Consider the following 122,205-nt stretch of genomic DNA (forward strand, 5'->3'; position numbering starts at 1 on the left):
GGGGGTCGGCCACAAAATGGTAAGCAATTTGAAGGGTGTCGACTATTTTGGACCAGAGGTCTTTAAGCTTTGGACATGACCAGAACATGTGTATGAGATCGGCAGGGGACTGGTTGCATCTATTACAAGTATCAGCTACATTGGGGTAGAATTTAGACAGTCTATGATTGGTGTAGTAAGTCCTATGTATTAGTTTACATTGAATCAGCCCTTGTCGGGCACAGACAGAAGAGTTGTGGACTAACTTAAGGATATTGTCCCACTGATCTTCTTCAAAATGGAGCCCCAGATCCTGCTCCCACAGATGTTTTGTTTGTTGTGGGAAGACTGAAGTAATGGCGTCCATCGCGTTAAAAATACGGGAAATATTCCCTTTCTGATTGGGGTTAAGCATGAGAAGGGTATCTAACAGAGTTTTAGGGGGAGTGTTTGGGAACTCAGGGTAGTTTTTTTGGGCAAAATGTCTAATTTGAAAAAAACGGAAAAGGTGAGATGAGGGGAGATCGAATTTAGACGATAGTTCACCGAAGGACATGAAAATACCACTATCGTAGAGGTCATTGATAGATGCCACACCTCTCTCTGACCACAAATGAAAGGCAGAGTCCATAATGGATGGTTTAAACTGTGATTATGGGATACTGGGACATGAATAGAGGGACCCTGCAGGCCAAAATGTTTCCTGAATTGTAACCATATCTTAAATGACTGCTTGACTACTGGATTATCGCTGGCTTCAGTGGCCGACACAGGAAGTGGGGAACACAGCCACGACCGCAGCGAGACCCGAGATGACAACTTTTCAATGTGGACCCAGGCAGGCTGGTCGGTGTTAGGTTTATCAATCCAGTACAAGAGCTTGTGAATATTGGCGGCCAAGTAGTAATATAAGAAATTGGGAAGAGCAAGGCCCCCTGTGCTCTTAGGAAGTTGCAATAACCTTTTCTGCATACGCACAGGTCTATCTGCCCAGAGAAATGTAGATATTGCCTTATCCAATTTAGCAAAAAACATTTTTGAGATAAGAACAGGGATATGCTGGAAAAGGTAGAGGAATTTTGGCAGAACTGTCATCTTGATGAGGTTCACCCTACCGGCCAACGATAGAGGCAAGGTAGACCATCTATGATAGTCCTCCTCAACTCTGCCAAGCAGTGGGACAAATTTTTTTTGGAAAGTGTCTGATAGAGACCTTGCTATAAGTACACCCAAATATTTAAAACAGTTATTCACTCTTTTAAAGGGAGCTGTGCTGTCTGGCAAGTCGCCAACTAAGTTATTAATCGCAAATAATTCCGAAATTGAGTTTGTAGCCAGAGAGCTGGCCAAATTGCTTTAGGATGTCCATAACTATCGGGAGAGATGTGGAATGGATTTGATACATAAAGAAGCAAATCATCTGCGTACAGTGAAAGCTTGTGCACTGAACCTTGAAGGGGCGACGCCCTCAAATCTATTCTCAGATCTCAGCCAGATGGCAAGGGGCTCAATAGCTATGGCAAATAATAAAGGGGATAGTGGACACCCCTGCCTTGTGCCGCGGGGGAGCTGGAAGGGGTTTGATACTATATTGTTAGTTTGCACAGAGGCTACTGGTGTGGAGTACAACAGTTTCACCCATGAAATAAAGCCTGAACCCAGACCAAACCTCTCCATCACCTCAAATAGAAAGAACCACTCCACCCTATCAAAAGCCTTTTCAGCATCCAGCGACACCACTACCTCGGGGGTGATGGAGCTGGGCATGTTCAAAATGTTAAACAGTCTTCTGGTGTTGTGGAATGAGTGCCTCCCCAGCATGAAGCCAGTCTGGTCTGGTGAGATGATTTGTGGGAGAACCCCCTGAAGACGCAGGGCTAAAATCTTAGCGAGAATTTTATAATCCACATTTAACAGAGATATAGGTCTAAAACTGCTGCACAGTAATGGATCTTTATCTTTTTTTAAGAGAAGAGTAATTGTGGCATTAGTCAGGGTTGGAGGAAGCTGGCCGAGAGACAAGGCCTTGTTATATACATCGCACAAGACTGCAGAGACAAGTGGGGCGAATCTCTTATAAAATTCTACAGTAAATCCATCCGGACCCGGCGACTTGCCACTCTGTAAAGTACCAATAGCACTAATGATCTCAGCTGCTGAAACTGGATTAGCCAGACCCCGCACCAGCTCTCCGTCCATTCTTGGAAACTCAATGTTGTTTAGAGCACTGGCTGTACTGGTCTGGGGATGGTCAGAGGTACATAAGTCAGAATAAAATTTGGTAAATGTTTCATTGATGGATTTTGGGTCAGTAAGAATAACGCCTGGTGTGGACCTAATACTGTGAATAAGCCTGGAGGCGGATGAGGCTCTGGCTTGCTGGGCAAGGAGTTTTCCAGCCTTGTCCCCTGATTCAAAAAATCGCTGTCTAGACTTAAGCAGTTGCAATTCTGCTTCATTTGTCGATAAAAGGTCAAACTCAGTTTGGAGTTGTAAACGCTTTTTATAAAGTAGCGGGTCTGGGTTATTAGAGTAACTATCATCAATCTCCAAGAGGCTCTGTGACAGTTCCTCTTGTCTGGACTAAGCCTTTTTTCTGTGATGCGCTGTGTAGGAGATTATGTGTCCTCTCAAGTACGCCTTAAAAGCTTCCCACAAGGTTCCTTTGGATACTTCTGGTGTATCATTAATTTCAAAAAATAGTTGTATATTAGATCTTAGGAAGTCTACAAAGGGGTTATCGGAAAATAAATGTGAATTAAATCGCCATGGTTTTAAGATGTGGCTGTAATTGGGAAATTGTATGTCTAGCGATGTGGGAGCATGGTCTGAGATTAAAATGCTGTGTTGTCTAAGAGAAAAAAGTCTATTCGAGAATAAGAATGGTGGACATGCGAAAAAAAAGAGAAGGATTTTTTATTTGGGAACTTAGATCTCCATGGGTCTGACAAGCCCAACTCACTTGCAGTGGAGGTTAGTAGTTTGGCAGAATTATTAATAGAGTATGGTCTAGAGGAAGATCTGTCTAAAACAGCATCTTGTACAAAATGAAAATCCCCCCAACAATGATGTGATATGTTTCAATGTTGGGAATGGAATTGAAAAACTTAGATATGAATTGTTTATCGTCCCAGTTTGGTGCATAGACACTAGCTAAGATAACCTGAGAGCTGCACAGCTTTCCCGTCACAACAACAAATCTACCAGCCTGATCAGCTACAACTCTCTCTGGTTCAAATGGGATGTTGCTTTGAATCAAAATGGCAGTGCCCCTGGCCCTCGCATTAAACTTTGAATGATATAAATGGCTAAACCTACCCCTTTTAATACGCAGGACCTCGTTATTGCGTAAGTGTGTCTCCTGCAAGAAAACTACATCACCTTTCAAATCCTGAAGATGAGACATGATCTTATTTATTTTGGTGACCTGGTTTGCCCCCTTGACATTCCACGACATAAAACGAATGTTATTCATAGTTTTTTACTTTCCATGTAGGCCTGAGTGATGGATTATCTTGTATAGCATAGTGAAATATCTGATTATATCTGAGACGAAGGAAAAAGGAGAGATGAAAAAGAAAAAGAAGAAAAGGAGAAAGAGAGAAAAATAACAAAACAAAAAAAAAGAGAAAAAAAAAATACATAAGAGACAGTGTGAGACCCCAACCCCCTCCCAAGCCCAGAAACACATTCACAGTGCCCCCCAGTTCCCCACCCCACACCCACCCACAACCCTTGCACAAAAGTGCCATGTTCCCTTAGCAAAATTCTCCCGGGGTTCCTCTCCTCCAATCTCCCACCCTGCCACACAGTAGTCTGAATGGTAGAAAATTTAAGTCAATTTGTAAAAAGGCACAGTGTGACTGTCTCGACAATATTGTAACACGCAATTAAAGGCTTGACATGAGTAACAACAACATAGGATAAAACAATGCAATGTAACAGTTCCATTCAGAAGGGCTGAAATAAAAACAGTGAGCCCAACTTATTGCAACTACAAATAACTTTGGCATCATTTAAAACCAGCACAAGAACTTTGCTCTGCTAAACAAAACGCAAGCACATACCTGTTCCATCCAATGACATGTGATTATTGATAGTTCAACCGACTTTAACTTGCATCTGTCTTTTAGTGCTTCTGGTGTGTGGCCAAAAGTTGCTGCGCCTCCTTCACTGACGCGAGACGCCATCTGCTCCCGTCATCAGCACTGATGAACAGCCGCGCTGGGTACAACAGTGAAGGCTTGAGATTGAGGGAGTAGAGCTGTCGCATCACCTCCTTATACTCCGATCGCTAGTCCAGGACCTCTGGGCAGTAATCCTCATAGATGTAGATCGGTTTTCCGTCATATTTAAGTTCGCCTCTTTTTTTGCGGGTAGCGCGAATAACAGAGTCCTTGGTCTGGAAGTTGTGAAAACAGACGATCACGGCTCTCGGTTTCTCCCCCGCCGCTGGTTTGGGTCTGAGAGCACGATGAGCTCTGTTGAGCTCTGGTGGGGAAGACAGCACATCTTTCCCCAGCACATCCACCAGAAAGCCAGAGAAAAACGCGGTCGGCCATGAACCCTCGACTGCTTCAGGCACACCTATGAGACGCACGTTGCACCGTCTGCTCCTCCCCTCTAGGTCAGTTAGCTTGGCCCTCAGCTTTGCATTATTTTCACTCATGGAGGTTACCTTTTCCTCCAGGAACTGCAGCTGGTTCAGCCCAGATTCCAAATCAGAGATTCGCTGTTCATGGTCCGTTACCATGGATTGTATCCCATCTAACTTTGTATCGATGCCCGCCAGTTTGTTCCCAAATCGTACAGAGAGTTAGTCCAGTCTGGTCAGCAGGTCTGCTCTCAGCTCCGCCAGCAGGCTGGCTAACGTAGCATTGTCGATAGCAGTGTCCGGTGGGGCAGCTTGTTCTGATTTTTTCGACGGCTTGCTTGGTCTGGACGACATGTTGTTGGGCGAAAGCTCGTTTGGGCGCCGTTTAGTGTTAACTTGCAACTAAGTTGGGATCATTTAAATTGACTTATGGTCAAAAAGGAGACTGTGCGGCAGGAGCCCGAAGAAACACGACTACTCTATTCATCTCACCAACCGGAAGTCCACCATAACATTTTTAATTAATTATTTTACTATTCTTAATTAATAGCTTTATAATTTTTAACTATTTTTAATAAATAATTCTTTTTTTCATAATCAGATTTCATGATTATTAATAATTAGCCAACGTCAAATCTGCTACTACTATTGCACAACATATAGGTATCACATCCTAAACTTGTCTTATAAAGGCTACGAAATTGCTCTTCTGTTAGCATTGTATATCACTATGAACATTCTGGGGATGTCATACAGGCAGTTCCCATAGCTGCACTGATTTGTTGCATGCCTTCAGTTGAATCCTCTCCGATTACTCTGATCTGATTACTCACTCAGATGTAGAACTGCGTACTTATGTTATTTTAATCATATTTGTCCACGGTGTGCGTGTGTGTGTGTGTGAAATCAATTTGGGGAGTGATTAGGGAATACTATGTGAACTGATGGTTGGACAGGTACAGTCAATGTGTGTCTACTTTTAATTTATAAATAGTTGTTTAATACATTGGGTCAATGCATAACAATTTTTTGCATTCATGCATTTAATTACAAAAATTTTCATTTACATTTTCTAGTACTAGGTTTAGTGGAATACATCCACAACTCACACTGCAAGAAGACGTAACAGGTACTCCTCTCCCACAATGAAGCTACTGAAACGAGGAATGTTTCTACTGCTCCTGAAGCTCACCTTTGCACTGGGATCAATATGGATCCTCTCCCTACTAACTCGCAGTAAACCCGGCTGGAATCCCAAATAAATATATTTGTGTCTTACAAGATATCTGTTATACAACATGTAAATTAAATTCAATTATTTGTTTCATTAAAGGTGCGTTCATCGTCATCAGTCTTTGAAAAAAAGGTTTCACATGAAAGTTTCACCAGCACGAGCAAACTGGGAAAATAATTGTAGCCAGGAATTCGACTCCATCCCAAGCCAGTCTTTAATTGTGTAGACTTAACCTAATTCTAGATGTAACTGTTACCAGACTAGTTATAAACTTGGCAATTATTTTCTTCAAGTAGGAACGTTCGACAAATTACAATGTTTTTCAAAGTATGTTATTGTGTTATTATAGCGTGGTAACCCCCAGATAGGGGTGGGGGGTGCTGTCTGGCACATAAAACTTGAACAAAAAAAAGCAATACTGAAGAAGCAGGAGTTGATAAAAATGTTTTGCATTTTTTTAACAAAAAGGATCTACAACAGAAAGACAGAAATATATCCTGGGAAATGCAAAATAATAACTAAATCATAGAGGAATTATAGAGAAAGAAAAATTGAATCAAACTAGAGACCTGATCCTACAAAACCTCTCCCTGATCGACCTGCTGATCTGACCCCATTCACAGATCTGGAAAAAGTACAATCAAACAGAGCAACATCACGGACATAACAAAATCAACTGTCACACATACATGCTGTAAAATAATTCAACACACAAATCAAAACCAGATTATCTACATAATCTAATTATTAATCAAAATGCGAATAATTATCAAATGACCAAATGTCTCAGTATAGGGACACAGCGCCTTGTGAAAATTGGGAAAAAAGCTCCCTTTTCACAATTATTATTATTATATTATTATCTTTGGCTGCTCTGTGCATCTCAGAGAGTCGTGATTACATTGGTGGTCCTGCTTGCTGTATTATCGCTTGTCAAGGAAAGCCGGAGCGACCATCAGGCCACTGGGAAATGTCCAGTTGCTACAGATGCCACTAAAGGATTTTTCTTTTGGGCTTTTGAGTTGATTATTTTAATCGCTACAATGATAAACTGCTCGAATAGCAGTAATACGACTGAATAATATAGTGCCACTAATGAAACATTTTAATTTGTGTTCATCACTGCAGAATTATAAACAAATTTAAAATAAATCTTGAAATTAAATCATGTGATGCTAGATGGCCTTTCCCTGTATTGATAAAGCTTTGAATTGAATGCCATTCTCGTTTGCTTTGAAAAACCTTCAATATATCAATTATAGACCAGACAGTGCCCTTTTTCTTAGATATTTCTCCAAACAGTAGACAGCAACGGGCTCTGTGTCTATGTCAAACTTGTTTGCAAAGAGATGATGCTGCTTGAGCATCCACTGTAAATCCCCGGCACCATATATGCATACTCCCCTGACGTGGCTGCCGTGACACTCTGGGTACCTCGCGTTCGGTGAATCCTGCGACCCCTCGTACATCTGCCACTTCACCAGGCGAGCGATGGCATTGACGTCTGACATGTCATATTTCTTGTTGTGCCATGTTGAGCCATGAACTCCGGGCATTCGCTGAATGGTTGCCCAGAACAGTTCATCAGGAATGAAGGTGTGTTTGAGCCACTCCTTCAGTGCTGGCACTCGGCGGTCCTCCAACACACTGCGGATGAAGCCCCGGCTAACCACAAAGTAGGCACTTCCAGACATTATGGTGATGTCGATGGGTGGCGGCTCATTTGCCTTCCCTGTATCCTGAGGGAGTTAAAATTGTGAATTAATGTTAAAGTGATGACCAGTAAATTCTAATGCTAACTTTATAAATATATGTTATTCAAAATGGGTACCTGGTTTGTTCCATCTATTACTTCGTAAGCATTTCTCACTCTCCACAGATTTCCTGCAGGTATTTCTTCTGACTCTAAGCTGTTCCCGCCCTTCAGTGAACGCAGTGTCCTTACAATCTCCAGGTTGGTTTTCAGAGGGAAATCTTGGCCACAAAGGTTGATGACGTATTTCCATTGTGTGCTGCTGTCATAGAGATCTGCTATACAGTTAAGGTCAGCCTGGACACGTGACCAGGCCGCATAGACCACATCAACAGGCTGACTGACCAAGAAGACGTTCGGGAAGCAGTCAGTAATTGCCCAGATGTGGCCTTTTTGTCCACATGGACACAATATATATTTTGAGGTGCGTAGATGGCTCGCAGCAGGCGCTCAAAGTTCTGCACCTAAGAGCATATACAATAATGTATTAATAATGTATCCATTTTGTGTACTTGAACATAACTGAAATTCACAAGGTGTGGTAAAGAGCTCCTTTGATTGATGACTTTTAAATAAATTGTTTACTCCACTTTTAAAGTTTATTTTAATTAAAATTCAGGCTTTATAATCTGAATACCTTATGATGCACAACCATAGAGTATGCCAGGGGGAAGTCCTCTTCTTCCTGGCTCAACGGAGATGTCAAGTATTTTCGTCTTAATTTGAATGCACTGTAAATAAACAATATTAAACAAAGAACTTTCAGTGATTTAAGTGGAATTCAATAGTCAAATATTGGCAAAGTAAAGCGTCTAAAATCTGTAGTTTAAAGGGGACATATTATGCCCATTTTACCACAGTTGATATGGTTCCTTGGGGAATTAATGAAATGTCTGTAACAGATTTTGGTCAAAAGGATCATTTAAAACAGCACCTTTTTACCCTGTCTAAAACAGCCCTCCTCAGATTGACCTGTTTTGAGTGCCCCGCCCCCCTCACCCGGTGAGCCTGGCTGCAAAAGCCCCAGCTCCCCAGCGCAACCCTGCAGTGGGAGCAGTGGGAGCCTGAGCTGGCGCAGCAGCAGCATCCTTCCTCTCTGTTTAGTCAACGTTTAGAGGTGTCCAGGGGATCCCTTGTTTATGCGGCCACTTAAATTTCTGATGGGTAGCAGCAGCGAGCTAACGCTAATGTTAGCTCACGAGCTAACCCTAGCCGGGCTCACAAGCTAACGCTAGCCGGGGGAAGCCCCTAGGAAGCCGGCTAGCATTAGCTGTAAACGTCAGACCAGTTGCGACGTAATGTTTTCAGCGGCGCTAATGTTGTGGTTCATTTATCACCAAACGTCGGGGTTTGCACAATAACCGTCATTACCTGTTTGTCTGATGCTGCGGGTCAGAGAAGAAGTAGCCTGCAGCCGTTTGGCGCTCAGCAGCATAGATATGCTCAGCACTGCATGAGCACAAACTGGGGGAGGGGCACGGCGGGGGCTTGTGAGCGCCTGTCTGTCTGTCTGTACCTATCTCCCTCTCTCTCTTCATTAAACATGAAAAACGTCAGTAAACAGCTGGACAAGGCTTTGAAATCACGGAGTTTTTGTTTGTTTATTTTTTAGGAAACCTCGGACCAGTTGCGACGTAATATTTTCATCGGCGATAATGTTGTGCTTCATTTATCACAATAACTCAAATAAATGCCCCGTCAGATATCAAAACACATTTGGGGGGAATTGATGACAGAGAGAGTCATTTTTATTCTTAAATATTGACAAATGAAGAAAAAACTAAATGAACTACTGGATACTGGATGTAGGCTAGAAAAAAACATTACAAATATCTAATAAAAAATATAAAAAGAGTTGGAAATCTGCTGTACTGACAGCTGATAGCTATTCATGTCGACAAAATTAATATTAATGATGTGCAACTCTTTAGCGAGCAGCCGCCTGGTGCGTGTGTGTGTTTGTGTGTGTGTGTGTGTGATCTTCACAAGATGTTGGACAGAAACTTCACTCTGCTCTCTGAAAATGGTATCCAGCATCTGTCTGTGATCAAGTTGGCGTTGAAGGTTCCTGGAGGACTGACAGCCTGGTATACAGCTACTTCCTGTTTACAAATGTCGAACGTTTATTCCAATAAAACTTTTAGCGATGTTCACAAGTTGCCTTGAAATATGTTTGAAAAGTTGCTGTTGCACAAAATAAAACCTGGTGCTCTCTAATGTCTCATCTTTGATCAGTGTGTGGGTATTAGGAGGTTTAAGTGAAGCCTCAAGACTCTTTAAAAGGGCATCAAATACTGGTAAAAAAGTAATATATTTTAACTATAACTCTACTTTACTACATCTAAAAGGGACAGGTATTTTGACTGATCGCTCTAACATGGATCCCTGCAATGCCTCTATCGACCTCCTTCAACAAAACAGGGAATAGTAATTATTCTATTGCACCAAATCAGTTCCTATGGGATTTTATTTATTTTTAGATGAATAACGTAACATAAAAAATAGTCTACACATGAGAGAAAACAAACATATGTATGAGTTAACTGTATGTGCATATGTATGATCCACAGATGAGACATAACTGTGAACAAGTGTCACGGTTATTTTTATAATTCTTTCTCATTGCCCATTAAAAAATATGAATGTCATTGTGTAACTTTACTTTACTGTCATTCCCTCACCCTTAGCTGCAATCAGGTTCTGCATGGAACGAGTCCAAGGTGTGTCAGACAAAATAGATTTCAGTTCAGATTTAATTATCTGTTTCATTGTAATAAACTTGTGAGACTTGTTTCTCGTAAAAGGTTTCTGCCATTAAAAGCGATTACTCCCAGCCTGTGTCTCACCAACAGGTGACAGTGAAAGACTTCCTGCAGTGTACTCCATTGACTACAGTTACTGCACAGTGAATGAACCTGCTGCCTGTGGCTCCTCCTTCAGGCCGAACTCGAGGGTACACTGAGGCTAAAGGTAATTCTGTCTGGCTACTGCGGGGGTGTCCAAACTTTTTTTCCCCGAGGGCCACATACAGAAAAATATACGAAGGACTGGGCCACTCACTAGATGTGAGGTATACTGCTTGCTATACTTTGATAATTGAACATGTTTGAAGAAAAAAAGCCTCCATCATAGCTCTCCATTAGTAGATTTTATGATCCCCCTTTATTGTCATGTATGAAGGGAGAGACAAGAAGAGAAATAGGGGATGTGGATATTTCAAGCTTATTACACAAATAAATTATTGGACTTGTTAACAAATTGTTATCAACTTTAATTTACTGAATTTATTAAGTAACTGGGCTAATTAACAAATGAAAACTGTGTGTATATTTTTAACTCACCTTTAATGTGAAGAATGTTGCGCTCAGTGGGAGCAGTGATGCTCTGCTTTGGTCTGAATGACAGCTGGCAGGTCAGGAGTAAGTTTGGCGCCACCTAGTGTTTAAACTAAGAGGTGCAATCCAGTGGGCCATAGTCCATTCTATTTTTAGATTTTGATACGGGCCAATTGAAAATGGATGGCCGGCCGCAGTGGACCCACGGGCAGTAGTTTGGACACCCCTGGGCTAATGGTTTGTATGGCAGAAAGCCATGTGGCATACACATCATTACCTCTATACCTAACTATACACTTTCCCCCTTTTTAACATAGGACAAGATGGAGACTATCCCTTGTACGTTCTATTGCAAAAATGTTGCCTACCGCCAGTTGATGTTATTGGAAGTTATTGACCAGGAGTGAATGCTAGGGACCTATTTTCAGTTGTGTACCTTAGTGTCATCAGGTTTCAGCCTTTCAATCACAAGACACTCGCTTCTGAGGTAGGTCAACCACAGGACGATCACACCTGGGTGCATGTCTGGCACATGGAGGGCTTGTGCATGGATATTTGAGCAATCTGATATTGGATGTTTCAAGGGAAAGTACCTTGATATAATAAAAGTAATGATTTGCGATACAAAATCCAATTGAAAAATACACACACAGGGCGAATGGATGATAAATATACATGTATCATTCAAAATAGAATAGGACATGGATAACCTGATACATTTCATTCTGAAATCAGTCTTTATCTGTCCACAATTTGAAACCGTGAGAACCATGATGATGAATGTTGTCCTGACGAGACAAGCCAGGACCTGTGAACAGTGCGCAGCAGCGACTTAACGCTTGCAATATGGATCCCCTACAACTGGCTGATGCATTTCCACATGTCATTCCCCATTACCCCCCACCAGAAAAACATCCAGCTGAAAATGTCCCTACAACACGTGAAAGCAGCATGCCTCTCCCCGCCCCATCTGGTCACGCGGTCGATGACGTCAGCAGAAGCGGACGCAGAAGTGTAAAACATACGTAACATCGGTGGTTTTCCTCGATCACCGGGTTTAACTTCCAGCGTCACACGGCCGGAGAGCCCGAGACACACCGGGACCGTCTTCCTCAACCACCGCACAGCCGACCCCCGTGAGTAAGACCCGTCGTACCGGCTGATGAGGCTAGCAGCGGTTAGCTTAGCTGGTGTAGCTGGTGAAGTGTTACAGCTGCTCCGGTTCAACTTTACCAACCTCGAGCTAACTACCCAAAGGCTGAAGCGTCACCTCGACTCAAGGACGGACTCTGACATCCGCTCGGACTCAGCCTCTGCTCACCGAGCTAGCCCACGGCGAAGTGCGGGCTGGTTGGCCGCTCCGACTTCCTTGTGTCGTTCGAGGTCATTCTACTGCGTTCGCCGGACACGCAGCCGACTATCACCGGGACACCAGCCATGAAGAGTCTCCCGTTCTTCTGCCGGGGAGAGGTCATCCGAGGCTTCGGCCGAGGAAGCAAAGAACTGGGGATTCCCACAGGTGAGTGGATCACCGGTCAGTGCGAGCCCTTTAGCCTGGATCGTGGCTGGCGCAGGTGACGTAAGGTCACTGTGAATCGGTCTCGGTAGCGTGGACCCAGGAACCCGGAGAGGGGCGAGGAAGTCCGCGCACCACTGACAGCTCGCGGCTGCTCGCATGTTACTAAACGTCGGTCAGCGGATCGGTCAGTGGATCGATTGGCAGATATCGATCCCTGTTCACCCATTCAAGACAGTTGTATTGAGGTATTGGAGTCGCACAGGTATATTGATGACGACCCGTTTTTTACGCAACCAGCGGACATTTGTTTGTTTGCGTCAATTGACCAACAGTGGAACTTGTGAGATGGTGACAACCATATCTATGGTGACAACAATGATATTTAATATTGGTCATAATGTAACGATGGCTGCTCCAGATGAATTCTGGGATTAAACGAATGATCTGAAGCTGCCACCACCCAGTCTTCTTGAAAACTAATGGTATCTATAGCTAAAGACCATAATACTGATAAGAAACTAGGGGCTGACTGTAATTAGTTGTCCTTTACCCATTCGGACTGGGCTTGTGCGTATTTTAGGCATTTTGTTGTGATAGTGAGACTCACTGTGTTGTATTCATAAAAAATAAATAAAAAAAACGCTAGTAAGACACACCATCCAAAATCCACAACGATGCTAGGTATACAACAACAACAAAAAAGCAATCATGGATCTACTCCCAGATCCAGATCAGCACCAACATTGCATGGGATCCTTCCTGACTCACTGAAAACACCCTTCCTCTAAGTTCCATAGGAATCCATTGCATAGTTTTTGTGTAATTTTGATCACAAACACACACAAAAAGTGGTAAAACATAACCTTCTTGGCAGATAAAATATAAGATAACTCTTTTTTTGTAGCACCACAACGAGGAGATTTGCCATGCAACAGCAGCAATATGATCAACAAATATCATATCGTCAACAAATATTTTTGTTATACACAAGTTATAAACAATATATAGAATGTGAAACTGGACATAAATTACTTGACTTAATACTATAAAGGGAACAATGACATCTACTGAGTAAAAAGAAAAAGAATATCTACAAATATAATCAAACATATTGTGGATGAATTCCACGCTCTTCATGGCTACTTCAAGGTTTCTCCAAATAGTTTGTCTTGTAAGTCTGTATCTTCTCTGCCATCCAGCAAGAAACCAATTTAATCTCTCTTCTCAGGCAGAGGTTACATATTGAGTCTTTTTTTCTATCCTTCTCATCCCCAGCTAACTTCCCTGACTCGGTGGTTGACAATCTTCCGGCCGATATCAGCACAGGCATCTACTACGGCTGGGCCTGCGTAGGTAATGGGGATCTCCACAAAATGGTGATGAGCATTGGCTGGAATCCGTACTACAAAAATACCAAAAAGTCCATGGTAAGCACAAGATAAGCGGTGTATTGGTCTGAAAGAGAGTATTCACATTGGAAATCTATTAGATGTCACAGTGTTTGACCGCTTGTGGTTTCAAGGCAGCGATGGTCTGATCACAAGCCCACTTCTTAACCCACAGCCCTGTTAGCAAGTAAGATTTCAGACATGTGAATTGAAGAATAACTGAGCAACTAACATTACACGTTTTGAGATTATATTATACAGAGCTACAGGGTGAATGTGGGCAAATGATCATCTGTGTACATGGTTCAACTTCTGGTTGCACATGAAGGCTGGTTGCAGAATGGTAAAAGGACTGATGGTTGCCGGTGTCATGGTTTGTTTAATTTCAAGCTACATTTAAACAGTAAAATTAAATTTTTTCAATTGAATATAGTTTAGATTTCATAACAGGTTTAATATGCTTCCTATTATTGTGGTTAGAACCATCAAGGTTCAAGAAAAACTATCCAAACAAATATCACCTATAGCATGTGAGAAAAAAAAAGGCTCAGATTTCAGTATTTGTAGACGACCATTCACTCCAAATGTTTCCAGGAGTCTGAATCACACTGAAGTTTGTAGTAAATCAGCGAAAGAGATGTCATGACAAATCAAATTAAATGGTTTATTTAGCTTTGACTATTAAAAGGCATGTAAGCATGACTAAATGGGGTGAAAGACTGCTGCCTCAAAAGTCCACAAAATAACAAGGATTAGCAATTTCGTGTTGGGTGAAAACTTTAGGATGACGGATAAAGTAAAGAAAGTGTACTTTAAGTTTTTAAGTATGGAGATTGCACATGTGCAAAACTGTCAAGTATTAAATTAAAACCCATAGTGTTGAAAAGCAAGTCGTGCTAAATACAGTGTTTGGTGCAAACACTTGGAGAAGCACTAAATATTGATCTTTGTTTGCGTCTTGTGGGAATTAATGTGAAATGTTTCTTTTGGTTCTAGGAGACTCATGTGATTCACACATTCAAAGAGGACTTTTATGGGGAGATTCTCAGTGTGGTCATGGTGGGCTACATCCGTCCGGAGAGAAGCTACGACTCTCTCGGTAAGACACTTTACTCTTTCACACACACGCACACACACATGCCGGCACGCTCCCTGACTTCGCTCACTTGTTTTCTGCCTCTCTTTGTCTCTTTCTGAACAGAAGCCCTCATTGCAGCCATCAACAACGACATTGAGGAGGCCAAAGTCAACCTGGAGCTCCCAGAGCATCTCAAGCTGAGAGAGGACAACTTCTTCACCAGCGCCTCCACCTCATCTCCAGCCACAGCGTCTACGTCACAGACTATTATAAATGGTCACTGACAGCTGGCTGTGACTGCAGCACTTTGCTTGTCCTCGGGCACACAAACACACACACACACACATTTCTGTATACACACAGGTTTGTGCATTTGTATTCATTGAAATGCACAGAACACATTCTGAGCCTCTATTGCCATTTCTGCACGTAGACATGATCACAAACAATCCATTTTTTTTAATTGTACTTTTCTTTTCCTTGTTCAGCGTTTGTTTTAAAGAGTTCATTATCTTCCTCTATTGGTTTGTTGTTGACATAATAGATGTTCATTTGTATATATTCACACCATAATTGCTGTATGCAACTCTTGGGATATCACTGCTTCTGATGTATATTTGGAATCTTTTATGTGAGAAGGTACCTTTTTATATAAAAAACAAAAATGCCGTTCTTGGATTGATGGTAACCAGAAAATACAAGGACAATCTGTCTATAAATGTTTATACAGATATGTTGACGATAAACTCAAATGTGAAAACTATCTATCCATGGTTATAAAAACATTACTTATTGAGTCCTTTCCTCTTGAGGTTTATAATTCTGTGTCAGATGGTTAGAAAGAAGGTCTGGGCATTGTTTTCAGTAACAAAAACACAGGTGATGCAGTTCCATGACTTTATGCACCAACATGTCTCAATGCATCTGTGTGAAGACAGGGATCTTTTCTTTCTTATTTTTATTTAATTCTAAAAAAATGTCTTTCCTCCCAAGTGTGAAACAAACTCTATACTGTTCGCTGCCCCACAAAATTAAAGAAGCACATGCATTATGCGTGCTTGTGAACTGGAATTATTGACTAACTCCAAGCATATTTATTTATTTAATGAAATGTACTAAAAAACATTTTTAAGCATAGCCCTTATGCATGTCAATGAATGTTTTTGTTATTTTGTTTTTTCACTGCAGATTGCCTGAGACTCAGACCTAGAGTCCACTAGTCTCTGTGGGTTTATTACAGATAGTGAAACATTAATAGAGAGATAGGATGAAGAAGAAGAATGTCCACAACCCCTTTTTCTCACTTGGGGGCAAAAGTCTTTGGTTTGTTGAACATTAATGTATACCACCCACATGTAAAGTCTGGACAGAATAAAAACAAATACAGTTCTTCAACTATATACACATATTACAGTTTAATTCGATTTCATAGGGTCGTGCAGAATTTTAACAAAACTATTGACAAAGTCCAATAGACCAGCTCTTAACTGTGTTTTTAGATCTGTGTGTGCGCCTGATATTTTTAAACTCTTTCAAAGTCAGTGACATGAAATGATCAACATTTAACTTCTAAGTGTAAAAAAGACTATTTGAAACTTGGCAAATAGTCTTTTGAATGAATGACGTGTGAGTCTACCGATGTGCTTTTGGATTTTAAGTCTGCATTGTATTTTAGATTATTAAACTGTTAGTTAGGGAGTAAAAAAGTCTGAGTGCATTTAATGAAGGATGACATTCATCACGCAACAGTAGCTCTGATGCTTGCCAGAACCTTTCTATTACCAGGCTGGTAATTCAGTTTCTTAGACTAGTGGGAAAATCATGATAGAAGCAACTTGGACCCTGTACTTCACTGCAACTCCCTGTAATGTTTTGTTTGATGTATGATATATGATCCATTATATTGATCCGCTTAAGTATCTACAAACTAGACCTTCCTAACTTTCAGTTGTAATATGGTGCTTCCTCTACCCACAGCAAACTTATATTTATTTTCATATCTCTAACACTGACTGCTGCAAGTGATTATTCCACACAGAGACCAGGGTTACTGCATGTGGAGTTACAGGTTAGACACAACCTTACATTTTAATGAATGTGTTTTATGATTAAAACAAATAAATATTTGATTAACATACATTTCAAAGTTCTTTTCTTTTGGCAGTAGAGCGATAACCAACTGCTCTTTTTCATCAACATCGTTATTATTCTCTGAAAAATGATAGAAACTGTTGAAAGAAGTCCTATCTCGCAGTTTGACAGAAAGTTAAAAAATGACATTTATTGGGTTCTTTCTTGGATCATGCTAAAAATATTGGATGGAAATCGGTTGCATACTTTTTGGGGTTTTCCTGTTAACTATACGACAAACACAAATGCAAATGTTAAATATGTCTTCCGCGCAGGTAAAAAGGCTCTCAGAAATTAAATTAGAAATAGAAATAACTTTATAGAATGGAACAAATTTACCTGGAATTTCAAATTACGCCTGATAATGCGTCTGATTTGAAAATAGAGTTACAGTTGGAGTTTGAATGTGTCATTCACTGCACAAACAAACTGAGTTGTGTGAGGTGTTAGTTTTACATGCATTAAAGTTTAGAAAGGAAAAGCCACACGTCAAGCAATGTGACACCGACTTCAACGTGAGAAGGACGGTGGCAGATGTCCCTGAGTCGATGTTGTGTCTATTTGTTCAGTGTAATTTGAGATAAGACACTCAGTGCAAAGGTTGTACAACAAAACATCTTCACACAGTGTTTATTTGAAAGTTACATGAGAATACAGAATATCAAATAGAACAGTAGTCTGTAATATAGGCCTACCGAAAATGGAGTGCTACATTGGTAATCTGTACCTGTTTCAGGAGACAAGTGAATTGGGATTAAAGCATTTTTACACTGATTTAGCTTTCTTACGCAACGAATCACAAACCAGATCCAGTTTAAACATGTTACTAAGCCTCGTTATCACTGGGACCAGGGAGCAGTCACCTGTGTGTGTCGGTTTGCATGGACCTCAACACCACATCCGCTGGTAAATGAATACAAAACCCAAAACACACATACACACACACACACACACACACAAACACACACACAAAAAGACAGATCAAAATACAACTTTACTCTAAAGCAATCTCACCCACAGGATATTTCACTTCAACCCGCTACACAGGAAAATTCCCTCATAACAACACATCTATCACACAATTAAAAGGAACAAGTTGCACAATTCAACAGTTGAGCAACACAATTGATGCTAAGGTAAAAGACGAGGTGACAGTGAAATATATTTAAACTGCAGACAGAATCATGAGTGTGTTTTGCCACAAATTTTATTCATTGTATAATTAATGCACAATTATTTAAAAACAACATTTTCTCGCTAAACAGAAGCCGGCTCGTTTCAGTCCTTTGCAAACATTAGACATTTCTCTCCCATAGATTGTGCTCTCTCTCTCTCTTGCTCTCTCTTTCATATTCTGGAGGTATCCCTGACTCCAGAGCTGCAGGATCCAGATTGCCCGACTTAACTATTATTATTATTATGATTAACTGTTGGAAATTCCTCTATCACTTATTTTCATTATAACCAGTCTGACAGAAGTTACACAACTGTTCCTGGTCTCTCTCTCCTATCCCCTCCACCCCTCTCTCTTTCTCTTCTCTCCTCTCTTTTCCATCCTGCTCTCTTCTCTTCCCACACTTTTCTCCGTCCAGGCAGATGGACACCCTTGTTGCGTCTGGGTCATCTCTTTTTTCCTTTGAAAGGGGAGATTTTTCTCACCGAAGTGCTGCTTGTTTTGGGAGCTGTTGGGTTTCTCTACAATCTTGTAAGGGTCTCAACCCGACTGTGAGATGCTTTGTATGATGCGATTTGGTGCCATAAAAATAAAATTGGACTTTTTGTTTCCCATATATGTACTTTAATCCGTCACATTTAGGTTATTTCTGAAACCACAACTTACGCAGGATAAACCTAGAAAACTCAAATATGTTTTAATCTTTTTAACTGTAAGTCTCTCTGGTCGCCAGGTTGGAGATGTGAAAGTCATTTATTGTGTTGAAAAGTCACCCTGTCAGGAGAAGCTGTAATCTGAGTTTATTAGAAATAAAGGAAAAAACACTTGTGAATACAATCAGAAGAAAAAACATGAAACAATCAGCATACAAGACGGCCAAATATTACATTTCCTTTTTAATATTACATTTTCTACATTCCTCAACTGTGAGTGTAGCTCTCGTCATCATACTCCATCTCAATCTCATCTTCGTCCAAGAGTCCGTACTTAAACTTCCGATACACTGTCCCATCTTGTCCCATGTATATGATATCATCATCCTCTTCTTCGTCATCCTCCTTACATTCGACGATTTTGTCACTGTAGTCCCCAAACGCAGAGGCGGTGGGCTCTGGGTTGATGCCTCCATTGGAATCCAGTTTCTCATATCCTCCAGAATTGGTTTTGGGTGCAATTGCGAGGGTTCTAGCTCGGGCACTGAGGAAGAGGAAGATCCCTCCACCCAAGGAGACAATAAGTAGAACACAAACCGTGATGAAGAGTTTGGGGGTTTGGCCTTGAGCCTCAGCTGCCTGCATCACAAAGTTCACGCCCATGATGCACTCGTCTGAGAAGAAGGAGACGGAGCAGAGCATTACAATAGACAAGTGTAACTTGTGTACAGGCTTTGGTTTGCCTCTGTGCCTAAGACAGCCAGTGTCCACAGGCATCATGTTTTCAGGTTGTCCATCTGTCTGTCCCATTCTTGTGAGAATGCCGTGAGGGAATTTCTTCATATTTTTCCGTGGTACTCAAAGATTAACTGATTCGAGTTTGTCAATCAATGCTTAAAGTTTGAAAGTCAAGCTCACAGTGACTTTACAAAACGCAGCTTCTCAGGAACTCCTGGAGGGCAGTTCTCAAACTTACAAAACAAACAAACGTTCACTTGGACTCGAAAATGTATTCTTTCGATTGAAGGGGTCAAAGGTCAAAAGTCACAGTGGCCTTAACATTATTTAGACTGAACCTGCACTGGTTGGTGGAGGCATGTAACCACAGTGCGTTATTTCTGTTATTTTTATGAATGTGTGTTTCACAAGATGTTCTAATGAAATGCAGACTTACTGTGATGACTAGAGGCTAAGGAAGCGTGACAACTTCCTTGTATGAGGAACATTATCTTTTTTAAATACTGGAAAAACCCTGTGAGTCAGGAGGATGTTGTCACGGTTGGAAAGCTTTCAATAGGATAATTTATAGAGCAACCATTTCTAATGGCAGAAGTCCTGAAGGCCTTTGACCCAAGACTCACACGCATGAATGCTTTATTCCAGGAAAAGGTATGATACAGTTTGTATTCTTATGAAGAGCAAGCTGCATCAGTGAGATGACACAAGGCGCCTCAGGGATGGGTGTGTTACCTCGTGAGGCCTCGCAGTCACAGCACTGCCTGGATATCGGCCTGTCATCGTGGCGTTTCTCAGTTCCACAGCAGCTCAAGCAGCGGCCGTCATCGGACAAGATCTGGAGTGCAGGGCACACGGTGCAATTCCACATGCTGGGACCTCGACAGTCCACGCAGGAGTCGTCACACGCCCTGCAGCTGGGCTCATCCCTCTTGGAGTCAGAGCCCTGGAGCAACAGAAGAATCAGTTATACAGCTGACTAAGCAGTGTCAACTTCACACATCTATCTCAGCGCAGCCTTTTCCAACTGCAGCTGAAGTTGTACTAATAATTTAGTCTGTTTTTCATTAGGTAAATGTGCAAGGTTAGTTGAATGTAAACAAAAGCACTATTGCTGTCTGTCACCTTAGAAGCATAGAAGCCTATAAGACACTGGGATTCACAGATTCCACCCATGAAAGTGTAGCCGTCATAACAGGACAGACAGGCCAGAGCGCCCTCATCTGGTGGAAAAGAGACACGGGAGGAATCACACGTCAGGAAATAGTTTCATATTCAAACACAACATTTAACCTGAATTTCAAATGGTTAACAACGACAAAAACAACAGCAGACGTGTGCCATGACCTATATATGATAACTAAGACAAATAATGCATTATTTTGTAAGGGCTTATCAAAAAGACATTATATTTAAAAAAAGGATAGATTTTATTCATTCATTAAATAAATAATAATATAGAGCAGTAATAAAGAAAATATTAATGTGTTTTACTGTCAAACGTATTTTACCTGTGACCGTGACCCTTGCAGTGTTAATAACATGAATTCAGATGGAATAAATGTGCATTTGTCCAGTGTGCTGTGTGAATTATGTGGAAAATGAGTTTCACTTTGTTTTCTACTGTCCACCCTATTGTGAACTGTGTGATGCTCTATTTTGCACAAAGATGAAATTGGTCTATGATATTTACACATAAAATATTATCAGGAGAAAGCCTTAATTTATAGCTATGTAATAGTTCTATGTGTGATAAGTTTGTTTGGGATTTCTTTTCGATTTTTTTGTGCCGGTACATTTTGCATGCATTGCTATGATTGAGATAAAAATATCTGTTATATATATTTATTGCATTTAATTCCAGAATCTCCTTTATGAGTCCGGACACTGACCTTTCATACATCTCTATCCCTTAGTCCTGTGGTTTTGATTTAATGTTCATTATTATTACCGGGCTCACAACTGTGACGGAACCATGAACTCATAAAAAAATCACACAAAGCCTTTGGTTACCGTTGCAGCTCTTGCACGTTGGGTGACACTTGTAACAGTGGTTGGACCTTTTCTCTTGGTAGTAGGTTGGAGGGCAGCTCTGCAGGCATTGTCCCCACTGCCTCAGGTAGACGTAGTCCTGCCGACAACTCAGACAGTTCCTGTTACCACGACCCGAACACTGGCTACAGGAGGGGTCGCAGCGCTCGCAGACCATCGTGGTGGTGTTGCCAAAGTGACTGAAAAGGAGAGCGGATACCTGTTCAGTTTTTGATGTAGAGGAGAGTGAGAGTGAGTAACTGTGCAAGCAACTTCCAAGGTGCATAGAGGAGGAGAACCTTCTCCGGCCACACTTACTCACACATATCTCTACATCTATCTTAGAAACACCTCTGGGCCATTATTGACTCAAAACTGAACTGTGAAGCAAACTGGGTGGAAAAGGGAACCACTGTTAATAAAGGAATCTGCCGTTTTTCCACATTGACAAAACCATGTTTCTTGTTCCATCGTACTTTCATTGAGCTGTGTCTTTTTGTCTTGTATTATAGTTTAGAAAACTTCAGTATCCATAACTTTTTATTGTTATGTTTTAATGCTTTTTATCATGTCTTGTCTGTGCAGTCTGTAAGTTGTCAGTCAAACGAATGTGTCTTTTCTCGACTGCAAACCAAATCTACATACGGGTACAAATCAAGTAACCCGAAACACTTCCGGGGTCCAGGACAACTTTGACGTCAGGCCAATGCGTTTTTGACTTGTGGCCTTGATCAGGGTCCCGCCTGCGTGTGCTTACCTTTCAGAGCAGGTTTCCACGCAGCTGCTTCCCTGCCTGAAGAATCCAGGCTTGCAGGTGCGACACTCCACACTGTGGCGGCCGACACACGACTCACAGCTGAAGTGGCAGCGCTCGCACACACGTTCATCCTTGTTCTCGGCATAGTAACCCACGGGACACTGCTGCACACACGTGCTGTCTGATGGACACAAAGTCAAAACACTGAAGGAGAAGTTTGCACAACATTTAAAGGGATAGTTCTCCCAAAAATGAAATTTCACTCATTATGGATGGGGGGGGGTGAAGTGTTTGAATCATGATAAAATGGTGACCACTTCTTTTGACCACGTGCGAACGCGGGTCCAGAGGATATCAGAGGACATTAAGGATAAGAACACAGTGTAAAATACGCCATTTCGAGTCATATTTAAATGTTAGGGCTTACGGTCACTTGGATGTGCTACAGGAGCAGTATTGTGTGTTGTGTATTTTTTCTGTATATAGTTAAAAGAAGTGGTCACCATTTGCATCAATTGTATTGGTTGCCCCTGAAACTCCAACAGGGTTTTGTGGAACACTTCACCCACCACCTCCCGACAAAGTGGTGAGTAGATAATGAGTGAAGTTTCATTTTTTGGGTGCATCTGAGTGTTTGTATCATTAACTAGAGATTGTTATTATAACTCACCAAAGAACAAACGAAACAAAAAACACCAAAATCACACTAAACAATACCAATACCGAAATTACAACAACCTTATCAACAGGCCCAACAACCTAAGGTAAAAATAAAAGAATAAACAAGAAAAATAAATGGACGAATAGATGAATAAATAGCTTTGAGTAATTTATTTTTTATTTTGGAGAGAAAGAAAGAGAAGAAAACTACTCCGATTCTGTTTGGTTACTTACTCAATAGGAAGTTTGGCTCTTTGCAGTTGAGGCAGTCGTCTTTGCTCGGGCCAGAACAGCGATGACAGACTTTGTGACACTGTTGACACTCCCCATTCTGGTCCATGTATGAAACCAGAGAGCACTGGTGGAACCACACACAGTGTCCACTGGCATCTGTGCGTCTGTCACTGCCACAGCTGAGGCAGGACGAGGGCTCATGGCCTGAGCAGGTCAAACAGGACCTGTCACAATCTGAGACAATTACAAAAAACAAAACCACCGTGAGACTCAGCCCACTGGAATCATGGGAAAGGGCAGAGAAGTTCCCAGCTTCCTTACCTCTGCATTCATTCGTGGACTTATCATAATAAGTGCTGCTGACACACTTGGCCAGACACTCTCCTTTGTAACGGACAGCTCTCGGGTTGCGACACGCATCGCAGTCATCCAAACCCGGTCCGTCGCACGAGGCGCATTCAGCATGGCAGCGCACACAGTCCTGCTGCGTCTCACTGGCGAAGTAGCCGTCAGGACAATCGTCCACACACTTGGCCTCGAGCAGGAAGTAGTACTGGTCACACTCTGGGAGAGAGAGGTTTAAAGATAAGGCAAGATGAGAAAAGTCAGGGATAAAAATGTATTATTCCAATGTGCACGTTTTATCTCATGCAAACCAGTTACATGTCTGGTTGTGGTTTCCAACATGAAAGCCTGGATGCATTTTTACATTTCACCGCTTTTTGAATTTCTTCCTCTTTCCCTGGGTCATTACTAGCTTCCTGTTCATCACACCTGTTCTTCTTATCATTCTACACTGATGTTACACTTACACATACATATTATTCTCATGATTATTCTTCTTATCCACTTTTGAACTCTATAGAAAAAAATGTTATATGTGATTAACCTCAGAGGAAATAATAATATATCTTTTTGAGAAAAAACTTTGTGGAGGAGGTTGTTTTCATTGCAGGATATTGACAGGTAGGTTTGGGCCGAGGCGGAACTCATTAACTTCTGGAGTAGAGGAGAGATACAGGAACAAAAAAATCACTTTCTTTAGAACTGAGAGGTCGTACGTTTTTCAACGATTCTGTGTATTTTCTAAGACATTTTGAAGAGATCTTTATGGAGCCATAGGTAGAGTTAGAATATCTATGATCCGATTGGAATTTGGAGAGAATCCAGATAATGAAACAGCTACCAATATGTAGCTATGATAATAGTGAGGTATAAGCAGTTATGACACAATAGTTACAAAGGAATATCAAGATACATTTTGAACCAGACCCAAATAGAGTGGAGAGTCCAGAATATTATCCCCCTACAATAAGATGTAGTGTTTACACTGCATTTCAGTCATAAAGATCTACATGGCTTCAGTGAAAACATTTTTATTTATCACTCAATGAGGCCAACATTAAACTTTCCATCATTAACCCTGCTCGACCCTGTGCACTTACTGTTACAGAGGCCGTCCTGATTGCACTCGTTGCAGTGAGCTGGGCAGTGACGGCACTCTGCGTCTGTTGTGTAAAACCCCTTTGGACAGCTTGACCTGCAGGAACCATCAAGCAGGAAGTAGTGACCCTCACAACTCAGACAGTTGGAAGAATTGCCACGGCAGGACACACACTCTGGGGCGCACGGCCGGCATTCACCACCTTGGGGAAACCCTCTGGAAAAAAGGTAGTGACGGGAAAGGATGAGTGTCTGACGTCTTAGGGCGATGCCTCTTCACTTCAACCAAGAGATAAAACACGACCTTTGACACTCCACAACACACGATCCATCTTGCAGGTAGAGCCCACTCCGACAGCGCTGGCATTGCTGTGAGTCCTGGCACATGACACACCCCTCTGAGCAGTCCTCGCACAGGCTGGTCTCCTCGCTGGAAAACGTGCCGGCTGGGCAGTGAGATGTGCAGGTTTCTCGAGCAGTCAGAAAGGAACCTGAAGACATAAGAGGAAAATTACATCACTGATGAAAAAAATGGGGACCAAATTTGTCATGAGCCAACAGCTTCCCTGAGTCTCCCCCCGATCTAAGACAGAGACAGAAGAGGCTTTACCTGAGGAGCAGCTCCTGCAGTCCTCCTTCCCTGCAGCAGAGCAAGTCTTACAGGAGGAGTGGCACTGCTCACACTCACCTTTACCTGATGACACAAAGGACAACAAACCACTTACTGAAAGCCCATGAGATGTGAGATTCTACCATGTGTTCCTTGTTACGTCCATGCCCCCCCTCCCACTTTATTTTGCACAAGCAATCTATTTCAAAAGGAAAACAGACTAAAAGACGAGAAATTGAACACCTTGCAAAATACTTGGGGTATAATGTCACTTTTGATTGTTTGTGTGCTGGACGCTGTGTACAGAGCTTTTATAAACAGTCCATGGTGAACAGTGAAGTTAGAAAAGTTTGTGTTCATTTTACCTGGTTTATCTGCAATGAAGATCTTGTAGTCAGGTTTTTTAAAAGATGAAACTGAATTAGCTTTCACCTAACTGCTCTTATTTTCAAATACATTGTGTGTTGGCGATTTCAGAAGTCTGTCAACAATAATATACACTTATCTTTAGTAATATTGAACACATCGTATGTCCAAATTGCACGGAAGAACACAGATGCCAAGTGTGAAGTCGAGAAAATTAATTGTTCTTGAGATACGCGTTCCACATGAGGACAGACAGACGTGTGTGGAATCAGAGGGTAGATCAACACATCTCGTACTATTTCTGAAGTGTCTCTCGGAGCAGGTGGCCGTCTGTCTTCCCTCCAAACACTGCCCATTGTCCAGCGTGAATCCGTCCTCACAGGAGTCACAGTCGTCGTATTGTGGCCCTCCGCAGGTACGACAGGTGCGGTGGCACGGCTCACATTCCCGGCTCTCCTCATCCACAAAGAAACCGTCCTTACAGTGATCCACACATTCTCCATCTGGACAGACCGACACAATTCATCTGTTTGCTCTTCAACATATAATTATTTTAATAGAAGACTTTTTGGGGGTTGAAACTCGTACTTGGATGTTTGTGATCACACAGATCTGAGCCACTTTAGGCAATCATGCAACACATCTGGCCTTGGACAAAATGGATGTAAGCCTATAGTGGCCCACTTGTAAAATAGCAGATAGAATAGAACATCCCAAAACAAATGTGGGCCTTTTTTGGCAAACATGCTGTGCTCTAGGTTTTGAGTAAACTGGATGAAAGGCTAAAGTGGCCCATGTGGAAAATGGTGAATATGGCCCAAATAACTCCAAAATCAAATTCAGACCTTTGGTTTACATGTGGTATTGCTATGGCTTACTTGTGGCCAATGTGCCATCATTCCAGGCTGTATTTGGATCGGATGTAGGACTTGTGGGTCAATTTTGGGCCTAAGTTTATCAGAAAGTTTTACAATCACATTTTTTTTTACTAAATTAAAATATTTAATGTGAAAATAGGATGCAGATCAGTGAAATAGTGGACGAGTCTGAAAACAACAGTGACATTAAAACAACAGAGCCACCCTGTTACCAAATGTGAAGAATGATGAGTCACCCAGTCGTCAAACCATAACTCCACCCAAAATTACAAATGGATCAAACTTTACCAGCGATGTAGTGTCCTCCCTCGCACCAGTAGCACTGGGACTGGTCGCAGATGACACATTGTTTGTCCTCACAGGGAGCACACACCATTTTGTCGTCTGAGCTGTAGGTCCCATCTGGACAAGACTGATGGCAGTCTGTGTTTAATCTGACAGACGTACAGACACATTGTCAGTATTAGGACCAATAACTATGTATAACATGGTGAAATTCTCAACCAAAGAGACTTACTTGTAGTAGTCATCTTCACATTTGAGGCAAACAGTCTCCTGCTCTTCTGAATCCTCTGTTGTAAAGATCAGAAGCCAGGTTGAGATCAGGCATGTTGTGAAAACTGGATTAAATGCACAAGGTGTTTACAAATCTCAAAGAATGACAAGAAATGGAGAATCTAGTGAAGCAGCATCACAGAGATAATAATGATACATAATCCCATTTTACTCTTTACCCCAGTTCATTTTTCTCTACGTGCCCAAAGGCAACACAGTGACGCTCCAAACCCAGCTTCACCAGCAGGAGGCGCTCTGACAACACATAATAACTGTGTCCAGTTCAGTGCAGAGTTGAAGGGCACACTCGGATTAATCATCAACAACTGGGACCAGTGAACTGGCAAACAAATCGAACCCAAACGTGGAAATCAATGAACCTCTGTGGTTATTTCGGTTCACATCAACAATGATTCTCTGGTTTTTAATGAGTCATAGCTGCTGTATTTTGTATGCATGTGTGTGTGTTTACCTGTGTTGTCAGCTGGTACTGCAGATGTGTTTACAAAAATTCCGCATCATGTGAGTGACAGGTTACAATATGTAAAAATCTTTTTTAATTTTTGCCCCAGGTGTGCGTGTGTGTGTGTGTGTGTGAGAGAGAAAAAAGTCTTATACACTTGCAAAAGGAGAAATACATTTTGTTTTGTAATTCATTCCTGCAGTCAATCCAACTGGTTCCCGGGGAAGAGCCACTCTGTCATCCCTTAGTTCAACAATGTCAAAACAGGACAGAGAGCATGAGAGAGGGTTTCGACAGGAAACAGAGCGAGAGAGAAAGAGAGGGAGGAGAGAGGCAAGGGAGAGATAGAAAAGGGAGAAGGAGGTGGAAATAACTTCTAAAAAAGCCCCTTCTGCAGACTTTCCCCGGGGACTTTCATCCTCTCCAGAACAACCTCTGTCGACCCCCACACCCCATTCCTCTCTGTCTCCTTCCAGCACCCACAACTTAACACTGCAACGGTTTGCACTTCAATGCAGTCAACAAGCCACTACCTGTGAAAGCAATTACTCATACAGAGAGGGACTGGGAGGCAGAAGAAGGTGGGAGGGACTGAGGTATAGAACAAGGGAGAGGGAGCCAGGAGCCGGAAATCATGCCTCCAGGCTGTGTCTGAAGTGAAGACAGAAAATAGCGCCCGCATAAATATTAACTGTACAAGCCAGGCAATGGAGGGGAGAGGGGGGCTCAACAGAATTCAAACTGGCATACACATCCTGAGGTATGCACTTGTGGAATGTGCAAGCGCTCACACATTTACAGGCACTCACAAGCTATACGTTACATTAGCACCTATATACCTGATGCACATGCACATACATGCAATCCCATTAAAGTGATTCACGCTTATTTCCAGTTAAATAAAGAGGAGCTGGTGTATACAGACATCACAGGGGGTCTGGATTTCCGCCTCAAACCGTCACTTGAGTGGGAAACGCTGATGCAGTGTGTTTATCAAGAAGTGATTTCTGAAACAGATGTGAGAATATAGTGAAGCGACATATGTTCTAAAGAGCTCCGGTCAGAGACAGAAAAGCAGTCGTAGAGGAAGTACTTAAACCGTTTACTGAGGTAAGTATGAATAAAAAGGCAAAAATGTACTCAAGTAAAAGTCAAAGTACGACATTAACTTTTCTACGAGAGTGAAAGTAAGTAAGAACTTGCTTTTGCAAGTGTTAAAAGTTCCTCGAGCATTTCAGGTGACTCTTCTACACCAGTGAGGCTGCTGCAGTAGGAGGAAGATTGTCCGCCCTGATTGGATCAGTGGAACCGATCACTTTTCAATATTGAGTACTTAGAGAAATCTATAAAATCAGTGTGAACATGTGAAATTTTTGTGTAGAGTAGAGTAGAAATTACATATATTTTTTTATATAATAGTGGAGTGAGAGTGAAAAGTAAATTAATTATAGATTCATTAAAAATATACTTATGTACAGTAACAAAGTCAAATATGATTAATTATATGATATTATTCAAAGCTCTAGTCCATGATTAATGTGTAAAGAACGCACAGAGGTTTAAAAGCCTCTGATGACGAGACACGACTGACATGCTGCTGCATCTTATCACACAGGATCAGACTGGAGATCTCACACTATAACACACAATCACTTACAAAGTTTCTACTAACTGCTGAGTCCAACTTAAAAAACAACCCACTGGCGACCTGTCCAGGGTGTACCCCTCCAGGGCCACGTAAGCTGGGATCGGCTCCAGCCACCACAACCCTCAAAGGATAAACAACAAATAATGAACAGATGGAGAGGGTGTAGTTGCCATTTTAAAACCAGTAACCAGCCTGTTCAGTGTTTTTTTTACAAATTTAAAACGATAGTTAAGGTCACATCAAATGTCTTGAATCTAATTTATATCTTAACTTTGATTTAAGACTTAGTCCCAAATTATCCAACAGAACAATGACGACCGATCAAAACAACCTCACATTCCAGAGAGATCCTTGTTACTGTAAATGTCTGACGTGCTTTCCTTGCATTAGAAGAGCAGGGTGACGCATAGTGTAAGCATGCACGCCCACATATCAGATGCCAGTCTCAGACACCACACGCTCTGTCTCATCTTCACTTTTGCCCGTGGCATCGCGTCAAAGGGCCAATCATCTCCCGACTCTAATTGTTCAGCCTGCAGAGTTGTGATTACTGAGAGCTGGTGGCTGACAGGGAGGTTGTGGTGAGGGTGAGAGCGAAGAACGATATTCCACCCAGAATTCGTAATGACTTAATAGCAGCCCATCTCCACCTCAAACTAGTTTAGCACAACAACAACTTTCCATGGTATATGGGTAATCATCTCTGGCAGACGGATATGCTCTTGTCTTTATGACTTTTGCTGACGGGGTGAGGTGAAGTGGCACGAAGAATGAGAAGTAGGGACAACTTCAAGTCTAAGTTTGATCCATTGACTGCACATGAGGGCGGACGACACGTCTCTGATTCCGAGCAGAAATGAAGCCTAAATATCCGAGACAGGAACGCTGCCATCTTGCACCAATGATGTCATTTGGAGCCAGGGTCTGTGCAGTAGCAAATGGGGGAAGGAGCCGCGGTACTGAGGTCCGACCAATACAGGTGCTGCACCAACCACGGGTCAGTCTCAGCTGTCAATCATGACATTTCAACATGTTTTTAAAGAATCCAATAACTACCCAACTTACTGGGGAAATTTAGCAGATACATCAGAAATAAACAGCTTGAGATGATATGGTGGCTGCGGAGATAAAGAGGGTCATCCACCAAGCAGATGGTTGAAGGTTTGATCCCTGGCACATTCAGTCTGCATTCCCAAGTGTCCTAGGGCAAGATACTGAACCAAATTGCCCCTGACAGCTGTGCTGACAGCGTATCGATGGTTTGTGATGAAAAAAGCGTGAGGCATAGTGGCGCTGTATGAATCCATGCGTGAATGGGTGAATACACTCTGAGGGGTTGATAAGACTGGAAAATAGCTATATAAATAGAGTCAATTAACCATTATAAAATTTCTAGAAAATATATTTTACATTTAAGTTTGGTCCATGTCCCATCTGCAAACATGAAGGAGGCTGGGTTTTCTGCAGCCACCCGTCAGGGCACGATTGTATTTTTGGGGAGCCATCATGTCGTTTATCTTTATGTACAAGCTGTGTCTCGATTCAGGGGCCGGATCCATCAGAGGCTGCATTTGAAGACCGATTGCGGCTTCTTCAAATGTGGCCAACAAATGTGTCCTTCCATCCCTGAGAAACAAAGGCTCCTGTGGATGGATCCTCTCAAAGCCAACCTATCTATTCTCCAGAAGGAGACAGACCCTGAATTTTGACACTGCTACCATCAATGGTTCTAACATTTCATGGTGCTGAGGAAAAAAAAAAATCTCTCTCAAAACATCATTTAGAAGTTTGGAGTTTTAGAGCGCTTGTCAGATAAATACAGTCTAGGAGAATCAACATCACTCCTGGGAAATGTAAAAAAAACTTTGATGTATTCCAAACAATAAAGCAAATACAGTGAAGTTTAGGTCTAAGATGGTCTATGTTGGAGTAAACACACACACACACACACACACACAAACACACATGTGCGGTGCAGTATATAAACAGTTGCTGCTGCTGTAATTTGATCTATGAAGAAGGTGGAAGAGGAAGAGAGAAAGCGAGAGGGGAGAAAAAGACATCTACTCACTGCGTTCACATTGTTTACAGCCCTCGTCACAGTGGAGACAGTCCTCATCGTCTGCAACTTCACCTGATGAAGACAAAGGATGCAAGAGTGGAATGAAGAATAAATAAGACACAAGGAAGAGAAGAGAACATTAAAGAATACACAAACTCGGATGACTGCGGCTGTATGCCTCTATCAAACAGTGCAGTTTCAGGCCTAATACAACTCTGACCACTGAAATCTAATCAGGTCATCTGAGAGTCTAAATTAACATTTGTGCCAATTTTGAAAGGGTTCTCCCCAAAATGTTCTTCAGATAACATGTTCACAAGGGGAAAAACCTTTTTCATTGAGGTCACAGTGATTTGTACCCTATATCTCCAAATTTCAATCAGTTATTAACCAAATCTGAAAAAAAAAACTTTCTTTGATTGTTTCCTCCATTGTTGCATTCACAACACTAAACATCTGAGAGACTATGACCTTGATTTTTGACCTTTGACCTTTGAGATGAGCCAGATCCTCTTTTTTGTTCGCGAAATGAACACGTGACACGTGTGTGTCGCACATGTGCGTGATAATTACATTAAATCAAATTATTAGCAAAGCGGGTCAAATCCCACCTCTGTCCACGACATCAGTTTTACCTGCTCCAGGGTTCAGGCCTGTGTCTGTCGGGCCTGTTGAGACCTGCCGACCACATGTGATAAGAACTTCGTCTCATCCTCCCACTCACACAAGTTTAAATCCTCACATACATCGTTACTCTGCGTCTCACATTCAGTGAAGTCGCACCTCTCTTATCTCAAACAAAAAAAATACAAACACCTAAAACGTTACAGGTTTTTTCTCACTCCTTCTTTGACGGGCATTGTCATTTTGACCTTGAACGATGATATATCCATACACGCCTTATACAACCCATATGCTGACATTTAGCAGGTTGTCTCATACATTTTGAATTGTAATTAATACAATTCAAATTGATGTCAGTTTCTTCCTTTAAATCAGAGCATAAAACGCACTTTTATCATATTGTATTCCCTGATTTGACCTTACTACAGTTTTTATTATTGTAATGGGTGATCTTGCTTGAATGTTAGAGTTAGAGTTTTTTATTTGTGGATCACTTTGTTTTGAAAGTGCTATATAAATATAGATATTATCGTTATTTTCATTCTTGAATAGTATGAAGATTCTTTCATGACAAAGTCACACTAATAAAAAGATCTGAATCTCTAAGTTTTATAAATGAAACTTCCTGAACTTTCCAACGCACTTTGATTCATTTATGAAATATTATTGGTTCCTCCAGAAGCTGAAAACTCCGCCAGTGAACTGCACATTTTTCACACCTGACACTGAAGTAAAAAAAAAAAAAGCTAGTGGACTAGTTTAGTGAAGCCAGAGCCACAGGACAGTTTCCAGCTCTTCGGTTAGCGTGTGATGAGAGTTCTTTAAAGCTGTGGCTCGGAGCCCTGCATGTTGGCATAATTTCTGAGAGCGTTTGAATTTTAATACTAGCTGTAAAATGAGGTCAGTGTGCTACATGTGTGTTCCCTTAGGTGACGTTTGCCATATTCAGGCCAGCTGTGTGACAGTGGGGCTGAGAAGCAGCTATTAAAAAAAAACCTTCAAACTTCTTCATGAATTCAAATTGTAAGTTGTCTGTTTTGATATGGATATGTATATTAACATTCTTTAGTCTTGTTACCCACTCAGAATGCTTTTCAGTTCAGTTTTGCCGTTAACCCGTTCACCCTCATTCATGCAGTTTATCTATGAGCAGGACTTTCTCCATAATCCATCACTCACAGACTGAAAGGCAAAGCCGTCAGGGGCCATTTGGAGCCAACCCGCTCTACTCTCTAATGCATTGTCTTATTACCTTCTTCAAGGAGGTTATGTTTTCACCCCTGCACGTCTGTTTGTTTGCAGGTTGGTTGGTTTGTCAGCAAGATTACACTAAAACCGTTAAGCGATTTTTCCACGAAATTTGATGGAAGGATGCGACATATGCCAAGAAAGAACATGTTCAATTTTTGAAAAGGACAAAAGGGCAGAACCAGGAATTTAATTTAATTAAAATTGTATCATTTTTGAAGAAAAGATGTTGATCTGCATTGTTTTGTTGGTTAAGCTATGTGGCTTGAATGAATTGAAGCGTACTCCATGTGATCTTCTACTTGATTGTTGTGTTTTTACTGTGCACCATTTTTCAGGTGGTAAATGGAGATATTCCTTTTATTTCTCTCACCTGCGCTGCACTCCAGCGGGACACACAGGCCGTTCCTGGGCTTGTGTCCTGGGCTGCAGTGGAGGCAGTGGTTTACTGCAGTGCAGATGAGGCAGTCTTCCGGACAGGGCTCACACTCTTTCCATGCAGAGTGGAAGAAGCCTTCTGGACAGACATCCCGACACTGACCCTGAAAGAAGTACCTGGTCCCACCAAACTTATCTGGAAGATAAAAGGAAAATACATCAACGGTCAAAACTCTGATGCCCAAAACAAATATTCGGGGGAACAGCCTTGTCTGTTTGTCTGTCATTCAATATATATGATAATTGAATGATGAAACATTGACTGCAGGTCTGAGCTTTTCTTTCTCCATGTCACTTAAGTAAACTTGTCTTTCTTGGATCATAGATGAATTTACCTTTAACAAGGAGGTTATGTTTTCATCTCTGTCCATTTGTTTGCTTGTTTGTTTGTTTGTCTGTCTGTAAGGAAGATTAAATATCAGACTAGCACAGAACTTGGAGGAAGGATGTGGAATGGGTCCAAGAAGAACCAGTTACATTTTGATGCAGATCAGGATCAGGTGGCAGATACAGGATTTCGTTTCACTTTCGTTAGTGATTTATCAATTTATTTCAGACTCAACTGCTAATCCTCAAGTTTGAGATTTTAAACTGGACTTGAATTTTTGATTTAACTTGAATCTGAGCAACTACATTGAAACACTTGAATTTTCAGTCTTTAAGCCCTAAAAGGTTTTTGATATTGGAGATGACTAAACCTTTTGGAAATATAAACAAGGGGGAATCCCCAAGATACAGTTAATTGTACAATTAGGTATTCAATTGCTTGTAAGATTATTTGCTTCCCAAGAAATTGAACAAAACCTTGTGTGACTGTGATCTCATGCAGGTCTGGGCTTGTGTGTATCTGTTTCATATTTTTATTAGCAACCTCTTCCTCACAATCCTTGTTCACGGTTATACTCACTTCTGCAGCTCTTTCACTTTTTCACTCTCCACAGACAGCAGGGATGTAAAAACTCTCTGAGGTCAGTCTCAAAGTGTATCTGCTCAGCATGTGTGTGTGTGTGTGTGTGTGTGTGTGTGTGTGTGTGGTTGTTTTGAGAGAGAAATGACACGGGGAGAGACAGATGGAGGATCTCTTCATGTTATTTTTGTTATGTCTCATTGAACCTCAGACAGACCTGCAATTAAATGGAACCACATTTGCAAACACAGTCTGACAAACTTGCTGGCTAATTGAGAGTGGGGGAGCGTGTGTGTGTGTGTGTAACAGAATCTCCCTAGTGTAAATACATTCGTTCTGACAGCCATAACACAGTCTGTGACGCCGTGATAAACACAGTTGCTACTACCACCTTTAGGCTGATATTTCTTCAGCTGTGAGCCTCTAATGACATCCGGGATTTCTCACGTTGTTTTTTTACACGGATGAGCAATGATTAAGGTTTCTTTTCTTTTTCTTTTTCCAATGGTCTTTGGAATGGCCGATCCTTAGATTGTTAAACGCACCATCAGGTTAGATTTTTCGATCATCAAAGGGAGGAAACAACAAGTCAACAACAAACAAATGGTTGATTGCCTCCTTACACACATCTGTCAGCAGGCCCTGGCTGAATTACTGCTTTAATTAGATTAATTTACCTTTAGAGGACTGATTGGTGCAGTCTGGCACAAATGAGCCTTAGCTTGATCCTTGGAATGCTATGAAGAAGCACGATTTCCCTTACATCCCAGTCAGAGCCTGATAGACGAGTCTTTAAAGGAAAACACCAGCTCACCTCTGCAAAAAGCAAGAAGCTACCTGTGCCAGCTCAGAGCATGCAGGCTTTATACTGAGGGAACACATAAGAAAGTATTAATGATTTATCTGCCCTAGCTGGTGTCGCTTAAGCTTGTTGCAGTGGTTCCTAAACTAGTGGTCTGGTCCCCCTGGACGTTGAGTCACGAGACACAGTGGGGTTGTCGTGTAAATATTTCCATAAATCAAATACAATGTAAAACCAATATCAGCCAGAATCGATAGATAAATCCAGGCAAATAACCGCAAGTTAATCTATTGCACCAAAGGATACATTAAAGATTTAGATTTTTTTCGCACACTAGCTCAAACCAATATCTGCTGGGGCTCTCTGGCACTTTTTGGTTATTTTGGGGGTCTGGGGTTTGAAAGGTTTTGGAACTCCTGCATGGCTTAAAGGCAATTTGGTTTTAAACTATGAGCAAATTAATACCAAAATATATATTATTTTCATTTGAAAGCCAGTGTACCTCTGTCGCAGCTGGTACAGTTGTCTGGTCCCTCGTCGTTACACTCGTGGCAGGAGTGGTGACAGAGGTAGCACTGCCTCCCCATGGAGTAGCGCCCTGTCTGGCAGCGGATGTTGCAGTGTCCGTCATCGAAGAACCTGTGTGGGAGTTGGGTTTGGCTCAGAATCAACGTGCAACCCACAGCCTTACAGTCACTATATGTGATGCACATAATGATGGTGCTCCTCTAAAATACGCAGAAATACAAACAGTTCAAAGCTATTCAACGTATGTATGTTTGACTCCATGGCGACTGGCTAGTATCAGTGTTTGTAGAAAGCATGAGGACAACGATCGTGAGGATTTGGTTCAAGCGGATTCAGGGTCTACTGTATGTTTAGACTGTACATGAAGATAGACGATATAACAGCTCCGCTTAAGTGAAGCCAAAGCATCTTGTACGCCCCCTAGAGGCTGATATCAGTATAGGTCATAAACCTTGCCTCCTGCATGTTAGTAGATGGGACAGGGATCAAACAAAAAAGTCAAAGTCCACGTCAAATATTGAAATATGTTCAAGTTTTTGCTTTTCCTATAAGATGCTATAAATAGGGTGCAACGTCATGATTGACGATTGGTCGAGCACTTTTATTGGTGGCACCTCAGAACGCCAGCCTGTGATCGCTAGTGCCCAAACTCCAAATAAAGCCATCAGCACAAGAAGGCAGCGTTTTAACTCAGGATATTTGGGCTTCATTTCTGGACAGTGGGAGGAAGTGTACACGCGCCGTCTATCTTTACATACAGTCTGTAGTCTATTGGAGTGCTGTGAGTGCACCTCCAGTGTCCCTGCACCAGGTGTCAGCGTGTCAGGCGTCCTCACCGTGATGGAGGGCAGCTGGCGCAGTCGTCTCTCTCCGGACCTGTGCACTGCTGACAGGTCACATCACACAGGTGGCACTGTTTGCGTTTGCTCAGATACTCGCCTGCAGACAGGAGTGAACAACATGACCTCACACCCGCTGACTGACGACTTCTCTCAACCACTTCTCCGTGTTTGTTTGTATTTGTGTCCCAGATTCCCAATTCCTCCTACTGCTCTCACAATCTTTTTTTTCTTCTTCTTTTACTTGATTGACTTGACTTGATGCCGCGATGTTATCGTTACACCAATTATAACCACCAGTCATTTCTTGTTGTTTTCACGTCATTGAAGATCTAGCTCATTATCCTCTGGCTCCCAACATCCCCTGCACAATAACAACTATATTATCCCAGTTTTTTCAGTTGTTTTCCCCCCGGTCTTGTCATCTTATATAATGTGCAAATTCCTTTCACAGGTTTAAAAACAAACATTACTCTCAGACCTTCTAATTACTGTGTGCATTTAATAAAAACAGAGAGACCTGAAGTTGGAGTGAAGACAAAGAGGAAACAAAACAGCATACGATTTCTTTCAAGTTGTGTATGTGTACGTAGGAATTGGACTTTTGATAATGGTGATGTACATACTTTGTCCCGATGGTTTGACTGACTATAAACCATCTACAATGCTTTCCTCAGTTCTCTCTGCACCACAAATCATGCGGCCCTAACCAGGTTCCCAGCTGAGAGAAATGACCCGGAAGTATTTCACTGGCAGCTATAGTTGGTGCTGTTTGAATTCTCTAAGTGATGAGGAAAGGAGCTTCAGTGCTTCCTAACTTATCTCCTTTAGCGTAGGAAAAACTGGACCCAACTTTACAAAAGAAAAGGAGAACATTTCTCACAATTCATATTGGCAGCCGTATTTTAGGTGAAGCAACATCATAGCTGCAACCGAGCAGAACAACGTAAATATATATATATATATATATATATTTAATGGAACAGCTGTTTTATTCTCTTAGCCTGATCAAAAACTAATGCATATGGTTTTGTGAGCACCTGGTTTCTTCAGTCAGAATTCACTGTGAACAAGCACATTATACAATTTAATGTTCAGAACTGAATACCACTGAAAAATATTCTCCACTCAACAGATTTATAAAAGGGTCAAAAGCACCATTCATGTTAACTCTTCATATGTAAGGGTATCATTTAAATTTGTACTTTTTATTCAATTATAGAGCTTTCAGGGTCAGTTTGGGATTCAGTATCTCGCCTCAAAGTCACTCTGTCACCTAGAATGGTGGAAATCGATTGTGTTGTTACTCCAGATGGTGTAAATGTTGTCTCTATATAAACTGATAGCAACTTTTCTCAGGACGAGTAATTCTGTTATGGACATGAAACTTTTCTTGAATTGCAGTTGTACAGCACGGAGTTTGTCACTTGATCATAAAGTCTGTACATATCTTCTGTCATAAAAAAAGTTGGTTTCAAGAGTCAGTCAGAGTTTTTTCACATCATGGTTCTCTTCTCCGAACTCGAGGTCAAGAACTAGTGGTTAGGAGATGAGATTTGTTTTTGGCAATAGGTGGTTGTATAACTTAAAGGTATTGTCAGCCATTCCCACACCCTGACCCACGAGGGCCAAATGAGCCAAGCTTCTTGGATGAGAGGTGACCGCTCCGGTTGTGTTCGTACATATAGTTGAAAGTTTGCACACCCCTATTGAAATGCAAGGTTTTTGTGATGTAAACAAATGAGACGAAAACAAACTGAAATCTTTTAGGGGGAAAAATAATGTGGCTGTATTCAAAAATAACCAATCACATTCAAACTCATGTTAAATAGTAGTCACTACACACCTGCCATCATTTACAGTGACTTTGATTAGTCCCAAATAAAAGTTCAGCTGTTCTAGGAGGATTTTCATGACATTCTCTTAGTTGCAACTTACAGCAAGAGCTCTGGTACAGCAAGCATCAGAGGGATCTCATTGTTGAAAGATATCAGTCAGGAAAAGGGTACAAAAGAATTTCCAAGGCATTAGATATACCATGGAACACAGTGAAGACAGCCATCATCAAGTGGAGAAAATATGGCACAACAGAGACAATCCCTAACCCTAACCCTGAACATTCCCCCCAAATTGATAAGACGAAAAGTAAACTGGACAAGGAGGCTTCAAAGAGGCCCACAGCAACTCTAAAGGAGCTGCAGGAATTTCTGTCAAGGACTGACTGTGTACTACATGTGAAAACAATCTCCTGTGTTCTTCATATGTTTGGTTTCTGGAGTAGGGTGGCAAGACAGAAGCCTTTTCTTACCAAGAAAATCTTCCAAGCCCGGCTTAATTTAGCAAAATCATACATGAAGTCTCCAAAAAGCATGTTGGGAAATGTGTTATGGTCTGATGAAACCAAGGTTGAATTTTTTGGCCATAATTCCAAAAGGTATGTTTGGCGCAAAAACAACACTGCACATCACCCAAAGAACACCGTACACACAGTGAAGCATGGTGGTGGCAGCATCATGCTTTGGGGCTGTTTTGCTATCTCCACCTTAGTCAAGGTTAAAAAATTTGCACAAAACCTTCAGACATCAGTTAGGAAGCTGAAGATGAAGAGGAATTTCACCTATCAGCATGACAATGACCCAAGCATACGTCCAAATCAACAAAAGCATGGCTTCACCAGAAGAAGATTAATGTTTTGGAATGGCCCAGCCAGAGTCCAGACCTGAATCCACTTGAACATCTGTGGGGTGATCTGCAGAGGGCTGTGCACAGGAGACGCCCACGCAATCTGACAGATTTGGAGCCCTTTTGCAAAGAACAGTGGGCAAATATAGCCAAGTCAAGATATGCCATTCTAATAGACTCCTACCCCAAAAGACTGAGTGCTGTAATAAACTCAAAAGGTGCTTCAACAAAGTATTAGGTTAGGGGTGTGCACACTTATGCAACCAGGTTGTTGTAAGTTTTTTATTTTTTCAATTGAATTGTTCACGTTATAGGTCACTTTAAAGGTGGAAAAAGTTCGGACAAGATTTATCACAAAACCTTGCATTATAACAGGGGTGTGTAGACTTTTTATATCCACTGTATATACAACTCAAGAAACTTACAGATCCTCATCGTCTCCCCAGCACAGACAGATTCATTTTAAAAAATGAAGCGCGAAGTTACAAAACCTACACTCAAACAGTTTGTGGGCTCGCTCCAGGACTGGGTTCTTTTCCCGCCACACTCCAAAGACACGTGGAACTGAAACCAAGTTACCCACAAATGTATTTCCTCTGGTTCACCACTGATGACTCTCTGAAGTCTTTTCAGACCGTGAGCACGACAAGGTGATAAAAGATGGTTGGAAAATACTTCTCATAATTTGACCAGATTCAAGCTTAACAGGAGGCACTTTTTATAAGCTATTACTATTAATGGGTTGTTTGAGTGACCAGGTGATGGAAACATCAGCAGATCATCGGCTCAGCTGAAAGAGAAGTGAGCTTAGAGCAGAATTATCTGTTGCACCATGAAGAAACATTTTAACACTTTCAGTTGCTTACTTGTCCCCTGAGAATAAAAGGCCTCAGAGTCACATCCTCCTCTGTTCAATGCGCTGAAGTTGTGCACAGATTTTGGAAGGTCGGAAAGTTTTTGTTGCAACATGGAGCACAGGCTGGAAATTAAGTGTGTTGGTTGCCAGAACTCTCAAAACCTGGAAAAGCCATTGTTGAGTTACTGGCACGGATGAAATCATGATCGCACTCCAGGTGGATATCATACTAAGCTTTGGAGCAGTAAAAAAACATTTTAGTCATGCGCGAAATTACAAATAAATAAATGTCCAACAAATTATATTTTTGCTTGACTTTGTTTGCATAAACTCAGGACACAATTTTTTTTTTTTTTAATCTCACCAACCTTGTGCTTCACACTTGACAGCAATGAAAACATTGTCATCTATCCTACCTTTGTGTTAGACAAAGGTGACAGACACTGGCTCAGGCATGAGGATTGAGTGGTGTGTGTGTGTGTGTGTGTGTCCTTTAAGGCAGCCGCGAGGTTGTCTGTTCTCTCTGCTTTCTGTGAAAAGCTCAATTGTTCCTTTCAAAACAAAAGAGCTTCTTTGTGTACAAACACAACAGGCGGTGACTTCCCATTCAGCAGAGCGCCGCAGAATCCATTCAAACAGCTCCCAATAAACGCCGACACTCTCCTTCACGCACACAGACACATTCTTGTGCTTCCATCTTAGAGAGGACACTCAGGCATTTGGCAGCCCCTAACCCTAACCATCAAAACTAACTGCTTGACCCTCACCTTTACCCTAACCTAACCTTAAAACCAAGTCCTCACCCTCAAACAACCCTTTGAACAAGTGAGAACTGGCCAAAATGTTCTCACCTTCCCAAAATTCTCTCACTAAGGTCTACACTCGCCATGGTCCTTACAAATATAAGTATGGGTACGTACACGTACACGCACACACACACACACACACACACACACACACACACACACACACACACACACACACACACACACACACACACACACACACACACACACACACACACACACACACACACACACACACACACACACACACACACACACACACACACACACACACACACACACACACACACACACACACACACACACACACACACACACACACACACACACAGTCTCCCCGTCTTTCTGTCTGTCTCCCTCTCACTCACACACAAACAAACAGGGAGCCTGTTCTCAAGGGATGTAATGCTGCTCAGCAAAAGCAGACACTTTGGACTCCCACTGCCAGACGGGAGAAGAATGGAGCCGAGAAGAAAGACAGACTGTCACTCAAGGGAGTCAAACTTTTCTGCTGTTATGGACTCGGCCGACCTTGTGAGATATCAACAGCCTCTGTCGGGAGCGAGAGAGAGAGCTTGGTTGGCAGATACGTGCACTGACACCCACCATACCTGGTCCTGAATCCTAATGCCCCCCCCTGGCTCCTGATGACGTCACACAAACATGTTCACTACACATCACAGGCCGTGAAGAGACAATCCAAGTAAGCTTGGGTCACCAGTGCATCCTCCCAGACCAGCCTGACGGACACATCTTCACCTCAATTCGTTTCTCCTCAACAGCCAACATTTCTATTCACACTTTTAAAATCAAGTGTTGCTCTGCCGCAGTCACAGCTAGAGAATAAGCTCATGAAACAAAGACAGATTGTGGCCTAATTCGGTCTGGTCCTGCTGTAACACGCATTTGTCTTATTGACAGGTGACTGTAAGATAGCAACAAATAACTTGTAGATTGAAACACAACTAGTGGCGGTGTGGATGTTTGTTATCTGCTTCCTCCTCTAACACTTGATTTTGTACTTGCTGACATTTGAATTAGGCTTTATCTCGTCCAGACTCAATTACTGCACTCCACTCCAGGATCAGCAGAGAAACGTACAAAGATTACCACGTTGAGACCAAAACTCCACATTAGACCAGAACTCGCTGCCCTTCACTGGTTAACTAGGAGGTATGGTAAGAGTCCCGTCTCTAGGCCTGGTCATATATTGTGATATTTGGATGAAAAAATACGCATGTCAACATAATCGATGAAAAATGTAAAGAAAACAAAATCATGAACAGATTAAACATTTTAATAAAGAACACTTAAGTAAAAAAAAAGATTTTCAAAACTAGGACTTTGAGTAACATTAATAATGCATTGTCACAGATATGTCACAGGTACACAATAAAAACAGCTTTTATACGAGGTGTGTGTGTGTGTGTGTGTGTGTTCATGTGTGCGAGTGTGTATGTGTCTCTAATATCACACAATCTAAAATCAATTCAAGTCATCTTAAACAATGACCCGGAATAAGTTTTTGTTAAACAAAACAGGGGATTCATCAAGCTTTATTACAAATCATCAAGAACCAGTTGACAATACAACAAATCATCTAATACTGTAAATGCTCGAGCTGCAGGTGTGAGGACCCACACAGAAGAAGAATCTTAAACATTTTGTCTTTGCCGTTCTCGGTGAGGAATCAGCAACACCCGGACGACCTCGGACTTCTCACGGGGGAAAGGCTCAGAGACAGACGGGCGGAGGAACCCGGTGTCTGACGGGTGCCAAGCCCAACACGAGGACAGTTTGGATTTGTGCAGAATGAATTAACTTTACCGACACACTGATTGCTTCTTTGTTGGTTTTCTATTGTTTTTCTCTTGGGTTGACGGAGCACAGGTTTTACCGACAAAAGTTTTTTACATCTACATTTTGGACATTCAGATTTGCACCACAACAGATCGCTTACCGTCTGACTGTCAGAGACCTTCACCTGCAGTTGAAACATGATAACAACACAACACTGTCTGTGCCAATCATTGACCTTCTGTGTTGAAAGTGTGAGACAATACTTCAGTTGATATGCAATGGCATTAAAATGGAATGACGTCTAAAACCATTTCATTTAGAGAACCGTAACATGTAGGGAGGCACCGATACAGATTCAATATAAGAATGGGCAAATTTCAGCACCTGGGAGGTCACAAACCAACTCACAGAAAAGATCCCTATCATATAAGTTATATTTCAATTATTTTTTCCAGTGACAGCTAAATAATGCCTTTACAACATCTCTGAGGAGCTTTAAATTGTTCAGTCGCAGTAGAGGATGGAATGGATACTTGTTTTTGTTTTTTGGGGGCAAAGGTTCCCTTTCCAGAATCTGCACTATGGTGTGAAAAAAAAGACATCGGTGCATCCCAGTACCACAAATTCATTATACCTCGCTGCAGCGTTTCCTTCCCCTGCAGAAAACTCCGGAAGGAATGACTATCGACTTGTCTTGTAGTACCTCTGGAATAAATCAATGCTGTCTGGGCTTACATCAAGAATTAATAACATTCCTCTACACACACACACACACACACCCACACACACACACTACTCAAGACAAACACACACATAAACACACACTATTCAGAGAGGGCAGGTTTGTGTTTTAAAATAAATGAAATGAGGTGATTTTGGTCAGTAACACGTGTCAGTCTTGGGATAAAGAGACACTGCGGCATACACAACTTCAAGTGATGGCTGATTTAAGATCAATGTGTCTGAGTTCATGTTTATAAGTGTGTGAGTGTATGTATATACTGTGTGTATATATATATATATATATATATAAAATTGTGTGAATTTCTCTTCCCTCCCCTAAAACAGCCAGAATCAGCCCAGACAGACATTATTATTTTCACATTACAGTGAGCTTCTTTTTTTCCTCAGACATATTTACAGGCGGAAAACCAGGGCCTTTCCTACTGTATGCTCACTTTCCATCTGTTTAGCGTTATCACTGGAAAGAGGAGAAAGAGGAGCCAAAATAAAAAACGCACACGGATGTTTTCAGAGCTTTGCACGCTGAGTGGCTCCCGCTTTAAGCAATGCTTCCTACACTGGCAACAAGAAAAGACGGTTCAACTATTTTGGCATCGATGCTTTGGTCACAAAATACCGACACTTTTATTTTGTTTTTCACTTTTGTTTTCATTTGCTCGTTTGATCTTGAAATAAGTCCCAGTCATTTTACACCCGACGACGTGTGTGTCCCAGTACAGAAAAAAAGGTAGGTTTGTTGTAGTCCTGTCATCGCACCTCCGATGCAGTCCCTTTAAGAGGCACAGGTTCTCTTATAAATTATGTGACTGTGAATGAGTGGGCAGGGGGAGGGGGGGCTTGAGAAGGAGGAGTGCCCCCTGTGCCCCTGCAATCCCCCCTGCACTCCCTGTACGCCCGGCGAGTGCGTCCCGTCAGCCCTTCTGCGAGCACGTTCTGCAGCACAGTTGCTGCAGCACTTTCCTCTGGCAAAGATTGTTCTTTTTAACAAGCACGCAGAAGCTGCCTTCCGCCCAAGATTCTTCATTTGCTTTCCACAGACCAGGTAGAAGAGATACGGGGGGGGAGTTTGGATGGAGGGGTGAGGGAAAACATGTGGAAACACACACACACACAAACATGGTAGAACCATCAGAAATGGTTGAATGGCAGGCAGAGCCATGTGATTGGTGAGGAGAGGATTCAGGTAACAGGAAGAGTTTTTTGTTTTTTTATCCAATCACAGGTGACGTTCATCAAGGTGGGAAATGATTGTAGTCCAGTGGAGAGATTGGATCCATGTCAGGAGAGACGGAAAAAACAGATTCGGGAGGAAAAAAAAAAAACAGAGAGAGAGAGAAAACAAACGTCACACAATTAGCAAATTGGAGATTTTTAAAATTCACAACTTGCTTTCATTTTGCATCACAGAAAACTTAAAGTGGACCACCGTCTGTTCACAATACCATCTACCAATTCTTTCATTTATCAACAGCAATTTGAGCTGCCAATCAACTCCCCCAACCCCAAATATTAGCCCGGTTATGAAGGTAGGGAACAGACTGGGGGTGCACTTTGAGCAAAGTAGTCATCAACAGAGAGGTCACTCATTTAAGACATTTATCTCCTCAGAATTTTCTCTCATCATGCACTGGGGTAAATTCTCCGCCACAGGTTTGTTTTAACTAGAAAGATCAGGGATAGAGCAGCGAATCTCAGGAAACTGATCAGACCCTAGCGTCGGCCGGTGAGTGAAAAAACATGCACAGATTGGAGAAGGCCAGAACATGAAGCAGAGCAAATAGAACACGGTGAGGACACGTGGAAAGACAGCAAAATGTGTGAGTGTTACATGGAAATATGAAAAGGAAAAGAAGCAGCTTCAATAAACCTTTCAGCCTCGGCAGTGGGGGACGTAAACCAGGAAAGGCGTGAGTTTATATTAAAATAAAAAGGTACGATGAGTTCAAGGGTAAATCCTGAGACAGTTTTTAGTTGTGCTGCGCAGAACATGAATGAGAACTTTGGAAGGAAAACTCAAAAAAGGCAAAAGCAAGGACAGAGCGCCTTCCTGCTCTGAAGCCACAGCAGATCTCTTTGAGGCATTTTAGTCCAGAAGTTAGTACAAAGCTCTGGGAGATGAAAAGAAAAACCTCAGCTTTTACTTATAAAGAAACCCTTTTGCAGTCATTCTATTCCCTGTGGCTTGGAACACAATTTAATTTAAGTAGAGATGCAAGATAGCCTGAGTGTCACAGAGAGAGCGGAGATGTAAATCTACACCTCTGAGGTTCTGGTGCTTTGATTAGCCCGGATTGTTTAAACCACAATTTGTGAACTTTTGCCTTAAACACTTTGCAAAAAAAAAATACTGATGTGAATTAACTGCTTTATAAATTAAAATTCTTGCTGCAACTCTGTCCAATTAAGTGCTTGAAAAATTCACTGAAGACCATACGAGAAGGTCAATGCATAAACAATATATTCCGAGAGAGAGAGAGAGAGAGAGAGAGAGAGAGAGAGAGAGAGAGAGAGAGAGAGAGAGAGAGAGAGAGAGAGAGAGAGAGAGAGAGAGAGAGAGAGAGAGAGAGAGAGAGAGAGAGAGAGACTCCAACAAGTATAAACACATCGATAGCCTTAGTTTATAGATGAGAAAGCTGACAACTCACCATCTTTGCAGATGGTGCTGACCACGCAGGCTCCAGCCTCCAGATTGTAACCACTGACGCAGCTGCTGCAGTTTCTCTCTCCGGGCCCCGAGCACTCGTAGCAGCTATGGTCACACCTGTCGATGGTTGGGTAGAAGAATTAGATGCTGCCCTGCTGAGCTGTGATCACATATCCTCGCTGAAAGTTCTTTGAGAATAAATCTGTCACTGACTGAGCTCCATTGTTTTTGCCTGCTCTCAGCCTGTGTGCGCTTGTGTGAGCAGCAATCACAAGAGCTGAACGTTTTCAAGTTAGGTGAGAGAGGGGATTTTGAACACAGCAGTTATCGCCACAAAAAATACGGAGGAGGAAAAATATCTGAAATAAAACTTTATGCCCCAGAGGCCAAAATTTGGCATTTACCGCCCCGCTGGTGTAAAAATGGGGAATGGAAATGATCTGGTGTCAGCCTCTGAGGCCGAGGGGAGCCGACCGGGAAGCGAGGACTCAGGCGAGGTAAGGGGTCAAGCGAACAATAAATAATTCATGGCGGGAGAGAAAAATAGCAGGGAGGCAAGTCTACCACAGGGAGCGATAAGAGCAGCAGCCAAGACGTCTGACTCCGTGGAGGAGTTTGACTGTGGGTGTGATAGGAGGCAAAGTAGTCGTCAAACTGTCATCAGTCATATAAAAGAAAATGAGTATGTTTGAATGAGTATGTCTGTCTCCTCACCCAGGTTCATGCTAGTGAAGCAGAAGAACTGTTTGGTCAACACGTTTATTCAATAATACAGGTTCACACATGCAGTTTTATGCTTCTACAGTCAACTTCAAATGGATAAAATTCACTAGAGTAGGCTTGCTGCTTACATTTCCTCTAATTGTTACAGTCAATACCACCTCGGATACGTTTTTAAACAGAATCACACAAAAACTACGGTTCGGATTCACCACAAAACCTGTTGGAATGATATAGGTCAGGGAAGGATCCATTCAATATTGGTTTGGATCCAGATCAGAGGGCAGATGCAGGAATTTATTTCCACTTACAAACATTGCAACATTTCTGAAATAATAATAGAGCTTTCTTTAGCTAACAAAGTGCTTATATCTATGAACAGGTGAAATTTTGTGAGAATCCAGGTAATGATCTTGATTTAGTGAATCCCATTAAGTGTATTTAGGAGGGTGATCTTTCCTCAGTTACTGTACAGTAACAAATATACCTTCAACGAGAATGGATTTTCTTTAGGGAAGACGTTTGCATAAACCTTCCGTGTACATGGGTTATCTCTCTAATCTCAATCTATGATTAAGTGGCCAATCGGAGGGTTGTGCTCCCTGAGTGTCCTTATAGTTATTATTTGAGTCACGGCTGTCAAAACAGGTATAAAGTGTCCATTTTATTGGAAATGTCAGAGTCTGAATCATCTTCTGAAAAATCTCTCAGAATGTTAAATCATAAAATGGACTACTGGGAAATGCAATTGTGCTAGGAAAAGGTTAAAATGTAGAAATTTGCACAATCTCAAGATTTCCTCAATCATCTCTTGGGACCTGAGATCTAACGTTTTTTTCCCTGCGGTGCGGACGTGCTGACTCACTTCTTACAGGACCTCTGCACCTGCCCATTGTCTGAGGTCTGCTCTGACAGGTAGTAGCCGGTGCTGCATGTTGACACACACCGCCAGTCCTCAAGTAAGTAGCCCTCTGCACACTTGGTGCACGCCTCGATACCTGTGCCTGGAAGACAAGGAACACACACTTCAGAGATGTTGTAAAGGCCTTTAAACAGAACATTTTATTTTACCCTTATGGCTGCAAAACTGTTCAAGTACAAGCGGCCTGAGAGCAAATGTAATTCAAAAGCAATTCTCTGAAAACTTCAGTAGCTATTCCTGCCGGCTCCCTTGTAAAAACTCAGGAGGTGTGTGGATGTGTTAATGACGGATCTTACACGCAACAGATACCAAAAAATAAAAAATAACCCGAAGCGTCGTACACGTAAACAACAGCATGATTTCCGCAGTGGGACATATACGTCATGTCCTGCCTCCAGCTTGCTCTACCCAGACGACACCCCTCGAACGAATGTTCCGGACAGTTTCCAGTTTTTTTTTAACTTGTCTGACCCCCCCCCCCCCCCCATCTCCTGCTGGGCTCTATATGTGAAAGGCAAACTGTGCTTTTTTCCACTTCTTACCTGCACAGGTGGCACAGGCCCGATGGCAGGGCTCACAAGTCCGCCTGTGGCCGTTGTAGTAAGTCCCTTGGTCACAGGTCATCTGACACTTGTTTCCTTGAAGACTGGGAGGAGCAGCAACACAAAGCAAACACATGTAAGTTCAAGAGAAAACAGAAGAAAACCATCAGTTCAAGTTTGCCTGTAACACACGGCTTGCTGATGTACAATGTCAAATATTTTTTAAGAATGACAGAACACTGCAGCACTGGTAGCACTGTGTGGGTGTGGACGTTAGCAGCTGAACTTCAGCTCACTCTCTTGAACAGAAATCTGAAATCTTCTACATTCAAGTGCAATCAGAGGAAATCTGTTGGTTTCTGACAAAGACAGATGTAAGGAGTGCCAGATGCGAGGGGTCAGAGGTCAGTAAGGAAGTAGGTGCCGAGCTTCTAAAGTCACTTGTGTGAAATCTCGGCAAGGACAGGTTGGTGAGCTCGCTGCACTGAACTGAAAAACAGCTGGTCTCTGTTAGTGAACGTTTCCCAGAAACAAACTCGCCTGCTCCTCTCTTCCTCCCTGGCTCCTAACCGACCTCGAATGGTGAAATGAATGGGAGACGGGAGAGTTGTGTGAGAATGTGCGTGCATGTGTGTCTCACTGTGGTCTCACATGGTGTACGCAGGAAATTATGGCTTACAAGTGTCCCTGCCTAAACCTCCGGCTACACTGAACGACTGAAGCCAGGTTCAAGACCACAATGTGTTTTAAACGCTTCACAAGTGTTTCCTTCACAACCTATTAGAATTCCAGCACTTTGAAACGCCCGATCCTCTGTCAGGTCAAGTGTAGTTGGAGCGGTTTTAAAAAGGGCTGTTATGGAAGTGGCCAGAAAGTGAACTGGAACACGTCTGCATGGATAACTAAACGGCTTAGATCTGAAGGCACTTCAAAGTAGCACAACCCAAAATGGGCAACGGCTCCGCTTCTTGTGGGTCTCCGCATGACACGAGTATATGTGGGCTTTAATAAGCGCGGGTCACAGGGTGAAACTCGGTTTACTCAATTGGGTCCCGAGGGTAAAACAGTTGGGAGGCCCCGGCCCCACTGGCTGCAAATCCAAACCACAATGTAACACAAAGTGCTGGTCTACGTTAGCAGCGCCGTATTCCTGCAACGCAAAAATGTTGTCTTTTATCCACAAACCACAACAATGACAAACGCACAAAACCCATTGTCAATTTCACACAGTTACAAAACCACCAGATGCAGCAGCCTCCTTTTCTAACATCAGAGAGGAGCGGGAAGAAGCTGTTTTCTGACAGTGAACCACCATCCCAAAAGCGCTTCCTTCAACACCTGTAGAGTTAAGGCAGTTCAAACGTTTGTTTCCAACTTATCAGGCACTGTTCAGTGTGACTTCCAGTTTACCTCATCCCAGGTTTACATTCTGTGCAGATATTGGAGCTGTTGCACCTCTTGCAGTTCTCCGGACATCTCCTGCAAATGTTGGAATCTGCAAGACAGAGGGTGAGCCGGTCACAAACAGGGGCTCATGAGATCGAGAAGTCTGGTTGCATTTGAGACGAAGAGGGGGAGCAGATGAGTAAGACAAGGATGAAGAGGAGGACAAGCGATTGAGAAAGAGCAGCGAGAAAGGTGAAGGAGGAATAAAAGAGGGGAATGAGTGGGAGAACGGGGCTTATGAGGAAAACAGGAGGACAAAAGGCAGGAGGTGGGGAGAGAGATGGCAAGAGAGAGAAGGGGGGGGAGCGGAAATGTCAAAAGGCTAGAGCTGCGGGGATGAAAAAGAAGATTGTAGGGTTGGAGAGGAGGTTAGGAATGTAGATGAATATTTCAAAAAGGCAATGACACAACACAAATGGACACGTCTGAGTTCAGCAGCAATAAGGGTGGACGAAAAGATGCGTGAACATGATTTATTACTCGTGGGAAACTATCGAAGAGTAGACTCTGACTATAGAGCTAAACCTCCCCAAAATATTGCTAAAACAACCTTGTTGGTTTTGTTTATAAAGCTTAATGATCAGAGCTGAGAGGGGAGTAGAGTGATTTGAGGGATTGATGGTTAAATGTTTAGGAATCTGAAAATCCTTTAGCGTGGATTCAGGACAGGTCACAGACGGATGGGTTTACTTTGACCTCCCAGGGCATATTTCCTACACCAGTATAGAACTGGAGGCCGGAATTAGGGCTGACATGGTAAGGTACTCATATGTTTGACCGTTTCACCCTTTTTCCAAGGAATAACTTGTGGATGTTAAGGGGGCTGATATTGAAAAAGTGTGTGAAACCTGATTCCATTAAAATCTAGATCCATTCTCTGAGAAATCTGTGAAAATGTTTTAAAAGGGCCTGCCATGTTAGGGACATTTTTTTCCTGGATTCGCCCCCTAATGCAAATCCAAGCCAGAATCGAATGTGTTCTTCATTGGGTCATGTCCCATCCCTGCACAAAATGTCATAGTAATTGGTGGAGTAGTTTTTGTGAGATCCTTCACACGAAACAAAAAACAAACACACAGATAGAAACATAGCAGAGCTAATATCAATAAGGAATCAATGAGGGGATACCAAATATACATTTTTACTTTTTGAAACAAAGTCAGATTTAACACTTAATAATGTTGATGGCAGCCCATGGCCTACGTCCTGCAGCTGACAGGACCAAGTGTATTATCATGTTAGCTTCTCTTAAAAAAGTTTATCTGGACCAGTAACAAACGAGTCCGTGTGTTGTTAGCGGCAGGAGTTCAGCTCAGAATGACAAAGACAAAATAGACTCTCGATGGCTCATTTAACGCAACACAAAGCTCAGCAGTGCCAACATTTCAAAGGAAAGAAGTATCCACTACATCTTGGCCTGCTGAAATGTTATGATTGAACTTGGATCAAATCACATCAGATCTTCTGCCAGAAACTCTCCGAGCTGCCAGGACTCACACTGTCTTGGCTGCAAACCAATATATAGACATAATTATAAAATATACATAGTTCCAGTCTCTCATTCCTGCTTCACTTTCATCCAGCCTGGATCTCCAGCACAAGACATACATTTGGTCCCGTGTGCGATTCCACCACTGCACTGTGCTCATTATAAAACACATGACTTCCCGTAAACAGAATTCAAAAAAAGATCCTCCTATAGATCTGGTTTATTTCACGTTAAGCTGGTTAAGAGAAAAACATCTCATTACGCCGTGGCCACGGGATACCAGAGCGTGCATTTTAATTAGGTCCCCCATGTGACCAGGTTAGAGCGGACACACCTCTCTGCTCTTCAACGTACCGCACACAGCTCACAGCAAAATAGAATCAGAATCTGGGTTTATTCCCAAGTAGGTTTACCCTTACAAGGGATTTGATGTGGTGTGTTTAGTGCAAGCATAAATATAAAAATGTAAACAATAGCAAACAATATGAAATATATTATAGGCAATAGAAAAAGGATTGTTAAATTAACTGAAGTGTGTACAGTATGACCGATACTGGCCATGGAAAATTCTCTTTCACCAGGTCAATGTTCATCTGTCCAATATGTCACAAACAAACATTTGCAAAACTTCCTGTATCTGTTTCATAGTAAAAGCACTCTTGTTTTTTCTGTTTACCGAATCGATTAATTCGTCTAAACAAGGCTTTTATGGTTATTGCGCCGCCTGAAAATGCAGGGCTTCTTACTGTAGAGTCCTGGCAGGCAGTTCACTTGTGTATATTGTCGTTCTTTTATTCAAGGAAATTCTGTGATAATATCAGAAATCATATCCTGGAGTAGCATCTCCACAGCAAACACTCCTAAATCCCAGATTGTTTGAAATGTTGACATTGTCCTATTTATAAATGACCTCCCTCAATCGGAGTAAAACATTCTGTAACACCCTCATTTGAGGGAGTTCGGACCTTGACAATCTAATCGATGGAAAGCAGAGTGACAATGGACTCACCGGGACAAATCAGTGTCCTTGGGGACAATGGGCAATCATGAGGGAGCCTCTGTTTTGGCTGCAGGTGCCAAGATTATTAACGTTTGGTTTGTTGTTTGTTAAATTATAAGAAAACAGGTGCAAAGGAGAAAATTGCTATTGAAGTCAGAATAAGCTAATGAAACCCCGAAAGATGAGGAAAGAACACAAACAGAATGGAAAGTAATTCCTGACTCATTCTCAGTTAGATAAGAGTTTGTGCATTGTATAGAGCCAGTGTAGCCCACAGTGGAAACGTACCGTGGTCGAGGTAGAAGCCATCACCGCAGTTGGCCACACACGTGTTGGATCCCTCGTTGAGGTGGAAGCCGCTCCTGCATGTGGTGCACTGGTCACTGCGGCTCCCGACGCAGGTCTCGCACAACGAGGAGCACTTCTTGCAGCGCTTCCTATCATCACGGAAAAAGCCGCTGGGGCACTCAGACACACACATCCTGGGGGGAAAAGATTTGTAGTTTTTATAGATTTGCTCAGGTGATAGATTACTCCGACTTCAGTCTACTCCAGCCACAATATAATAAAGAATAAACTGACCTCTTTGTTCCACAGTTAACAACCTCGATCACACAGCTTGAATGAGCTTATGTTAAGAGGCTCAAAATGTAAAACATATGCCAGAGACCAAGACACATGTCTCTTGTGTGAGAGCATTGTGAGGTGACTCGGCCGTGTGTTATTAACAAATGCTCAAGTAAAACTCTGTTAAATTAAAGTGGATTTAGTTATAATAATCTATTGAAAATGTAAATGTATTTTTCCTGTATCAATGCAGATAATTGGGGAGAGCTACAACCATGTAGGGGAGAGTGTGTGTGTGTGTGTGTGTGTGTGTGTGTGTGTGTGTGTGTGTGTGTGTGTGTGTGTGTGTGCATGCTATATGGTGAACAGGTGTAACATCTGTTGGATAAATCCACAGGACCCCGTCAGCCCATGTTTCACCCTGAGGCTCCTTTTCTAAGGTGAAAGGATCTCCAAAATCCTCAAGAGCACAAAAACACACATACAGACACACTCAAACACACACACGCACCTTAAGCCGTATTCACACACTGCAGAGGTTTCTGCCAAGAAACACATATGGGCGTTTGAAACACATAATCCACATGTGCAGTACACACTGTGTTTGTCATCCAGTTTCATCGCGGCTCTCTGCTACACTGAAATAATTGAACTATGATTATTTCAACAACACAATTTAACGCCGACACTGAGGACAACGATACTTAAGAGGTTTTTCCTGAACATGTTGTCAGGGCAAACAGAGGATTGAGACCTTGAAATTGTGGTAAAAGCAATTTAAATTTTAATTCCACAAATGAATTACTTAAATCTGGGGATGTGGCGACATTTGCTTCCTATGGATTGTCTAAAGAGCCGAAAAAGTGAGTACACCCAAAATGTCAGTTACATTCCCTGTGCATGAAGCACTCTAATTCAAAATGTAGCTACTTTACAAATGCATAAATAGACTGCTCCGCACTCTTCCACAGTTACTGCGTGCTATTCAAAGGGCTTTCACAGTTTCACAATGACTTGTCCTTGCTGCTTGTTGAAAAAAAAGTTTCCTTTTCTTTATTCTCTTTAATTAAAAAAAAATCCTCATAATAAGACAGCTTTTTTCTCTTAATATTACGACTTCATTGTCAAAATAGTTGATTTTTTTTCTTCATCATGATCATCATAGTTTTTAGAACCAATGATGCTGGTTAAATTGAACATTTTTAGGCAAGAAAATTCAAGGTATATTTGATCAATATGCAGACATTTTAAATAATTCTTCCCATCATCTCATCACCTAATTGTTCCTAAAATTCTGGCTGCAGTCCTCACAGACAAACACACACACACACACACACCTTCCAGAGTCTCTCCCCTCTTGAGTGCGTCTAGACCATCAAACACATATGTTGGGATGTAATTATCTGAACATTAAACACCCCACTGCCCCTCCTCTTCCCCTCCACCACTCCCCACAATCCTCACTCATCAATTGCTCCCTGCGGTGGCAGAAAAGGGCAGCGCACCTCTGAAATGGGCTAATGATAAGGCAGCACCTAAGCTTGTACATTCACATGCACCTGTACTGGTTTGCCTTTTATTAGTGCAGAGACCCGCTGACACAAAGGCAATTACAGCAGACTTTGATCCTAATGGGCTCCGACGGGCTCCGACCCACAAACATGCACACACACTCACACACACACGTATAGACACATAATTAACAGGGGGGAAGGGACAGACTAAACATATTACAAGCCACAGGAAACAACGTCTCTGTTATCAGACTGAAAAGGTGAGATTAATCAGGCCACCGCCTGCACGGCTTCTTTTCCTTATTCACATTACAACCTTATCAGATAACAGGAACGAGCTGAAACCTTTGACCTTACATGGTGGCAAATGTGTTGCGGGTTTCACATTACAGAACCATCTTGATGAGACGGCAATTTTACGGGAGTTTAAAATCGAGTCTGCGATTATAAGAGCCTCGGTCAAACACCCTCCTTTTATTCATTTTTAGGTTCAAAAGTCTTGCTGGTATCCTGATTAATAGATCCCTTCATGCAAAGTGGGCGTTTGCACTAATGTTTCTTTGAAGCACAATCAAAACTTTTGCCTTCAGCTGATTAAATCCACTTTAAAGGTTGAGAACAATCAGGTCATATTGATCCCACTCCTCTTTCTTTAAACCATCACACGTGGTTTAAAGAAAGAACCAGATGTACCTTCTTCAATCTGTAGATTTGTATCTCAAACACAACTTTTAGATTGAGCGAAACCATATAATAAATCATACGCACTTTAAGGAAAGTCAGTTTAATTTCAAACAATTTAATTTTCATTATATCGCCTTAGATCTGATTATCCTTACACTTCAACTGATGTAAAATATAAGGGATTTGTTCCCTCACAATGTTGCATTTTTCCATCTGGGATTTTGAATCAAAACATTTCCAGGACAAAGATAATGATTCAAGATCCATATCACTATTGATTTTAATTAATTAAGCAGTCTGACCTGGTGTTGTTCTTGAACTTGAGGAAGTAGTGGAGGCAGTTAATGCAGTGATGGGGTCCAGGACCCTCACAGCCGTTCTCATTGCACTCAGAGTCACAGGGGCCTGAAGACACAAAAATCGTTTAAACAGCGTAAAACTTTACTATATTTTAAGATTGAATGGAAACAATACGTGTCATGACAGTGCTCTTATAAATAATAAACGTTACAGCACAATAATTAGCCATGATCACAGGGCAGTAAAAAAATAATATATTGAGAAAAGTTATGCTATTTTACGACAAAGGAGAACAAGGCTGCTGCGGCGGACATCTGTACTGCTCTGTATTTATCACTTACCATTGTACTCCTCTGTGAACTCCTCATCGGTGGGCGTCAGCATGTCTGTGGAGCGAGGCTTATCGTTGCGCAGAGAGGAGTATGGGTGCACAGAGGTGCCGTACAGCACCAGCGACCACTCCTTCAGCTTGCCTGAGGAGACGGAAGAAGGGAGGATTAGATTTTTGTATATTTGATATGTAGGGCTCCCCTTTTCATCAAGTCAGGTCTGTATTTTCAGGTCATATCTGTTGATCACATTACTTGAAAAACCATTAGAACTAGGCACGAGTTACCTGGGATCGACCTTTTAAGAAACTGCTGCTCTCCATTAGAGACTTTATAATGCTGTTTAATTAGTGCGTCATTCTCTCCAGGTAAGTTCATTGTGTCTGTGTGTGTATTTATATGTGTGTATTTAACAATAAATAAGGATGTGGGTAAGCTCATGAATTTTTTTCATTAAATAAATAATGATGTTGTCATACCAGGCACTTTCTGGCTGCGGAGTTGAGAAGGGGAGTCATAGATCTCTAGGACCCAGTCGCCTGCTGCCTTCTCTCCCCAGCAGTGGGTGGTCATAAACTCCCAGTTCTTAAATCCCTCCATGGAGTGATCAAACAACCTGCATATCAGGAATACACACACACAAACACAGAAGAGGACTGTGGTTTATCTGGAGTCAACAGGGCCTCTGCACATACAGCGCTTACACCGCTTTCAGTTTCCAATCCCCTGGAGGATGATGTGTTTAGAGGAGTTTTAATAAATCAAAATGATATAAAGCATAGACTACTGAATCCACATAATGATGCTTCATTTATTTAAATGTGATACAGAAAGCTTTAATTTATCTCATTATTCAAGCCCTTTTATTCATCACCTCTTCTTCGATGTCACTGCAGAAAAACGGAGTTCGGAGCTACTTTACTAAATCATTTTCAGCTTTTGCTTAGAAATTTAAATCCCAAAACTGACAATATAAGAACATATACGATTACCTGTTGGCGAGCAGCTGAGACTTGGTCCCTGAGGGTGAAGTCAGGTTGATGGACAGGTCTCCACGGCGAGGGTGTGTGATTGTAATACGCACGACCACATGCTCCAGGTAGATCACGTGGTGGTTGGGGTTGTCGGTGCATCCTGTCGCCTTGTACACAGACCGAACCACGTGCTCTGGTCGGATGGTTCTGGAGGACAGGATGGAAACCAATGAAGAAGGTAGACATTAGTAGTAAATACTAGTGTGCTTCTGGAATCAGAGGCTAAATATTCCTTTGCTGTGTCTGTCCCTTTTCGAGGCATGAGGCTGGGGTGGGGACTGTGGTGGTCTCACTACATCCAGACATTCTGTCCTGTCAGCTCCTGCTAAACACGCAGTTACTGAATAACATAAAACTCAATAACATGTTTCCTTACACCCAGGCACCCCTCAAAGCAATCACATGCATCTCTTTTTTGATCTACCCTGATCCAAAAACCAAAGGGCATGCACAAAAGCCCATGTTAAGGTTTGTCCATTTGGTAAACCTCAACCAGTCAAAGAAACCAAGAATCATGAGGACGATAAGAAAGACAAAGAGCATGATTTATTCGGTCTGCTATGCACAGCTCAGCAGTCGAACTATCGCCCAACAGCCAATGCAAACATCCAACCAGCCCTTAAATAACATCTGCGCTATGATCTAATATAACAACGATACAATACCCCCAAAAAAGTCAAACGTGGACAGGTCCGGTGCAGGGGACAATGAATACCATCTTGCCAGAGTGAGGCTTTAGAGAATCGAGCGTTACTGCTGCACGGCCGCTGAGCCAACTCAACACATTTCTCACTGCAGCACTGGATTACACTCAAAGGTTATTCACTGGACACTAGAGCAGAGCTGCTGAATTATACTTCTGGGCAAAATTACCCATTAATGGAACACAATTATTCATTCTATTTCTTTCTTTGGTGGAGACTTGAAAGATAATTATCACAAGTGGCTGTTTGATCCTCTATAGGAAACTGTGTTATTAGATTCCCTGTAGTCAAGGATTCAATCAAAGTACCAGGACATGTTTAGGGACTAAGAGATCAAAATAATTACCAACTGGTAAAGAACATTTTTGTGCATTAACCTTCTTTTTCTTGGAAATGATTCCTCACACTTTGGTCAAGGACTGAGACCAAGAGCAAAGGGGCAGGACATCACCTATTCAGAATTCCACTGTAGAGACCACATCGACACCAGGTCAGACCTTATTACCAAACGCTTGCTTGACATCTTTGTTGTTCTTTTACAAAAGCCCGGCAGGAGAAACTCGAGAGCTTCTTACTCGACATTTGCATCCTCACACAGAGACCCTCCGAAGAGAATTATCTCGAGTTCAGGGCGGCTCTGAAAGCAGTTTAAGTTTAAACATAAAGCTGACTCCTTCTAGCATGAACGCATCCATGTGAAATGATGGTCAATTGTTTGCCTCGATAGTGGGATCAATCCATGAATTATTAATTCCTGCTATAAATAAATTTTGTTTGTTAACAAGCCCAAACCCAGAATTAGCCACAGAGAAAAAAGCAATATCCATTGGGAAATGTTGATTAAATTAGCGACACTAGTGCACCAAATCAACCTGTCAATCATCAATCAGAACAGTGAGTCAGTGTGTGAGGAGAGAAAGTGATGCATCGTTCAAAGCAGAGGGTTATGAATCGTTTCTCCATAACGCCCGCAGTTAAACAACCCAAGCTACTCTCACCATTTCTGATTATTATATAACAGAAGGTCGAGGAGAAATCTGTCCATATAAGCAATTTACATAAAAACCATTGAAAAAGAAAAAAAACTACACACACGAAAATGAAACGAGCTCAAGCAGACCCGATGGAATGAATAACAGATTTTTCCTGGAGGTGGTCGAGGACTGTCTGGAGAGCGGACAGCAGTGACGGCTGGGGAGTCTGGGTCTGATATCACAGCTCTGGCTTCTCTATGACACAACACAGATAACCGCACCGTACGCATGGGACGGAACAGCGCAGATGCACAGCTGATTACCAGCAGTGTGATTGCACACACACACCGGATCGGGCCAGTGTTTTTCCCGGTGCGTGCCCCAAGTGGAGTGAGGCGAGCGATTGCAGACAGACATTACCAAACGCAGGCCGAGGGGCCAGCCAGAGGGTGTGGAAACACTGCAGCGAGGTGACGGCTGGACTCCTGTAAGGAGTTACAGTGAGGTAGACAGCACGGGGAAATCAACGCACAATGACCTGATTCCAGAACACTTCCGTACAATCCATCTTACGATCGGAAGCACAATTATACATAAAGGATTGGACTAAGTGATCCATTTAGGGAGAAGATTCTGCTTTCTTACAATCGTTTAAAAAAATGTTACACATAAAACTTTTAGCACTTTTTCACTGTTGTCACAAAAATAAAACAAAACAAAAAGCCTTCGGTCTTCCCGCTCTGTAAATATCTTTCAAGCTATTCCATGGCAATTCTGCCATCACTTCTAATAAACACAGTGGAGGCTGAAATTACAAGGTTTTTTTTTTGTATTTCTTTCACGCAACAACTTTGTGAATCTCTCTGTAATCCAGCAAACATAACAGTGTGAGTACGGAGCCTGACTGCCTCTGATACAAGCCAGACTTTACATAAGCCTCATGCAGGCTGACTTGAGTGTTGGAGCAGAACAGACTGAATAACCCTGATAAATGCTGCAGTCACTGGACACCGAGCCTTCGACTGAAAGCAAACCAGTTCAGGGCCCGAGTTCAACCAACCAGTCTTACACAGAACAGTGCTCCAGCTTCCAGCTGCATCCAGAATAACAAGTTGTGAAGCCCTGGCTCTCTCGATGTGTGTGTGTGTGTGTGTGTGTGTGTGTGTGTGTGTGTGTGTGTGTGTGTGTGTGTGTGTGTGTGTGTGTGTGTGTGTGTGTGTGTGTGCGTGCGTGTGTGTGTGTGTGTGTGTCTGTGCGCATAGTAAAGGTCTTATGTGAGAACCATCCTGCCAGAACTAATGCTTGGCCCCTATCAAGGTACAGCTTGCACAACTGCATTCTCAAACACACGCCGGTGCATAAGACACCAGGGAGAGAAAAAAATGAGAAAAAAATACAGTACAACAGAGAGACAGACCGAGAGAGAAAGAGAGAGAGGAGCAGACTGAGACAGAGAGGGGGGGGGGGGTAGTGGTTGTAAGAGAGATCTACTAAAACCAACATATTTCATCTGTTTCTTCTCTCGCACTTTACTTAACACTGTGTTGACACGAGACTGTTTCACATTCCATCGTGTTTAAGCAGAGTCTACTACACAATATGCTTGTCCAACCAGAGTCCCGTTGGAGTCCCACAGGAAATCTTCCTGCCCGGCCGAAAATAGTATTCTTGACATACAGAGTGCTTTCAAAGTGCAGAAAAAGTTTGTTGAAGGTCTTGTCCCGCTGAACACAGTGAGGACAGTGAAGATTTACACTGGTGTTGAAGAACTTGACCAGCCTGCACAGACGCCTGATCCAATTCCTATCAAACATCTTTAGGATGAACTGCAAGGCCGGCTCTGTGTCACATCTCATCACACACCCTCAGAGGCTGACCTCACTGGAGCCCATGTTGCTCTTGATGAGGGCAAACTGCTGCAGCCTTGTTCTCAAATGTTATCAGAGTGGAGACCGGAGGCCGTTGCAGCAGAAACTAGAATGTCACACAGAAGAGCACATACCTCCGCCAAGGCCCAACTGTCCCCTACTGAAACCACATTCAAATTCACCCAATTGCATCAGCCCCCTGAACCTGCTTGATTATTTTCATCAGGCTCCATGACTTATTCCATAAGAATCAACAAAATAATTTGGAAAAATACACTTTCTCGCAATGTTTAAGAAAGCAACCATTGAATGGGTTCTTCCTTGGCACAAGCCCCATCCCTCCACAAACTTTCATGGAAATCAGTGAAATTTGTTTTCATATTCTGCTCGATAACAATGAAACACACATGAAAACATAACTTGGTAATTAAAGCGAGGAAATATGAGAGCTGTGTCCACAAGTCTACATAATTGGTGAATGCGAGAAATTTCACTGCGTGTGTGCGTGTGTGTGTGTGCGTGTCTACCTGATCTGTCGGTCTGCGCTCTCCACACACACATGCTGAGTGGGGACCTGCCTCCATCGCTCCGCCTCCTTTACCATGGCCTCAGCATCCATCAGACCAAAGCCGTACAAATGGCTGACTGTAGGAAACAGTGTGAAGTTGAAGCTGATCACAAGAGTCAAGAAATTATTCCATAGTGTGTTGTAACATTAATGGTTTTATTACAAAATTGAACCAATTTAAAATGTTAAGAAAACAGATTAAGAATCAGGGACAAGAGCTTAGAACAAGCCTGTAATGAATCTACTATCACACCGATTTCAGTTTCTTTAGGTCATTTTATGTAAATTTAAGGGTTACGGTTCATCTAATATGAATTCCTTCCATACTTCACACAGCCCCCCCCAGTCCTGTTTCCCTTTAGCTCCTCTTTGAAAAAACAGTCACTTGGATAATGTCCAGACACACTGGGCCTGCAGCCTGGCTGACCCTTGGTTGTCACTCTCTGACACGCACACACGCACACACACACACACACACACGCACGCACGCACGCACACGCAAGCGCACGCACGGACCCTGACAGATGGCAGCACGGTAGTTTAGCGAGAGCGATAACGTTTTGGAAACCGCTCGGCCCACTCCTTCAGACTGGAGACAACAAATTACAGGAATCACAGTAATGCATTGGGTTTTCTCTGTTACTGTTTTGTATTTTTCATTTAAACACACTAAATCCCAACATGAATAAATGCAACTGATGATCAACTGATGTGTGTTGATGCCCAGAACCCAGAACCAAACCCAAGCGGTGCCACATCTAAGATAAGGCACCGCATTCAAAATAATAAGTTGTCAAAACACAAAGTTTCAACATCTCATTTATTCACTGTTGTGACAGTTTGTGTTTTCTTCACTTAAAAATCACCATCAGAACAAATATATTTTGGGAGGTTTTATTATAAAGTGTTGTACACCCCTGTTTAATGAATTGTTTTTCTAGAGGAATAAAAAGAAGATGTGATTCATTGATATATCAAAAAAATTACTTGACAAATTTACATGAGGGAAATTAATGCAGATTAAGTTAAATCAAGTTGCTGGAAAATAGTGATAAAAAACAGATTAAAATATATTACATTGTATACATTGTGTAGATTTACTGATTAGATATTGAACAGTGATAAAAAAAGCCTAAAATATGGCTTTAGACTGGCGTCTCTTTATAATTTAAAAAAGATTTCGGGTTTTACTGCCTCAACAGCATTATAGCCACAGCTACAAATGCATGTGTGCATGCATGTTCCAGGCATTACTCTATTCTGTCATAATATGGTTTTCCTTATGTGGACAGAAATCATGACCAAGTCACATAAATCATGAAACTTAAAGGTGAACATGTTTGAAGTTTAAACTAAGGTAAAGTCCTCAAGGAAAGACAACTGAGTGGGTGCATACCATTGTAACCAGCGGCGTTGGTCTTCCAGTCAGGGGCGCTGAGATGTCCGGCTCGAGAGGTCTTCACAATGATGTGCTGTATATCTCTCCAAGACAGGAGAGTACTAGAAGATGAAAAACACCAATACTTTAATTGAAATATTATGTAATTTAACATGTGCTTAAAGCAAACATTTCAAATAAACATCCACACACACACACAGAAAGTGATCCCAGTCTAAAGTCTGGGATCACTTTCCCATTCAAGTGAACAACGAGGTCGGCTAGCACGAGAATAATGATGAGGAAAAAATGCTTTGAAAGATTTTTTGTGTTGTGGAAGAAACAAGGGGAACAGAGAGAGAACAGACAAAATAAAAGGAGGAGAATGGACATTAAGATATGTCTTGGCTACTCGTGTAATGATTGGGTAGAAGGAGAATAGGTGGATAGATGAAAAGGTTCCGATTAAAAGGGGAAGGGGGTTAAAGACAAAGCACACGGATCAAGATGCAGGATGAAATTTAAAACAGGGTAAAGAAAACACAGCGATGTACAGTAGGTGGAAGATTACTGAGAGAAAATTAAAGAGAGGCAGAGGTGGAGAGCGTAGATGCCCGTTCATCTGTTTGTTTCTCTGATCTCACGTGAGATCCATTACGAGATGGCAGCCATGTGTCTCCACCGCTTTGATGTCCAAACACTACATTAAAAAGGGGAAAAACCAGGAAGAAGTGGGTCACCAACTTTCCTGGGATTCCCTTCCATCTCATATGCCGGCCAGATGCTCCGCTCCCTCTCCTCGTGTCCCTCGCTCGCCATCTGAGACCTCCAGAATCTGCACCACTCCGAATCAGTTAACCTAGAACTACCGTTTAAAGTTTGCACCCCGACACTCTGATTTAAATATTCAAGCTGATCCACAAAGATCATTTTAAAAAGGGAGAAGTCGAGCATCAAGAAACAAGATCTGATCTGAACGCAGTGCTGAGCTGCTTCTGTGAGACGTGTTCTTTCACAGCGTCCTCTTAAAACCAAAACACGCACGAGAGGATGTTTAAAATCCACAACATCTGGGAGAAATCTCAGAATCACACATTTATCCACAGACCTATACAGATGACGGTTAAAAGCTCAAACACGCACTTTATTCGGTGACGCCGTTTTCAGACGGGAACTTGAACATTTTTGCCTTTCGCGTATAAAGAACATAGCAGGGGATTGTCCGGTTCAGACATGCTCACAGCAAGTGGAAGATATCCGTGACATTTAGGCGAGAGGTGATGATTCCGCAGCAGAATGCTCTGTCTTTCTGTTTATAGCACATTAACACCGGCTCCAACTCTTATCTGCAAAAGCTTGTGAATCTCTCTGTCATTTCAAGTTCCCATCTTCAGATCCCGTCTTCAACATATTTGTAATATTATAGCTTTATGTCTGTTAAGTGTTCCAAACTTCCTTAACAAGGCCACTCACTTGCTAAATAAAAAAACATTTATTAAATACAATCTGGGATTAGGATTAGACAAAGGGTATTTTAGATGAAAATATTTCAAGTTATTCTGGTAAAATCCTGTTCGTGGTGAAGCCAAAACCTTACATTCCCATAATGCCCCGAGTACAACTGCAGCTTAGACACTGCTGTAACAAAATTCCTTAAAGCCCTTACTGAGCCTCCACTCATTAAATCCAATTGAAGAAAATACCCTGAAAATAAAATATCAAGTAAAAAGCCATTAAAAAGGGATGGTAGCAGAGCTAAGAGCTGTGAAAAGTCAGAATAAATAATGTTTAGTTCAATATTAATGGACTTAGCTGTCACTGTGTAGTTATGGTCCCATAAATGTTTTATGGTCATTAATTAAAAGTGGCTTTGGCATCATTATCTAGGCCATGACAGCCTAGCCATAAACAAGCCAATACTAATTAATGGAGTAGCTAAAATGCCGAGGAAAACCAGCAGCAGATCAGGATAATGCTGGCATTTCACTGCTCCTCTTCAGTGCAATTATGGATGAAAACACACAAAGATAAACCTCAAGGGGAGAGCGCAAATATCGCCTCAGTCTCACCTTGGTTCCAAAATATAATCTGCATTTTCTGTTCTACAATCTGCCACCCAGGCATGAACTTTCACTCAGATGAGTGGAGGAGAAGAAGAAAAAAAATCTCCTCGCCCATCTGTCCCAGCTTTGATCGCTTAAAACCTCCCAGTAGATGAGGTTCGTATGGTGGGTTACCCCTGCTCATCTCGAGCTTATCCCTCCCTTCCTCACTGATGCCTCCCGTCTCCGTGTTCCTTTGCCTTTCCATTTCTTTGCCTCCAAGGACACAAGCGAGAGGTGAAAGAAATGAAGGTTTGCGAAGCCCGTACTATGCTGCTCCTTGCCTTGTTAGGACTGTAGCCCATGCAGAGATAAATCACATGCTCACTTGAACATCCTAAAGTTGGCCAAATCAACAGAGAACAGAGCGCGGGGCCGTTTTCTTACAACAGAGAGTTCTGTGAAGTCTGGCGTAATGGCTTCTTGACATGTTTATCACAGAAAGTTTGCTCGCTTTCATTCACCAGATAAGAGCAGATATGATCGGCGCTGCACAGTTTGTCTAAACTGTTCCCCTCTCCCTCTTTGATGCTGTGCTCTCTCATCTGCGTGTGCATGCATGCACGTTTATCCATGTGAGAAACTGAATGAATGGATAGAAAGAAACTGAGAATTTTTATGGGAGAAGGGAGGAAAAGACCATTGTGGTGGATGCACAGCATGCAGGACAATGAGAGAGAGGAGAGCGGGCAGGCGAGGGGCGGTGTGTGATAATCTTGTTGAGGAAACAGGCTTATTTGCCCGGCACAGGCTGGAAACCGAGAATATTTCTACTTCGAGGATTTGAATTGGATTATCCCGGTTAAATGAAGTGACCTGGTCTAACTGAGCTGCTCCACATGGGATGATGAGGCAAAGCCCAGTTCGCTGCACCAGCACGGCACCGAGTCCAATTCATGAATTTATCACAAATGAATCAACTCAACAGGTTTCAAAGAGGAGCCGGGAGTCATCTGCTGAGCAAAAAATCTCTGTCTTTCTTTTCTCTTCCTACTTTCTGTCTCCTCTAGGAGAAATATTTGGCATGAAAACACCTGGTGCATAAAAGTCTGTGCTTGTTGTCGACACACAATTTAAATCAAACACATCCATAGACCTGAACTTATTCTTCTACAGAAGAAGCAAAGCAACAAAGAATATATCATATCCAAGCGCCTTGGCCACGATAACAAATAACAGATAGAAACCATATTTACAGTTTCTGAAGAGACAAATATGCTCTGAAACAGTTATAATTAATATTGTTAGTAAATTAATTTAGTAATTTACGTATGAATTAACTATGAAGAGTAAGGTATGTATCAAAGTTCATTACATATCATTTTCTCAGCACACGCAGCAGCATGAACACGTGATCATGTAATGCTTTAAATAGCAATAAAAAAGGCTGAGCGCTGAAGTGTCACAAAGTGGAGCAGAGTTTACATGTCCATAGTAAAGCAGAGACACCATCTTGTCTCTTGACATGATCGTGTCATTTGTGCCATAGGAATCATGATCACTGCAGCGACATGTGGTGCGTTCTCTCTTCTCGATAGAGTTTGATCCTGTTTAGGTTCAAGCACAGTTCACCACTGAACGAGGCTCATGACAATCCATCGTATCTGGACATCTCAGGTGGAAAACACATGTTGTTTAGCGAAAGAAGGACTCGGTCTAGTGATGATATTATTTTAAATCCACTGAAAAACCCTCTCAGACAGGTCTTGGTGCTGGAAGTCAAAACAGTCCACTGTAGATATTGTACTGGTGTGAAGAGATCTAGATTTGAATAAGCTTTCTAACTTCAGCACCCGAGTGCAGATTTAGATTTTTAAAGAAACATTTGTGAAACCTGCACCTGATTTTGAAGAACCAGCAGGAGTCCTGCTTTGGTGCTGACCTTTAACACTTATTCTGAGATTCAGACGTAAAAGCAGTAAATGACCACATCACTACACTGAGTCAGAACTGGGTGGAAACGGGTGTATAATGTTAGATGCTGTTATATTTAGATGCTGTTATATTTAGATGCTGGGTTTTACAGACCCACAATCAAGAAGTGCTTTTAAGATATGAATGTTAAAACAAGAGGTTGATCTATGAGCTTGTATATGCATGTTTCCATGTACACCACAGTCAGTAGCTCCTCTGTACATTCTCAGTGCATCTCTGCACACACGACTGAAACTAGAATTAAATGCCTTCCCCACGCAAACCTGTCTATGATGTATTTGTAAGAAATGCTTGTCATGCTCCACTCATAGAGCAACGAGTCCAAAAGGGCAACAGGGCATTAGAAGGTAAGCGAGGGGCAAAAGGATGAAGAGACGGAACGAGGTTAAAAGGATCTTACTTTGCCTCCAGGGCCAGAGCAATAATGGCAGCAGCCATGGGAGCCGAGGCCGATGTCCCTGTGTGGCTGTCAGTGCACCGGTGTCTCAGGTCTGTTGTGATCTGTGGACAGAGGAAAAGAGGAGAGAGTCAGAAGGGATGAAGGACATATGGACAGAAAAAAAGGGCAGAAAAGAAACAGGAGAGGAAGGAGGAAGAGTTGGTGTCAACGCTGAAAGAGGGGGAAATATTCATAAAGGCCGGAGATAGATGAAGTAGAAGAAAGGAGAAACGTTAAAGAGGAGAGAAACAGCGACAATGACGGCAGGAGGAGAAAGAGAATTCGACTGTCAAAAAGAGACTGAAATCATGAGGATCAGGAGGATTTAGATGCAACCAACTCTCATTCCAGCTTTGACACACCGCCTCACAAGCGATAACACACCCACACACAAACAAACAAACACACACAGGCACAAATCACCAGTTTACCGCAAAAATAAATGCCCAAAGGGGGGGACGAAGAAAAAGAGGCAAAGAGACGTAGTAAACCGTGTTGTTAGAGCGCTGTGTGTTCACTGTGTTCACTTTGACTCTGCAGACTTTAGTCAGCCAACTAGTCAAACAGCTTAACAGTCAGTCAGCCAAGAAAAGCTTAGCTAAGTTCCAGTCTGAGCCCTCATCAAAGAACCTTTCCTGGACTGAAAAGTTTGAGGGATTATCCAAAGAGACAGACACACACACACACACACACACACACACACACACACACACACACACACACACACACACACACACACACACACACACACACACACACACACACACACACACACACACACACACACACACACACACACACACACACACACACACACACACACACACACACACACACACACAGACACAGACAGACAGACAGACAGACAGACAGACAGACAGACAGACAGACAGACAGACAGACAGACAGACAGACAGACAGACAGACAGACAGACAGACAGACAGACAGACAGACAGACAGACAGACAGACAGACAGACAGACAGACAGACAGACAGACAGACAGACAGACAGACAGACAGACAGACAGACAGAGTTTAGTATGTGAAAGTGGTCCAGTAGCATAAGAGTAGACAGTCCAGTTTGGTTTGTGCTGAAGTAGATTACATTGTATTGTTCTGTGTGTGTGTGTGTGTGTGTGTGTGTGTGTGTGTGAAGACACACATGGTTTGCAGTTTATTTTTTACGCCGCACTACAGTGCCTGTAATTGGGGGACAACATCAACCTCGACTGTAGGTTTGGACAAAAAAGTAAATCGGATGCCTGTCAGGTTCAGACTGGCCTTGGTTAAATGCAGACAGAAAAATGCGCCCCAGGACGCACTAACACATACAAAAGGCCCAGTTATTGCCACGGTGTAGGATGCTGTGCTCCTACTTGAAGTTATAAAGCAAATATGCAATGTTTCAAAAATGGCCAGACTCCAAATCAAACCATGGACAGTATTCAGTGTAAATGAATGGTTACCTAGGACATGGAGACGCAGAGTGGTGTCCAGGGGACCTCAGCTGAAAGACTCTTTGTCAGATATTTAAAGCTGGAAACAGGAATCTTACCAATCTGATTTCAATTAAGCACAAAACATTACCGACACAACTTGTAATGTGTAAGTGTTCTGGTTTCCGGTAAAATAAGGCCACTGATACTTTCAGGAATTCACGTGTTTTCATGTGTTGAGCAGGGATCCTGGAAATCTGCAACAGACGCACATAGACACAGACACACACACAACAATCCTCACAATCTTTCGGTCGTAGTTCTCCCCGCTGCTGTAGGTGGTGGTCAGCGTGGACGAGCACTCCTCCAGATACCAGGGCTTCCGTCCACTCTCGGCCGTGCTGGAGATGGAGATGGTGTAGATGGAGTTGGTGTAGCCGTCACAGGAGCAATGGTCTCTGCTGCGCCCGCCGTTGCCTGAAGCCCAAACAAAGATGGAGCCACGGCCTTTCCTCCCCTGATCAGAGAAGATGCAGAGAGGACTGGTGAGTAAATATACGTCAGCTAAAAGACAAACATGACATCATGCAAACACACATCGCCCAAAATAGGCTCATCTGGAATTGTGACGCATTTTCTAAATCTCAATTTTCTTTCAGTGAGGCGAAATTATTAAATTTTCAAGTGTTGTCAAATGAATTTCTTTCTATTCATGAAAAGAACACTCAGCATTTATGAGGGGCCATTTAGGGGTTCAGTATATTGCCAAGGACACTTAGGCATGCAGATGGGATAGAGTGGGATTCGAACCGGCAACCTTCTTGTTGCAGAGCACCCGCTCTATCCCCTAGGCCACGCTCTCCCCATGAAACAGTTTGAAAGGGTTCATATAATCTCAGTGGCTTTACATGCTTGAAAATGAGTCAATAAGAAAAACAGCGACATCCATGAGAGGAAGCAAAGCATTAAAACCACAATGGTGACAAAACAACTTACATACAAACAATTGAAGTTTGTGCATTTTAACACTAGATAAGAACATGAGTTTTTATGTGCATGATTTTTTAACAAAGTTTTGGCTAAATCCTGCAGACGTGGACATTGTTTTAAAGCAGACCCATGACACGTGCAGCCAGGCAGCTGTTTAATATTCAAATATTCCATTGACATACAGACTAATTCCAGATGTAATTTGAGGATCTTGCAAATTGGAGGGCCGGAGCCAACTCAGAGCTCTGCATCAATTTAAAGTGTGATTAAAGACACCAGTTAGTTTACTAATAGAGAGCTTTGGTTTTCTTTTCCACTGGAAACCTCTCAGTCGAAATCCTATTAACTCTTTTTTTGACTTTGTACTTGAGGAATTGGCTGAGCTGAAAATGATCTACACCCTGGTCCTGGTGGAGACACACTGAGGGAGTCACTGTGCTGCTGATGACCAGCTGAGTTATGAAGGCAAAGTTCAGCCAGAAGTCAGCAGAAAAGATATCTAACGAATGGACGGACACACAAACACACACACACACACACACATACACACACACACAGCTTCTGTCAGGCGGCGATAAGTAAGTGGAGCCCCTCTGACTGATAGACGGATCAGACAAGAGCAAATGCTGACAGATGAGAGAAATGGAGAGCTTTTGAAGGGCAGTTCGCAGAAGAAAGGACGGGACAAAGACAGTGGACGAGGGAACTGTGAAGGGGAGATGAGACACAATGTGAAACTGATTGACAGCAATCATCAGCGATAGATTGAGAAGAGCAAAAGGAAATGTAGAGACATGATTTATTGATCCAACAAACTGCCTGTTAATACCTTTGTCAGAAAACTACAATGTCAATGACTGGTTAACTATTAAAAGGTACTTTATCAAAAGAAATGCAGATTTTTGTATCCTCTCAAATTTGAGCTGCTTTTCACTGGATATTATATTGTATGAATACATTTAAATGAACCTTTTTCTATAAGACAGAAAGCCTAAAGAAATGTGTTGCTGGAAATCACTCTTATAATTGAGTTGCTCTCAAACATGCACTGAACTCCTGAATATTTTCCCGCCATTCCTCTAGAAAAATGTGGGGAGAATATTTGGGTGAGCCAGAGTGAGAATACAGAAACTAAATTCACAGCGAGTGAGTTTCTAACACGTGATGGATGAAAACTGGAAGAATGGCAATATCTCCATGCATGAAGAAGACACAGATGGAGACGTCAACATGGAAAAACCACAGGATTTTAGCGATGATCGTTGATGTGCTGTGAACAGCCAAAAGATTTCATACTCTAACCATACTCCACCAGCTTGAAGGTTCTGCTAATTTTGCTGTGGTTATGAAAATGTCTGACACGAACAATCAGCTGCTGTGTTTTTCATATATGACCTATTCTGGAGTTTATGTCTGAAAAGCTATCGTTAACCTAACTCAAAATATTCTGAATAAGGAACATAAAGATGAAGAAATTCTTCTTTCCTATTCAGCAGAAATAGCCAGGAATCACAAAACAAACCCACGAGAAAATGTTTAACAATTTCCCTGGTAAAGAAACACGAGCCTGACTGCAGCCCTCTCCACAGCTGTCAGCGGTATCTAACACCTCTGCTGTTTGTGTCTCTGACACCGCGTGTCACATAGGTACATGTTACCCTTGCATACAAACCACTCAGCTTCACAAACGCACACTCACAGAACACAGGAGGACGTGCCGGCGCACACACATGCCTCACTCGCAGCCGTTGGACAGATATCTCCCTCGCCTCTGTCATCTTAAAAGGTCCGGCCTGTCAGGAGAACCGGGGACTCTCTTCGACTCACACTACCGACCTGTCAGTCCTCTTTTCCCTTTGCCCTCTTTTTCGTCACATGCCAAAGGCTCTCAGCCTCCAAGTCAAAGTGTTCAGCCTGAAAACTCAAGAGATCCATATATCGTCTGCCACCTCCTCCTCCTCCACCTCCTCCTCCTCCTCCTCCTCCTCCTCTAAGGTCTACATCTGCTTAATCGATCAGTAGAAAGCCAGTCGTAGCGAACTTTGCGAATGTGTAGATGTAAGCATGTGTGTGCGCATGACTTGTGACCAATTAATTACTTCACCCCTGTTAACCTCCATTATAGCTTTTCTACTCTGCCCTGCCAACAACACAGTGTCAGCTTGTCATTATGCAAAATGAGCTATGAATATGCAAATGACAATACGCCGATAGATTGACGGTGCTCTCCAATGTCCGGAGGAGCTTCACGGGTAGAGACAGCCACAGAGTTTTTTAGTATATAAGGGTGAAACACACACATCTGCTTTGAGTGCGTGTTAGCATTTGAGCATGTGAATACTAATGATTATTTCTATACGTGCATGTAAATGTGTGTGTCTGTGTGTGTGTGCGCCCACCATGCGGATGCCGTTCTCGAAGGCCTGCCTGGCCAGAGACGCTGGCCCATCCACAGTCTTTCCGTCGTCATCGGGTCCCCAGCTGGCACTGTAGATGTCAATGTGCTGCGGCTGGAGGCTCAGAGACTTGGCCTCCACCATGTCTGTTACATCTCCATCCAGCATTCGCACACCTGATACACAAACACAGACATAGTTCATGATCCAAAGTTGAATGTGTCTTCTACACGTTTCGACAGGACTCGCTGAAAACCTTTGCCAAGTAGCCACTGGAGCTGCCTAATGCCTTGTCATAATTACCATAATCAATTTCTAAACCAGCAGATTAAGTCAATAATTAGGCAAATTAATAGTACAAGTGTCCCACACATCTATCCTTTGGATTACAGAAATGTCTGTCTGTCTGTCTGCGAAACGCATATCTCAAGAACTATTCATCTTATCAGCTTCCCACTTGTGTTGATAAGGACCCAAGGAACCACAGCTCTGTGGCAGCCGCGGCTAGGACTCATCAGCATCAGAAATGTTGTCGATGACAATAACAGAGAGTTCATGACAACAGCAACGACAAGTCTCTCTCCAGTTTGCGGTTCTCTGAACTTTGAATAAACAGGTGCACAGCTCTTTGTGCAGCAGCACTGGTGCAGCTTCAGAGTTCTATGGTCCAGCAGTGGGTCTCTAGTTCTAGGTCTCTTTATAATGATTTGTTTACATCCTCAATCACTTACCCCCTATTCTGGCATTGTAGGCGATTCCCACAATGCAGTGGGAGTTGTTTGCAGCTGCAGCAACCTCGCCCGCACACCGTGTCCCGTGTCTGAGGAAAGAGTGAGAATGAACAGTTTACTACAAATATCTGAACACACACACGTAAAATACTTCTATCTTAGGGAGGACACTCATTGCCATAATACGCTCCATAGACTCTTACACTAACCCTCCAAGCTGTATGCCTTACCCTGACCCTAAAACCATGTCGTTACCCTTAAACAGTCTTTTGAAAACGTGAGGACCAGTGAAAATGTCCTCACTTTCCCAAAATGTCCTACTGCTTAAAATGTTCCTCACAGAGAATTAAGCACACACACGACAGACAACATGTGCTCGGGTGAGACGATGTCATGGACAAGGTCAACACAGGCAAATGTATACACAAGCAGTAGAGCACACACAAACCAGCAGATAAAGATGCACCTTTTGAAGTGGAAAGCAAGGACACGTAAACACATCTTCACAGATTAACGTGTGCATTCCCGCTCCCAAACTAAACAGGTTAAGTGTTACAAATGTTGCAAACACTGTAAATATTCCAGCTTTTTCCTCACGGACCAGACCGAGGTAGTTCAACATTTGTGTCAGGACAAATGGGTTTGGAGTTCATTAATGCCAACTTGTCCCCACATGTACAAACACACACACACGAGCAGCACGAAGTTTGGACCTTGTTCGTAATGCGAGTGTAGCATGCAAGCAGTGTGCCCCCCCCCCCCCAAGAGCACGCAGACATAAACACAGAAAAAACAAAGACAGAGGGGACGTCGAACATCAGTGACGGTTTAGACTACTCACACTACTTTAACAACTAATCTATCTCTCTCACACACACACACGGCAGGGTAACATTCCAGCAGTGGTGACAATCGGCCCGGGTCAGCGACCAGCGCAAACAAACAAGAGCATGTTGGCGTCCTCCGCCTCCTCAAAAACACCACTTTCTGGATCGGAACAAACACACTCACACATGCACGCACCTCCTGCAGAGAACATCTGCATCACAACACCCCCTGGAAACAGCTCTGACCGCTGCCATGGAAACCCAGCATCTAGCTAGCGAACCCCCCCCCCCCCGGGAACGCAACCACACACATGCAGGGAAGTTGTTGAGTCCAGGGAAGCGCTCAGACAGAGGAGAATCCATTTCAAAGTAACCTGATGGTTTCGGGGTCACCATCTACATGATCAAAAGGTTTAAAAAGAAAATCCATCTATGGTCATCTCACATGCTCAACATTCATAGACTCATTCATTGGCTGTTTAAATATGGCTGATTTAATTCATCATCAAGATCCATGAATTATTCCCTTGGAAATCAGATAAAATGTCCAAAAAATTGAAGTAGTAAGAGTTTCACTTGAGTAGTTGTTGCGTGATCCTGCTAACAGATTGGCAAATGCTGCTGAAAACATAAGCTCATTGGCGGAGGTAAATATTCAAATTACATTTGATATAACCCAAAAATCACAGGCACGTAACCACCACCCCCACCCTCTTGATCCAATCAAGCACCAACCATGAAGTTTTATATCAAATCACTGTTAATCCAGCCCGTCTGTCTGCTTGTACACGTGGGTGCTTGGGCTCCAGGGCAGCCGCTGAATGAGCGCCTACATTTGTACAGATGTGTCAACCTTCCGTTTATCATCCGTCGGGTTGGAACGACAGAGAAGCAAACACACATCTAACTGACTTTCAATGTAACATATGAAATGGTTGCAAATATGTGATGGGCCCCTTCATCACAGTTAATGAGCCATACTGCTGACTCCATCTTTTGAAATGCTTCAGCGGTCTTCGTTCAGTTCACTTCACTCCACTAATCCATAAAATCGTCAGTCTGGCCGTCTTTTCCCTCTGTTCGCCTGTATTTTCCATTTTCTACACATCTGTGTCACAGTCACCCGGGGATCTCTCTGTGCTTCAGCCAGCAACCGTTTAATGTTTGTGCAACACACAATAGTCAGTGGGAACAATATACACTCACACAATCGTTCAAACTCTTTGTGGTCCACATTGGATTTTTTAGAACCAAACTTATTTTAACCCTGCCTCAGCAAAGTCAAGTCTTTTCTTGAATGCGTCTGGTATTTCTTCTTCATCTGTATTTTTACACTGGTTGTTAATATGGTGGCCCTCTGGAGGAACATTCATAGCTGACCAAATCTGTGAGGAGACCAACATTAAGTACCGCCCTGCAGTTGTATGTCTCAACCAACCAGTGCAGTCTCACTACACACTTATTTTCCAGACATATATGAGGACACCATGACCTTTGTCCACTGAAGCAAATCAGTTCCTCTTTGAGTCCTAGTGGTAAACAATATAAGGAATTGAAGAAATTCACCAAAGGCAGATTTGAGATATTGTAATCAATGAGTTATTTCAAGGGTTGTGAGGTCTCCATGATCTTGACTTGGACTCAAAGATTAACTGAATAGGTTTGGGAGATCAAAGTGAACATTTTCACTGTATTTGAAAGGATTCCCTAGAGGCGCTCCTAAGATAATGCGTTCACAAGGCAAAACCCTGTTTTGTGAGGCAACAGCGACCAAAATCCTATCAGTCCATCCGTTAGTCTAACTAAACTGTCTCTAGATATCCTAGTTAATCTATGAGTTTGCATTTAAAACAAAAATAAAAACTATCAAACATTCCAACAAAGCTGTCAGAAGTTCTGAAATCCCTTTCTCTCCCATTACATCGGACATTACAGAACGTAACACAATCCAATTCGTCATATTGTCCTTTTGTAATCAGGGCGGGGTAGGTTTCATTATCAGCAGACAAAAGGAGCTTCCCTGTTAAAGCAATAGACACAGACTCATCCAAGTGTGTAATTTGAAAACCATACGAGAGAAGATTTGCTTTCCTCCTGCTTCCATTCAAATTCCACACAGCCAGCAGCAGATTAAAATCCACACGCATTACGTCATTCTTGTTGCCATACAACAGAAAGTTTGACAACAAACCACATTTGTCAGATGTGGCCCTGGATGGTGTTATACCTCAGAAATCTAACACACGGTGCTTCTCACCTTTTAGGCATGATGACCAGTTTTAACTTGCAGGCCACCTCACGCAAACCGTTTCACATCTGTTCAGCTCCCATGAGAGACATGACATCAGCGTTTTTGGATTGAACTAATATGACTTTTGTTAAAGAAGGAAAATTTGTTTTAAAAAGAAACAGCTATATAAAAAGTCAAGGAAGACAAACCGCATTTCTGTCCACGCACATGTCAGAACCAGCTCATTCAGCTGCATCTGGAGGCCCCGTGTCTCTTTAAGACAATGTATTACCAGCAGGGACTGAACCACGGCCAAGACACTCAGGCTGCTGCTGCCAAACACACACCAAAAAAAATCTCTCACAGAGCCAAACTGGCACAAGACAAGTGCTTGGACAAGCGACTCTCTCTTTTTTACTCTTGCACACATACACACAGTCTTCCAAGCAGAAAAACCACAACTTGCCCACAAATGTCACAATCAAATACACTAATGTCACTCATCTCACCCACAACAAGATCAGGGCCCAGCAAATACAAACATATTGAAGCAGCTTCTGGTAGCGGAGCATTCTGTCAGCAAACTGTGTTAATTCTGTCCGGAGCTGTGCAGGTAATCTGAAAGCTTACTGACATGTACGAAATGAAAGCAGTACCACCTAAAATCATAAGGGGGCAGTGTGGACGATAATGGCATTTTTGCAAGAATTGGTAAGAAACTACAGGAGTCTACTTAATTTCAACCGCTGTATTTACTGACCAACAGCATATACAATGTGGCCACTTTTACCTCTTTCTTAGGAGGTCCACGTTTGTTTATTCAGAAACCCTCAACTCAGTGCTGCCCTCTAGTGGATGTATCACTTAGCAACAATGTCGAGGTAAAGGATGCATGCAGGTTTGTGGGCAGCAGCGTTTACATCGGAAGAAACGGACATATATCTTTATTCAAAAGGGCAGCAAAAGTTTCACATAAAGCCTCAGTTCCTAAACGAACCCCAATGTGACTTATTAAGTCCGGAAAATGTGCTCTCTTACTTGTTCTCATTGGTTGCATCATATCGAGGCATTGGATCCATGTCGTTGCCATTGACATCGAAGCTCGCTTGAGGGTCCTGGAGGAGACATCGAGTTCAGCAGTGAGAATGATCAGAGGAGAGAGAACATCGGGTAAACAAGTCAATTCGCTTCAAAACTATCCATGTGTGTAGGTGTGTGTGTGTAGGTGTGTGTGTGTAGGTGTGTGTGTGTGTGTGCGTGTGTAATAGACTTGTAGAACAACAAGCAGCTTCTCTAACCCAATCAAACAGTTCACATTAGCATCACTCACAACTGTTTTGTAAATCGAATGCAATCAGGGCTAAGTCAATCTGCCACAGCGCTCGCCCCTCAGCATAAACAAATCCAGGCATTAAGACTGGCTAATAACAGCAGCGCCAAATGGGGTGTGAATCGTTTTATCTGCACGGCTGATTGATGGCCTTCCCCGCAGCCGGAGGCCAAGAAGTTACTCTCACTATCTGGCCCTGGTCGGAGGCAGACGTACCTCAGCACACTCATGAAGTTTGTGACCGCAGACAAATAAACACGTAAACAAAGCACGCATGCACGCCCACGTGTTTAATGAAGCTTCCCCTCAGAATGTTATCCATGACGCATGATGAAACTACACGGGCGCCTTGGAAAGATGTATAATTGGCAGCAAGTCGGGGTGGGGGGGGGGGGGGGGGGGGGGGGGGGGGGGGGGGGGGGGGAAGTCCTCCGCCAGAAAAAGCATATGTGATGTAAATCAAATTTTCATCTTACCTCTTAGACTAAGTCAAGATACATCAACATGGACTCATCTACATTATTTATATAGAGGCTGCTATGAAAACCAATAATGCATTAACACCAGTAGAAAACTGGATGGATTAGGTCAGGATGTGATTATTAGAGGAATGGTTGTTTCCATTAACCCCTCAGAAGTCCTGGGCTTTTTTGGCCATTTTCTAAAGTTTTGTTATGTTAACTATTTTAACTATGTTAGCCATGCAATTGTTCAATTCGTGTTGGAGCGCTGTGAAGCTTCTTCTTGTTCGGTGTCAGACTTGTGTCATTAATGTGAGAGAGATTATAAAACCCTTGTACAGAAAATGTGACTAAATTTCATTTGTGATGTTGCAAAGTAATACAAATAAGAACGTTTTAGAGCAACAACATAACATAGACAAAGTAACTAGTTTGCACACTTGCCGCAGTGCACTATTTACTCTGATTAGCATGTAAACACATTCTAATAGAAGTTTTCTGGATATTTCTCATTTCAAACAACCAGTCAAGTTAAATATCTGTTTCTCGCGTCTGTAAACAAACTCCTGTGTGTAATGACAGGCTTCTATATTAAGCAATAATTGGAATAATTGTTAGCTACATCCTAACGTACACGCACGCTCACAGACTCATAGCCGCCCGACAGCGCATACATACACACTCACGTAGTTCTGAAAGAGGTCTGGGTGGTTCCTCTCGATGCCGTCATCCAGTATGGTCACCACTACGTCTTTTCCCGTGTAGCCCCTCTTCCAAGCCCCCATGATGTTCATGTCCGACTGGCAGTTGTGGACGTCATCGTTGCAGTGCTGGAGAGGCGGAGGCAGGAGGTGAGATGGGCAGAAGATGAGCAGAGGAGAGAGGAGAGGAGAGGAGAGGGTGTGATGATCAGGATTTAGCAGGTGTTATTCAAGGGCAGTGACAAGAAGTGACATTTAGATAAAGTATTGCCGACATAAAATATGGATTGACAGCTGACTTCTCTCAAGTCACTAAAATCGGAGTCAAGTGCTAGTACAGTATCACTGTGGATATCAATTATCTGTCTAAAGCGCTGGTGTTGTACATTTACTTCATGATTCCCATATGAGGGAATTCGTGCTACTGAATAAGTCTCTGTAATCACTTAAATTTGATTAATTTACAAAACTTACTGCTGGACGAACTAACAGAGATGTTAAACTACAGGCCATGTCAGGTAACTTTGTTAGAAATAACCAGAGGAAGCTTCTTTTTTCCTTCTATTTACACATCAAACACACCAAGTTCAGAGAGTTCTGTCCTGAAGCTAGAAAAATATGTTTATAACAGCTGTTCAAAGTATTAGGATTTATCTGCACTCAGTTAACAATTGACAGAGCTGAGGACTCTCAACCACACATAAACACGCACGCACAAAGGCATAACTAAGAGAGCAATGATCTGAGGGTGTAAGCAAACACTTGTGATAAGCCTGCAAACCTCTGTTGTAGAGTAGTAGAATTTGAGAGTAACGTGTGTGTATGAGTGTGTGTGTGTGCGCATGTTAAATTTATTTGCAAAACCTGAAATGTAGGGACACGTATAAACTTCCCTGTGACAAATACTTAGAAAGTGTCTTTCCTTGACCCTAAATTGTATTTTGTTTAAATGAAGCAATCGCAAATAATTGCATCACTTCGGCTTTTCCACTCTTTTATTCAGTAAAACACACAAATCCCTGAGCTGCACTGACCCTGCAGTAATCAGAACCATGACATGACCTCAGCCGACCTTTGACCCACAAACTGGATAAATGTGGGCAGAGAACGACACGCAATCCTCTGAAGAGGAATGGACGAGCACAGCACAGCACGGAGAGTTTGTCTCGGACTTTGTGATATTCTTGTTTGGGTGCAGTTAACACAAAACAGAGTTTACAGCGTACTCACGATGTACCACATACTGCTCCACTTGGCGTCGTTATAGAATATGTTGTTCTGGGCGGGACTGCTGTGGGCGGGGCTTGACAAAGAAAGGGGTGGGGATGGTTTGTAATCCCTCTTGATCCTCCTCTTCACCACCTGCTGCTGTATCCACTCCACCTGAAACACAAACAGGAAACTGAGGACGCATCGAATAATAACACACACCCGTACAATCACTTCATAGATCACACTCGACAGGAGGGATTACAGCTAATAATGTGTTCACGGTAACCCTATGATTAAGGTAAATACAAGGAGCTGGAAAAACCTGGGATCTCATCGAATTGTTGGTTTTTGCATCTTCAATGAAAAAGTGAAAATATAACCAAACGCAAACCTCCACCACAAAAATCACAATCACAATCCAGAGCCAAACCATACTTCACGTGATCACATTAGCACTTCACATCCTATTATTTTAAATGCAATTTTAAAATCCTACCCTTTTAATCTTGCTCATCATTGAGGCCATTTTTTTTCTCATTTACTTTTATCTAATTTACTATTATAGCATCTTTCTCACACAGTTTTTACGTTGGTTGTAATCCATACTTGTATTGTTTTTCCTTCACCAAAGCGCGTTGGCTCACTTCTTGGTTTTAACATGCTATATAATTATATCTGACTTGACTACATATGCCAGCCCTAAAGTGGTTTTACCCTCATGGATTATCAGTAAATCACTGTAGCAGTGTTTCACAACTGAATAAAAAAACACTGGGAGAATTGACAGCATATGAAGTACATGTGGAAAGAAAAAGACGAGTCGCCAGATCCCATCATCCAGAAGGTTATGCTTTCACTACCGATCTTTTGTTGGTTTGCAAGCAAGATTATAAAAATATGACTGAAGAGATAATCATGAAACTATGGGTCAGGGCAGGACCCATTAAATGTTGCTGCAGACCTGGGGGCAGATTCAAGATAGTTCTTTCACATTTGTTAAAACTGTGAGGAATTTTTCTACATTTTCACAAAGAAAAATTCATGGACCTTGATGGAAAAGAAAACCCGGCAGGACTCATATTTGTGAGTGTGTGCAATTTGGGGCAGATCCAGACAAAAATCCAAATCTAGCCTTGACAGAGGTATGCACTCTACTGAGTGCTATACTAGTTTCTAAAGTATCCAACCAAAAGGTGCACTTCAAGTATTTTAAACTTTCCCTAATAGAGTGGTTTGTTTTGTTTGACTTTCTTTCGCTCTGTGTCTTTTCAGACACACAAACACACACACATACAGACAAATGTCTCTTAGGTAACATCAGTATCTCAAATGTTATGAGCTTGTGCTTCAAGGTGCAAGACATTCTTTGGCAGGACTCTCGCTCCACTTTCAGACAGAATTCACTGTTGGAGCTGAAAACTATGGTTGGACCCATGTGCTTGGCCCGGTCAACACCCTGAAAATCTTGTGTTTAGTCTAGCAGAAGTCTTGCAGGCTTCATAAGAGCTACCAGCAAAGATGAAAAACTAAAACATGAGCTGGCGTGAGACTGGCACAGGAAACATGTGTTACACTGTATACAAGCATGTATTTGACTTTGGGATTCTTCAAAAGTTTGATCATGATAACGTGAGAGTTTTTTACTCATTCAATTTAAATACAATGGATGTTGAGATTAACTTCTTTTCAAAGTGTGAGTAAAACGATCACCACTCTGAATGTAAAGTGTCCAGCTGCATTCACGATGAACAGACAAACTCTGCACATAAGAGATAAATCAATAGAATAATTTTCAAACTGCAAAAGTGTTCTCTGCCCGTGGCTCAGTTTGCTAGAAAATCTAAAGCTTTACTGAACAATGTCTGACTGCAAAGACCGAGCGTCTCTTCACATCAATGCGGCTCCAGCAGACAGAGGAGAGGAGAAGAGAGAGGGGGAAAAAAAGAAAAGAATATAGCTGACATAATGACTGCAGAGTGATTATCTGGTCTCATGCACTGAAACAATCTGCCAGGCTCTCCAGAGAGTTGGAGAGTGAGGCAACGAGACAAGATAAGACGGGAGAAGGAGAGGCAGTGAAGAGCTGAAGTGAACGAGTCCCGGGAGAGGCATTAAAAAAAAAGGCTGAGCTGGAAGAGGAGGGAAGTGAAAACAAATAGCGAGAGGGGCCGAGAGACAGCGGGTGAAGGGAGGATAATTGATTTTATAAATAACATTGATTTAATAACTCAAGTATGCGGCTGCTTATAGATCATGAAGGAGGGAGAGAAAAATGGCTGTGGGTGTCGTAATTTAACATCCCGAGAGCGTGGAGGGAAAAAAGAAAGCGGTAGACAAAGTGAGAGATTAGGAGTTGAAACCCAGTGGGATGTTTTGTTTAAGCCCGGAGCTCCTCTGTGCACCGAGGTCTCAGCTCATTTCTCTCCTCGTTCTGTCAGGAGCATCCGCTTCAAAGCAACCCTTTACACACGCTATTAGCCTCGAAACAACGTCGTCATCAGGAACTGTGCGGCGAGTGTGTCGGCGCACATCCACCAGTGTAACATTACGAATTTACATACATTATCATCGCATCAAGCACAATCTTTGATCAGCAGCATAACTCTTAACTGCTCTCGTCTGCAGTTGGATCCAAACTTGTGAGCGGTGTCTCTGGAGGAGGTGTAACTGTGAGTGTAGAATATACTTTTGTAAAGCAGAAAAGCCTTATCAACATACATCGTAAAAAAAAAAAAAAAAGTAGTCTGGAGCAGATCAGTAGCTCTCCAGCAGTAGATGCTGTACACTTGAACATTTAGTTCTGGCACTATTAAATGGATTTATTTTTGCTTATAAAAAGGTGGTTTCCTATTCTTACCTTTAATTTTCATACTGCTGCTTACAAAAGGTGGCTTTGTATTACTTTAGATAGATCCACCTTTAAAATACCCTGTCCTCCATTTGTAGGATGACCCGAAGCGGATAAATGATATTGAATTGTTTTTTAGATTAATCCATCAAGAAGCAATCCTATCCATACCACTGACTGATAACAGCCCGCAGTTATCCACATCAACCTGGCCAAACCTTTGCCAATCGCTAAACAAAGACAATATTGCCACTCTATTATTGCCTATAAAACTTGCCCATGTATCACCGCTTTGTTTCGGTGCCAGTTCGCTGGCAGGCTCCGGGGCATGACGTTTGGATCAGTTCCTTTCTTTTAACTCCAGCTTGGTGGAGTGGAGGAAATGATCTGTTCGCACCTGTACTCTCTGTCGCCATCTTTTTTCTGCCTTTTCTCGCACTCCGGCTCCATCTCCTATCCCTGCTTTTTTACTTTTCTTATCCCTCTCCCTCATCCGTTGCTTTCCTCGCTGCATTTCAGGTCTTTGTAGATGCCCATTTCACTCAGATTGCCTGTCTCTCTCTGCTTCTCTCCTTCTCATTCCCACTCCAACCCCCTTCCTCCCTCCTTCTCTTTCTCTCTCTCTCTCATTCGCTCCCTGTGTAAGGGTTTGCAGGTGGCTCTCGCTGGCTGGGTCAGTAACCAGGGAAAACTGGGGAAGAGTTCACTTCAGTAGAACAAACGGGAACAAATTGATCCACTTTCACTGCCGTTTTAGAGACGCTGTTTTGAGCCACGGGCGTTTTAAAAGAATAAGGTCAAAGGCTGATGTAGCAGAACACCCAACACAACCTTTGGACTGACAGGAGACGCCGGTTCTTCTCCTTGCTTTAGTGCAATCGAGAGCCTCGGCCTGAAAGCGCAGCACATGGTCTCGCAGCTTTCCACAGATGGTTCGAGCTCTGTGGTGCTGTGCTGGCCAGCTGTGGGTGCTTGTCTCAGGGCGTCCAGTCTTAACGGTGCATCGGTTAAACTCATTCAAGGAAAAGCAGTCTAAGGCATAATGTAACGCGTGTATCCAGGCTTTATGGAAATGTGTACCTGGAACTAAGTGGAGTCTCATAATACCTGCATGTGCATAGATTGCCCCCTAAGGTCCTGACAGGTACACAAGCTCCATCTGTGTTGTCTCCTTGATGCTGCGCGTGTCCTTGTCTTCCGCACATGTTCATGGATACACTGAACTCTATAAGCAGTCGGATGATGGTGAAATAATTCAAAGAGCTTCAGTCTGACTTTGAGTGTTGTGACTGAATAATAATTGGATCTGAGCTAATTTGAGCTCAAGTAGTTTTACTGTTACTAGCAGCTGAGACTGGGCGGTAGAGAGGGTCGTCCACTAACCAGAAGGTTGTTGGTTCGATCCTCCAGCCTAGATTCTAAAAGTTTACTTGAGTGAGACACTGAAGCCACAAAATACTGGTGACTCTGCTGACAGTGTGAGATAGACAAACGGCTGCACATAGAAGCACTTTATGAATGTGACCCGTGCTGTGAAGTGCTTTGAGTGGACGATAAGACAAGAAAAGCACTAACATTTCTAAAAGCTTTCACTTCATATAAAAATCTGAAAAAAAAAATGTCATCATAGCTATGTAATCATAGAGTATCCCGGCGAAGATTCAGCTCCGGATCACACCTGGCCCTTAGTTTCCATGTGTGGCGGTAAAAAAAAAATATATAAACAGGACGCCGTGAAGAGACATTGGCAGAGGAGTTCTGCAGTCATTTCTCTCTGCTAATCTCTGCAGGGACTTCAAAAAGGACATTGTGAAAAAAGAGGAGGAACAACCGTTGTCTTACTCTAATTGTTGTTTACAGAAAACGTGAAGTGGCTGGAAACTGAATTCAAATCAAAGCAGACTGAGGGTACTTGAGCTTATGTCACACCAACAACTAATAACAGCACAGAGCAGCAATGAAGAAAAAAGAAAGTCAGCGGCTGTTGAAAGTCTCTTGGAACTCCCAGTTTCAATGAGTCAGGGCTGTACGTCAGCAAAGCTGTGCAAGGTGCAAGCTGCTTAAGTCACAAAGAGAAGATCTCCTCACTCACAGGTTTGTATGAGCAGTGATCCTCACTTGTCTTTCTCAGATGGCTATACAGGGTTTCCTGTCTTAGTCAACCTAACGATGGTTCATTAGACCTTCAGCGTTTGTTCAGATGTTGATTAACATCTGTCATAACTTGGACTTTGAATTCAATCTTTGAAAAAGTCTTTGAGCGGCTCATCAAGGTGAGAATGCCCGCTTTCCCCCAGCCTGGAGAGATAACTGGTCTTTGACACAAGAGGCAAGTGCCTCTGCAGCTAGGTGAATGCCATAAAGCAGTAATCTGTGCTGTGCGGCATCGCCATGGTAACGTGCGTGCCAATGAGCACTGGGGATGGCAGGGTGCGCCTTTCATGGCACCGCTACACCCATCTGACTCACTCGCAAACGGCTGTCATCATTACAAAACCTGATTGCAAAACATCCTTAGCAGTGTGCGAGACAGTGCAGGTGCCAGACCGGGCATCATGTCGATCCCAGACCCTCAGACGGGTCCCGCAGTTTACACTGACAGGATAGCGACCCAGTGAAAAAACTACATCAGTGACAGCTCCATTCCGATTTTCCCTTGATTGGTTTCTCTAATCCATCTTTACCCTCTTCAGCTCCTCTTTACTCTCAGTCTGCTCCTTTTCCCCTTTCTTTCATTTAACCTCTCTTCTCTGATCTAGTCCTCTGAAATCTCCGTCTCGCAGCCAGCTGGCATCAGCACACAAACCTTCCACCACTATGGCACAGTGTCAGGCCTGAGAGAGCAAGGGAACCAAAGACAGCACACTGAATGCAACAGTGAGAGAAAAAAAGGTGAGAGAGGGACGGAAGAGGGGAGAAAGGGATGACAGGTAAGGACAGTGGGTGGACAAAACGAGCTGACTGGACCAAAACAAGAAAGGACAGATATTTGAAAAGAACAGTGCGCCAGAGGACAGTAACGGTGTCAGGCACCGTTTTGCTCACTCACTGTTTCCTTCTTCCCATTTCCCACCTTCTTTATATAATCACAGCGATACATCATCATTATTCCTCTGCAGTCAGCATACACAGATACAAAAAAATGCACCTGAATGCAGTGTCCAAACACACACACACAATAAACCAGTGCTGCTGAAAGAAAGCCCTGAATCTCCAAAAGTCTGCATTTTTCAATAATGACATAAATGGATATTTTAAGCTATACGGTAACAGGGTTTAGACAAAAATGCACTACGAACATTCACATTTCAAGAATGAGGCATTTCCCCAAACAACGCCGTCTGACCCTTTTTCACTTTAGAACTCCATGTACATACAAATATAAACAGTAAAGAAAAGTCTGGTGAAAACACTGTGTGCTGCTATCGTACACTAGCCTGGATGCCAGACGAACTTAGCCCCGCCCACAACATTTGAGGTCGGGAAGTTCGGTCTGGAGTCGCTCCGTTGGGGAGAAATTATGCCCGACCGGGCCAATCAGATTGTCAGGGCGGGCTGCATACGATGATGGACAGATGATCAACGGTAACGTAATCAACCACGTCATCAAAGTGCCCTTGGGTTGAATTCGTTTTCAACAAACATGCCTGCCGCTGGAGAGCTGAGATGTGTAGATGCTGCCATTGAGTCGGTTTTAGAAGACATCGACAGCGCATTCATTTTGAAAGAGGAACAGAGAATGTGGAGGCGACGCCAAAGCACCGCGCTAATCCCTATCTCGCCGGCTCCTGGCTGTTCACACCGGACACTGAAGCGACGCTGAACTGCCGGGCAGCGCTAATAATATCACCAGTTGATCCAGTAGATTAAAAGCATATACTTACTTGTTGCTCCAACATTAAGCAACAGCGTCCCAACATTTGTCTTTCTTGGTGTTGTCTTTATACAACATGTTCCGAGGATCATACAACTCACTGTACTTCTCCACTTCAATTATTAATTTAATGTCATCCATGTTAAAGAACTTCGCTGTTTGCTCCGTTAAATGTCGGATGTAAATTACGTATTCTCCACTCAAGCCTATGTGGAGAATACGTAGCCCCCTCTCTCTCTCTTTTTATCTGTATCACTGCTTGTGTGGCTGTAGTGGATGGGCAGAGGGGGACATTTAATAATTTCATTGGTCAAATTAAAACTCCAGGACAACAGAAGGGGACTTCAAAGTATGGGATGCATATTTGGTAATTTATATCATATAAAATATGTCATCAATATAGTTTAAGATCGTTTTTCAGTGTGTTTCCTGGTGCGATACGCTCGCGTCAAGCGCAAAAAATAGACTCGACGCCGAAACGATCGCTGCACGGCGCGAGGCAGCCTTGGCGCAGCGCGGTGCTTCAGCCTCCGGTGTGACCACTGACCAGTACAAAGGTTTAACATGGGAGTTGATGGGAGCCATCTGTTATTTAAGGCTTGGCCTTAAATAACAGCTGGCATCCTCTACAAATGAGCAAATGACTCTTCAGCATCGCTTCAGTGTCCGGTATGAACCCGGCTTAAGTAAATAATTCACAATGCGTTGCTTAACATACATCACATACTACGTTGCTCTGATTGGTTGTAGGTCTATCCAATTGAGCGAAGAGGAGTTTTATTTCCTGGTCAGTTGAAACACGCCCCATAATCACAGCCCAATGGAGCGGTCTTAGACTCACATTCTGACTAGAATTGTGATTCTGACAACGTCAGGCTAATCGTACACCATTCCCACCCCCATGATTCATTTATTTATTTTGATTAAGTTGCAGGTGGTGTGGAGTTCAGGCTTCATTAATAATGCAGCCGGGGGTTCGATGATCTGGTGCAGTGACATGGGGAGCACCGACAGGACTAGAGTGAGGGTTTACCTTAGGTCACACGCTCCTGTTTAAAGGGCTGGTTCACCCAAACTACAACCAGAGGCTCCCCGTCATGTCCTGTTTCTAGGTTTCCCCTTAAAATGGTGATTTAACAGATCCATTTTACTGGTTTACTTTAAAGTGAACTCGATGCAGGCTGAAACCAAATTCAGCAAAGTCAACAGTATTTTGTTTCAGGCAACTCTTCCTGGTTGTGGGGTGTAATGCATCTTACATTAAGAAGCTGTTAGACTTATATAATGTTTCATCCCTAAGCTGTAAACCTATCCATCACAACTTAAGTTGTCCGGGGTTTGTAAAATAGAAATGTAGCAGAACAGGCCTCATTTATCATACTCCTTCTGTCAGGACCGTGTTCAGAACAGCATGAGACGACAGGAAAACTAAGAGTCTTGCAATTTAATAGTCCCTGTCCTCAAACAAACTAAGTCCTTCAATAACCCACTTGAGGGGACGTCCTGTCTTCAACAACAAGGACATGAAAGCAGAGTAATTTGAGTTGTAGTGTTAAGTGTAAGTCACAGTCAGGGCTGTAAACTGTCAACAGTCCATTGTGTTTTCCTTTATATGGGACTTTCTGTGGCAAATCAAAATGGCAATTTAAATTTACACAAATATTCAATATACTTTAACACAAAACGGGCTTTCAACAAAACCGCATTATATTCATCAGCATGTGTAGTTTGCTTTGGTCACATTAAAAGTAATCACATCAGTTCTGAGCTCGGGTCACATGGTCACCACATAGACTGTATAAAAAGAAATGATGGCTCCCCAAAGGTGAAAACAAATCACCTCAATCGCCCCCTGGTGGCTGGCTGAAGTGTGGGTAATAAACCCAGCCACCTTCATGTTAGTGGATGGGACATGGACCAAACTAAATAACCCTCAGAGATGGTCTCTGTCCATTTAAGTAGATATTGTCACACTAAAATACAGTATGATCAAGTTTTCAATTACATTTTGCTGGTGTGTTTGGTTTTAATGATTACTTGATGCTATAAAACAGGGTAAAGGTGGATAGCTGAGACTGACTCTTGAATCGGGTGAACAGGTGCATTGGTAGGATCTCACTACAGCAACTCCAACCCCCTATTGCTACTGCGCAGACTCTGTCTCCAAATTATGTCGCTGACGGAAGACAGCAGCGTTTCTATCCAGGATACTTTGTCTTAATATCTGGATATTGGGAGCAAGTGGAGACACGCCGTCCATATTAATATAAAGTCTATGAAATGCCATCATTTAGTCATGAAAAGCATTGATGTCGAACTATCTCCAGTATCATTTAAATGCATGAGAAAGATTCACCTACTTTGATTTGAAACCTGTAATTGACAGAACCACACAACAGGCTTACCTTGGGCTCCATGGATATGAAACTATGGCGTCCACGGCTGGACAGAGTCGACCGCTTGATGGTCCGACTATGGAAGAAGTGATAGTGATCTTTGAGATCCCCAATCTGCAAAAAAAAAAATATAGGCTTAAGACATGTTCCATAACCCTTCCCACAACCTCACTACACATTATAAGAAATAATAATATAATATTTTATTCATTGATTTACTTCTTACTAAATGTTATTTTCTATGCTTGATGAATAAAGCTTTGTGAGTGAGATAAAAGGCAAAGGGAACATTGGCTTGAAAGGTAAACAAGTCATAAAAAAAAGACATGGAGACACTGACTGAACGTGAGACAACTTCACACACAGACAAAACCAACAACTAAATAAAGCAGCCGATTAGTTTTAATAATTGATAAAGACCAGACAAGGCCTCGGATGAAAAAACTGTCATGGCTGCCCAGGGTCCTGTGGCGGGTCACTGATCCATGGCTGAGCTCCACCACTACAGAGCCCATTAGATCAGCTTTCAGCTCAGTGCTCAAACACAAACACACACTAATTCACCAACTTACACACTGATAAAATTAAGAAATGAGAAAACTGCAGCACATATCAGAGGAACTGGGTAATTCACTTATAAAGCATTCAACTAATTGATATAATGGGCCTAAAGAACAGGATGCTGCTACTCTGGATGTTTCTCATTGTGCAAACAAGTCTCAAAATATGTAGGACTCCATTGTATTTAACCTTCTTAACATCTGCAAGGGCCATTTTCTCTGAGATTCAGCAGATATGGAGATATAGCTTAACACATAGAATTTAAAAAACTCTATAGAAACTCCAGCTTAACTTCCGACTACAAAAATGACCCGTTCATTAAAGACTCAGTTTGAGAGTTTAATAGTAGTAGCCGTGACAACATGTGTTAGGTGGATGTGTATAAAGTTCACTGAACATTCATTCTGGTGCAATAACCCACACAGTGAATCACAGTTTCAGCAAAACCTTTGGATGCTGGGAATGATGTCGTAACTCCACTTGAGAAGTGAAAGCGCCTGCACTTGCTTCACATGTTGTTGTTTTTTTCACGTCAAGTTAAACTTCCATGTCTGACGATACAGAATCCGACCAGAATTGTGGAAGTTATCCTATAGTGGGCTCAGATTACAAACAGACATGACACAAGAAGACGAGAGATCACAAACACTGCAGGATTTTTCCTGTATGAGTGCCATCCATCCATCATCTATATCGCTTTTCCATTGAGCGTCACACGGGGCCAGGAGGAGCCAATCCAAGCTGACTGGATGAGAGGTGGGGTACACCCTGGACAGGTAGCTGTTGTATCACAGGGCCAACATACACAGGCTCTGGATCAGTTGTAATGCTCGTCCATTCCAACACGCCTGAAAAAAAGTGTCACATGCCCACATACACTGGCCATGGGTGTGTCGGTGTCTCTTAGCATAACCAAAATAGTCCGCAACGCTTGTAATTGGGAGTCCATGTTGCGTTCTATACTGGTAGCCGAAAAAGGGGGCCATGATATAGGAGCCTGACGAATCGGTGAAGGCTATGTCATGACTTACAAGAGGCAATCAGCAAGCAGTTGAGAGTGTCTTCAGCAACGTTTGCAAACTTCAATCAGTTTTTGCTCGTCCAGGCTAAACACAGTTTTCCAACTATAACGTGGAACAGCAGCGTTTCCAAACTTCTCTAAAACTCGAGTAGTCGGGACACCAGGCATCTCTGTAGCAGAGTTTTCAAACATAAGGTGAGGACGTAGCAAGAGTCAACCGTTCACACCTATGGTCAGTTTAGAGGCCTCAATAAGTCTGCACTTCAGAATATCTCCACAAACATTCATCACCATCCTCCCAACTCCATAACCCTCCACCGCTCCTAAAAGAATATGGATCTTAAACTCTATCCCAGGCTTAATCATCAAGTACAAAATACATCACTGAATGTGGGTCTTCACAGATACTGGATGATTTGCTTGGATCAGAAATAGTCAGTATGAGTGACGACTTAGATAAACGTCTCTCTTGACAATGTGCTTTTCAAATAACAACACCCTAGCTGACTTGATGCCTCTAAGAACTGATGTAGCATCAGAACAACTTGTACACATCATCTCATAACTTGTTACTGATGCTTCCTGTGTCCATGTCTGGCTTCAGATCATCACAGTCCCTCTCCATGGCTCCAAGTCCTCTCCTCAACACACCAGCTTGAACCGATATCCTCGTCTGGGACCTTGTCAGCTGACTTGAACTCAATTTGGGCCAGTATCTCAGTCTGGGAAGGGGGCTCCATGGTTAAGAGGATTACCCAGAATTCTCCAACGAGGTGCTCTCTCACTCCATGCCAACTCTTTTCATCCATCCGTCCATCTATCGTCCCTTTTTTCACTCCCTCCTCCTTCCATTGCTCAGTGTGTGGTTATCTTTGTCTGTTCTCCTCTTTCTACCCTTGTCAAGAAGACTATATTGTCCCTCTGTCACATGTTTTCCATACCCATCCCCCTTTTCTCACTTTAACAACCTTGCTTCCCATCACAGTTTTAAACTTCTTTTCTCTTGGCCATGGCATGCACTCATATCTCTGAATCATTTATCACAAACAGGCCAAATCTTGATGAACAGTCCCAAGCATGTCTGGTTAAATTATACAAAGACACCTAGAAGTACTCTCTGTACAATCTACACAGACTCGAAAAGCTGCAGCGATACATCTCACTTATAAAGTTTCACTTCATTATGTGTATACGTTCGTGCTGACTGATATCACGAGGAAGGGCTTGTTGATGGGATGTCAAAGTTCACATTAGGAAACCAGAGTGTTCCGTTATCACTCCCATGGGAGCAGCTTTCAGCTGACCCCCAAAACAGGAAGTGAAGTAAAACTCTAGTATATGAGGTGTCAAAGTCCAATGAACGCTACATATTGATATGGAAATGAGGGGGAAGGGTGGGGGCTGGGGGCGACACTCCACAGGGGAATTCCTATGGAAAGGGGGGAGGACTCCACACATTAGTTCCTGTCAAAGAGAGGGGATAAACGAGGCCATTAAGGCCTGCTCTCTGGGGAGTAGGGTATAGTGGGTGGGCGGGCTGGATAAGGCGGGGAAGAAAGCAGGGGGGGTTCCATAGCTGTTGACTAGACTACCCCACAACAACCTGTCAGAATGCCCCCCTCTGTTCCACGCTGTCTTCACATCGAGCACTGGCAAGTGCAGGCTTGAACTACAGTGGTGTTCTGGTGGCGACACTCTGGAGCATGTGTGGGGTCCACGTTTGTACGACATGCTTCTCTCCCCCGAAAAGAACACGGGACTTTACACTTTGTCAAAACCCTTTTTCCAGAGACCAGATTAACCCCTTGTTCTCGACCTGGGTGGACTCCTGTTGAGTCAAGGGATACAGTGTGACGGCAGATTGACAAATCTCACACCCCTGTTTGTGGAGGTGTATTTTTTACAGCTGTGGTTGAGATTTATTTCAGACTTTGCTGAGCACTGGCCCCCCACAAGTGTCAGAGGGGATGAATACTGAAGGGCAGTTTGCTGTGGAGGCATATGCTGGGCAGTTTTTAAATGTGCAAGCTGTATAATATCGGCTCAGATCATTCTAGTGAAATACTGTCTGAACATTTCTGTCATGGCGCGGTGCTTCAGCATTACTCAGGAATACTAAGAGTACTGACAGAAGTACAAGGTTTTTTTCTAAGTGTAAACAAAAGCTCATCAGATTAGCCAGTGGGCCTATAGTACATTTAAATAACACTCAGAGGGAAAATAGTGAAGAACATGAACAGAATAAACCCCAAATCGAAATCATTTTTTCTAAATCTGATGTTTAAAGCGATTTTCAAGTTTTCAATTAAAATAAGTAAATATTGCAAAGCAAAACCGGATCAATCAGAGGACTCTGGCACAAACACCGTGACAGGGTGAAGGAAGAGCGCGAGTTATCGGGTTGGTCTCGGACCTTTTGGAGTCAACTCGGACCCCATAAAACAAACAGCCCGCTGACTGTCTCACTCCAGTGTCAAATCGAGGAGAGGCTGAGGCTGGGGGATCAAATCCCTGTGGCTCCGGGACGCCGCATGCAAGGGACCCACAATGAATCCCAGCCAGGAGGCACCTGTTGTGCCGTCTCCTGCCCCTGGTCCCTCTTTGTTCTCCGCAGCCTGTGTCACTTTTGGGTGACCGGGAGAGGAGCAGTGAGGAGCACAGGGCTCCTGGCTCGGTCCTGCGCCGCACACTTTGGTCGGCGTCCACCAGCACGCACATGCGCCACTTTTGTAAGAGTTGGCAAAAGCCAGGAATCACACAGACACACGGATAAGACACACATTTGGACGGAGCATTAGGCGACCTACCTGTCCCATGTTCCTATAGCCGTATTTGTCCGCTATCCACTCGGCCACATCGGGTCCCCCGCCTATCCTCACTGCCCAGTGGTTGGTGTAAATCCGAGCTTTGCACGGCGGCGGCGTGAGGCTGAGGCTGAGCGCCAGGACGCACAGCAAGCTCCGTCTCCAAGCGGCGCTGCGGACCATCTTCTTCCCCCACTTTTAACCCGACTCTTCTCCTCCTCCTCGGCCGACCACGCAGGCAACCAAACTTCTCTTCTCACCGAGCGAGACTCTCATAGAAACACAACTCTCCGGGCAGGAACACTGAGAGAGGGAGCGGGGGGGAGGAGGAACGGAGCCCCGAAGAGGAGGAAAAAAGAAAGTATGCCTTATCCTCGAACCTCTCGCTTCCACATGGGAGAGTTGGAAGTTTGCGTCTCGCCTCTCTCTCTCTCTCTCTCTCTCTTTTTCCACGGAGGAGGAGGAAGTATCCGTGCGTCTTTACGCGCGAGTTCGTGTCCGTGTGTGTGTCCGCGCGGGGCTTCTCAAAGCTGATTTCTCTTCTCCATGAGCCGCTCGGATGTTGCTCGCTCAGCTCATCGGGCTTTCATGCGGCGAAATGGCTACAGCGCCTCCCGACTAATAACTAGCTGACACTCGGGAGAGTAGAGGCAACTAAAGCCGCGGGGTTTCCCTGCCGAGCTCCGCTGGGTCTTAAAGACACTCTACTTGGTTCCACCAGCCCTGCGCCACAGTCGGGGAGGGGGGGGGGGGGCGTCAGGGGTCACAGCCCCATGGAGAATAATCCACTTCATTCCAAACTGTCTGGAATCCATTTTGTCAGGTGAACTTGGTGGTTTTAAATGGTACTCTTTAATGTCCTGTGATGTACTTGAACTTACAAGAGAGCTACAGCAAAGTGAATGTTCATGTCAATGTGGCTCCTTGTGATCCGATCGAGGTATTTACATAAAGACCCTTTTCCACAGGGTCAAAAAAATACTCTGACATCTGGCTTTTGTCTGCAGAGGGAATTGATACAGTCGGTATTCACCCCCGGGTTTTGACATTGGTTTTAATCGCCTCAGATCATCAATGATGGAATGTGACATGAGGGTGAACACGCTTATTTGCCAAAACAGCGAGGAGAGAGACATCGAACATGATGAACCCGGGAAAACACTGAAGGGAACACTCTTCTTCAGGCAGTGGGTAAAGTGGGTCAATTGCCTATATTCAGCAGGTTTACCCACCTTTTAAAAAACGCATATACACACTCATTTTGGGGTAAAAAAGGTATAAGGCTACAACTACTAAGTTTTAGTTTGAAAATGCATTGCCTCTGCTACGGATTTTCCTGGGGTTCACTCTACTTCAGGGTTTTTGGCCAAATTTTAGTTTGAAAACTCCAGGGCTGTGCTTTAGTCTGGACGAGCAGAAACAGAGATGTTGGAAAAGATGACTCACAAACGCTGGCTGTTTGGGTCTTTATTCACAAAATAGCCTTCTACCAGTGTAGAACACAACATGGACAATTAATAACACGCATTTCTGACCCTGTTGTCTTTGCTAACAGCTGTTGTGCAGTTAAATTCTTAGTTTTACAATTACACGACTGTTTACATGCATTGGAGACGAGCTATTATTCGGGTTAACATCTTGGTTTAAAAGATCAGGCACATTTTGGGGACTGATATGTGTGAGGTTCAAGGAGAGTGTTGGGCCTGGTCGGAGATGTGCGCTCCATGCTAGTTCCATATGTGCTGCTTTAAAGGCTCTGCATTGAAAGACTACAGGAGAGTCCTTTTTCTTTCCCGGGACAGTTTTCTTACCATCTACCACTGAGCCACTGTTCACAGAAATGTTCGAATATCCACACATTGGCCTGTGTGCGATATTTTAAAACATTTTTACAAACAGCTGCACAGGAATGGCCGTGGTGTTCTTGCCCTAATTTCCCCTTTAAAATAAGTCCACCATCCGTTAACAAGTGGATGCATTACATTTGGGATCCTGCTCCCCCTTCCTACACCTTGAGATCTGCTGTTGAATGCCGGCCTTGTCAGTCTCCCAGGCAATATTGACACAGACATACCAATGTAAAGTTGGGTAAACTATGTCCGCCATGCACTTAAGTCATCGTCCAATGAGAAGCAGCCACAGTCATACAAAAAAAAACAAATCTATATTTTCAGGAAAAGCATAGAATTATTCTTATCTCCCATAAGACACACAGGTCTCTTTCAGCTTTTCTCCGGTTGACCATTCTGTTGTGATGGTCGTGATCGAAAGATTTCCTGCAGACAAGTCCTCTGCGGAATCTGTGGACATGAGCTTATTTCAGGTGTTATACTTCGATCCGCCTCATAGACATCCTCATTGTATGACCTGGCTACGCACCCACCATCGGCAATTAAGTCCTCTGCCCTTCATACTGGCTTTACTGCATGTTTCCCATTAATCAGTGAAGCTCTACATGTCATGCCCCCCATCGCAGCGCAGGTCACAGCTGACTAAACGCTGTCATTATGGAATGTGCCCGGTATTATCTGCAGTTGAGCCTTTCATTGAAGGCCTTTGTTGATTGATGGGTTTTTGTTTTGCTGCGGTTTCCCGGGGGGTGTCTCTGTGCACAGCGAAAACTCTGTTCTGCATGGGACACAAGTGAAAATCAGCATAATTGCACTAATTGCAGCCAATTTCTCAGTGAATGGACCCCGCTGTCACATCCCACAACAAGCAGGGGGACAAGAACATCTCATGGTCCTCCAGATGGAGATGAGAGGGAGCGAAGGGAGGGGGGGGGGGGGGGGGGGGGCACCCAATGATCGTTCCCTATTGAACTGGATGGAAGGGCTTGTAATTTCACGAAAATAAAACAAGAAGCGGAGACGCAACGCTTCCAGAATTGATTTGAGGATCCAAATCAAGCACCCAGGTCACGGGGTCGCCTGGAGCATCAGGGCCTCCCGATTTCCATTCAGGCCCAAACTGTCGCGATATCCTGTGCGACGGCCTCGCAGCCCCCCCGGAGGAGTGAACCGAGTGAACCCCAACAAAACGTCTTTGTCGACATCTGAGAGCGGAGCAGTCACGAGTGTCAACAAACACTCGGAGGAGCATTCCTGTGGGCATTCCAGTCCCTCTTCAATGCACCGAGCTGGATGCATCGTGTGCTCAGGCCAAACACGACTTGGGAAAAAACGGCACACAACCCCCCCCCCCCATGATACGACATGGGATGGTATGGAAGGCCCCAGTGAGAGGCTGTTGCCAAGTAGCTTTGTTTACCGAGGACACGGCTAATTTGTTCATTCAGTATCAAGCCCAACACTTCCAGAGAGGAACCTCCCACATGGTTTTCTTGCCCCATCGAGACAGGGGTGTTATCAAACATGTGTGGCCCTCTCGCTTTCAAATGCAATTACCCGCTGGCCAGCGCTCCTCCTCACCTCTCATTTTTCTTATTGTTCTATCATTTCCATCTTTTTTTTTAAGATAAAGAATCATGAACCATTGCTTTCTTTTGAGTCGGACTATAGTTCACCTTAAAAATAATCTATATATTTATTTTCACCTCCTCTGCATCTTAACCTCTCGTCTTTAATCTATTTTTCCTCCATGCACCTTTCTGCTCCTTCTCTTATTTGCTTGGGGCCATTGCTCTCCCTGTGACACCTCCCCCTCCTTATCTGTACCTCGCTCTGGGTGGGCTTCCTGGGAGTTAGGACTGACCTTTCAACTTCACTTTGACCTCCGACCTTGTTGCTGTAGGCTCCTACACTTCGGCCACAATAGCACCTGCCACTCAACCAACTTTCTATCCTCTCCCCTGCATCCCTCCCTTCTTCCTGTCACCAACGTTTCCTTCTTTACTCCCCCCCTCTCCTTTGTCAGCCACATACCAAGGTTATATGGTTTTCTCTGGGGGTCTCACATGCTCTACATTCAGCTGAGGGAGATGAGTGAAGGGGGAGACAGACAGAGCGCTGTTGTCACTTTAAACTCTGGCCCTCTGCGAATAGTGTGAATTCTGAGGTCCTCGTTCAGTTCAAAACAACTCCTCACAGAACACACACTTTTTTGCACGACTTCCTTTATTCAGTCCGTAAACACTCGTGGATATCTGATCCCTAAACGTGCCTCATTTCTTTTTCTTTTTTGTCAAGATTCGTGAATTCTTCCCTGGCAAGATGGTGAAAAACCTTCCAATGTTAAAGAAAGTGAAAGAAAATCCTGGTTCCACACACCGAAATTTGATTGGTTCTTTCATGATTCAATCTATACACTTCAATTATTGTGGAAGTACATTCAGTTGTATATTCTGGCGTACAAACAAGCCAACAAACAGAATGGGGTGAAAATATATCTTTCTTGGTGGAGCTAAAAAGCATTGCTGTGCATGGGATGGATGCAGTATGTATATAAAGTGTATGTTACTTTGTTTTTAGGTATTGTTATATATTGCCATCTGGTGGTAATTCATATAATTACATACCTGGGTGTAATTGAATGTTATCATTACTGCTATAGAACAAAATGTTTGTCTGTTTCTAATTACACTATTCATGCAGTTCTGAGGTGAAATTAATAATGTATAAGTCTCATTATGCAAGGATTAAAGAAACCTCTCACTAATTCTTATTAATTCCTGTATAATTGCATCTCGTTACAAACTGCTTGGCAGTCTTAAATATTAAATCCTTTTCACATTTGAACGAAAAGCTCTGCTGAGTCACTGCATTAATAAAAATCAGTACACTGTAATATTCAGGGTTCATACACATTGAGGCCAATGGATTTTCATGACTTTTCAATAACTTTAAACCAAATTTCCATGACCAAACATTTTATGTATATACATGAAAAAGTGACCAAATTTAGTATTTAAGCTTAAACGAGAATTTTAAAGCACACAGTATACCTTCAATGACACAAATGAATGAGACAATAGTTTGATTGAGGTCTTTGTTGTTATCCATGGCATGTACTTTTTTATATTTGTAGCCAAGTATGGTTAAATCTACACTTCCCTGGCATAGTGCATTATCCCCCCTGCTTCCCCCCGAACTTTTCAGTTAGTGTCAGAGCGTATGCCTGTGCTTAAATTTTGACAGTATTTCGTTTAAAGGCATATGAATGATTTAAAACTCAGCCTAAATGAATGATATGGAAATATGAATATAACACATTTTCATGACTTCTCCAAAACTTTTGGGATTACATTTTTTCAAGCACTTTTCCAGGCCTGGAAAAGTTATGATAGATTCACAGAAATCAGGTCTCACTTAAGCAGAGCCACCATATGGCCAACTGGCAGAAAATGTTATCTTTTTCTGGGAACTTTACTTTAGAACTATATACACCTTTGTGAATTTACAGCAGAACCTCATGCAATAATTAGAAATAAAACAATTTCCCATAGATCCTCAGGGAAAAGTAAAATAAGGGGTGTCCCATCAGTTGAGTTACAAAGGCTCAGATTCAAACAATTCAGGCTTTTACTATCAACTTGAAGCCACAGGTCATAACTATCCGATAGCTTCACAACCAGTAAGCCAATGGCAATGCAACTTAACTGTCTGAATGTGTAACTGTTTGGAATCCCAGTTTTTACAGCCACATACTGTGGATTGAACAGTTTAGAATTGATTCACTTCTTTTTTTAAACACCATACAACTGTTTTGAAAGGTGCCATGTAAATACATTTATCAAGAAATTTGTTTTACATGGTCAGTTAAAATATCACTTCTTGCAAGGGTGTATTGTTTCTGTTAATTGAATAAATGTGAAACTTTTGAGCAGCTTCCTTCATATATTGGACAGACTTTGCAAAGTTTCTGTTATCATTTGCTGTTACAATGAACTTAAGTCAGAAAACTTGAGTTTAAACATCCAAGGATAAAACCTGTACGCAAGCACACATACAAAAAGACAAGGCACTGTTCCAACTGCTCAGAAGTTTTATTTCACAGGAAATGAGGGTTAAAATTAAATTAAAATATAAAATTTAGATGAACGGGTCTGTATTTAAAGGGGAGGTGTAGACACAAGGAGCAGACCACCCTCCAGAACAAGGGAGAGAGAGGAGGGTTTAGGACAGGAAGCTACAAAATGTAGTTTGGGGATGAACCGGTCATTCAAGAAGTTATATATAAAAAAAGAGACAGATGCAGTTAGTTATTATAAACCCCACCCCCTTCTGAAATGTCCTCATATGCAATCAGTGCTGTAGCTCTCTCCTTTTCCTTTTTATGGTTTCTTCCAGGAAGTTTTTTTTATTGTTAATCTTCTTCAATCGTTCTCACCATCACCGTAATCCTCTTAATCATCTCATTCTGCCTTAATGTAACATCTTTTCCTGCAGTTTTGAAAAAAGTAAACAAAAAGTCCTTCAAAAATAAAATGCCACATTTCATGTTCTACTATTACATATACAGTATATATATATAAATACATACATAAATATCTTACATGTACAACCAATTTTGAAAAGGGGATAAAGAGAGAACCCAAAAGACTTATGAGGACTTGTGGAGGTGGGGGGAGCAGGGCAAAGAGGCCCAAGGTTGCTCATTGTGAGGGTAGTGTGTCTCCGATTTGCCTTTTTCGTTTTAGCTTTAGAAACGCACGCACAATCGCACACCCATACACACACAGCCTTTTGGGGAAGGGGGCGGGGGATGGGGAGCATTCCTCAGTTGGCCCAATAGGGGGAGCTGCCGTAGTTGGACTTGCTGCCTTGGGGTTTCTGCTGCATGCTGCTGGACTGATTGCGCTGTCCAGGACCACCCTACAGAGAACAAATAAATCAATTTCATCAATCATGTTTAAGATCAATAAACTACCCAACAGTTGTATTGAAAGTGTAATATATTGATGCACACCTATTTTGTGAGACCCTGTCTTAGGATGTGATGTATTAGTAGAAAATTGGGTTTACCTGTCCCTCCTGTGTGAGGTGATGGTGCAGCATCTGGGAGTGCTGCTGTTGGTGGGGTGGCAGGATGTGCAGGAAGGGAGCAGGGGCATAGCCAGGAGCACCCCCAGGGTTCAAGGGTCCTGTTCCCCCAAGTGCTGAGGGTAGGCTGAAGGGAGGTGGTGTCCCCGTGTGGAAGCCCTGCTTGTCAAATGACTTCAGAGAACCCAGAGGAGACAACAATAAATCGAGTGCATGCATTTACAGTGTGTTTAAATATCAGAATGCGAATTTCAAATAGTTTCAAATAAATACTGGAGTGGATCAGGACAAATGGCCAGATCAAGAAACCATATATTTTTTTAGTAAAATAAAGAGAACAGATCATTCAGGTATGATAAAGACTTAATTAAGTCTTACAAGCAGAAGCACAAATCACTCAAAACCACACAGGTGTCTCACCTGTGTTTTGCTGTAGATTGAACCTCCCATATCTGGTACTCCTCCACTGTTACCTGATCCTGACAGTCCTGGTGCTGAGAGGAGAATGAAGAGAGGGAGGGGGGGAGGAGATAAAGACAAAGATTGGAAATTAGGAGGGAAGGAAGGAAAGCAAAGAGGGGAAATAAGAAAATGATAGAGGAAAATCGAGGGGGTTAAGGGGGAAGAAGAAGAATTAGGTCACTTCACTGCTGAATATCAGGCACTGAATGTTCATTTCCACTGTTAGTAGGAGGGGGCCAGCCAGTAGGAAGAAGCATATTTTATGAGGGAATACTGAGGCATGTTTCTCTTGTTTTTTCCCAACCTTTGGCATGATTCCATTTATTTTCACATAAATATGCAGTCACACACGCATGCATATACACACACTTCTCTAAAACACTCTTGAAAGGGGAATCATCTGCAATTGTAAGTACATCCATTTTTCCCTACAGGAAACTGCCACCAGCTTTGTGCGTGTTAAATTGTGCGCGCATGTGTTGTGTGTGTACCTTTCCCTGGGCCGCTGCCCGCTGACTTGGCCTGTGACTGGGCAGAGCCTCCGTACCCTCCCTTACTGTACTCCCCAGGGTGGGCTTGAGACAGGTCATCAAAGGCTGAAGGAGGTGGAGGAGGAAGAGTACAGAGGAGGAGGCAGAACGAGCAGAGAGGGAGGGGGAAGCGAGTGAAAGACGGGGAACAGATGAGATGAAGAGCAGAAGAGGAAAGAGGATGGGAGGAGAAGAGAAGAGATGGGGGCATAGGAGAGAGAGGCAGTAAGGTAACCTGACTAAAATGGCAGCTGTGTCTATATTGAGCCGTGTTCAACTTCAGCAGGGGGTTTGAGCTACGCATGCAGCACAAGCAAAAAACACACAGGCCCAACTCCACACACGCATGCAGCATTTCATGTGCATGTATGAAAGGTTGGAAGATGGATTTCTAATATGCCTCCTTCTACACACCTAATTTCTGTACACACAATTCTGTCTCTTCCACAATACCCCTTCCAGTAAAATACAGCTGGTCAAAACTGATGCTTTTGAGCAACCCAACACATTGACAGAAGTAGCTTGCTATATAACCCACCATTACTTCTCTATCAAGTGACTGGTAATATTATAGTTGGTTTGGTGGCAATAACTTGAGATGAACCTGTGACAGTCAGTTTAAACAGAAACGCACAGGTGCCGTCCAATGCAATCAATTAAATAGCTGAATTACAACTGCTTCATATAACCTTCATATTTTCTCAACTCTGAAGAAAATGTACTGTTAGTTGTCTATAGATAAAATAAATCAGAGCTGTGTCAGACACAGCCCTCTTGTTGAATCCTTGTCTCACCTGCGCCATATGCATGCTGTCCGTAACTGGGCTGATGCTGTTGGTGATACTGATTGGAGGGGTTGGCCAGACCCATTGCAGGTTGTTTTGCCGAAGCAGGAGGCACAAAGACGGTGGGCCCATACTGGAAGGCTGAGGGAACCCCAGGCATACCAGCATAGTATGGCAGACCTGTGGGCAATCAGAGAAATAATGCAGCGTGTCAAGAAAACGGAAAGCTGTGAAATTGTTCTTTAAATGATTTTAAAAAGTACAATACAGTCTAACCTAAACTGACTGACCGTGTGTCTCAATCACTGGTTATGTGAAAACATTACTTTGCTTCGTTTACTTTTAAATTGAAAGTTTTCTAAACAAGAAAAAAAAAAACTGACAGAACTTGTTCAACTTTAATTTAGGTGTTAGGTGCATTGATGAGTAACCCATATGGCCTCATCTTCAATTATAAATTGGGTTTTCCTTACCAGTGTACCCATAGCCGGGCGGCAGAGGGGGGTTTAGGAAGGCCTGATTCTGTGCCTGTTGACCCTGGCTCTGTCCTGCACCCTGGCCCTGTGTTCCTCCCTGCTGTGCCTGCTGGGGCTGCGACTGCACCCCACCTGTAGACAGGCTGGTTGGTGGAGCTGGAGATGAGGAGTCATTCCTACCAAATTTTGTTGCCTCACCTCGATAACAAATGATAGAAAATACACCTTAAAAATCCATGGTCATCATCAAACATTAAGCCATTTAAGTACAAGAAAAAGGTAATCTTCCATGGTGTCATAAATCACATTACTAGGCTCAAATGACTGCTATACAAAAGCTGTGACTAGACGTCTATTTAGTTTAAGAATTTTTGTAATTGTGTCAATTGTGCAGTGTCAGGGTGGATTAGCAGCCCATCTTAAAACATAATGCAAGATCACGAGGTTCAACTACAATTCAATATAAAATTTGATTTACCAGAATATGGGTTATTGGCAAGGCCATCTCTTCCAGGCATAGCAGCCGCAGTACCAGGGAATGTTACACCATAATAGTCCTAGGTAGATAAAGGACCAATAATTAAAATGGCAATGACAGTGCTCCCCCATCTGACTGCCTGTTATATACAAGACAAAGGATTTGAAAGCCAACTGGTAATTAAAAAAAATACTAGAAGCTAAGTAATATGCAGCAGAGGACTTTAAAGACTAAACTCTACAACAGACTCACCATGGGAAGGCGAGACTGCAGCATTTGCAAATCCTCGTATCCATAGATCTGCTGTTGAAGGAGACATCGAGGGAAGAACCGGTGATTATTTCATAACATGTTGGAGTCTCATTGTTGACTGCACAGTCCATTGTTGGATCTCCTCAGCGTTAACTTGTTTGACATGTGATCAGAATCTACAAATAGACCATCACCATCCAGACTGATTATAGAGTTAATCGTGAAAGGGCATGAACTCACTTTCATCATTCTTCCAATTCCAATCAACACCAATCTTGATTTAGTGATACAACCGTTCTCTCTTGGACAAAACCCAGTGGACTACCAATTTAGGAACAAGTCAAAATATGATATGGAACGTGTATAGTTACCGGGTAAGCAGGTAGCAAGCCTCCAGGGCCCATGATGTACTGGTTAGCCAGGAGAGGTGGAACTCCTTGGGCCAAATTTGGTGGAGCTTTACCTGAGGAAGAAAGGGGAGGAAAGATGGAGTGCAGTGAGAAATATGCCATTTCTACTTAGTTTTCTTTTGATGTTTATATGGTTTGATTAGTTTTAATTAAGACAATAACTAATATGCAATTCATCTGAAGACTATGAACCAACCAGAAGCAGCATTGAGCAGTGCAGCTGTGCGGCTGTTTGCAGCTGAGAGTATGGCGTTTGTGCCATTAGGAGTTAGTCCTGGTGCTCCAGATAGGTGAAGACCATTGGTGGTGGAGCTGCTGACAGCCATGGCGGCTGATAGACTGGGATTGATAATTTGGCTGGACGCAGAGGAGAAGGCATGAAGGTTGACACCGCTGCTGATGCTCTCCTCATTACACATCTGTCGATGCAAAATGAGAGAAAAGATAGTGTGATAGGAGAATCAGAAACTGTTTTGAAGGAAGGTGTGTTTGTTTGTGTGTGTGCAGAGACTTACTGTCAGGGAGGAACTTGTGGTGAGGGCCAATCCAGATGAGTGGGTGTTGGTCATGTGACTAGAAACCGAGTAAAGAGATTTATATCAGCCTGATTAAATGTGATGAGGCCACAAAGGCATATCACCCAGAAAGCATAGGAGATTCAGTCAGTGATATGTCCACATTATAAGATTAAGATATGTGCTTGTAACCATCATTATCTCCACACAAAAATGAGGAAAAAGGATAAAAGAATCGGTGTACAATATAGTATATGGTGCGTCTGAATCATCCCACCTGCTGAGCGAGGGGATGGGTGCCGAATGCGAAGGTGTCACTGCAGGGGACGGGATGTGGTGACTGGGGCCGCTGTCACTCGTCATAACAGGAGACTCCGTTTTCGCTATTCTAGACGATGATGTGGTCGCTAGTTTGAAAACAAATTAGATTAATTTTGTGAAGGTTCTGGTTGATGTTATAAACTGAGGAGTAATACAAGAATAATTACAGAAAATGTAAAAAAAAAAAAAAGGCTATTAGTATGTCCGGGTCTTTATCAAACCTCATGCATTTACACCGAGATGACTACATCCTACCAGATGCATTTATCAATCAATACTTCTTATATTAGATTGTATGGACCACTCCAGTATAGTTCTCTAGAACTGATAAATGGGAGTACTTACTGTCATGGGTGCTCTGTGTCTTCATCCCACTGTAGCCATTCTAAGAAGGGAAGAAATATTTACAGACTTAGTTGTAAACTTCAGCTTTTTGTCAGCCAGTATACAGACAGTTTTTAAATTCTATTTAAGAACATTATGCATAAAGACAAAGTGTTTTCCTCACTGTGAGAGGTCCACCAACAGATGATGGGATATCTTTGCTTTGTTGGTAGCCAAGATGAGGCGGCAGGGACCTTTGGCCACTGCTCTCCACACGGCTGACTGTGGTAGGGGCTGCAGAAGATGGTGGAGCGGCTGCACTGGGAAGACCCATGGATGGTGAGGGCGTGGCACTGGGTAAGCCCAAAGATGGTGAGGGGAAGCTGGGATCTGAGGGTAAGCTGGGTAAACCACTCATGTGTTCGCTGTTCACAAAACGAGACAGACAGAGGATTAAAGACAAACAAATATAAAGAGAATATGAACCAAGCAATTCTTTATATAATTTTAGCCAATTCACAAATTGTCCCCTGCATGGCAAATCAATATTCTGATTTTTGCCAAATGTATTAAAAACAACGGATATACAAAATTACAAATGAGAAACTGCGCACATAAGACAATCCAGCTCCTTAAACACCAACTCATACACACCTCATAGACCCTGGCTTAGAGAACAGGCTGCTCTGTGGCTGCTGTGTGGGAACAGCAGAAGGGACAGACATGGGCGATGTTGCTGCAGGAGCTGGGGCCTGGGTGGGGGCCTGTTCCCTGGGCAACTCCGCCTGTGCTACGTCTGTTGCTCCACTACCTGCCTCAGACCCGAAGTCGAGAGCTCCGAACTGAAAATTCAGACCAGTCATATCTGCTGAGCCTGGCATCTCCACTGCTGAAGACGGAATCTGGGGTGGAAAAAGACAGAAATAGGAAGAACAGACAAAATAAATTTAATCACACTGGCAATTTTAAATGCATGTACAAATTATGGGAAGTTGTTAATTTGTACAATTCACAAAGTTTGTCAAAAGTTACCCAACATAGTTTGCTTGTCAAAACTACTCAACTGTTCAGTCAACTAGTTTCGGTTGATACGGATATACTGAAAAAGAGCTGTATATCTATGTTTAATAATAGGTTATTATCTCTGATTTTGAGAGGCAAAGTCACCGAGTGGAGTTTACAGCTTTAGGAAACTACTTTTGTTTTTAATGTCTTACAAGCACTATTGTTTTGTCAATTTGCATGAATAAATGGCCCAGATATAATATCTTACCTTTGAGGGGGGAGGTACTCTGCGTCTCTGTGTCCTGAGCTGCCGCTGAGGGGGTTCTGTGATGGGAGGCTCCATGCATGGCAGCTTGACTCCTGGAGAAGCGCCATCTCTTAAAGTAGGGACGAAGGAATCATGACCTGAAGGAGATTAAGAGTGGCACATTCATGGTACCATGTAAATGCATAGGCCCAGAATCAAAGTAATTGTCAAAGCAAGATATAATGAAGACAGTGATACTGCCATAATCTTACAGCCCAGATACTGGTAATGTCTCCACACTAATTCATTAAAGAGGGCACTGCCATCTTTATCTGTAATTGTGCCAAAATCTTGTTGTCAGCTCTGTAGCCATTATCTTTCGCTGTTAGCTAAACATATCCCAATCGTCTTTTCATGTGGTTAAAGCCCAGAAAAACAAGGCATATGAGCATTATGTGTCAGCTTAGTAGGTTATGCAGCACCATCTGTTAAGATCATGTAATATACTATGCACACTTTCAAACCTTCAATAGCATAAAATATAATACAAAAAAAAAAACACAATAAAATAATAGCAATAAATCCGTCTGAAGTCCTACCTGGTGGTGTGGGGACCTGTGGGGCACGTGACTGAGACAGGCCCAGAGATTCTGTGGTGGGGTGGATGGTGGACTGTTGCCTCTGTACCAGCTGGCTGAGCACTGCTGATGGCTCTGGTTGTTGCTTCATCTCCACTGAAGAGATTGCGGGTAAATGGAAAAATACTTGACCATGTAGCTTTCGCATTGTTGTTAACATTTTAGATTTGGTTGGCATGCCTTAAAAATCAGTGTTGGATTTACTGATGTAAAACTTACTGTGATGGGCAGCCAGAGGGCCATGATCTACTCTTTGAGCCTTGATGTCTAATGGGGGAAAAGAGGCCGGAGAAGGACATTGCATTGGAGGTAGCCCTGCATCTTTGGAAACATTACTGCTGCTGCTGGTGGTGTTGGTTAGCGTTTGACTGGCTCTCTGACCAAGCCTAGGCCCGTTAATCTGTTCTGATGTCCTGATGTCAGGCGAAGAAGTTGGCTTAGGTGCACTCAGAGGGCCAAAGCCAGAACCCAGGACTGACGACTGAGAGGGGGAGAAGAAAAACAAGTAATGAATACACCGATTCCTTATCACAATGTGTATGACAGGAAATATCCAACTTGTAGCTGTCCGTACCAGGGCAGCGTGTGCATAGGTGGTGCTAGCAGCAGCGGCGTAGCTGTTGGCGGTGGCATGTGCATAGCTGTGTGTTGCAGTGCGTCCATTGTGGTGGGAATTGGTAAACACCAGGCTTTGGCCCAAATCTTCAGCTGAGGGTCCATCAACTAACGCCCCCAAGTCAGAGTCCATGGAGGCTCCTACAGCCACTCCTGCCTTAGACAAAAGGCTAGCCAGGTCCATACTAAGTAGAAGGAGATGATAAGAACAGGAAGTATAAGATAAACACAGAGATTAAATAAAATAAAGCTTGTTTGCAGTGTTATAAGTTGACCGGACTTCAGGTGGATCATCTTACTTGTGTCCAGGTGTGATGGGGTTTCCTGGAGCACTCGAGGCAGTAAATACTTTGGTCTCAGACAACTGTAAGAACCCACATGATGTACAAACACATTTTATTAGATTTCAGTAACGCCACATTAACAACTGGCTATTTACAAATAGAAATTAATGATTTAAGTCAGAAGCCAGTTATACTAGACAATGTACAGGCCAGTGTAGATTGAAAAAAACAAGTAAAAAAAACAGTGAAAGTTTCTTTCAGATTAAAAAAAAAAAAGAACTTACATCCTCATTCCAGTCTTCTAAATTCCATTCTTCCGTGTTCCCTACCGATGCTCCTAAAAAAAGAAAAGCAGTTCAGACATTATGCTGATATGTTCTCAACAATAAACAAACAATCACCCGACAACAGTAACAGAAACTATAGCTCAAAACTTCATCATGACATACAACCTATCAACCCCTTGAATACATTGTGTAGATTTATTTGCAAATTTCTGCTAGCATGCTCGTATTTTTTAGGAAACTGGAATTTTTTGCTTACTTGTTTAAAGTTAATTAAGTAATTTTAAAATAAAAGCAGGAAATGGTATCACAACAATATATTTTTTTTATCTACCAGGTCCTTCAGCAGAATCGTTTCCGTCCCCTTCCCATGTCTCCTGGCGAGCTGCGGAGTTAGCCGAGTAGTCTGCAGGATTGAAGATTCTGAAAGAAGTTGAAGGTGGGAAAAGTGCAAAGACACGGAGAGAAGGGTGAGCAAACAGGAGATAATTAGAATATAGTGCGTTTGTTGTTGCTATTGACAACATGTAATGGGGAATCTAGTCGCAAATGTTTTTTTAAGGAGGAGATTCAGAAACTGTTTTTCTACACATTTGTTTTTAAGATATGTGCTTGTAATCAACATCACCATCTCCTCAACATATTTCAGTCATAATTTAAACTTCACACACACAAAATCTTACCCCATTCCCTGGGTGGAGAACCTGTTGCCACCAGCTGCTCTTCCTCTTCCACGACCCCCTACCCCTGAGGAGAAAAATACAACACAATGAAATGACCTCTGCTGACTGGACCCATTCAGCCTCCACTACTCATTAAATGTTTTGGAAGAAGGCATCAAACTCAGACGTCCGAAATATATTTACTGAGAAGTAACGTTCAGTCCTTGATCGTATGTAACAATATCTACAAACGTATCTTTTCACATAAACATATCCAAAAAGATTTAACAGCTTTCAACTCTCTTATCTACTGACAACATTCCTACACCACACTAACTCAAGCAGCTGCAGGGACTACGCACATTCCACACATGTTGATTGCGGCATTATTCTAAATGCCTGCAGACATAAATAGATGTTGCTAGCTCCATCACCAATCCATAATAACATCTCAGACAGCAAACAATGTTGGAATTTACCTAAATATATAGAAAGGCTTGCTAAAACAGTGTAGAGTAGTTAACCAAGCAGGCAAGATATTGATATGGCTGAGTTGTTCATTCTCAACTAGATGCTCACCTCTGCCTCGTCCCCTGCGTCCTGCGTCACCCCCTCTCTCTCCAGGAGCCACCTCAAACCCATTCTCCTCTATACGACCTGGAAATTAAGAAACAATTTGAATGTATATATTGGCAACAATTAACTGAGAGAAAGACTTCCGGATTGTGTTTAATTCATTTGGGAAATCAAATTAACACAAATCAGGGGTGCAGCTAACAGCATTGAAATGGACAGACGGGGGAAATATTATACATTATACAGGTTCTCTGTCCATTTGATTGGACTAATGCAGCTATGGACCCATTTACCTTCACGCCCTCTGCTAATTCCTCTGCCCCTCCTATTGGAACCTCCACGTCCACGACTGGCATCCCTTTCTCCTCCTTTCCTCTCTCTGCTCTCCTTTATCTCTGAGGTTCCACCTTCTTTACCAAGGCTCCGCTTCTTCCCAACAGTCTCCCAGGAGTTCTGACAGAGGTTAACAACAAAATTTTGACTATTACACCTATTTTGTGATATACATTTTGTGAAATAATTTCATGGTCTATTAGCCTGTGAATTAGTATATGAATTCTTACTGGGTCAGGGTTGTTCTCTAGCAGGTGATTGATGGCTTTGTTTACATCTTCGTTGCTGTCGTGGAGGGCAACTATGCACTCATCTTGAGTCTTCCCAGTCACCTCAATCAGCTGTAAGCAGTCAAAACGAGAAAGTGCATTGTAAAGTTTAATAAAGTCATATTGTCCAATAATTGCAGGACAATATGCAGATGATTCAGGAGAGGGTTTGTCTAAATATGCATGCGCACAAACAAATTACCTGTTTGACCTTGTCTTCAAAGTCAGTATCATTTTTGTCGTAGATCACTTGGGCTAAACGAATCTGTTCAGCTGTGGCCTGATAAACAGAGTTCATGAAGAAACAATGCAACAGGTTTATTTTGCGATGAAGGGTGCAGTCGTCTAAATATTCTATAAATGTGAAATCTATTAAGGCAATTTGAAATTAGAAAAAAAAATATGAAACTCTATGGACAATGGTGAAAACCCACCTGTATCTGTTTTTGTGGTTGTGTTGTTTGTGTGGTGCTGGGCAGCGTTCTATCCCGAGTTCCCCGGGCTTGAGTGCTGACCAGTGAAGTCATCATATACAGTATATACAAAACAATGTATGTACAAAATAGAAAAATCTGTAGGAAAGAAGAGACAAAGTCAAAAATCGACCAGGTGTGAAGTTGTTAAATTGCATCACAAGTCTTAGTACTATATCATATTGAATAAATGTCCACCGCCGGTACAGTATATTGAATATAAGCAGACCAAGGCTCTCCATGTAGGACTATAACCCCATCTGTCGCCCCCACCTCCCAGGTTAAATTTAGCCAAGCCAAGAGGGGACTGTCCTGGTGTCAACTTACAATCCCTCCCTCAGTCTCCCGAACAAAAACACCAAGAGTACGAACCAGCCGCTTTTATAGGTGGTCTCTTAATTATAACTATTCTTCATCGTTGTCGACGGGAGACGCCATTTGGCATTTGATTGAAGTAATACGTCAACACAAAAGGATACTTTAAGCCACGTTACACCGTGTAAAAAGGAACCGAAAACCTACGCATACCATGGGTTATATTAAATTACATAAACTAAGCTGGTGGTTAGCTAAGTATAATACAAGTTGGCAAGTTGACAGCATAGGGGAAAACACATGAGGTCCACTGGCTGTGATCGTTAGTATTGTCCGACAATGATGCGTTGACCGACAGGGAGGAAAGACAATACACAACCAGATCTGTTAACGTCGATTATAGACAGATGAAAATTTCCCCCGGTTGTGTTATACTGTGGGCGGTGATTTTAATCGCATTCTCAAATTGGTTAACGTCACGAGAAGCTCGACGGAAACATGAGCCATGTTGGCTAACGTTCACACCAGCGTTAGGTCATGTAGGTCCCTTTAGCTTTAGCATGGCTAATAGCTAGTCTTTGTTTCGTGTGCGAGTCCACCCTTTGGAAAAGCTACAGCCCACGGGGCAGATATGTGCAGTGTGGTCGCACAGTTGGTCAACTTGACCGCTCGTATGAATATTGTCAATTCAGGCCCACCGAGATATGAGCAAAAACAACAAATGTGACGAGTGAGGACATGTACCCTTTTGTGTGAACCGAAAGAGAAATGGCAGGTATAGCCGACGTCATTAGCATGCTAACATAACTACTGCGAAAAAGTAATAAATCACGCGTCGTGTGCGCATTTCGAGCGGTCGCTGTCGAATATTTAAGCGTTATGACCGTAATATGAGAACATGGGAGCTAAATGCTGTCGAAGAAAAGCGTGGCCCGTCCACGCTACGACCGATAAGCGCTGCATGCTAACTGACCCGGCATGTGAACGAGCCGTCCTCGTACAATGCAGCGACACAGTCCGGATGCAGTGGTTAGCTACCGAGTTAGTTAGTTAGCTTACCACCGAACCGCGCGGACAGTGGCTTCGGAACGACACGTTTGTTTCCAGAAACTTTTTTAAAATCATACGATGGAACACATCAACCGTTCAATCGGCTTTAAACGAATAACACTGCGCGTTTTTTCGTCTTTTCTTTACCTGCTAACACGCTTCGCACAGCCAGCAGCAGCAGATGATGTCACGTGACCCACCGCGCCGTTGTTCAATGTTCAGAGCCTGACACCACCAATCAGAAGCCGCGAGTTGGTCACGTGGTTCCGCGACGTGCCCCGACAGACAGTCTCTGGCCTCGACACGACGTCCGCGTTCACGTCTGTGAGCGCGCTTCAGTGTTCGCCAGCAATGCACGCGCTCAGTTATTATACAATTTTATTTTATTTAATAGTATTTGATTTAGCTTTACTTTAGTTCCGTTTAGTGTTTAGTTTACTTTAGTCTTTAGTTCAGTTTGGTGTAGTTTCTAGTTCAGTTTAGTTTATAAATACAGATTACCCAATTTACAATCCACAGGAATTTAAATACATACATTTTGAAAAAATAAACCAAGGCACACTCGCTGTAGAAAGATAAAAGTGCACCTGCATGTTGTTTCACATTGTGCTTTTAATCAGTGTCGAGGGAATTTCACCCAGACATGTAACAATGCTGTAAGAACTAAATCAAACACCACACATACACGAGTACTCAGTTTTTAATTGCAAGGGAAGTCAGTTCCGTAAAAATCAACTTTAGGCAAGGCACAGCAGTGGTTAGTCAGGCTAACTCTTGTGTAAGAAGGTCGCCTACAGCTTAGAAGCTTACTTCAGCATTTTCCAGACAGCACTGAATAACATCTTGCAGAATACTTGTCCAAACATATTTCTGAACATACAGCATTTGTTCCAGTGTTTACAAATCACAATGTTTACCTATTGTCGGTCTCAGTTTAGACCATCGTGAAGACATTCTTGAGTTAGAAAATTGATACAGGAATTTATAAATTAAATTTGAGCTTGACGGACATTTTAATGCCTCATTACGCAGGCTACCACCTGAAGCTTTTTTACGGTTTGCATTGCACCACAGGTTTGTTTTGTAAAGTTGAAGTATCAGTTTGTGCATACTGCTATGGCCTCTGGCCATAGGATAGTCCTGGTTCTGGCTGTGTTTCTTTCAGAGGCCCTGGTTGCCTAGCTGGAATCTGTCTCACCTGCTGGGAGTCTATAACAACTGGCAGTTTCAAGATGTCTCTCTCCCTCCCTTCTGAAAGACTGGAGTATTTCAGGCTTGACTTGGTTTTTAGGGTTGGTTCTGTTTTGCTTGTGTTTAGTTAGCAATGGTTACAGATAGTTTATGTAAACTCACACCTGCCGATACACATCATCCGACACACACCTCACTACTGATATACTACTATAAAACATACTATGCTTTGCTTAAGTTTGAGTTGATTTCAATAAATCCTTTTTTATTTAAATGGTTGTTGTGTGGACCTCCCTTCTTGTGGGCTCTCCAACGAGCTGGGCACAACAATACAGTTTACATCGTTATTGTCACAAGAATGATTGCGAATTACGTAACCCCAAAATATTGTTTTGTTGACTACATTTAGGAATTTTCAGAGGTATTTTGTGCAGATTAATCTCCTAAAATTGGATCTGACTTAAATGTTGCAGATTATATTCTGTCTTTTTCTATGATGGTGGTGTAATACTGGGGCGTTTCTTCTATTCAATTTGAATTCATTCTCATCTGCTTTCTTTGGGGTTTAAACATTTTCATATAAAAGGGGTGTCATTTTTCCAAGGCAAATGTAATTAGGTAAAAATCATAACATTTTTTCAGAAAATAATTGTCAAATACTGTCAGAAATAAACAACACAGAGCACATCATCTAAGCCATAAATAACTTTATTTAATATTTAATTAAATCTTAAACCCTTCAAAAAGCAAGCAGTCTCAAACTGAATACACCTACCGTCTATTTACTTTACAAGTATCACAATCTTTTACCTGTAGACAACAAATGTAGCACTCAAAAACAACAACTTTTCAAGGTAACAGCTCAGCAGACAACTAGAGCTCAAGTTTGCAGGTAAGAAAGATATTAGTTGTGTATCTTTGGTTCAGTGTGTCACTGCTTCAGAGAGCCAGTCTTCGTCCAGGCAGAGGGTTGTGGTGATGTGCAGCACGAATTAAGACACAAAACCAGGAAAACTCAAAGCCTTGATCATGTAAAACAAAATCAAAAAATTTACACAGACATGATCAAAGCTGTCAGAAATCAGTGGACAACAGTGGAGCAAGACTGGACTTGAAAAATTACCTCGCTTTAGAAGTTGCAGCATATACAGTACATAAATAGCTGCTGTCAAAACAACTACATTTCAAAATAGCAGTCCTTCAAGTATCCACAGTAGTGTGACAGATATCCCCCAAAAGATGAATCTAACAAATTATGATTTAAAGTAGCGAATATGCAAATATTCTCTTAAATACTATATGCATATGAATCATCATGTAAAGAGCCCAGGGGAAGAGGGAAATAATAACCTCACATCCAAAAAGGAAAAAACAAACCAAACACACACAAAACACACACACACACACAAGATATGAAATAAAAAAAACACTAATAATGTATTTAACTCACTAGATTTAGTCGTGTCAGTAAAAAACATATTGTGCAGTTGTAAACACCATGATAGTCATGCACTACCAGCATCCCTTCAGTGTACAGGCTTTACTTATAAATATAAAGATTCTTGCTTTTTAACTTAGTTACCTCAGATAATCTGAATATTTGTATCTCCTCATAGATTGTGTGCTTGGTTAGACTGACTGAGCATCAGATATGGCTGCAGCTGGGCTCTCATGCTATGAACACATAGAGCCTTTTTCTCCATGATCTCCTCTAGCTTGTTGACATATTCCCCAAATGCCTGTAAGACAAAGAGATGAAGAGTGAGGATATATAAATATGTGTAGTCGCTGTAAAATGTGCAGTTTAACAAAAAGCTATTGAGGGTTTGATTTATTCGGACCATATCAGGTTGTTGGAACAGAAGTGTCCCCTCTTTATGGCATAAAGCCTCCATCTCTTCCAGCTGCTCCCAGTGGGCCTGGACAACACGACACCTGGAGTTGGATTAGAGAGGAGATGTTTTATTCAAACAAATCATCTCTTCATTGTGAGTAATGCAGCATTACAAATACTGTCACCAAAGAGGTCTGAGTCATATGTAGGATTAAGACGTCATCATCAATGTCCTTCATAAAATAATAGTGAGAATTGTGTTACTTACAGTGCATGATTCAAGCCTTTCAGGGTAGACGGATGGATTGTGGGTGTACTTAGCTTACTGCTCGTACTTTCTAGACTTGGTTGGATTGCATTGTTTAAATCGCTGGAGGGGTTTGAATGTACCATGTGACACTGGTCCAAGACCCTCTCTGACTGTGGTGCTGAGGTGGAGGAGTCAGGTTGGCTGTGCATGTTGTGTGCATGCTCCGTTGGCATTTGTGCGGCAACATTTGGGATAAGAGTGCGCGAGTTGGATGAATGAATGTCCTCAGAGTGTCGGACTGTTCCACGAGTGTTTTTTCTTCGATCCGTGTGATTGATATCTGTCCTGGTGTCAGAGGTGGTGGAGCAGCGGGTCTTTGCTTGTGGCAGCTCCACAGAAAGATGAACCTCTACATCCTCGGCCTCTACAAGTTTCTCCGTCATCTCTGAACATGTTTGTTGCTCTTTTCCTTCTTTCCTGTTGGTATTTTTCCCCATTTCATTCCCAAGCAGACAGAGTGAGGGGTTGCTCTGTTCTCCTTGTAGGAATGAGAATGTCGCAGCCTGTTGGTCCACCTGAAGCATTGAGAGGCTGAGGGGGTCTGTTGTGTCGCTGAGAGAAACTGTGTCAGTCTCATGCTGGGGTAAAAACGGCATTTTGGATTTGATGTGTGGGTTGTTTTGTACCTGAGGGTATGATGGACGTTCAGAGAGATGGTTAAGGGGCTCAGAAGTGTTATATCTAGTCTGAGTGATAGAGGTAGAGAGTGGTTGAGAGGTTGAAGGAGAGTTGGAAAAAGGGCCTTTTTGCATAGGTAGAGGCGGGATGTTGGAGATGCATCTGATATGTACTGATTCAAGAGAGCGATCCTTTAGTTTGTCCGGGGTCGGGAGTGAGTTGACCCGTTCACAGCCTGGGGAGAGGGGTCGTTCTGCTGGACCTCGCTGATGAGGGCTGCCTCTCTCCCAATCAGTGCTCCGCCCAGCTGGGTCATCTGTGGGATGGAGTCCCTCCTCACCCCTCGGTCCTCTGTCATCAGAACAACAGCTGTAAGCCACTTGTGCCCCTGCATCAATCCGCATCGCACCTGTGACCCTCTCTTCTTGCTCTGTCTCCACTGTTGCCAACCAGGGCCACCTCCTCTCTCGCCCTTCCATCCCAGCTGGCCTCTTAACTTCTCTCTTTAACCTTACTTCACCTGTTGGCTTCACTGACCTCCTTTTATCACTTTCACCTTGCTCAAGTCTTCCCTCTGTTTCTTCCCATGATACCAGCAAGTGATCGCCAACACCACCAGATTCACCACGGGCGTGATTGTCATTGCAGCTTGGAGAGACTTCAGTTTGCAAGCGAATCTCACCACTGGGAAAAGGCCACTGTCCTCTGTTAGCATCAGCTCTAATCTGAACTCCAGCTCGGCACACATCTAAGACATCTTCTGCATCTTGATATGTGAGGGCAGAAGCTGACAGGGAATCCTGTGGAAGAGGAGAAGAGGATAATGGAGAGACAATTGGATGAAGAGAGGAAGAGAATGTCGACTGTGAGAGGAGATTGGCAGACAAGGACGCAAACTGCTGCAGCTGCTGGTGATACATTCTCAGATGCCTCTGCCTCTCCTTATCCTTTCCATCAAACTTCTGTAAATCTCTTTCCCTAAGCTTTTCACTACCCATGTCTCTACTGCGCTCAACTTGTCTTCTCTGTTGTAACCATCCTCCTTCCTCAACTCTTCCCCCTTTCACGGAGCTCTGCTGGTTCTCTTTTTCTCTTTTTCCCGATGCCCTTTGAGTTAAAGAGTTTTGCATCTCCTGCTTGTGGCGCTGCTCATCTCCTGGCTGTACCAACACCACCCCTGGCTGGACGTCATGGTTTCCTCCGAAGTGTCCGTTAAATCCTCCGCACATTTCAATTTCTCTTCCCCTAACGTTTCTTTCACTTGCTTCAAGCCTCCTATGCCTCGTATCACCCGGTCCCAGGAAGCCTCTAATTGGTGTAACATCTTCAAGTCCGATCCCTTCTCCGTCCATTGCACTTGTTTCGGCCTTCGATCTGCTGTTCTTGGGTGTGGAGCAGAGATTTGTGTCCCCTGTGGACGACCTGGTGTTTGGTGAAGTGGGAGCAAAAGCCTCTGGTCGTCTCCCTAACTTCTGCTTTTTAGGGGGACTTTTCTCTCGCGGGCCAACACTGCTAACACTGCTGCTGTTGGACAGGTTATGTTTAGGGGAGGGCATCGTCTTGCTCCTTCTTCCTCCTCTAAGTCCTCCTTGTTGCCTCAACTCCTTCACCCTTTAAAAAACGAAGTAGATATAACATCTCAACTAATTTTAGTCACTGTTCATCACCACTATAGTCCTGGGTACAACCATGGAGACATAAACACTTTATTTAAAACCACTATGTAATTAAATTAAAACAGGATAAATATAACACAAACACACACACACATACACACACAACACTCACCGGTCAGCATATCTCAGTGTATTAAGTGTGTGTTCGGTCGCTAAGTTACCAGGTGAAATGTTGGCAATCATGCACGTCATTGAATCACCAACAAATGAGTCTTTCAAAACCTAGAATGAGAACAAAGTAGTAAGGGTTTATTTATCAAGCACACGATCATGAACACTATAAATAAATGTAAAATATTGGAGTTTGGTCTTATTACCTGAGTAAGTTTGCTTTGTCTGAACGGTGTGTGTGATTGCTCCTGATCAAGGGACCGGATACATTCTTTAAGCTGAGAAAAAAGACAAACTTATTAATGGGAAGGAAAATAAAGCCCCGCTATACATTTGCATGTCAAATGTCATGTCTGCACCTTCAGACATGACATTTTTTCACACATGAAGAACGTAGCAGGAGATTGTCAGGGTCACACATTTTCAAACTAACAGGAAAATATGCAGGTGAGGTATATGGCGCCTGGGTTAACATGCAGGAGGCAGGACATAATATATAAATTCTGGAAATCAACATTTTTTGATCACAGCACATTGCACAGACATAAGACAAGAAAGAACATTTATGAATGCAGCTCATGTGAGATCACTTGAGTGTGTCATCATGTGTCTGTGTGTGTAGCTTACAACCAACAGACTCTGGTTGATCTCAGCTCCTTCCATACGGCTCTGCTTGTCTGGGTCTTTGGTATCTGATGCCCTCTCACTTCCGGCCAGGTCCACAAACCACATCCTACAGGCACACACAAACACACACACACACACACACACACACACACACACACATTTAATAATTCATCCTGCTACGTAATAAACTGACTTTAAAAATGTGTTTAAGGAGAAAAGAAAAGCAATTAGAAAATAATGTACATGATAATCAACCCACAATATGGTCAAACACGGGAGGTTGACACTAACCTGCCTCTTATCTGCTGGTTTGGACTTCTGAGCTGAATCTGAAGCAAAGCATGGGATCGAGAGGAAAGTGGATTTACCCCGCTCATCCCCTGCGTGCGCTCCTCTGTACCCTGTGAAATCACCTTTTAAGGAGGACAGGAAGAGGAAGAGGGGGGAGATTGAGATGTTTCATGAGATTGCGGTGGTCAGGATATCAAACAAATCTGGCACAGATCAACAGTCCTGATGTGGTAGATTTAATCCACCGGATAGCACATACGGTATTATTGAGGGATTTAAAGCAATAAAATATAATAAGCAATCTTTTGACCATGTTACAAAGTAATCGTCAAAAATCTGTATGAAGAATGTAATAAAGCCTAGAAGAACAAGTTTTCCTTGATCCTCTGTCACAGCAAGCAAGACCGTCAGCCATGACCTTTTATTTTTCTTTATTAAATGGTAGATCTCTGATTTTGGAAACAAAGCATGGGATCTAAAGGATGGAGTGCTGATCAGAGCACCAGGTCTGGACAGTGCAGCAGGGATATGAGGCTATTTTAAAGAAAGAAATTAACCTGCAGCAGGGAGCTGACTGAGTCCACCCTGACGTCACGCAACCCTGCAATGTGGACCACCTTCTGTCCATCCTCCCTGGCGAATAACCTAGAGACAGACGAACCGAGGGTGAAAGAAGAAAATTTGTTTTTTATATTACTAAAAATATTAAGAAGAGAACATCCTAGTTCCCTTAAATGATGATAATGATGCTGCTAAAACTATATGATCCTTAAGAAAAGACTAATTGTAAAAATCATATAGAACATTCTAAATTCAATTCAAGCATATTGAAAAATTGTGGCTATAACACAAATAAGCAACTAATAACAGTTACTTTCAAATGTACCTTCAAAATATATTATGTATCAGTGTACACACACACACCTTTTCCTGTGGTCCAACAGGTCATACAGCTGACCACAGTAGATCTCAAAGAAAGTGACATACACCAGCAGGGGAGCGAGCATGTGTGAGGAGGAGAGGTGTGCAAAAATGTCCCGGACTGCAAGTGTGTACAACCCTGGTCCCCCGGCGGATGAGCCCAACATGGTGTGAGTCTTCCCTGCACCTGTCTGGCCGTATGCAAAACAAGTGGCCTTGCCTCTGTGGAACGCACAAAGTAAAAATATATGTGGTTAGGAGGCACAGATTCAAAGAGACACACAGCAAGCTTACCCAAAACTGGCTTCAGGACATTTGGATGGGAAGGAATTGAGTGTGACAACATATACACCTCAGTTTGCAGCACTACATCAGTGCCAACCTACCCATTGAGCATGTGCTGCACCAGAGGATATGCTGTTCCTTGATACACCTCCTCGTTGGAGCTCTCCTCTCCAAAAACCTGGTCGAAGTAGAACCTGTGCTACAGGGACAACCCGACAAGGCAGTTTAACAAAATCTGAATAATCCACCCTTACAGTTTCAGTATTTCATGAAACTGAACATCATCACCATTTGATGTATGACTATAGATATATGATCAGAATATAGATATATGATCCCCACATTTACCTGTAGTATGTATTGTGTGAGATCCACCGCTTCTTTGCTTTCATGAACAGTTACACACTCTCCTCCTGAAGTTGTGACAACGTCTGCTTCTCCTCTCCTGCTCTGTGCACGTGTCAGAGGTCTCTTCCTCACACTGACGCTAATCCGCTGCTTCCTTTCTTGCCTGGTACACACACACACACACAAACACACACACACACACAGTCACCAATCACAGTAAAAATCTGGATCGAAAGTAAACAATGCTCTTATACAAACTTTGTGCAAATATCCTAAAACAAAGAGACACAATCACATACAGTATGTAAATCGTCAAAAGGTTGAACATGCACAGGACACCTTCCCTCAATGATTGTGTTGGAGCCATTAGTATACTTTCTTTACATTTCTGAATGGGTTTCATATTCAGTGGATGTATTTAACATGCTGCACCTGAACATGTCTCCACTGAGACATTCATTTGTTATTCAGGAGCGAGCAGTGAGGACAACACAAACCACCTCCACTCACTTTTTGTTTGGAGCAGGAGGGGAACTCAGAGGTAGTCCGTAGTTGTAGCCAGCGGTTCTCTTTGATTCATAAATGGGTGTTTTGTTAGCCATGGATCCTGAAGCCCCATAACTGTGTATTCCTCTGGGAAGTGTTTCCTTCTTAGAGATTATTTTCCTGTCTTTGTGCCCAACTGGTTTGCTGCTAAACATCTTTGATGCAACTGGTGCAGGCTTGTGTTTCTGTTTGTGGAAGAAGGCAAACGTTGGTGATAATAGGGTGTCAGAGTTCTGCAATGTAAAACCTCCTATGGTGTCTCTCTTTGTGTGTTGATTTGGACGACTATGTGCATCTTCCCTGTGGTTGTTGTTTTCTTTTCCGCCATATTTCACAGCTCTCCCACTGTCGAGTTCAAGCTGCAGAGTTGTGGCTGACTCTCTGCACTGGACTGGTGCAGCATTTCCCATAGGACTGGTGCAGACATGAACAGATCCTTTGGGATAAGAAAGGTGCTTCTGATGATGATCAATGGTTTCACAACCGAAATCAAGCCGTCTGCGAACGGGATCTCCACATCCATCATGAGTAAAACTACTGTCCACTACACCATAGCCTTCGTCCCCACCATCAGCACCAAAATCATCATAACCATCTTCATATTCCAGACTGTCCAGGTCCAGAGTTTTGATCATTTGGACCAGATGGAAGAGTCGAGTCCTTTCCTCCATAGTGCGGATTCCCAGGAGGGGATAGTCCTCCATGGTCAGTGCTGTGAGGTGGACTGCACGGCAAACCCCCATGGAGGTAAACCTGACAGCAGAGAGGGGGGGAGAGTCAAAGGAGGGGACTACATCACATTGTGGATGTTCTGTGGATGAGTATTCTTACCTGGCATAGTGGTGCTGCAGCTCAACCGCTCTCAGACACTCATTCAGGCAAAGTGTCATTTCATTCCCTTCCTTCTTTCTCTGTGTTCCCTTGTCTTTACTCGACCTACCCCGGGAGTGGCACACATGTCGGTTTAGTCTCTCCATTGGTCGGTCACAAAAAAAAAGAAGCATGCAAAAACTGACAGTGCTACTGACGTGATTCTCTGCAGCAGGCTGAACTTGAATAAAACCAAATAACATCAGAAACACAAACACTACACAAGCTCTCTACAGCAGCCCCACCACTTTTAACAAGACCATGTGTCCCGGCTGTTTTCCCTCCCTCAGTGACTTCTGACAGAGACTGATGGCCAATGGGGGGGTCACAGTGTCATAACTACCACACTGCACTGTTGGGGGCACAGGACGCTGGTATGATGCTGTAATTTGACACTTGGTAAGGATAGAGCCGGGGCAGCACGGTGCAGTCATGTCACACATTTCTGTATCCTAGCGAATATGATAAATATAGCAGACACAGGCAAGCAACTGTTGCTTCACTAGCTTCTACAGGAGATTGGCTGGCAGCTGTAATAGTCCAAACACATGAAACTTGAGCGATATCCTCTTTATATAATGGAATGTTTTTATATATGGTTTTAAAATATTTTGCCCTTATTAGTTAAGTTACCTCTTTCATCCTAATCTTTTTAATCTATTTTATTCAGCTTGAAAATTGTATTAAACTGCTTTTTTTATTTTAATTAGATAGTTAGTTAATTAAACTTGATTTCAAACACGTAAGTCCATATCAGTTTAAAATTTAAAATAGCAGAATAGAATAGCAGAAACTATATACTAAAATCTTCACAATCTACAAGCACATTGGACTAGAACCCATACAGAGCAAGGGCATGTCCTTCTGTGTAATTCCCTCTTGGGACCCCATACTCTGTCTGATGTGTCAATTCTCCAAACTGAATTACAGAGTGGCTGCAGAGCATCAAGTCAAGGGAAAGTTGTCATGGACACCTTTGCCACTGGAGCAAATAACCCACAAAACAAAATCAAGAAATGATAAAGGTAACTGCCTGAATCTTACAGCTAAATAGTTTTTAAGTATGAACTGGCTAAAATGTTTGAAGAAGGTTTAAAAAAATTGAAAACTTACCAGACTCACTGCAGACTTGTTTGAAAGCAGTAGCGTGTGGACAATGTTTTGATCTGAACGAGCAAAGTGAAGAAACATGAAGCATGAATTTTGCACAGAGCTGTTGGCTTGAGGGGTATCACCGTTTCCGTACACGGTTGGTCTCCATGGCGACGAAACCGGTTCCGGAGTTGTGTTTTCCCTCACGTGAAGTGAACTCACGTCCCGCTGCAGCTCATCCGAGGTTGTAAATGTAAAGAGACAAACAGTCGCTTAACGTCCCGTTCAGCATGAGGGGAGAGATAATCCCTCGGAGGGTTTAATGCCCACAGACACAAAGCCTCCTCACACTAACCCCATTAGACATTTGTCTCCCTCAGCAGCGCGAGTTAAACAGCAGCTCCCCCGTGTGATCATATTACCGCTGATATGCATGAGGAGACTATGCCTTCACTGATGATGTCAAAAGCACATTTAATTAACATTTGAGAATTAATTAGAATACATGTTCCAACTATCCCCTTGACATCTATGAAGCTGCACCAAATTCCACACACCCAGATATCGGTCCCTCAAACAGGACTGACTGCTTTTTCTTCTATATGCACAAATTATTCCCTGGAAATGTTAAACAAACATTTTATAAGTTAAAGGTGTAATGTGTAAGATTAAGGTGAAAAGGATCTACTGGCAGAAATTGAAAAATAAA

General features: G+C 42.7%; 4 protein-coding genes, 1 non-coding gene and 1 pseudogene across 8 annotated transcripts; 1 reads left to right on the forward strand and 5 right to left on the reverse strand.

Annotated features, from left to right (window-relative positions):
* Positions 1-5,618: 5,618 nt before the first annotated feature.
* LOC133943280 (beta-1,3-galactosyl-O-glycosyl-glycoprotein beta-1,6-N-acetylglucosaminyltransferase-like) lies at positions 5,619-8,510 on the reverse strand (annotated as a pseudogene).
* Positions 8,511-11,878: 3,368 nt separating this feature from the next.
* On the forward strand, positions 11,879-17,019 carry rfk (riboflavin kinase). The gene is made up of 4 exons (XM_062381864.1): positions 11,879-12,414; positions 13,690-13,841; positions 14,799-14,901; positions 15,004-17,019. The coding sequence occupies exons 1-4, from the start codon at positions 12,333-12,335 to the stop codon at positions 15,162-15,164; spliced, it is 498 nt and encodes a 165-aa protein (XP_062237848.1). The 5' UTR covers positions 11,879-12,332; the 3' UTR covers positions 15,165-17,019.
* A 605-nt stretch (positions 17,020-17,624) lies between these two features.
* pcsk5b (proprotein convertase subtilisin/kexin type 5b) lies at positions 17,625-93,185 on the reverse strand. 3 transcript variants are annotated; one of them, XM_062381870.1, is made up of 37 exons: positions 92,535-93,185; positions 88,155-88,259; positions 79,046-79,198; positions 77,801-77,944; positions 76,362-76,438; positions 72,267-72,355; positions 71,539-71,711; positions 68,454-68,666; positions 66,674-66,774; positions 62,255-62,358; positions 60,818-60,935; positions 56,703-56,891; positions 56,190-56,326; positions 55,723-55,854; positions 55,384-55,486; positions 52,605-52,798; positions 49,792-49,876; positions 48,382-48,485; positions 47,783-47,921; positions 46,199-46,314; positions 36,663-36,765; positions 35,801-35,937; positions 33,525-33,725; positions 31,289-31,351; positions 27,069-27,123; positions 26,840-26,985; positions 25,970-26,176; positions 25,308-25,391; positions 25,002-25,188; positions 24,700-24,914; positions 23,576-23,818; positions 23,255-23,488; positions 22,361-22,541; positions 21,586-21,803; positions 20,698-20,795; positions 20,308-20,518; positions 17,625-19,511 (listed from the first exon to the last, which is right to left on the reverse strand). In XM_062381870.1, the coding sequence occupies exons 1-37, from the start codon at positions 92,712-92,714 to the stop codon at positions 19,105-19,107; spliced, it is 5,646 nt and encodes a 1,881-aa protein (XP_062237854.1). In that variant the 5' UTR covers positions 92,715-93,185; the 3' UTR covers positions 17,625-19,104. The 3 variants fall into 3 exon arrangements, with proteins under 3 accessions (XP_062237854.1, XP_062237853.1, XP_062237852.1); XM_062381869.1 differs by lacking the exons at positions 17,625-19,511; positions 20,308-20,518; positions 20,698-20,795; ... (12 more) ...; positions 35,801-35,937; positions 36,663-36,765 and adding an exon at positions 42,291-44,571 and having other exon boundaries at positions 92,535-93,164; XM_062381868.1 differs by lacking the exons at positions 17,625-19,511; positions 20,308-20,518; positions 20,698-20,795; ... (12 more) ...; positions 35,801-35,937; positions 36,663-36,765 and adding an exon at positions 42,291-44,580 and having other exon boundaries at positions 92,535-93,164.
* Positions 93,186-98,460: 5,275 nt separating this feature from the next.
* LOC133943407 (ubiquitin-associated protein 2-like) lies at positions 98,461-111,021 on the reverse strand. Of its 2 annotated transcripts, XM_062381872.1 has the most exons (29): positions 110,924-111,021; positions 109,373-109,510; positions 109,141-109,218; positions 108,900-109,010; positions 108,630-108,789; positions 108,340-108,417; positions 107,782-107,845; positions 107,433-107,521; positions 107,099-107,151; positions 106,830-106,894; positions 106,490-106,715; positions 106,135-106,396; positions 105,877-106,011; positions 105,299-105,435; positions 104,680-104,927; positions 104,210-104,450; positions 104,047-104,086; positions 103,658-103,787; positions 103,381-103,438; positions 103,062-103,284; positions 102,827-102,918; positions 102,456-102,506; positions 102,204-102,282; positions 101,723-101,923; positions 101,259-101,429; positions 100,426-100,530; positions 99,893-99,966; positions 99,455-99,646; positions 98,461-99,304 (listed from the first exon to the last, which is right to left on the reverse strand). In XM_062381872.1, exons 2-29 carry the CDS (start codon positions 109,466-109,468, stop codon positions 99,209-99,211), a joined length of 3,555 nt encoding a protein of 1,184 aa, XP_062237856.1. In that variant the 5' UTR covers positions 109,469-109,510; positions 110,924-111,021; the 3' UTR covers positions 98,461-99,208. The 2 variants fall into 2 exon arrangements, with proteins under 2 accessions (XP_062237856.1, XP_062237858.1); XM_062381874.1 differs by lacking the exon at positions 100,426-100,530.
* On the reverse strand, positions 107,658-107,738 carry LOC133950915 (small nucleolar RNA SNORD121A). The gene has a single exon (XR_009920439.1). It is a non-coding gene; the product is annotated as a small nucleolar RNA SNORD121A (small nucleolar RNA).
* A 1,638-nt stretch (positions 111,022-112,659) lies between the features above and the next one.
* LOC133932999 (uncharacterized) lies at positions 112,660-120,670 on the reverse strand. The gene is made up of 13 exons (XM_062379946.1): positions 120,366-120,670; positions 119,499-120,287; positions 118,989-119,151; positions 118,742-118,839; positions 118,359-118,577; positions 117,992-118,079; positions 117,435-117,556; positions 117,144-117,249; positions 116,723-116,794; positions 116,518-116,627; positions 114,070-116,340; positions 113,809-113,902; positions 112,660-113,706 (listed from the first exon to the last, which is right to left on the reverse strand). Exons 1-13 carry the CDS (start codon positions 120,605-120,607, stop codon positions 113,578-113,580), a joined length of 4,503 nt encoding a protein of 1,500 aa, XP_062235930.1. The 5' UTR covers positions 120,608-120,670; the 3' UTR covers positions 112,660-113,577.
* Positions 120,671-122,205: the final 1,535 nt, after the last annotated feature.

The sequence above is a fragment of the Platichthys flesus genome, chromosome 3 (genome assembly GCF_949316205.1).
Source record: "Platichthys flesus chromosome 3, fPlaFle2.1, whole genome shotgun sequence".
Classification (NCBI taxonomy): Eukaryota; Metazoa; Chordata; class Actinopteri; order Pleuronectiformes; family Pleuronectidae; genus Platichthys; species Platichthys flesus.

Bases quoted from the DNA above. Each gene is read 5' to 3' on its own strand.
- rfk (XM_062381864.1), top strand. From the start codon at position 12,333: ATGAAGAGTCTCCCGTTCTTCTGCCGGGGAGAGGTCATCCGAGGCTTC. The intron at 12,415-13,689 runs GTGAGTGGATCA...TCTCATCCCCAG, and splicing joins AGAACTGGGGATTCCCACAG to CTAACTTCCCTGACTCGGTG. The intron at 13,842-14,798 runs GTAAGCACAAGA...TTTTGGTTCTAG, and splicing joins AAAATACCAAAAAGTCCATG to GAGACTCATGTGATTCACAC.
- pcsk5b (XM_062381870.1), bottom strand. From the start codon at position 92,714: ATGGTCCGCAGCGCCGCTTGGAGACGGAGCTTGCTGTGCGTCCTGGCG. The intron at 72,356-76,361 runs GTAAGAGAGCAC...CTCTTTCCTCAG, and splicing joins GATGCAACCAATGAGAACAA to ACACGGGACACGGTGTGCGG. The intron at 68,667-71,538 runs GTGGGCGCACAC...TTCTCTGATCAG, and splicing joins TCGAGAACGGCATCCGCATG to GGGAGGAAAGGCCGTGGCTC.
- LOC133943407 (XM_062381872.1), bottom strand. From the start codon at position 109,468: ATGATGACTTCACTGGTCAGCACTCAAGCCCGGGGAACTCGGGATAGA. The intron at 105,436-105,876 runs GTAGGACTTCAG...AATCTCCTTCAG, and splicing joins ACAGGTCCCCACACCACCAG to GTCATGATTCCTTCGTCCCT. The intron at 102,919-103,061 runs GTTGGTTCATAG...TTTCTTCCTCAG, and splicing joins ACTGCTCAATGCTGCTTCTG to GTAAAGCTCCACCAAATTTG.
- LOC133932999 (XM_062379946.1), bottom strand. From the start codon at position 120,607: ATGTTATTTGGTTTTATTCAAGTTCAGCCTGCTGCAGAGAATCACGTC. The intron at 117,557-117,991 runs GTTAATTTCTTT...CCTCCTTAAAAG, and splicing joins CAGTCAGCTCCCTGCTGCAG to GTGATTTCACAGGGTACAGA. The intron at 117,250-117,434 runs GTTAGTGTCAAC...GTGTGCCTGTAG, and splicing joins AACCAGCAGATAAGAGGCAG to GATGTGGTTTGTGGACCTGG.